The following is a 133,103-nucleotide window of genomic DNA, read 5'->3' on the forward strand; positions in this document are numbered from 1 at the left end:
TTTTTTTCAATATATTTTGAAAGTGAATGGTGACCGAGACTGTCAGTCGCATATTTTGGGTTCCACAGAATACAGAAGATCACACAGGTTTGGAACAACATAGGGGTAAGGAAATAATGACAGAATATTAAATTATGCATGAGTGATCACTTTAAAGGGATAGTCCACTCAAAAATGAAAATTCTCTCATCATTTACTCACCCCCATGCGATCGCAGATATGTATGAGATTCTTACACAAGAAGAAGAATGTTAAGGTGATCTGTTTCTCATCAACACATATCATATCACTTCTGAAGTTACTGATTTAACCATCTTATGGATTACTTTTATGCTGACTTATGTGATTTCGTTTAGCTTTAAAATATTGCCACCCATTCACTTGCATTTTTTGGACCTACAAAGCTGAGAAATTCTTCTAAAAACCTTCATTTGAGTTCAGTAGATGAAAGAAAGTCATACACATTTGGGGTGGCATGAGGGTGATTAAATAATGAGAATCAAAACGATCCCTTTAAGAGCTCTTGTTAGATCTGGATGAATTTGTTAATAAGAAGAGAGGTTTGGAAACATTTCTAGTAATTTTTACAGTGAAAACATGAAAATGTCCCACAAGGACATTATATAAAATGTTGAAATATAAACCAAAGCAAGATGCTTTATTAAATGCTTTATTAATTCCTACTTTTGCTATTTCATAGCTTTTAAAGTCCTGCGTGGATTCTTATATCAGTGTAGTTACAGTTTTCAGTATTGAAAGAATTTAGATCATTAGTTCTGTACAGCAGTACCGCTGCTCTCTAAATGCAGAGTACGCAGCCTAGTGAATAGGGCACCAACCCTGGTTGTGGAACACTCGCTGTGTCTGAAAATGCCCCCTATCCACTATATTGTGCACTAATTCGAATGTCTGCCATTTTGTAAGAGTGAAATATGAGTGAGCCACTCGTTCCCTACTTTTGTTCACTCATTCTTACCCACAATGCACTCTAATTTCGAGTGTACATTTGATGTGCATTCGATGATGGTTAATTGCCCACAATCCACCACGGGGAAGATGTATGAGCTGAGAGTTTACTGCTTCCTTCACTCCTCAATGTTTTATTTCATGCTGACAAATCATTACTTGATTAAAATAACATAACATAACATATCGAGAGGCAAAACATACAGATACATTTTAAAATGTACTCTGAATTTGATAAAATGTGTTTTCTCTTTATATTAACATACAGTATATATAAAAAATTACAAACAGAATGAAGATTTAAGGCCCAAGTATTTTAAAAGTGCATATGTGACATTATTTCTGCGACAGCCCCAGAGCTCCGACACTCTACGTCAGCGTCCAAATTCACTGCTGAGATATAGTGCACTCACTGCCACTCACTATGTAGGAAATAGTGAATGAGTGAACTATTTCGGACACAGCTACTCTCTTCGCCATATGATCACTTACGCCCGCTCATCTCTCAGCGTGCCCTGCGCCCCTCGCTGTGCACTTGCAGAAATGTTGTCTGTTCACACTCCAGTTGTCAATCATTCGAACAGCAGAGCAAAAGGTATTTACACTTAACTTGGATGTTTACATGGATTTATACAGTTAATCAGCCCGAAGTAGCTTCAAGTAAATCCACGACGCCATCTTGGCCTCCCAATAAGATCCACTCTGAATTCTCAAATTTTCAGAATTTACATCACGTGGCAGCAACTTAATGCATCAGCTGCTGGCAGGAAGTGCTTTTTAAAAGTAAATAATGTTTTACTTATCTTTTTTTATATATATCTATAAACATATGGATTTGCTTCAGAAGACATTTGTTGATCAACTGGATTTGCAAGGATTGCTTTATTTCTTCCTAAATATGACTTTTGGAACATCAAAGAGCTGGCACCTGTGTATTTCAATTATAAGGACCTGACAGAGCTCAATCTTCTTTTAAAAATATTAATTTGTGTTCTGCTGAAGAAAGACAGTAATACTCAAATAAATTGGAGACACTAAATTGCCTGTAGGTGTGAGTGAGTATGTGTATATCTGTGTGTGTTGCTCTGTGATGGACTGGCCTTTGGCCCAAGAGTCCTGGGACATGGATTTATGGATCTAGGATCTAAAAATAGATAAATAAAAAATAGATATATTTTTAATAAAAATAACAGAGATGCTCAATCAGAAAGAAAACAATGTCATGATGCTTTTGAAATTACAAAAAAAAAAAAAAAAAAAACAGAAGTAGATTAAAAGAAAAAAAACAAAAAAAAACAATATAAGTGCTGAGGAATTGCCCTGTTATAGATTGTCCACCTACCCAAGGTGTTTCACCCCGAGATAGCTGGTTTAGGCTCCAGCACTACCCATGACCCTGCATAGGACAAGTGGCTATAGAAGATGGATAGATGGATAGTGCTGAGGAAGAAATAAAAGCCCTAAAGGAATTATACAAAGTAATTTCCCACAAATCAAAGTTTAAAATAAATTATTATATAAATATTATAAAAATTATCTTATAAAGAAATAGAGGAACAATAAAAGACAAAAAGATAAAGAAAAAAAGATGTACTTAAATATACTAATATATATATAAAATCAGTAACAGCTCTCAAAATATAAAAATTGGAATTCTAACAGCAATTCTGAAAATGTTGGCAATTTGTTACGGAATTTCTGTTTGTAGTAGTACATGCGCGTATTTTGTTACAGTCAGTCCGTCTACGCACAACGCACAGTCATCTACGTCACGCAGCTTCCATGAAAACAACAAATCCCGACATGCCCCTCTGAACCGACCACATCCCGGGAGAGAAGGGGTCGGCATCGAACCTGTGTTTACTTCCGGATTTCCTGTATTATGGCAGAGCTTGAAATCAGCCACTCCAGTTGTCCTACAACCTCGGCGAGTGCCCTGTGCCCCGAAAACGGCGGGAGCCCATTCAAAAGCCTCTCCGCTTAAGCAGGATGGTTTTGTGACCGGAGAGCCGCCATATTCCTGGCCAGCAGTAGAGAGATTACCGCAGCTTTAGACGACCATTCAAGACAGAAAGTATCCTTCTGCCACCCTTCGCCAAACGTCAAAGTCAATGCGGTCCTCGACCGGAGTGCTGGAGCTCATCCACCGGCCCCACCGTCACCTTTCACGCGCTTGTTATTAACACACTTTCATTCGCAAAAAGACAAGTGTTGGAGATTAAAAACACATCCCAGCCCAAATAAAGACTGTTAGCTTGGGCTACCCGGATAAATAGAGGGGGAACGGTAGCTCTGGTTGGATTTATCCCTTTCAATCATAATGGAGTGGTTAATGGGGTGAGTAAACACGATGGTTAACTATTACAATTTCTAGCGCTAACCGGCTGTCTAAATTTGCACCAAATGTATTTGGTGACGGATCTACACTCTGTTCAATTTGCGTTTCCTGACGCTAAACCTCTATGACGATGTTTGTTGGACTAAATCTTGACGCATTGAGTCAAATTTGCCCAAATGTAGCTACAAATTGAATGCTCTGAGTCAGTGGTTCCCAACCCTGTTTCTGGAGGTCCCCCGACACTGCACATTTAGCATGTCTCCCTTTACTGACACACCCAATTGAGGTTTTGGAGCCTCCACTAACGAGCTGATGTGAGTATCAGGTGTGCTTGATTAGGGAGATATCCAAAAATGTGTGGTGAAACCACTGGTCTGAGTTATTAATAGAGAAATTGAGCTGTCCAAGTGCAGATGTGTGTTTACCAGATGGAGGCAGCTCTACGCGCGTCTCGTTAAAAAATAAATACATAAATGTTCAACATATGTAACATTTACAGTACTATGACGCAAAAATGTCACAGTATAAGCGCGTTTCAACAGATCGCGTGCTTCAATCATCATCATCATCACCACCACCACCACCATCATCATCTTCGTCAGCGGTGTTACAGTGGCTGCGAATATTATGGTTGGCACATCTCTGATATTTTGCTCTAAATTACATGTCTTTTTGAAAACGGCACTATCTAAATACAACAAGAATCAGCCAATGCCTGATAGTATGAGAATGTTGCATGAATGATTATGCCAGTCTTTGACCTTTAAACCCTTTCTGCTAGAATCCTACCCTTAACCTGCAGAGAGACATCTGAGGGGTTGTCAAATGGTCTTGACCTGTGCTGACATTACAACACAAAAAAGAGCTTGCATTTGCCCTTGCATGACATTTGCATCAGATGAGCCAAATCTGATTGATTAACCCATTGTAGCATTGTTATTCTATCAAGTAATTATATGATTCAATAATGCTTTAAGGTCCAAAGTAAGGAGAGCTGTCAGCAATCCCTTGTGCAAGTTTTCAGATAGTTCATGATTTGAATTTGTGGTTCAAACTAATTCATACCTATAAACTTCTCTTAGGCTCTATGTAAATAAGCTACTTTGACAAGTAAAACTGGAGCTGTTCATCTTGTACTTTGATCTGGTTGTTAATCAGATACAGTTTAAAGATCCCATGAAATGACTTGACGAGTGCAGTTTTCTTTCCTGTGTTGTATTTCCTATGGAAACAGGAAGCTTTTTTTTTTAAATTGTGAATAGGCATTAGTTTACATCACATCCTTCAACCTGGATATGCTACTTTCTGTTGCTAGTACGTGGTAAGTGGTAGGGGGAGGGATAATATAATTCTAGATAGCCTTTTGATTGGATAGAAATTTGTATATGCCCCTGAGTGCAAGATGAGTCAATATCAATATTTGTGTCTGTTTCCTGGAAGATGAACTTAATACATTTTAAATTATATTTCTGGCTGAAGTGAATTTGGTCAACTTCTAAGAGTACACTAGCATATAAATGTCATCAGAGCTGACTAAAAACAGTAAAATGGCTTTTTAAAATTAACTATTTTTTTTTAAATGTTTATTTAGGCATGATGGTTGGTTTTTACACACTTTGTGGTTGTTATCAATAGGCTGATTTATTTAAAAATCTTCTCAAGCGCTCAATGTTTTGTGGCACTGAGTGACTTGTACTAAAGCCTCGTACTTTAGAGTCTATCTTGAATGCAACCTGATGACAGTATGACCCAGGTGTCCCTGTGTCTGCCCGCATCATAATTTGAGGGTGAATGATAATGTCTGTTACATGTCTTTTGGTATTTTGCTCACTGTGCCTGTCCCCAGATGGCTGATGAGAGATGTGTCCAAATGTGAAAATCTCTACCTAACACCCATTTGAGTTCAGTGTTTTTGGCAGTCAGCCAGCAAATGTATAGCGAAAGCATTAATGATCCTGTTTCATTTTCTTGTTTATACCATCTGAGGTCCATGCCAAACTCCAGTGAAACATAAATAGTGGTGGTGGTATAGTGGGCTAAAGCACTGAACTGGTAAGCAGAAGGTTGTTGGTTCGATCCCCACAGCCACCACCATTGTGTCCTTGAGCAAGGCACTCATCTCCAGGTTGCTCCGGGGGATTGTCCCTGTAATAAGTGCACTGTAAGTCGCTTTGGATAAAAGCGTCAACCAAATGCATATATGTAAATATAAAAAAAGGATTCTGATATTGGAAGCAATGCGCTCTGGTTTTACTTTAATTTACAATCGTGTGATAATTTAATTTAACGATGGCAAATGTTCTTGGTAATTGCAGATTCGTACCAGCAGTGTTAATGACACGCAGTGTTGATTCAGAGGAAAATATGCCTGGTTACTCCATTTTTGTGGGGATGATAGAATAAAGAAACACAGAATCCTAACGGTCTTCCTTCATGCGAGATAATGGCTTCTGGGTTTAACCGGAAAGGTCTTCCTTCATGCAAAATAAGGGCTTGTGGGTTTACTCGGAGAGCCTTAATTTTTTTTTTTTTACTATGTTATTTTATCTTAAATTCTTAACTTTCCTATTATTTTAAATTAAATCAGGTCGGCTGGGTTCCAAAAACAACAGTGTAAATGTAACATGGACCAAGACAAGTTTTTGTATTTGGAAATTATATTTTATATTTAAAGTATTATTTTCACAACTTTTTAAAGCCTTAAAGGAAGTCATTTATCCCTATTTTAATTTATAATTCAAAGTTAAATATAAATAAAGGACTTTTAAGGTGTATGAAGTACCTTACGTATGACAATTAATCACGAAAGCCCTAAAACAGGCAATTAATTGTCATAATTGCAATTATTTGTTTGACAATTTATTTGTTAGCCAAATTTCATAATCATGACAGCCATAGTGGTATGCTACATGTGCTTTCTCAAAACATGCTGTCTGCCTGAAATCCTCCATAGCTTCCATTGCTGTAATACAGAAATAAATCCAAAGTTTGTGTTTTCTCCGTTATCATGGAGGCATATTCCAGATCATTGCATATGAGTTTAGAAAGTTTTCATGCCCAAATATGTCTCCCTCTTTGCGCCAGTGGAGGGTGAGGAGGAGATTAATTGCATATTGCCTATTTCAGATCTCCTGCTCCTGGTGCAGAATACTGACAGTTTATCAGTTGTAAGTGTCTTTGATGTAAGGGTGTGGCTCAGGCAAGCACGGGTTTAGGCAGTTCAGCACTCCACAGCAAGAATGTGTGTAAGATGGTTAGCAAACAAAATGCAATCCTGGTGTTTGACAGGCACCAAAGCAATCACATTTTGAAGTGTTGTGATTATAATTCAATTAAAAGTGAGAACTGTTTCACAGTCTTATCATTTATGTCTTTGAAATTTAGACTGGACATTGAAGGAGGGCCCAACAAAGTACCAAATCTGTTTATCATACAAAAGTGAAAACATATGTTTGCATTTAAACTCGTTTTAAAGATGTTTTTCCACAATACCTGACATTTAATTTGAGAAAACTTTCCATTTCTTAATTGAGTTTTGATCACTATTTTAAGAATATGAACTGTCAGAATAATAGTAGAGGGGATTATTTATTTCAGCTTTTATTTCTTTCATCACATTATCAGTGGGTCAGATGTTTAAATACACTTTGTTAGTATTTGGTAGCATTGCCTTTAAATTGTTTAACTTGGATCAAACCTTTTGGGCAGCCTTTCACATGCTTCTCACAATAAGTTCCTGGAATTTTGGCCCATTCCTCCAGATAGAACTGGAGTCAGGTTTGTTGGCCTCCTGGTCGCACATGCTTTTACAGTTCTGCCCACAAATTTTCTAGCGGATTAAGGTCAGGGCTTTGTGATGACCACTCCAATACCTTGATTTTGTTGTCCTTAAGCTTAATTTTGCCACACCTTTGGAGGTATTCTTGGGGGTCGTTGTCCATTTGGAAGACCCATTTGCAACCAAGCTTTAACTTCCTGGCTGATGTCTTGATATGTTGCTTCAATATATCCACATCAATTTATTTTCTCTTGATGCCATCTATTTTGTGAAGTGCAACAGTCCCTCCTCCACCAATGCACCCACACAACATGATACTGCCACCCCCATGCTTCATGGTTGGGATGGTGATCTTCAGCTTGCATGACTCTCCCTTTTTCCTCCAAACATATTGATGGTCATTATGGCCAAACATATACATTTTGTTTCATCAGACCAGACCAGAGGACATTTTTCCAAAAAGATTGTTGTCCCCATGTGCACTTGCAAACTGTAGTCTGGCTCTGTTATGGTGGTTTTGGAGCAGTGGCATCTTCCTTGCTGGTAGCCTTTCAGGTTATGTCGATTTTGGACTCGTTCTACTGTTGATATAGATACTTGACCAGCTGTTTCCATCAGCATCTTCACAAGGTCCTTTGCTGTTGTTCTGGGATTGATTTGCACTTTAAGCACCAAACTATGTTCATCTCTAGGAGGCAGAATGCATCTCCTTCCTGAGCAGTATGATGGCTGTGTTGTCCTATGGTTTTATACTTGCCTACTATTATTTGTACAGATGAATGTGGTACCTTCTGGCATTTGGAAATTGCTCAAGAATAATTCAGACATGTGGAGGTCCATATTTTCTTTTTTTTTCCTGATTTATTTAGATTTTCCCATTGTGTCAAGCAAAGAGGCGCTGAGTCTGAAGGTAGGCCTTAAAATACCTCCACAGGTATTGACTCCAATTGACTCCAATTTGTCTATTAGAAGCGAATTGGCTAATTGCCTAAAGGCTTGACGTAATCGCCAAGCTGCTTAAAGGCACAGTTAACTTTGTGTGTGTAAACTTCTGACCCACTGGATTTTTGATATAGTCAATTTAAAGTGAATCGATCTGTTTGTAAACAATTGTTGGAAAAATTACTTGGGCCATGCACAATGTAGATGTGCATTAAAATTAGTTTTAATGACTTCAACCTAAGTGTATGTTTACATCTGACTTAAACTGCATATTTAGCTATAACCAATTAAAAAAAAAATGTGTTTGAATGGAGGCACAGTCTTTGACGTCAGCAACAACTGATATGGGAAACGTGTTCTCCCTTTTAAAAGTTATTTTTGCCATTCTAACCATGCACAATTATGTTACATTTTCATACAGTATTTGCATTTAGCATTGTCCCCTGCTTTCAGTGACCCTATTAGAACAGAACTGCAACCCATTTTGAGAACTAATTATTTGTTCTCAAAATTGAGAACTAATTATTTATGTTACTTAAGACAAAAATTGGGGACTCGTCCGGAATATAAACCCAGGATCTTTTTCACCTGAAACAAGACTTGCACCCTTATAGCAAAGCACATAGGTCTACAAGTTGTCTCACTTGTTGTTGGATGTTGCATTTGATGAACAACTTGCTTTAAGCCATAATACAGTAGCCTTGTATGTTCTTTAGATATGCAGGTGAGTTATATGAATACGTTCCCAGACATACTTCATACGGAAAGGTGGGCATTCTCAGGAACCGAATTTATTTGTTTAGACCCGAACAACTGTGAAAATGATTTACTCTAGTTTTGTTAAACAAGCACCACTAAAGCAATAAGAACAAGTTTTTTGGCACAGGCTATATAGCAGTTACAGTTGAAAACAGCCACCTGACTCACTTCAGTATTACTCATCTATCTATCTCACTCTCTCACACACATATTAGGTCAGCATTTTGAATATGATGTCTCCCTTGCTACTGTGGAATTATGGAATAGACAGTAAAGTGTCCAGACACGTGCTTCTGAATCTCAGTGGATGTAGTAGTTTATTTGCGTGTTTCTCGCCAATTTCATTTTTTCTGTTCATACTGAGGATTAGGACATCCTACTCGATTAAAATTATGCTTTTGACATACTAGCCTAAATTGTATGGAAGTTTCAAGAACTGGACCGAATGCTCTTTAATATAATTGAAAGAAATGAAGCAAAAGATCGGCCTGGCTATGTTTGTTTGGCATTCCTCAGATAAGGTCAGCAGTGGATTTCATTGCAGGATCAAATAGGCATACTCACACTAGGTAAAAAGATATGCCTCCAGTTGACCCTAAAATAAAGTAAGCTTTATTTTCTGCAGTATGGAAGCATGTTTCCCAGTACAGCACCCAGCTGAATGCCTATGGGAGAGCTTGTCTCCTGTACCTCCTTCTTAGAGCTGAATAATTGGGCACATAGAAGGAATACCCTTGCTAAATGTGTGTTTTCATGTGGATCCGATCCATTGTTTGTTCTGCTCTGATACAAGCCATCTTAGTGGTATTAGTTGACAGTTTCCTCCACTAGCAGGCAAAATGAAGAGTTGTGCAGCACCCACATGCTGGCCAAAGAAGGCAAAAGAGAAGTCTGGAGCAGTGAGCCGAATGTGACAGACCTCTGGTGTCTGTGTGGGCCTGGTTTGCAGGACTTGAGGAGCTCTTTTGATATCTGGGGTTTACACAAACCTTATTACAGCCCACGAGCATGCTTTGTTGTATCTTTCTCCATGTTTAGTTCTTAAGCACAGGGTTTATCTGTGATAGACTAATATATTGTCTTGGCCATCGGCATTGACCAACTACTTGGCCCGCTAGGCCAACTAACCAGAAATGGTAATTCCGTCTAGTGTCAAAAATCCATCAACAGCCTTGTTAATGGATAAGGCATAATTTCTTTTTTTCAAATGTTTGTATTTAAAAAAAAAAACATATATTTTTTTAAATGTGCAAAATAAGTGTTTATTTAAATTCAGCAGTTTTGTGTAGGCCTATATCTTATTTGATATCATTGAATTGTCAACCTATTTGAAACATATAAAGCTGATTCTGATTTAATGAAATGGATAGTTCCGAATTGTGATTGGATGAACCTTGTAAAACAAAGCCGTTGTAAAATTACTAATGCACACCTATGACCAGACATTCTAGGTTACGTTAACACGCCAGGTTGGTACGTACATTGCATAGCAGTTATAAACCGCCTACAGTTATGGTGTGCTCATATCATGCCAGTATTACAATAGTTATGAAATTATAACTTGTAAAAACAACTCACGTCTTCGTAGAACTCCTAATTACAAGTTGTAAACTCGGAATTCTATGAAATTCTCTGACTTGACAGTCGGGACCTCATGTTACAAAGAACCAATAATGCAGTTGCCTCAAGAGTTAAAGGTGCTTAAACATATTTCTGTTTCATATGCCATTTTATTATAGCCAGTTTTTCCTAAAGCACTTTCTTTATTCTTAAATATTTTGCAAGAACATAGAGGTGAACTAATGTAGTGATTCAATATACTGCATCAAAGCCAAACAAGGACAATCTCTGAATTGGTATTTCGTAATTACAGTAATTCCAACAGAATGTGTGCATTAAAGGGATAGTTCACCCAAAAATGAAAACTCTTTCATCATTTACTCACCCTCATGCCAGATTTGTATGATTTTCTTCTGGTGAACACAAATGAAGATTTTTAGATGAATATCCTAGCTCTGAAAGTCCATACAATGCAAGTGAATGGTGACCAGAACTTTGAATCTCCAAAAAATCACATCAGTCAGCATAAACGTAATCCATATAACTCCAGTGGTTAAAAGTGATATGATAGGTGTGGGTGAGAAAAATATAAATATTTAAGTAATTTTTATCATAAATCTACACTTTCACATTCTTCTGTTTTTTGGCAATTTGCATTCTTCGTGCATATCGCCACTACTGATCAAAGGTGGAGATTTTTAGAATGTATGGACCTATAGAGATATTCTTCTAAAAATCTTAGTGTTCTGCAGAAGAATGTCATACACATCTGGCATGAGGATTGTAATTGATGAAAGAGTTTTCATTTTTGAGTGAACAACACCTTTAAGATAATGAGCTATATTGCTTGGTGAAAGACTTGTTTATATTGATAATTATTAATAATAAATGTATCTGATTATTGAAAATTGGTGTCTTTTGATTATATTGCTGTTGGCGCCAGATTTTTTCTGCTTTATATTGGGCCTAAGAACACCCTTTAACCGTTTAATTGTATCGGTCATCAGCCACTTTTTTTCTCTTTATCGGTATTAACAATAGCTATTGAAAAATTGGTTGTCCACTCATCTGAACATGTATGTGCTAGGAATAGGCATTTTTGTCTACTCGAGTACTCGTTGAGTACTCCAGGGGCAATTACATGTTCATAACTGTATAACATGTCTGACAAATGTCTATGGCTGCTGCATTGCATCTTATTGATCCGGTGTATCGTCTATTCATTATTATAGGCTGTTATAAAATAGTATGTTACAAACTGTACAAAATATTGCATAATCAAAATATAATGTATCATATTTTGTGAAAATTTGCTGCCAAACTCTGAAACAATGTGCACAACGTGTGTCTGTCTGTTCTTCCTTCAGGTTACCATAGTAAACAAGACCATTCCTTGTATTTGCAGGTCAGGTCCCCTGGCCCTGCAATGGTATATAGCATATTTATCACACATACAGCATATAGCATACATAAATAGCATTACTATCTTCCATGATTCATCAGAAATGCTGTGCAGTTTCATGTGCTACTGGTCTATGAACAAGTTGGGGTTTAAAATGGTATGTCTCAGAGTGTGGTTGCTCTGGGTAAACACCAGAGAAAGGTCATTATTGTTGGCTTGAGGAAACTCTTTTTTTTCTACTGTTGCTGACCCAGGAGAATGCATTCATTCTGGAACTGTTCAAAGTGACCCTTTCATTGTCACTAGAGATTGGTTCTAAATTAGCATAAAAAGCAGTTTCTCTGAACTCATAATTGAGTATTCTGCCTTTTAATAACCGCTGATTGAGTTGGTCCTTTCTAATACAGATCAAATATATTGATGAACTAGTTTAAGGGGTGCCCTGTAAGTCAGACCGTCTAGAGCAGTGTTTTTATGGTCTAACCGATAAACCAGGAAGTAGCTTGCATCAATACTCATTTCATAACTTAAGTAATGGTCTTGTAATGTGTTTATGGCTTGTGTATACCAAACAGATCGGAAGTGAAAGTACACTCTCCTGAATGCATAAGTATAGCCTCCTGAATGTCTTCAAAATAGGCCTTCAGATGTCGACACCAGCACATACAAGAAAATAACAACATTTTTGACACTTCCTCTTTCTATTGTAGAACATTTTAGGCTATACATTCTACTTTTTGCTGCCTTTCCTCTCAACAATTCCTGAAACAACTTACACCTACATTCAGAAAACAAAGTGCAAATTTTGAATGCATAGTCTGCTCTTCCTTTAATGTACCACAAATTAAAACTCCAACTAAGAAGTGATCATGGACTTTTTTTTTTTTTTTTTAACACAGCAGAGACTACTTCTGGTTATCTGAGTTTGTGGTGAAGGCAAACAAACTCTGTCAGGTGTGGCTAGGGTCTGTTTTCATCTCTGGCTGTGAGCATGTTTTTTTTATCATAGTTTTGTTGTTTGGGGGGGGGGTTCTCAGACAGGTTAAACGAATAGTTCACCCAAACTGTAAGAGATTCTTTCTTCCATAAAACATAGTGTTATGCTATATGGTCCTGCTGTTCTTTTTATTAGAGAAAGCATGTTGACCAGGGGCTGTCAAGCTCCAAAAAGGACTAAAAAATTGTTGTCCATGACTTTCACCATATATTTAAATTTGAAGACATACAATAACTTTGTCGGAGTAACAGACAGAAATTTAAGTGGTTAATCACGGAAAACGATTTCACTTGCCCTTCACCAAACCCCTTTAATCTCATTAAAACTTCTGCATATTCAAGCTTAAGATTGTTGCAGCCACTCATGATACGCAAAAGCCAATGCCTTTGGTGTTATTAATCTCAAACCTTTGTTCATGTAAAACTTATTTTTTTTTATGTTCTACATGGTGAGTAAATAATGAGATTTTCATTTTTGGGTGTTCTATTCCTTTAAGGACAGAGTATTAACATTAACGTGCAATGTAGAGCCTGGAATTTGAGTGTTGTAATTGTTTTTTATGGAGCCATGCTGGGTCTCTGTGCTCTGTGAGCTGGTGGCGCCCAGGCCAGTGACTCAGACTTCCCTCCTCCATCCCTCCTGTTCTTGCATCCCTCGCTTCCTATGTCTAACGTCATTTCTGTGACGACACGATTGCAGCCTGCAGCCGGTGATGGGAACATGTGTCCCCTCTGCCAGGGCATGGAAGAGGAGATGAACCCAGTGTTCAGGCCTCCCTGTAGGTTTCAGTGCTTTTTATAGAACGTAGCCTATTGAACAGAGACAGAGAGGGTTTTAAAAAAGCATGTAGGAGATGCTAGTGAAGGGAAAGACGAGATGATGTATAATAATAAATTTATTTCTTCTTAGTTTCTTTTTTATTTCTCTCAAAGTCCTATACTGCACTGTCCAAGCTTGTTGTTCCTGTCACTTTGTGGAAGATAGATTTATCCAGATGTCAACATGGACAGATTGAGTATGTTAAATATAGTTTTACTTGCAACGAGTATAAACATGGTTTGTGCCAAAATGATGTGGGTTCTTCAGCAATTGCATTTTTCATCTCTCATTTGTGCTTTAGATTAGATTCAACTTTATTGTCATGGTGCAAAATACAAGTACAGAGCCAATGAAATGCAGTTAGCATCAGAAGTGCAAACCAGAAGTGCAAATAGCAATATATATATATCTATATATATATATAGATATATATATATAGATAGATAGATAGATAGATAGATAGATAGATAGATAGATAGATAGATAGATATAGATATATAGATGGCACTATCCAACTTTATCTCGTGAAAATTTGCGAGTTGGCTATTTCATATGATTTTGTTTGTATAAATTCGTACAATTTCATCACTTGCAGATGCCTTGATGTGTAATGTGGAAGTAAGTGCGAGTTCTGCGTTCAAGGTGTCAATGCTTATTAATATTATACCCTTATTTAAACCGATCAGTAGTGTGTAAACATGACAAGAAGCTGTTATGTTTGAAAGAAGCATGTAATTGTCACGTATTAGATGAAAACGATGTCCAGCGACGTCACTGGCTGCAGTGAAGGTCGTACAAATTCATACAAGTGCAGTCGTATGATGATATACAAATTAGCCAAATTTAGAAAACTCATACGAATCCTTACGATTTTGCTGTGAGAGTGTGTTGCACTATCGGTTAAGGTTTAGGAGAAAAAGTTATATTTGTTCATTTAAAACTTGTTGGAGCATTAACCCAACAAAGCTTTTAACACCATTCAGTGGACATTTAACCAGATAATATCATTGGATCAGTGCATAGCTGAGTCAAACCTGTCTGTCACAAGACAGATCCGAGTCTATGGCTTTTAGCCTTTTAGTTTGCACAGTCAGTGTTTGGGATTGACATTTACTTTAAATGTCCTGTTCATACAACAGCTTAAAATCTTTTGTTTTATTGTATGTGATGACCCTCATCTTCAAACACAGCACATGCAAGGGTTAACAGTTGTCTTTTTATACATTTTACTTCCTCTGTTTGTTTATCTCGCTTGTCCTTTAGAGTGACCTTGTTGAATTTCTTGCATATTGGGTCACCATTAATGCATTTTTATTTGTGTATCTTTTAACTAGACCGTGGACACTTAAAGGAATAGTTCACCATAAAATGGAAATTTTGGCAGAATGTACTCATGTCATTCCAACCCTGTGTTATTTTCTTTAATTTGTGAAACACAAAAGAGATCTTAAGCAGAATCTGAGCTTCATCTTCAGTCATTGCTTATCTGTTGTATTCTGTCAAGCCCCATAAAGGAAAAAAATAGTCATACAATAGCTTTGAGAGAGAACTAGACCAAAATGTCGTTATTCACGGGCTAATTCTTCCCTAGCTTCTGGATATCGTTTGTGTTTTTAAATGTGTTGAGACTTTCTTAACACTTTTAAAAGTGTGATAGTTGAACAAAAGCACACATTCGATTTATGAGCTCCAGCAGGCTTCAGAATACTTTGAATATTGCGCACGAATCAAATGTGCTACTGTAATGGTGCTTTATTGTCCTTTTTGGAGCCCGGCTCTTTAAATCACCATCCAGTCTTCTGTTGTATGGGGTAGAAAGGTACAGTACAAACGGTGTGTAATCTGAAACAAATTGACCCAGGAAATGTTTTTAGAAGGTTAGCGTTAAGTGTGAAAAGCCATCTTTTGTGTTTTACAGGAGAAATGATATAATGATCAGAGGGTGAGTGATGACATTTCTATTTTTAGGTGAACTCCTCATTTAAACGTCAGGTTTGCATACTTAAATGCATTGAGGAAAATGCAAAGTAAGTGTGTTTCTGCATGTGAGAAAGACATTTCAATTGAAGCTTTGCTTTTCCTTATATGGAGTTGGAATGGGCTTTAATTGGATTATTGTGTGTTATATTAGGCTTCCTGTAGGCTTCCCCTATACCCCACAGAACAAGGGTGAGCAGGGGTGAGTGTTTGTATATGCGTGTGCCCGTGACCATGTGCGTGTATGTGAGAGAGAGCTGAGGAACAGCCAGTTTGAGACCATGCTAAATTCACCAATTCAATTCAAATTTTGAACGCCTCAAAGAAGAGTTTTGGGCTGAATCTACAGGATTGCAGCTACATTTTGAGTGCAGAATCTACAGTAGTTCAGTTATCTTGGTCCGGACCGAAAAGGATACACTTAGTCCTGGTTCGGTTAGCGTTCACACTGGCATTTTTAACACTGAACCTAAAAGATACAAAACAAAAGGCATAATGATAAGGTCACAACTTGATTGGTCAGCTTTTCTGACATATATTTTACGATGGAACTTGCCGAACATACAAAACAATGCTGAATGCTGGGCGAAATGCACTCGTTGGATTTAAATAAAATATATATATGGTTGTATTTTTACCAGCTGAGCACAAATGTAGAGGTAATAAAATGTGTAAAGGAGTCAGTACAGCACCAGGCGGGCTGATGGTGTTTCTGACTTAAAGACATACCGGCTGTGAGAAACCACAACACGATAAAGTATTGAATGTCACACAAATCCAGGATGAAGGACCTCGTCTCACCGTCCAACCTTTTAATGCTTTAATACAGGACACAAAGCCTTCAATAGGGGATGTTTCGCTCTCTGCTAAAATACAGGACCCCAAGATAGAAGATGTCCCACATGAGACTTCGTAATTTCAGCCAAATTCAGGACGTTCCCGCTAAAACAGATAGCAATAAAACTAGCAGCAACAAACATTGCACATGCCTCCTCTCCTGTTTTTAAGCCATTGTCTGTGAAGAATGTTCATATTTGGATTCTGCCCTCATGAAAAGCATAATCAATGGTAAAACATCCATCGCTAATATCTCATGCATGGTGAATATATGCAAGTTTGCTTTATATTCATTACTTTGCATTACCATGACCACATATAACTTGCAATTGTTCAGTCACTCAAAGAAATCGGATTTAAGGAAAAATCTGATTTTTCCAAATCACTTTTATTGTCACTCAACCATAGACACAAGTGCAACAGTGGGTGAAAGTCTTTGGTGCGGTTCCAAGCAACAGTATGACATTTACAATAAACTAAATATACAATAAACAAGATTCCTGCAGTGTGAACAAAGCCCAAGATATTCTGGTTAATAAATATGTCTCAGGCCCTTCCTTAAATGAAAATCTATGAGATTTTATTTTAATTATTTTTTTGCCTGTTTTTTTTTTTTCCATCTTCCAGTTGAAAACAGTTCGATCACCTACAGAGATAATAGCACACCTCTCATAAACAATCAACATGATTTGAGGTATCATTAAGATCTGTAGCACAAAGAGTTCAATACTTCAGGTCAGGGGTTAGCACCAAGTACTGAAAATGATTCAGATGAAAAATCCTCCTGAAAAAGATCAGCAGATATCTGTGCAGAAACCTCTCCTCTGATGATATGATTTCTCAAAATCTGTCTTTATTTTTGACATGATGGACGTTAATGGTCAAATTGTGGAAATAATTGCATAAGGTTAAAAACAAAAGTCTAAGACCTGTATGTGAATTCTTATCAAATGACCTGAGAGGTTAAGGTCAAGATTTCACTGTTTATATGGATTGATATCATCTGCCTAGACTGAAATCTAAGTCCATAAACGCATTCCATCCAACCTGTAGTAAGCTGTGCGTGCACACAGTCCAGGACTGTCTGAAATAAGATTATCATGGTTGTGTCAGGAAGAGGCAAGAGGGTTGTGCATGTTGTTGACCTGTAGTAGCCTTCTCACAGTGAGAACGGATAAGAGGGAACTAAATAATCTCTTGTACATAATAGCACATCATAGCTGTTCAGGTATCTGCCATTTCACATCTTTCCTAGTTTTTAAATGTTGTACATTTCTTTTGAAAATTTAAGGACCTGATTAAACAATCCCAAATGTACAAATTTATTTTTAAATAATTTTTTGGAACAGAAAAGCTAGTCGATGAATGTATGAGGTGTTTATGCCTCATTCATTAAAATTGTATGTTCCAGCAGCTTAAATGTGTATTGCTGATGTTGATAAATCTGGCATCAGCTGCATTGCAATTTATCCTCCTGGGTAGGGTTGCACCAGCTGTGCTTAAGTTCTCATGTAAGTTAGGACGTAAAGTTCACACTTGGTTACAAACTAAGTAGTAGTTACTAAGCCCTAAGTCAGTGCTTAATTTGGTTGCACCACCTGTTCTTAAGGCAAAACTTATCTAATAGTTTGCAAGCTCTCAACTTGTAAAAGCTGTAAAGTAATGCGTATTTGCATAATATAATATTTATCCAATAATCAGCCTTCAAATTTGACCCAGAAGTGTTAAAAAGCTGTGAACTTCAATTTGATCTTGTTACAGTTTATGTTCAAACCTTAATTTTCGTAATTTAATTACGAAAATGTTTATGTAATTTTCAGCTGTTATAAATTATATCTCCATTAAAATATGATAATAAAAGTAGATTTGATAAATAGTAGCCTATATTTGCCCTGTGTAAATAAAAATATAGGAACTGTATCTAAATTAAATATGGGGTAAATACTAATACAACAGGCTGGAAAAATAGACATTTATTTATTTTAATATCCTATATATATTTTGAATGCGTTGAAACTTGACTGTGTGATGCACCCTGAAAACTGCACTGATGGAAGAGTTTCATGCTTAAGAGCCACTTAAAAGTAAAAAAAAAAAATTATTTTCTCGTAAATGTAAGTGAATGTAAATTTCAACATCATACTGTATGTCAAAACCATTGATTCCTGTCACGCAAACATGAGCTCATTAATGTCATAAAATATCAGTCTGCTTTTTATTCCATCCGTTACTACTGGTCGGAGTCTTCCAAAAATATTTAGTTCATACATGGGGTTATGTTCTACCTCAGTTTAATGGTGCAACGCTCAAATATTTAGTAGTGTGCGAATTGTGACTTGGTGCCCATTTACGCCACAACTAGGCTAAGTTGTATCGTACGTATAGCTGGTGCAACTGGCCCCTGGCTTACAGGAACTGGACATTAGGCAGCTTGCAATGTTAGCAGCCTGAGATCAGTGGGATATCCATTCATTTTTCATCAAAAGTCACAGAAGGCTTGGTTTAAAGCTTTTACATGCAAAATAGTGTTGCTGGAAAGAATGCAAAAAGAGAGCAAGAGCAAATTACTGTTTAGAGTAGTGGTCGACCGATCTTTTGCAAAGGCTGATAAATCGGCTGATTTCTGAACAACTAATTTAACTGACGTTTAAAAATAAATTTTGTAGTCGACTTGTCTAAAAAGAAACCAACCTTCAGAAAACAGTCAAAAAATGTGTTTATATATATATATATATATATCTCACAAACACACTACCGGTCAAAAGTTTTTAAACACTTATTCATTATTATAATTTATTTTTCACATTTTAGAATAATAGTAAAGTCAAAACTATGGAATAACTGGAACTATGGGAATTATGTTGTGACAAAACAAAATCCAAAATTAATAAAAAATATTTTATATTTTAGCATCTTCAAAGTAGTCACCCTTCGCCTAGAATTTGCAGACATGAACTCTTGACATTTTCTCAATCAACTTCTTAAAGTATCATCCTGGGATACTTTTTAAACCGTATTGAAGGAGTTCCCATCTATATTGAGCACTTATTGGAAGCTTTACTTTATTATTTGGTCCAAGTCATCAATTTCAAAAACTTTTTTCTATTATTAAATTTTAGTTTTGTAATTAAATAAATTCATATGTTGGCACAATTTTTGTCTACTAAACTAATTTCAAACATTTAAGCATACGTCTTCAGTTCAAAAGATTTTTAAGATCATGAGAAACATTTCAGTCAAGTGTTTCAAAACTTTTGAAACCTTATGTATATATTATTTTTTTTTTTGCAATTTTATGTTCATGTAATTTTACTATATTAAATTGTGTAATATCTGCATTGTATTGGCCTTTTTGCCACCCTGCTCTCTGGAGGTCAGTATCGGCCATTAAAAAAAAACATGTCGTTCGACCACTAGTTTGGAGTTTGAGGCAACTCTAAAATATTGACCGTGCAGAACTCTAATTCTAAAACTGTATATGAAGAAAATTGCATATTAACCTTAAAATATAAAAAAAAATTAAACTTATTGTGGTGGAAACTGGTAAAGAACCTGAGCTGCTTAAAGCCAGTCCCAAGAAGGGATGACCCAGAACCTGGTGAGTTACTGAAAAGCAAACCATCTGTAGGTTGATTAAACTTGGCTGTATCCACAATAGGTGAACTGCACATTGTTTTGGATTAAATAAATAAATGTCTGCTGATTCTGAAGGGTGCTGAAAGGGGGCTAAAAATAACACTAAAACTTACATACATTGAGCACATTATTAGGAACACCTGTACACCTACTTATTCATGCGATTAGCTTATCAGCCAATCGTGTCGCAGCAGCACAAAGCATAAAATAAATAGGCAGCTTGCAATGTTTGGAGCTTCAGTTAATGTTCACATCAACCATCAGAATGTGATCTCCGTGATTTTGACCGTAGTATGATTGTTCATGCCGGACGGGCTGGTTTGAGTATTCCTTTAACTGCTGATCTCCTGGGATTTTCACGTACTATAGTCTAGATTTTACTCCGAATGGTGCCAAAAAAGAAATAAACATCCAGTGAGCGGCAGTTCTGCGGACGAAAACGCCTTGTTGATGAGAGAGGTCAATGGAGAATGGCCAGACTGGTTCGAGCTGACAGAAGGCTACGGTAACTCGGATAACCACTCTGTACAATTGTAGTGAGCAGAATATCATCTTAGAATGCATAACATGTCGAACTTGAGACAGATGGGCTACCACAGCTGAAGACCACAACTGGCACTTTATTAGGGTCTTCGTGTTCCTAATGAATTCCTCTGTGCTTTTACTTTCATAGATGGTATTTTTATAGACCGTAGAAGTTGAAAGAAGACTACCCTAAGATCTGTAAGAGGAACATCTATAATACGACTGTTTTCCTTTTGGCTCATTAGGATCAGAGATGGTATAAGTATGAGGAGGTAGACCACTTGGAGATAAATGAATGGGAGAAATTGCAAGGCTCAATATGGTAGCTGTAGCAAAGGAAATTCATTGCAGTTTTTTAAAGCCTGAAATCACCTAAAGAAGCTTAATGAGTGATCAAATTTATTGTTACCATTTTTATCAGGATTCATCAATGATATATGCTAGTGAAATGTATGCTTTGCCAACAGTTTTGGATATTTTGTGCTTTCCCCATTTAAAGGGGTCATGACATGAGAAACCAAATTTGCCTTGATCTTTTGGTATATAAGAGGTCTTTGTATCATTAAAACGTCCTGCAAGTTTAATATTTTAAGACGTCCTCCCCATTCTAAACGAATCATTTATTTAATCAAGCTCAAAATACAGCTCGTTCTGGATTCATGGTTAGAAGTGACGTGACGGTTAGAAGTGACGTACCAGCGTTCGCATATGACCGCCTCCAGCACAAGATAACTACGCTTTAAGCGCAAGACAACTACGCTCATTTCAGTATCGCCGTCGCCTCACAAGTGTTCAGTCGATGGACAGCGAGCTCTGACAGAGACTACTTGTGCACAGGAAAATTACGATGCCACACAGATGTGCTGTTCCTGGCTGTGGTCAAACAAAACCTCTGAATAAGCTGCCGAAAGATCCAGACGTCAGGGAAAAATGGATGCAGTTTATTTTTTGCGGACGTCCCAGTCACGGCAGTGTTAACTTAAGCGTTTGTTCTGTACATTTTAAGGATGACTGTTTTGAGAACAAATCTCAATATGATGCTGGCTTTGCCAGAAAACTGTTGCTCAAAGATAAGTCCGTGCCGACTATTCTGGGAACAACGACGACGCAAACTGTAAGTAATCTATTTTAAACTTTAAACTACTTTTTAAAGCGCAATTTCATTCATTATGAATAATCACAGTGTTTTTACTTAGTTTACTTGCATATTGTTCTGGCTGGGGGCGTCAATAATTGATACATAGGCACTGACGTTAGCCAATCATAACAGTGGGCGTTAACACTGAAGTCTTAAATGGAAAACGCCCCCAAAACAGACTGTTTGAATCAGAGGATGAGAAACAGGGTGGGAAAAGGTCATAAATCACTAGATTTTAAAAGTTTTTCTTAAAAAAAAATATATGAATACTATAATTGCACCTAAGGGAACATAATAATACATTAAAAAAACCCATGTCATGACCCCTTTAAGTAAATACTAACTGAACTTCCATTGCTGTTGTCTAGATATAAAGTAGTTGCCAAGATGGCATCCAAGTAGATGACTTGCCGAAAAGGGACATTGGTAGGATGGTTTCGCTGAAAGATGTTGCCTTTGCCGACAGTATTTGAAGGGAGGAAGGCATCAAGACATCCAAATTTACATCTGAACGGCTTTACAGACTCTTTAAACAAAAATTTGTTCTGCTCGTGTTTCATGAATGTGGCCCATTTGTTTTTTTTGTTTTTTTTTTTTTAGATGCTGCCTATAAAATCCTGCTATCCAGCAGGTGCTACATAAATGTCTTTCCTTTCATGTCTTTAGGAATTGTATACATGTATGTCCATGGTGTTGCCACTTGTGAAAAATAAAAGGGGTATGCCATACTTGACCATGGATTTTCTACTCTTGTGAAGTGATGTATATGTAGCTTGACTCACCATGTTTTGTGCATATACAGTATACTCTTCATATCTCTGGGCACATAACATACTTTGTACATTGACTGCAGGCCCCCCGGAGTGAGTGCAGCATCATCTCAGTATTATGTAAGTATTAGGCAGCTGTGGAATGCACTTGGGTTAATGCCTGTGTAATCCAGCACTGCTGCTGTTGGTCATGTAGAGATGGAGCTCCACTCTCTTCAATCTCCAGCTTTAGACCCTCACAGCTCCTACACTAACTCTCTTCCTAATGGATTAGTGACTAGAGAAGGCCCCACTAATGCAGTACTGTGAATAGAGAGTTCTGTTGATCTACAGTCTTTCATTCCCTCTATATTTCTCCTCTTTTTATCCTGTTTGCATTGCATTGCTTTGCTTCAATGATCTCGCATATTTAAAGGGGTCATATCATGGAATATCTTTGCTTTTTGTGAAATAAGCTCACTCCCCAGTCCACCAAGAGCATTTATGGATTCTACAGGCCTACTTCTAATTTTTGTAGTGGTACACCAATCAGGAAATTTTAGGCAGATACCGGTCACTTATATATTTCAACACTGTGATTGGTGGATACCAATCCGAACACAGATATTTCTTCTAAAAGTGCCCTTTGCCACACTTTTGCAAGATATATGCTGCAGTTATACTGTATGTTAATGCCCCACACTGTACAATTAGTTAATTTACATTCATTTTGAATTACTAAATTTAGTTGATTTTGAAAAAGGTTCTGAATAGTTCTGTTGTCGCTATCAAAGGTCATTGACACACTAGCAAGCAGTAAACACCATGAGAGCATCAGACACAGCAGATACTTTAAAAAAATAAGAGATATATCCATTACAAGCTCCAAAAGGAGGAAGTGAAAACTGAGAGTGCACATATTCGCTCAAACTGTTTCTATCACTCTACACATTGTCTGTTGCAACTAACAACCAACAGGATAAAGCAATTTACAATCTAGCTAACTAACCCTCTAAATAACCCTGTAAATAAACTTACTAGCTAGCTAAAAAGCTAACTAACTTGCTATCTAACTAGCTAACATGCTAACTAATTGACTAACTAACTAGCTCACTAACACCTAACTGGCTAACTAGCTTACTAATTAACTAACATTAATGGATGTGAAAGAATAATGCTAAAAAGTGTGGAACATGACCCCTTAATTTAGTTTTAATCTCTAATTTGTCTCCCACAAACACATACCTTTTTCCTGCCTAGGCATGCTTAGACCTGTTCAGGTTCAGTTTGTTTTGCTGATAGGAATATATCCACAGCCTCTTGTGCTTTTGTCTCAGCAGCTTTAAGTTATTAAAACATATTTTTTAACCACTCCACAGATTTCATATTAGCAACTATAATTTTGGAAAAATTACTTGTCATGCACAGATATTGTTAATTGACTATCACAATTCCAGTGGGTCAGAAAATTACATGCACTAAGTTAACTGTAATTAGCTTGTTGGCAATAAGCCAATTAGCTTCTGATAGGCTAATTTGAGTCAACTCAAACTCAGTGCCTTTTTTTTTTGACATCATGGGAAAATCAAAAGAAATCAACTAAGGCCTCAGCCAAAAATTGTGGACCCCCACAAGTGTGGTTCATCCTTGGGAGCAATTTCCTGAAGGTACCATGTTCTTCTGTATAAACAATAGCAGTCAAGTATAAACACCATGGGAACATGCAGCCATCATACCGCTCAGGAAGGAGATGCATTCCTAGAGATGAATGTATGAGATGGTTTCCTAGAGATGAATGTAGTTTGGTGTGAAAAATGAAAGTCAATCCCAGAACAACAGCATAGGACCTTGTAAAGATGCTGGAGGAAACAGGTAGACAAGTATCTATATCCACAGTAAAATGAGTCCTATTTCGACATAACCTGAAAGGCTGCTCATCAAGGAAGAAGCCACTGCTCAAAAAACACCATACCAAAGCCAGACTACAGTTTGCAAATGCACAAGGGGACAAAGATCTTGTCTTCTGGTCTGATGAAACAAAGATTTTACTATTTGGCCATAATGACCATCATTATGTTTGGAGGAAAAAGGGTGAGGCTTGCAAGCCGAAGAACACCATCCCAACTGTGAAGCATGGGGGTGGCAGCATTATGTTATGGGGGTGCTTTGCTGCAGGAGGGACTGGTGCACTTCACAAAATAGATGTGATCATGAGAAAGGAAAATTATGTGGATATACTGAAGCGACATCAGCCAAGAATTTATGTGTGGAAAAATAATGCTAAAGAAGTGTGGAACATGACCCCTTAATTTTTATTTAGTTTTCGTCTCTATTTTGTCCCCCACAAACTCATACTTTGTTCCTGCCTAGGCATGCATAGACACAGGGTTTTCTCGCACTGTTCAGGTTCAGCTTGTTTTGCTGATAGGAATATATTCGACAGTCTCTTGTGTCTCTTCTGTCTCGGCAGCATTCCTTCAGCCACCTGCCAGAGAGGAACATTTGAGAAAGAAGCTGAATGGCTGTTAATGGGGCATGGGAGGTCATTAGCTATCACTGTTCCACAGCACATTTTTCAAAATTGGCTTGGTTCTTACAGTTTCATGCAATATAAGGACCTTTTTAGGTTGGTGCAGGCTATCTGAGTTGAGGCTTCACTTTTGACACATAAATGCCATTGATTAGACTAACAAGATAATATGCCAATACAGGTAATGGCTTGTTTAGATATACGGTGGTGCTTAGCCTGAGACTTGCATTATATTTGTATTTGTTTGTATTTTCTTGTATTGAAATGACAGTCAAAGTGAAATTTAACTAAATTGCCAGTCAGAGTCAGGCCAATAGAGCATAAGTAGACCGTATTGGCAGGACATAGTATACAATCCAGGTGTTCCATGCATACAACATTTTTCACAGTATACTTACTGCAAAAATATTAATAGTATGCCTTTCCAAACATACCCACTGATTGTGAAGTATTGGATTTTACAGAAGACCAAATGCTTTTTAGTAAATTAGTTAATTGTTGCTGTATAATTTTATAGTACTTTTTTTTTGCATCGATCCAAAATGTATTCTAGAAATATCAAATAGAAATAATCATTCTTGGAAGCAACCTTCAGGCAAGAATTGCTCTCAGCACATGCACATAGAGATGTTCTATTATTATCAAATAGCTGAATCCAGTTCTTAGGTTGGCATGCACATACTCTTGTATGTATTGGCATGTAATACTGCCAATAATTTTATTAAAGTCACTTTTATTTGTATTGCACTTTTTACAACGCACATCATTTCAAAGCATCTTAACTGAAAGTCATGACTTATTCGAAGTAGAAAACTGGAAAAATAATGTCTAACTACATGGAACAATTGGCCTTAAATCTGCTGAGGAGCTAATGCTCTTCTGGGTAGATCCAGCAGATGTCGCTATAACATTGATCTACAATTTTTGCCATATCTGGGTTGTGAAACATACAATGTATTGGTTTGGTATTGTGTGGTATTATTACGGTGTATAAAGGAGCAGAAAAATGAAAATGCTACCTTCACCTCTCTTCTCCTGTGGGTTTGGAGTGGGTGTGTAACCCATGTTTGGTGGGGTTGGAGGCAGGAAGTGGGTAGGAAATGAGGCAGAAATGTAAGAAATTGCTAGCAGTAGAGTTTGTTTCAGCTACACCCAGTGTGAGATTAAGGTGCAATGACTAGATATTGATCTTAACCAATACTGCCACTTTTCTATTTGATCAGTTATCAGATTTTTAAGACTCTAATGTTAAACGGCACCATCAAGTGGGTCTCTAAAGCAGCACCCAATGCCATTACACCACAGTTTATTAATTGTTAAGTAAGAACGTAAAGCTTAATGGTTAAACATAACCCAAAACAGAAAATACCAATAACAAAACAACTTTGCATAAATGTAATTTTATGTAATAATATAAATTATATAAATATTAAAAAAATTTAAATGATAAATATTATAATACATATATATATGCTTCCCAAAAAAAAAACAACTGTTAATTATTAGGGCTGTCAATCGATTAAATATTTTTATTGAATTAATTATATGGTACGCCGATCAATTAATCACATATATAAATATGTGCTTGGCCCCTTAAATAACAATTCAATAAATACTTAGTTATATTGAAATCATTATAGATCATACATATATATTATAAACAATTATAATATAGATAATTTAAACTCAACTTTAATTTACAATCAACAGTTGTATTTTCATTAACTAACACTAACAGATTAATAAATGCTGTAAAATATATAATATATATTATTTGTTCTCTGTATAACCGTGTTGCCCAAACAGCTGAAGTTTTGCTTACTGCCCCCTGGAGAAAACAGTTGGTACTTCAAGCTTGAATTGCTCAGATGGAAGGAATATTGCTAATCACTGTCCGGGGACATGATCAGTTGTGTTATTTATAAATTTTGTACACATTTTTATATATAATTAATCACACTGAATTAACATGTAAAATTGACAGCCCTAATAATAATTGTAACATTTATTAACTATCAAACATTAAAATCATCTGTACTGATGGTAAAAAAACAAAACCATTTTTCTTTAAAAATAATAGACTAGACCTATTTTCTTGTTTTGATATGCTTTGTTATTTTGTGTAAGATTCGACTAAATAAAAGGCTTTATTTGATATTGCTTAGGGTTAGATGGGGTAACATCTATTTTATTCTTTGAAGCTCTTCATAGTCTGATGAAATACCCAGCTAGGCTTGAGGATTAAGATCCTAGATCAGCACTTTGAGATTCATACTGCAGAACTGATGGAGGCTGTGCAGAGGGATTAAATCAGAAAGAAGGGTGCCACTCTGCCTATCCCTTATGAAAATGAAGAGCTGTGCTGTTACACTGGCTGAACATACCGGGAGAATGGCCACTGAAGCTCGTTTGTCATAGCTGTACCCTGTCAGCATAAATTCAGAGAGGCCTCTCTAATTTAACAGAGGTGCAGTGTGGAGCCACTGACCTCTGCCATATCAAATGAATATAAATATATATATATGTATGCACACATACCAAGCACTTTATTAGGAACATGTATACAATTATTCATGCACAAATTGAATCATCCAATCATGTGGCAACATTGCAGTACATAACATCATTCATATATGGGTCAGGAGCTTCAAATAATGATCACATCAACCAACAGATTTGGGGAAAAACAATTATATCAGTGATTTCGACCATGGCATGATTGTTTGTGCCAGATGGGCTGGTTTGAGTATTTCTGTAAATTCTTATCTTATGGGATTTTCATGCACAACAGTCTCTAAATGGTGTGGTACTCAGTGGTACTAAATGGTACTCAGAATGGTGTAAAAAAAAAAAAAAAAAACTTTCCAGTGAGCACTGAGAGAGATGATGAGAGAGGTCAACAGAGAATGGCCAGACTGATTTGACCTGACAGAAAGGCTATGGTAACTCAGATAAGCACTCTGTACAATTGTAGTGAGCAGAATGCATGACACGTCTAACTTTGAGGTGGATGGGCAATATCTGCCCAATAGACCGCGTCAGGCACTTTATTAGGACCTAGTGTTCCTAATAAAGTACTATGTAAGTGTGTGCGTGTATGTGATATGTATCACTAAGCACTTTATTAGGAACATGTGTAAAATTATGCATGCGATTAATCTAATCATCCAATCATGTGGCAACAGTGTAATGCTTGACATCATTAATATACGGGTCAGGAGCTTCAGTTAATGTTCACAATAACCATCAGAATTGGGGAAAAATGTGATCTCAGTGATTTTCAGTTATATATATTTATATAAAATGTTATTGTGTGTTTGTATGTGTGTAATATAAAAATATTATTATTATACGTTTTAAGGATTATTTAAATAGGCCCTTTAATATGGTGCTATAGAAAAAGTTTAAGCTTAATTCCTAAATGTCCAACTACGTGTGATAATGTCCATGAAATTAGACTCCCCATTCCCAAAATTCATATTTTTTACGTTTCTGCACTACTCCAACTACGATTAGAACCTAAATGTGTGATACTGTGTCTACGGTTGGCTTTTGTATGATTAATTGCTTATGTTCCTCATTTAGATAAAAGCATGTGCTAAATGACCAGAGGTGGGTAGTATAAATTACTGGTTTTAATTCAATGAATATTATTAAATGTGCAATTTATTGAGTTTTTTAATGGGAATTTTACGACTGGATCTTACATCGGTGCTCTGTCAATCAAGACGAGCTCCACTCCTGCAGCAACCACTCAAAACAAACACTTTCTTTCGTCACACAATACCTTCATTTTACACCAAGACAAGCGGATATTTCCAAATATAAATTACAGCTCCAACTTAAAGGACGTTGTTGTAAGTTTTGATGATTTTGTGATGATGTGAGCTTGTCTGTGTCATGGTGATGACCATTTTCTGTTTTTTCTGTATCTATGGGCTCTTAGGACCTCAGCCATAATTATAAATGTTTATATCAGTGCTGCAATACATCTGTCTGTTTCCATGTAAACATCCACGTTAGGTGTAAATGCCTTTTGCTCTGCCCATCACATGCAGACAGCATTTCTACGTTTGACAGATGAGCAGAGAACAAGCTTTGAACTCAAATGAGCATAACACGCTTCCAAACACAAATAAAAGGTGTAGTTTACCCTTAGTGTACAGAACTAATGATCTAAATTATTTCTATGAAATACTGTAACTACCCTGAACTAAGAATCCATGCAGGACTTTAAGAGGTTTTGAAGTAGCAACATTAAGCATTAATTAAGCATGAGCTTGCTTTGTTTTATTCAGTATTATAAATAATAGTGCCTGTGGACCATTGTTCATGTTTTTTCACTGTAATAATTACTAGAAAGTTTTACAAATGTTTTTTGATATTTACAGATTCATATTTATCTGATAGTTTAGCCATAAATATATATTCTGTCATGATTTTCCCACGTTTATTTTGTTCCAAACCCATATGACTTTCAGTATTTTGTGGAACCCAAAAGATGTTAGACAGAATGTTAGAGACTGAAAGAGACTTTTTCCCTTTTAAAATATGGAGGGGAAAAAACAAAACATGCAGTGAAAGTAAACCGTGACTAAGGCTAACATTCTGTATACCATCTATTTAGTTGTAGTTCATGAAAGAAAGTCATATGGTTTGGAACAACATGATTGTGAATGATGACGGAATTTCCAATATAATAATAATTATTACTATTATGTAACACATGTTAAATGTGCATTATGTAATGGAATATTGGGGGGTGAACATCTATTTTGTTATATGTGGAAGTAACTAGTTACTTGCTACTTAAGTGTTCTTAAAGTTGGATACTTTATTACTCTTACTCAAGTATTTATAAACATGAGTAATTGTACTTTTACTTGAGTAATGTTTTTGGCTACTCTACCCAACTCTGTAAGCGACCAATGTACATTTTGTCTGTTGCATCCATGATTCCTTTGGACGAGATTACAGTTCTTATTTATTGCATCTACAGTCATGCCCTTGTGCTGGGCAGATGGATAAGTCATGCTAGGATGGATGTGTGCTAGTCAAATCCTCTGTTGTTTTCCTGGGTGTGGAATTCATTAGCATCAATCTATTTTTAGAAATTGTGTCATGGTATACTGAGAATGAGATATATGTTGTTGCTGTAGACCCAGCGATGAGTCCTGAATTGACAGCTCAGGGTGGTAGTTTGATTTATAGCCATGTTCTGCCTGACAAATGAGTATTTCCAAGCTATTTTGCTGGGCTGGTATGTTACTTAAGATTGTTGTGCATATCATGTTCCCTCAACCAATCAGATCTCTGCATGTCAGCGTTTGGTACTTAGTCTCCTGCCTGCTGTCCATGAGTGAGCGTGATCTAGCACATTCACTTTTCCAGTGAGTGTTTGGGACACAGTGATGCTAAAATTTGCCGTGTTTAGTTTTATAGTGCAAACTGGGCTGGGTGGAGCTTCTTTTGAGCCCAGACCTCTTAACCAAACCTCATCCATTCCCTTCCACTTATAAGAAAGATGTCAGTAGTGTGTCCTAAAGTCTGCACTCAATAAGTACTCACAAATCTGACATCTTGGACAGATATAGTTTTACATCTATTTTACATAAGTAATAGTTTACTCCCAAAAAAAATTACATTTCGGTCACTATTTACACACCCTCATGCAGAGGCGTAGGTTTGATTTTGAGATTGGTGGGGACATCCCCAGAGGATTCGATTCAGGAAATGAAATGAATGGGACAATGTATTAAGGTTATTATTTTACATTGACCTTAATGTGTTAATTAATGAATTCTGCAATGTTACAGGTTTAACAAATAATGACAAGGAGGCAGTTTAACAGACTTATTAACTTTAATCTGCTCATAGTGTAATGCGATAATGAATTATGTAATGTTACAGGCAACAAATAATGACAATGAGGCAGATTAACAGACTTATTAACTTTAAACTTCAAATTTTTTTATGTTTTTTTTCTTCCCACTCCTTTTCAAATATGTAATGGACAATGACAGGAGTTAAAAAGTCCATGGCTGTAACTATTGTTAATTAATTTGTTGTGTTATTCTTATCACTTTGATTTGTCTTTTTGATTTTCATTTTCTTTTCGGATGTTCTTTTTTACATAAATTCGAAATAAACTTACAACAAAAAACAAAAACAAAAAAAACGCTCATAGTGTAATGCAATAATGAATTCTGTAATGTTACAGGCAACAAATAATGACAAGGAGGCAGTTTGACAGAGACTTAACTTTGTGTCTACTGTCTTTACTATTTGAAGAAGCCAAACACATGCCTACGTCTGTCATTAACAGAAATGAACTGTTGGCATATTTGTTTGACATCAACTTTGTCCAGTTTGTCCTGGTGGACATGGCACACAGCAATACTGTTAAGTCTCACTTGTGCCATTGTTGATCTGAGCCATGTTTTCAGTCTCCTAAGAGCACTGAAACTTCTTTCAGCCTCAGCTGATGAGACAGGGATGACTAAAAGCAGCCTAACAAGCGTTTCAACTTGATCAAACAAGCCTCTCACTTCAATAGCCATTCCTCTCATGATATTAGCCACTTCAGTACTTGATTTGAAAGTATTATTAGTCCGAAACATGGCTAACTGGACTGTTAGATTATCCCTATTCAGTTCTGGATACTGATCAACAATGTCATTTACCTTTCCAGTCAGTAGTGTTTCCTCTAGCTTCTGCAAGACATCTAGATCTGGTTGGTTGAAGAACCTGTCCTGAAGCTGAGCATCAATACAATCTATCATTTTATAGAACTCTGTTCTATAATGCTCCTCAGCTGACTTGGGAGTGTGCTGGCTCGCCCCACCAGTGTAACGTTTTGGTGGCTGTCTTTGGTGAGGAATCTGAATAGACTCAATCCCAAGGGAGTCAACCATTGCCACTGCTTTCTGAAAAACCTCCTGAAAGCTGTCCTCATTTCTTTTGCCTTTTAGAGTAGATCTGACACACTCTATTGACCTTCTCATTCCTGCAATTGTTTCTGTCCGTTTTTGCAGGGACTTGTTCAGACACTCTAATCAATCCCTTCTAATGCCAAAAAAAGTCCAAGCACAGTTTTCCCCTTTTCAAATCTCTCTCGTAGTCCATTTGCCCTCACACCGTGTTAGATCCATTTGATGCCATCTCCTCCAAGCTAGATAAAACACTCTCATACTGAGACAGCACTGCTCTGATAGCTTTTCCTCGCACTGTCCACCTGTTTGGGCACAGTGGTCTGAGTGATATGGACTGTCTTTCTGAACCTGCTGCTACTGCTGAAAATAAGGCCTTAAATTTCCCAGACTGGTGGCTTAATGTCCCTAGCTCCTGGACCCACTGCAAGGCATCACGTATCACTGGACTGGCTAGGCAAGCAGACTGTGTGATCAAGTTAAGACAATGTGACCCACAATGTACATGCAAAGCCAATGGGTGCTGTCTTTTAAGTTCTGCTTGTGCTCCTGAATGTCTTCCTGACATATTGGCAGCACCATCATATGTCTGACCCCTTAGACAACTCATAGGAATATTTAGCCTCGAGGACATCCGCAGCCACCCTAGCAATTTCCACTCCAGTAGTCCCTGGAACTTCATATAAACCAACAAAAACCTCTTGTGGTATCAGGTCATGGTCCACATATCTAAAACTGATAGATTCTTGCTCTACTCCTGATACATCTTGAGTGCCATCTATAATGAGTGAGTACTGCAAAACTGGTAGAGACTGGATAGAGACTGCAATACTTCTGACAATCCAGTTTCCTAACAATTGCAAAATCTCATTTTGCACTGGAGGAGAGGTATAGTCATGACAACGGGATAGCCAACTAGAGAGACTAGCATCATCTTTGGCTTTAAATTTCAAAAGCTGAAATAGATTCCCATCTTGGGTCTCATGGCCCCGCAGTGCCAGACCCTGCCTAGCTAGGTACTGTACTGAACTTACAATATTTTGCAGGCAGTGCCTAGCATTATCTTGTTGCTTTGCCCAGGCACTTGAGAGTTGTGCATCTACTGGGTTTGCTTCTTGAGCACTAACTGTGACTGCATGATGGTGAGATTTACTATTCTGGTGGCGTTCAAAGCTAACAAGAGCATTCTTCCAGTTACTAAATCCCTTTGAGGAAAACGCAGGGTCTGCTTTTTTGGACAGTGTATTTTTATTTATTGTGTATGTTTTCACACCGTAAAAACAGAGAATTCCCTTCACAGTGGGGCTATAGTGAAGCCATGGATACGGCTTGTACCAATTTTCCTGAAAATGGAGGACCCTATTTGACAGCTTTTGAACTGCAATGTTCTTGGGGTGAGGTTGGTTTGGCTTGATGTCAAAGTCCAGAATATCTCCAGTTCTACACTGTTCTTCATTGTTGTCTCTCTGTTCTTTGATGTCATCACTTTCACAGCTACTCTGTTTATTGCTGTCTACAGATGGACCAGCATCCTTAAAAATACACCACAGTACACAATTAACCACTCTGTATCAACTACCACATTTGAAAAATACATCTACACACTGATACAGCTAGTAACCACTTTATGCCCATATTATTAAAACCATGTATGATGAGTGATTAATAAACCTCTTAATATACCAGTGCAACCTCAATGTAATACAAAACAAATATCTACATTTACTCTTATGATTACATTGTTACCAGCCTAGGCCTCACCTGTGACCCTGCCTCTCTTCCTGAGCTACTACCTAGCAGGACTGTTTCGGTCACCTGATAAAATGAAACAATGTATGCATATGAAAAATGAGACAACAACTTGTGCCTAATCAAAGCTCTCATTTCAAACACACATTGAAGAACTATAGCAGATCATCTGCCTAACAATTGTCACAATAATGAATCTCACTACTAACATGTCAACATCATGTCATAGCTTGACCTCACCTGTGACCCTGCCTCTCTTCCTGAGCTACTACCTAGCAGGACTGTTTCGGTCACCTTAGCTGGCAAAATAACACATTGAGGGAATTAACAGTGAGGGAAAACATTTATGGCTAATTATTATTTTTACAGTTGTTGATGACTCTACACTTTAGCAATTGAGAAAATATTTTAAATGACTTACTTGTGTTTGTTTTAAAGTAGCTCCTAATGTCTACTTTTCTTTTTTTAGCAGCCATCCTGGCTCAGCACATCAAAAAATTAGCCTAATTGACAAACACATGTTTGTTTCACTATATTTTTAAGCTCAGGACATTGCAGACTTTTTTTTTTTTTTATCAAGTTAATGATTCCTATTTTAAACGACCTAGACCAAGCCCCACCCCAAAACACAACCCTTACAGAAACTTGTGCAAAACACTGGACTTAAATAGAAACATGATTTGTCAGATTTATACACCTTTTTAAATAGCAAGCACATATAAAATAGCCTGTTGTCATGATCTTTCATTGTAAGTGCCCATCACACGCGCACGCACGCACGCACGCACGCACACACACAGTTTAGGTTTGCTATTTATCCCGTGATTGTCATACATTGAAAAAAACTGCACTGTCCCATAATCAATATGTGACGCGATTTGTCCCGTATTTTTGTTCACAGAGCTGTTGATTTCTCCCACTTACCGCTTCTAGGTTTCGGAGGATCTTTGGCGCTTCTCACAACCAAATTAAGCTACAGCCTTTCACAAGTTAGAAAGAAAAAGGAAAGCCAATCGGATTAGCGATGTCGGTTCGCGAGGCGGGACTTATAATAGAGAACCACGTGTACCAGGAATTGCGCCTTTTTCACAGAACGCTCGAGTGGTTTTATATATACATATAATTTATTTTTTATATAAAATTGGTTTATATATAAATATATTTAATTTTATATAAAATTGGTTTATATATAAATATATTTAATTTTATATAAAATTGATTTTATATATAAATATATTTAATTTTTTTATCGAAATTATTGCTGGGGCAAATCAGTGGTCATTGGATATTGGTAGGGACACGTCCCTAGCGTCCCTACCAAATTCTACGCCCCTGCCCTCATGTCATTTCAAACTGAATGAGTTTTTGCTTCACAAGGGGAACTATTGAAAAATGTATTTTCCAGTTACAAAGAATGGGGAGTGGAGCTTTCAAGCTTCAAAAAGGAGGCACAATCACTAAACGTATCATAAAAGCCATTTATATGTCTCGTGTCTTCTATATTTATGTCTTCAACTTAAGCAGTGAGCTGTTAACTGTTAACTGCGGCCAAATCATTGAGTCCGTAAATTGAGAACCGGATCAGACCGATTCGTGAACAAATCATTCATTCTGGTTTTGTGAACAACTGATTTAATGAAAAAATCTAAAGACTTATTTTGTTTATGAATCAGACTTCACTTATCTCATGAATGCGCAAAGAAGATCCAGGACCACTTAATGCACTTTAAATCCCTTTGCACACCATATATGCAAATTTTATGCCACGATTTCGCAGCGTGATTAACAATTTGAGTCAAAACAATGGATTCCTATGAAGCCAATTCACATCTAGAGCGAACATTTATGCACTGACAAATGTTTTTTACTCGAGGAAGAAATCCTGAATCAGCAGCGAGGATGTGTATTTTATTTGCAACAAATGCCTTAAAAACGTTGCAATGAGATACAAAATCAGTATTGTTTAAATTGACAACTTTTGTTTGAGCAAATCAACAACATCTCTGTTGCAGCTTGTAGAGAGAAGTTTTATTTTTTTTCGATCGGCTCACTTGAGAACTCACTTGTCTTTTGAATTGTGATTCAGTAGTTTACTTGTCAAATTCTTCTTCTCACCCATTATGGGCGGAGAGCAGACCAGCTGAAAAGTGCTTTGTGCCACATTCCGGTGTAAAAATTATTGTCGATTAGCACCACCTTTTGTAAAGCCGTGAATAGGCTAACGGCAATCATTCACCATGCTTTTAATGTGAAAGGGCCATTCATCTGTGATTTCGTTACGCATAATCGCAAAGTGCAAAGGCCTTTATGGTGCTTTTTTGTCATTTTGGAACTTAACAGCCCCAGTCCCCATTCACATTCATTATATGGCAAAGTATGGCCAGGATGATATTCAAAAAGTGTCCACGGAAAAGCACACCAAGTGACATCAAGACAAATAGGTTTTAAACAACATGAAGGTGAGTAAGTTATAACATTTTGATTTAGACCTTACAAAAAAGGGCTAAAACAAAACAATCACCCTTTGTTATGGGAGCAAACAGGACAGTAAAGAATTAAGAGATTGCTGTGTCTATTTCTGGCTCGGATCAGTTAGCCTGCTCACAATTAGCTGCTATCGAAGTACTAATGAAAGTGAAATAGACTGGCAGTGGCTCAAAACACAGAAGTACCTAACTATGATATTTGAGAGGGCAGATGTTTGGTAAATTGTTTTCAACAAAGTTCTGAATGTGAACTACAACTATTAACGATATTGATCACTGAGTCTTAGCACAACGGATTTGCATTACTGTGTGCAAGTATAGACAGTGAGATTAATGATCCTAATTGGATTGTTTTGGTCAACTGTGTTCGGAGTGCATGTAATTCCGCATTACATGTAAGGTGTAAAGGAAACCATTGCTTTTTTGACTTTCCGTGCCATTTATTTAAGTGATATCTTGAAATACAAACATATTTTGTTTATTTTGATTGTGTAACAATTTAGACATCTATGTAATGTCCTAAAAGAGTGGTTAGAGATATAATCTAATCTATAATCTTCTGTTTAAATTCACTGATACTTGTTTATTCACTGTTATCTGATGGATGTCAACCGGCAATTCTGGATTGCATTGTCAATCTATTCTGTGGAAATTAAGTTTAGAAGGTCGGGATCTTGTTGTCTGATCAGGTAAGATCTGACTCTCTCATTCACGACTGAATGTTGATAAATTTTTGTTTTCAAAATCTCTCAAGTAGAGAACTACCACAACTCCCTTCTGCTTGGGCGTTATTTTGCCGCTGTGCTGACAGACATCGCAAGTACCAGACAGTTACATAACTTCCTGATGAGATCTCTTTGATAGACTGCCAGCGGACATGGAAAAACTCTTCTGGAAACAATCACTGTTTTTAATCACATTTTGCCTTTTGGTGTCTTTTTTAGTTAGTACAAATATTCCATGTTGTCTCAATTAATAAAAGCTACATGCATAATAATTGTAACAGAACTCGCAGTGTTCTGTTTAACATGGTTTTAGATAGAACTATAACATGCCACTGCTTGTATGTAGTTTTTAGTCTTTTCTGTGAAGACTGCAGTTTGAGTGTGCTTTGGTATCAGTTACCCACACAAAAGGAGAGATGTAAGACAGACATAACTGGTTTAGGAAACATGACGTCCTGGTAGCCTGTGAGCCTAGGAGTTCTGTCTGGCATGTTTTTCATTCGTCATTTCAATCATTCGGGATTGAGTTAAGTCAGTTCTGTTATTTTGAGTGTTGGCTGTTTTTTCCTAATGCATGTTTTGTCTCTCATAGAAATAAAGGATAGATAATAATGATAATTAATTCAATTATTCTATGCTAATTACTAATATGCATCCTATACATCCTATATACTTAGTATGCAAGATTAGAGTGGCCCAAATCGTAATTTTATTCCAGACATTTGCATCTGTGCATGTTTTGTGGGCTAATATAACAAAATGCATGCTTTGAGTGTGTAGTGGAAGTCTTAAAATTGCAATTCAGCCCTGGTCTGTGTTTTAGCATGACCGTGTTCACAACCCATTTTACTGTCACAATATGTATTTCCAGGTAAAACAGGATATTCAACGAGACACAAATGTGGGGTGGATTTGATCAATTGTTAATTTATTGGATTGTGAAAAGTTGATTATGGTTGGAGGGGATGGAGGTGACATCAGCCAAGGAAGAGGGTAATTTCAGACTATCCACCTTATTTTCCACCTATAGTGGTTTTACAACCACTTCCAGTATAAGTGTATGGAGGTACATATGGAGGTTTACATGGAGACAAGAAACACCGTTTTGTCACTATCTCAGTAAAGAAGCAGATTGTATTATGTTCTCTTCAATACAACACACAGCAACAAGTGAATGATTTACTTACTCTTTTACTATTATACTCAAATTAATCTTGATTTACTCGGCCTCAGAAATTATAAACCTGCACCTGTTTACATGCAACTTGCAAATGGGTAATGACAAATCAAAACTTCATGTGCCAAAAGGTTTATGCTTAATATGCTTATGAATATAAATTACAATTTCCATGACCATACACGTTGTCTGCTTATTAGCCATGATCAGTGGAAGAACGTGCATTTAAGCATGCTCAGTGTCTTGCTATATTGATTGAGAGTATATAAAACAACTGTTTTGGGGTTTATTCCATTTCAGTGAAACAAGTTCAGTTCCTTATATGGAAAGTACAGGTGATTATGAACTGTAATGTTTCAGCTCATCTACATGAATTAAATAGGCCCTTGATACTAGGGGTGGGTAAAAATATCAGTTTACCGATGCATCGCAATCTTCATTTGAACGATCTCGATATCAATTCTTAAATTCCAAGATTTATATTTTACTCTTCGCAACCCTTCAATACAATGAGAGGAAATCACTCGCATTTGCAACCAAATTTCAGTTATGTGACTTAACATGTTTAGATTTCACTTACCAGTGAATTAATTGTGGTGGAGTATTCAGCAGCGAGATCCTTTCACTGTGTGTTGAGAGTAAAAGATGTTCAGTGTAATCTCTGTGTTCAAATACGAGATCCACGTGACCCATTTTTCACTGAATATACTCGTCTCTTTTAATACCCTTTCTGTTCTTTACAGTCAGTTGCTGATCATAAACCTCAACAAAAAAGAAACATTTAGTTCTAATCAGGCATAACGCATGTTAAAGAGAGACTCGAATGGCTTTATCTCATGCTAATTTAAAGACCCTTTTAAAGATATGCAGGATTCCCTTAAAAAGACAGTACTGTTTTTTGGCACATGTTCAACAAATCAACGTAAATACTTGTAAATAGTACAAATTATGCAACTAAACTATAAAATAATATTTGCAATATTGTATTATATTTATTGATTAAATACATTGATATGTTTATTTTAAAAAGTGAAATGTGATACATAATTCATAGAATTAGCTGAGAAATAATGTATTTCGTATGCAAGCAAAGGGACATTATGAATCAATATCGAATTGAATTGAGAACTTGTGAACCGGAATCATATAGATTCGGGAAATCTGTATCGATACCCAGCCCTACTTCATACACAGGTGCACCATTCCAACGGCCTAAGCGACCCTTACAAGCCATTCTTTTCCCAGGCTGTGTATAACACCCATTTCATTAACAATAATATCAGAGTAAGGTTCTTGCGCCTTCATTTAGAGAAAGTCTTGGCAGCTGCTTATTGAGGTAGCACATAAACAGAGGAAAGCTTTTTGTGTACGTGTGAACATATCAGGAAATGGCTCTGCGGTGACTAAACAATGTATCTACCTTTTTCTTAAGGAACAGGAAGTGGTAAAAGTACAGATCCCCAAAAAAACAAACTCTAACACCGAATATTCCCACAGCACCAAAAGCTGGACCTGTTATATAATAGACACAATATGTTATACTTTCAGAAACATTTTACAGATATATTTATTAATCTTAAATCAAATATCAGATTAAATGGGTGGCCACAATGGGAAGTCCTGCAGACTTTACCTTTTGTAGAAACGTTTACACAGTCATTGCAGAGGATTGACAACCGTATTTACTAAAGGTGTGAATCTTGCATTGTCCTGTACATACAACAGAATTGAAGGATTGAATATTCTCTGCATTCGATGTCAAGTCCTTTCTATTCTAGCCATTAGCTGTGAATAATGACTCTAACCATAGCGACCAAAGTAAATTAAAGATGCGACTCCCAAAACACTATACAGTTTTATACAACTGACCCATTGATTTTCAATAAACAAGTCCAATGTGTGCATTAAATCTTCAATTTATTGCTCTAAATTCTGATTGGACGAGCTGCTTTCAATGCCATTGTAAAATGACTAATCCCACATGTGACTGCACATTCTATATTAAGTGGCCATTCACACCAAGGCATATTTGTGGTTGTCTGCACTATTTTTCAGTGTTTTTTCTGTTTTACTAACATGCACTAGATGGACATCTTTGACTGTTGCACCGCGTCCAGCTGTTTTTTGGTGTCCTGCATAGAAGCACCACATTCTGTAGATGCAGTGTCAAGTTAGAACTTCAACATTTAAGAATGCATCTTATTGTTCACACTAGACTTTTGCATCCATCTGCACTCTTTTTGTAGTTGTTGTTTTATGGAAACATGCACTAGACAGACGACTTTGACCACTGCACTGTATATTGCTGCATTTTTTTAGATGATGTGCCAAGGTAAAAAGTCAGCTTGAGACACATGCATTACATTCTATTTATTGCACTGCTTCTAGCTTTTTTAAATGCAAGAATGAAATTGGTCTGATTGGCCCCTCAGTGCGCCATGTTGCTACATTGCTTTGCAATCGCAAACTCCTACAGTAAGAACAATTTACTACATTTCCTGCTGGAAGAATTGTTTATCACAGATAAGAGGGTTCTAAGAACATCCCCTATCTTAGATAAACGGCAATCACATTGTATGAAGTGACTTTCCTGTTCAATAAAGTTGTAGGTCCTGAAAATCTATGAAAAGTCACTTTTTTTTTATAGAATTTGGTTGTCATTCTATAAACTCAAAAACTGTGTATGAACAGAACCATATTTAGCACTCTGAAACAGGACTAACAACTGTATTCTGCTGCTGTGTGAATGCAAACAGTGTCACCGTTTTTTGTCTCTAGTTTTCAAGTGTACATTAGTGTCTGAAAGTGTATTGATCCTCATAACTCTTGAGCTCCTTATTGTTCCCTGGTTGAATATTGTCATCCATCAAGGTTTTATGTGCTTCAGCATACTGTCTGACACTTGGCTATCTCTTGGTTTAGGGCACAGAAATCTACATTATAAGGCCTCATCTAGACCCCTTATCAACTACAGCAGACAAGAGAGGAACTTATCATGGAACCACAGCCACAAACTTCACCCTAGGGCTGTGCAGTTCTCTTTTCACATTGAGTAGGCAGACAGTGTTGATGTTTGCCTGTGTTTATTTCTGCGTAAGTCTGAGGGAAAGTAGGGCGAGGAACAGATTTGTTCAGTTTAAGAGGAATGCTCTGAGGTGTATCCAAAATGGCGGAAGCTGAGGGAGATCCCTTGGTTGATTTCGGGAGCTTTGAAAACCCTCGTGGTCTTCTCTGGAACATCTTCCACAGGTAGTCAATTCTTCTCAGGATGTCAAAGAATTATCATATTTAATGAGGCTTCTCATGAGTAGTGGTGAGGTTTTCTCAGAACCTGATAGTGCTGTGTTGGCATGTTTATGAAGGAGCGCTTCATAGGCTGACATGTCTTTCTAGGATCAGTTAAAATTTACACTCAGTACCTTTACAAACATTGTTATAATCGAGCTACTATACAGCAGGTTTTTGCATAGTCTAGTTGCAGTCTTCAAATATTTGATGGAAGGACGATTGTGAGCATTCATGCTCACAATGTCATGGCCAGTTGTAGTCCGATTAACATGCAGGACGAAGTCAAGCTACAGTCGCATTATCTAGGTCTCTTAGTCTGACTTGGCCAAAATCAGACTGGTTCGATTTCAGTAGTATTATCGCTTTAACGTGACTTTTTAAAAGGGAGATTTATTGTTTTAATCAAAGAAACTGAAATTGTATAGTACATATATATGAACTGACTACTCTAAGGTACAGAATTATAGTGTTTATTTCTTACTTTGCTTTTTTGGTGCACTGAAAACCCTAATAAGTTCATTGCACTCATTTGATTAAGTAAACTTAATTCCATTTAAGTAAAAGAGTCTCCCAAAACTTGAGTATTTCAGTTCAATTAACTGGATCTTTAGAGTAAACTTAAGTATACAAATTGAGTTAATAGATGCAAATAGACTTAACTCAGATTTGCTATTTAAAGATGGTTGCTTCTTCTGTTGTTAATAATTTTAATTGAATTCATAACATTTTAGATCAAACAATAGCGCAGCTCAAATAAGATGCTAACTGATTCTAGGTCAGTCATTAAATCAACTTAATTCTACACATTAATGCATGTACAGTATACCTGCACTTCAGTTGCACATGCATAAGTAGGACTGAGATAATGTTAACAGGGTCCAACTTGACCAAAGGGGACAGATAACCTAATCGTGGCATCACACGAAACAACTATTTGCAACAAAACGTAAATTCAACAAAAGAGCTTCCATCTATGAATTCCTAATAACAACTACAACTGTATTTTAAATGTCCCCATATGTTCCCTCTGACCAAGGAATTAAATAATTCAAGCAGCAAGGGATTGTGGGTATTCCTCGCCCTAATTTATGTACTAAACGTTCATGTATTTTTAAGATAAATAAGTTCAATGAACTTAAATATTTGAGTTATGAGCCCAAAATTTACATTTTAAGTAATACTTAAGAGAACTTGATATTTCTAGTAATGACAACTTTAGGGTTTACAGGGTGTGTTTCGCAGTTCATCTTGCATCTTAAAGGAATAGTTAACCCCCAAATTTAAATGTAACGTGTGTGTGTGTGTGTGTGTGTGTGTGTGTGTGTGTGTGTGTGTGTGTGTGTGTGTGTTGCTATTTTCCAAGTCTTCTGAAGCCATAAAATATGTAATGAAATTTGAGAGCTACAGCAGAGGGTACAATTATCAGTGAATGCTTTTTTTTTTTTTTTTTTGGTCCTTTACGTCTAAAAATATGTTATATAGAAAAGAACAGCGCTGACATTCTGCGTAACATCAACTTTTGTGTTTCATGGGAGAAAGTAGCACTGTGTTGGAAGACATTAGATTGAGTAAATTGAATTATTCCTTTATATGTTTTCTATATTTATTTGTATCAATTGCTCTGTTATTTTATGACTTTACGACTCGCAAGAGTTACAATTAGTGACTAAATATATCTATTCAAGATAGATAATATTTTGGTCCTTGAGGAGAAAAAGGCAGGTCTCAAATTCCTAAAGCATTAAAGTTGTGAAGAAAACATTCAACATGCTAACCATATACACCTTTTGCAAGCAAGCTTTTCAATTTCTTTCACCTGGAGAGGCAATGAAAGAAATTTCTGTTCTGCCTCCTCGCCCCTGATTTATTTTTATTTATTTATTTATTTATTTATTTTCCCTCTTGGACAAACGCAGCATATAAAGGCTCTTAATGTTAGGCCCATCAGCTCCCACCTCTCCTGTCCACTTACAGTCTCTCATTATTTTCACCACACCCACGTACAACCTGACGTCCATGCCTCAATTTAGAAATCACTTTTTCCAGTCTCTCCTGCCTTTCTTTCCCTAGTGTTTTTTTTAGGATGACCTTTTAAGGCTTATACAATAAGGACTGAGGGCTGTCAGTAGGGTATGGTAGATTATAGGAACAGTTCATTCAAAAGCAAAAGTGTCATTGTCTACTCACCCTAATGTCGTTACAAACCTGTATGACCCAATTCTAAAATTACTGTTTTTTTTAAATTAAACTTTAAAGTTGTGGTAGGTAATGTAAGGAAATATAGTGCGTGTGTCAGAAATACTAAAGTGGGTCCATGCATGCAGCCAGGGAGTCTGAGTCTCTACCATGTGTTTGTCTGTCTTGGCATGCTGTAAGGATGACTAAAATACTAGTCCTGGGGCTAGACTAACCCTTCTAGTTTCAAGTCTGTACATGCCTGCGAGCTGTTCAGAAAAATTCCAGTCTGGTGTTCTACTGTAAACTAAATTGTCATAACATAAATGGCTGTATAATATCAGCATCCACTAAATAACTACTTAATCAACACATGCAGTGAAGCAATCCTAAAGGCTCTGTTAAGGAAATGCTCCATGGAGTTTATGCAAGTGCGGCATTTGGCTTTTTTAGCCCAATAGAAATTAAGTGTTTAAAATATTTTTCACTCTACTAGTTTTTTTTTTTTAGTTTTTTTTACAGAAATTCATGAGAATTCCCAACAGTGTCATTTCTACATATCTTCAATTCTGTATTGTGTTGAATAGAATTCTGTGGTTGAATTTGTTATTGAAATTAGAGGTTGACAGATATATCGGTTTTACTGATTTAATCCATGCCAATAGATTCTTTTGTAACTATCGGTTATCTGAAAAAATTAACATTGAATAGTTGGTAATATTTTTTTTCCCACCATGTTCCTCTTTGGCTAAATAAAAAACTATAAAAAGCTTAATTTGGTTAATATTTACAAATAGAGGATTGTAAAAAGTCACTGTCATCATCTCTGTTTATGGACTAAATCACGATTATTAATATGAAATGTTTCCTGCTCCGTTTACACACACACACACACACACACATTTGTGCTATTTTAGCCTTCACGCGTTGTGCAACATTTGAGCGCTACTCCCAAACAACATCTCAGATGTAGATGCTCAATAGTCGGTTCACTTATAATATGCATTTAGAACGGCACTGGAGGTGCATTTGACCAGAATTTTAAGAAGCGAATTAAACTACTGTGAACTTGCCTACAAACAGACACATACAGGACTTTCTGGAGAGTTTGGATGGAATGTCAATATAAAAGCGTGAGGGTTTAAAAGGTGTTAAAAAAAGACTTAATTATAGTACTGTTGTATTTAAAATTAAGTCAATAATAACAATATTAATAACTTTTTATTATTATTGTCATCATTAGCATTTGTTTACAATTTATAACAATATTTAAATTGAATGGGTTCCAAATAATAACTGTGTAAATGAAAAGTGGACTGATGTCTTACAACTAAATTGAACAAAAAAATAGATCTGAATCCTTTCCAGTCCAGATGCAAGTTGAAACATTTTTGAAAAAAATAAAGTCGAAAATAAAACACTTTTCTACTGAAGACTTGAAAACTGAAATGTATTTATTAATAAGCCATAATTTATTTTGAAATAATGTGTAGTTAGTGGTTTGTGTTTCTTTACATTTTAAAGAGCACACCCAATTAGTTCCACACAATAATTTAAAGATACTCTTAACTGATTATGCAAAAAACAACAACACTGGTATCAGATCAGGCTCTGTATCGGCTGATAATGAGATTTCCAGTATCGGATCGGAAAAGAAAAAGTGGTATTGGTGCATCCCTATTTTTAACAGTTGGCATTGTCATGCTGGAGGGTCATGTCAGGATGAGCCTGCAGGAAGGGTAACACATGAGGTAGGAGGATGTCTTCCCTGTAACGCACAGCATTACACACCACCCCAGACCATGATGGACCCACCACCTCCAAATCGATCCTGATCCAGAGTAAAGGCCTCGGTGTAATGCTTATTCCGTCGATGATAAACGCGAGTGTAACCATCACCCCTGGTGAGACAAAACTATGACTCGTCAGTGAAGAGCACTTTTTGCCAGTCCTGTCTGGTCCAGCGAAAGTGGGTTTGTGCCCATAGGAGTTGTTGTTGGTGATGTAAGGACCTGCCTTACAACAGGCCTACAAGCCCTCAATCCAGCCTCTCTCAGCCTGCATCACAGTCTGAGCACTGATGGAGGGATTGTGCATTCCTGGTGTAACTCTGTGCAGGTGTTGTTACACATGGTCTGCCACTGCAAGACCATCAGCTATTCTTCCTGTCTCCCTGTAGTGCTGTCTTGGGTGTCTCACTGTATGGACATTCCCCTGGCCACATCTGCAGTCCTCATACCTCAATACAGCATGCCTAAGGCACATTCACGCAGATGGGCAGGGACCCTGGGCATCTTTCTGTTGGTGTTTTTCAGAGTCCGTAGAAAGGTCTCTTTAGAGTCCTAAGTTTTTATAAGTGTGTGTGTGTGTGTGTGTGTGTGTGTGTGTGTGTGTGTGTAGAGAGAGATAAAAGAATCGGCCGATTAACCGGTTATTGGCCCTTTTCACAACCTTAGTTATGCAGTATCAGTCGACCTCTAATTGAAATTAATTTTTTACGTTTTTTGGGGGGGGAGGCAGAATCCTTTTGTTGCACTAAGGATTGTTTCATAGCTAACATTTTATATATCCTAAATACATGCAGTTAAATAATTTGTCAAAATTACAGTTTGATTGGAAATGATGACCAATAAAAATATTCTGCTCACAAGTGACATTTTCTTTGCATTTTCTTTGTTTTCTTCACACGTCACTTGTCTCATGTCATCTGAAGCATGCTCTTCACTGACACATCTGCCAACTAAACCAGTACAGTATCTGTTTTTTTTTTTGTTTTGTGGCAAATATATATGGGCAAATTTGTTGTAGAAATTATGGGTCAGTCATTTTTAAACATTTATAGAAATAATTTTCACACAATATTGAAATGGTTTGACATAAGTTTCAATAATAATTATTATTAGATTTTTTAAGGGATTGTCATAGTTCAATATTAAAAGTCTGAGCTGGGGCAAGGCTAAAACAGGTAAATGCATTAAAGGCACCAAAAATAAGGCCTTTTAAAATGTTGTTCTTTTAGTAAAAAGTCTATTTTCATGTAACCAAATAACAAAAGAAAAAAAAAAAAAGTATGTTTTAGAAATCCACCCCCTACATTAAAGAGCCTGCTATTGAAGAAACAACTACCATACAGCCAATAACAAATAGTGTGTTTCATCTCATTTCTAGCCTGTACATTTTTACTGAGACATGTTGAAGCTTTGTATTGCAGCACTAAGTATAAATCGTTTTGGTTATATTCCTGATTTGTTAGTCACTTTGGAAATAGATGCAAATATAATTCCAGTCAAATTATTTGGAATCTTAAACGTTTGTTCTTTGCAAACCTTTGCTTTTGATGTTGATTTTGGGAACAAAAAGTCTCAGTTTACTGTAGCCTACACAAAGGAAGCACATTATTTTCTACAGTATTTCCAGTGTCACAAGTGAGTCTCTCTCTCTCAATTTTAAATTTTAAGTACTTTACACAATCATGCCAATAAAGCATTAAAACACAAACTCTCAAACCCTCTTAATACACATTCTCTCTCTCTCTCTCTCTCTCTCTCTCTCTCTCCCCCATTCCAAATGTTGCACCTTGGCCCCTTTTGTCTTTTCTCTGATTGGCTAGAAGTTGAGCTGAAGGAGAAAGGCTGCAGAACAGCAAGCAATGATCCCGCAAAGTGTGGACTCACTCTCTCACTTTATCAGAATCTATGATCGGGTTCAGAAGCAGATCCGTCATCGCGGTTAGAACAGGGAGCTTGAAAACATGGTCGGAGATCACACAGGAGACAGTACGCTCTCTCCGAGGTCTTCTAAAAACGGATTAAGCTGTAAAATGGTCCTTCAGGCGGTCGGAAAGGTTTTGAGGTAACTCTTTATTCCACTGATTTAATGATTGTTCACTTATCTATTCTAAAGGGCATTCTGAAGTGCTTGATGTGTGCGCCAGAAGCGCGTGTAAATTCGCCAAAGGAACGTGCTGTTGACGGAATGGAACTTTCCACTAACGTTTACTATAATTACTACCAGTGCGATTCAAAGTGCGTGCAATTGGCTTGTTTGCCAGTTTTCTTCAAAGCTGTGAGCCACACATATTATATACAGTATATATCTGATAATATTATCGTTTTATGCGTAGCCCTTTCAAAGGAGTTATTCTGAAAGTTGTGGCTGGGACCAGTGCAGTTATTTCTGTCTAAACTGGAGGCTTGTGAGCTGCCTACCAAAACAGCATATATAGGATACTTCTATTGAGCAATTTCCTAATTCAGTACAGATTTTTTTTATTTTTCCATTTTTTTTAATTATATTATCAACCTAACAATTTGGGTAAAAAGCTTAACTGAAAATGTAACCGTGTCTTGTCAATGTCACAGAGGCCATGGCCTCAGGTGAGCTGGAAAGTGACCTTCTGAATAACTGAAAATCATTTAACAACTACAAACTCTGAGCAGTGATCTTAAAAAATAGTGTTTTGTTGGGTGTTTATCATGGGGGAGTCTTACTATAACTCTGTATTATTTTTGCGCAGTATTTGGTTTGTATAAATCTTAACAGCTTTTGTCTCACTCATTGAGAAGCATGGTTTCCTGTAGGCTATTATATATATAGTAGCCTATAAGAAATCAAGATGATATTAAATAATGATAAGGAGCAACCGTGAACAAAACATTCCCAACAGTCCTTAGACACATGATAATTCCATGGATTATCATATACTTGATAAATGTTATTAATACCTCTCCAGCTCTTGAAGTTGGTCCATTTATTATAGTTAGATGAGTGTGATGTTTGGGGTGTGTTTGTGTGTGATATATATATCAGAATTATATATCTGATATATATATCAGAATTATCAATCTCTGATATAAATCAATGTCATGAGATGCAGCCTGACCATAAATGCAAATGTTAGTTTTTGTATCCATGTTTAAAATGCTTTAAAAGTAAGCCATTCATGAGTTGATTCCTCAAAATTGTGTAAACACTGTGGCACTATCAAAACACTGCTCTGTTTGTTAGAGCATCCTGACCAGCCTGCCAAAGCAACATTGGCTCAGCCAGTGGCATGAATTTGAGCCGGGAAAATGGTTTGGGTGACTAACTACAGATGGGGGAGTGTTCAAGAAAGCTGTTTGAAAACAGTTGATTTATTTTGGCAATTCTGTTTGGTGATGCTAGTGGTGCAGATATTAAACACATCTTTAAATAAATAATGTACAGCTCTGCAGGTAAAAAAAGAAAGGTGCTGTTTTCTTTGTAGTATACATAAGCTGTAAGTTCCATCTAATTTGAGTCTCTAAAACAGTCTTTGCTTCCCTGCTGCTGTGCCTTCCCACAGTCTGTGGCTTTTCAGAGAAAGAACTAATTGAATGTTTCTATTATAGTCACTTAAATGGCAGTTATAAGGTCCTGGAGCATTTCTGGCTAGTCAAGTCAGCCAGACTGGAGTCAGCCTCACAAAATGGTGTTCCTTTAGTTTGGTATAATGGTAATGGCTGAACTTGATCTTGCAGATTTGTTAATGTGTCTTAGCTAGGATCAACTTCTCAAGAAAAAGTTGGAGACTACCTAATTTGAAGTTGACTGACTGACTTTGCTTTTTAAAGCTGAAGTATTTAACCTTATCAATGTTAAAATATTTTCTTTAATCTCAGCTTAATATGCAGAGACAACTATAAGTAAGCCATTCTTAGGTTAATTTTCTTGAAAAATGTAAACACTATGTCTCTGTGGCGATATGAAAATTCCTGCGTTTGTTTTGAGTGACCCATTTAGACTCTCTTTGTTTGAACAATGACAGATGAGGAGTGTATTCAGAGAGCTGTTTAAACACATTGTTTATTTTTGCAATTTCATTGGTAGCACTAGTGTCACGGATATTAAATCTTTCTACTTTAATTCGTACAATAGAGGACAAGGATTAACCCAAAAATCAGGTTTTAATTTAGCTATAATATTTGTTTGTTTTAAATTAAATGGTAATATTTTTTTCTACCCCTTCATTCAGGATATTACTCTGACATGTTTGCCATTTTTCCAACTTGTCTTGTTTTGGAAATTTAAGTTCAGTTCATACATGGGATCCTCATATTTCTGAATAGTTTAAATGGGTAACATTCTGGATGAGACGGTGGGTTAGATTATTTCAGCTTTGTTTAAACAAAACACTCATAAGGCTATAGGTTTAATAAGTACTAAAGAAAATACTTTTCAGAGGATCAACATATTGCATTTCATTATGCCCTGGGTATTCTATACTTTAAATACTTTTAAGGGCTTTTGATTTTACATGCGTCAAAAAAGTATGGAAAATATTTTATCTCTGTCTTTCCTTTTGAAGGAAGAAAATATATTAGCAAATTCATTGGAATGCTTTTCAACATGTTTCACCCTTAATGTAATGGGCATGTAGCTTTTGAATATTTGCCAATGAGCATGCCCTATGAATATTAATAGGTTTGATTCTGCAAATAAGAAATCTCAACTGTATTTTTCTTTTAAATATTTCTCCCAAAAAGTACAATTCTGTCATTATTCCTGCACTCTGATGTTGTTCCACACCTGTTTGACTTACTACTTTTGGTGGAACACAAAGGATGTTTGGCAGAATGTTAGTCACCATTCAGTTTCATTGTATGGAAAAATTATGCAATAAAAGTGAATAGTAACTGTGCTTAACATTACACCCAAGTCTGTAGTTCATTTTTAGCTTGTGATCCCAGAAAGGAAGTACAGCTATTAGGCAAAAATGCCTATTGCATTATTTATCTTTCCTGAAAACCACTGGAATGAGAAACGTTTGCTGTGCTATCTAACTTGGGAGTCTGACATCCTCTATCCCCTTTATACCATACATGGAGTATATTGCAGCCAGGTAGGGCTGAAATTATTAGTCGGCATTATCGACAATGTCGACAGTAAAAAATTGTTGGTAAAAATGTTTGTTGTTGATTAGTCGTTTGATGTCAAATAACTTAACAATTTGATAATTTGAAACTCTAGAGCAGCACTGTAGCTCCCGCCTGATTGAGAAGTGGAAGAAAATACAGCTCGCAGTCCAGATGCACTCTAAACTTTCCAAAAAGCTTCAGGTGGTGTAGATTGCGGAGTATGAGGAAATTATGCAAAAATACCAAATAAGTAAATACTGAAGCCCTCTCGTTGTGGAATAAGCGGAACCTTATCAAGCATCTTTAAAGGAAACATCCCAGTTATATTTAATGTGTTATAGCTTTATTAAAGTTCAATTAATAATAATAAGCAGATCATGTAAATAACTGCAAACTCCGAAACTGACATTTTTCTGTGCGGTCAGCATCTCTTCTATGAGTTGCGTGGAGTGTCCCGTTCTAAGGAGAGAGATTGAAACTGCAACCGGCTGATGTATATACACTGTTGCGGGTACGCTCGTTCATTGAGTGTGCACACTTGCTGCAGCCAGATTTTATCGTGAAGAAATCTTTTTGTTAAAGATTGATTGAAGTGAACAAAAATGTGAGAGAGGGTAGTCTTTGCCTCATTATACACTGCAACAAAATACGTTTTGGCTTGTTTTCCAATATAAATATCTAAAACTCCTATATAACAACATACATTTACTTGAGCAGCTATACTGCAGAAGAAAAAATTGTTATCTGAGAATGTTGAATATAATATTAAAAATACATATATTTAAAATATCTAAAAATCCTTTAAAAAAAAGATTCATTCAACTGAGAAGCAGCATATAAGATATTTAGACTTGCTTTCAGACAATATATATTGAATAAAAGTAAATGTTGTCTTTTCTGCACTCGCAAAAGTATAACCAAGTGAAAAAATACACTTCTATACAAAATATACTGTATGTTTGACTCTTAAAGAAAGTCTAAATATCGTATATGTTGCTTCTCAGGTATATTTTTTGCAATTTTTATGTTTTAATTTTTTTCCTTATTGTCCAGCGGTGAAATGCCCTGCAAAAGTTTAGTTTTGAATAACATGTCTGAAGCTGTTGCAGTTACCAAACTTTTCGATTGGCTCACTAGAGAACTGTTGTCTTTCATACTATGATTTCATTTACAATTAAATTTGTCAAGTAGTTCTTCTCATCCGTGATGGGTGAAGAGCAGAGCAGCTGAAATGTGCTCTGCCCCATCTACCATACTGGGGTTAAATTGGTTGTCGATTAGTGGCACCTATTGTAAAGGCATGAATATACTAACAGAAATCATTCACCTTGCATTTAATGTGAACGTGCCATTCATCAGTTATTTCATTTTGCATCATCACGTCTCCTCTGGTGTGCAAAGGCCTTAAGAAATGCATCTGATCGTGGTCCAGAACCCGAAACCAGCCTAATTATTCAGGGCTTCATTGAGACAGAGTAGTCGACTAGTCGTTCAGGCAACCCTTCAACTTCTGGTTGTTCAGCACTCTGTCTACAGTTGTGTAAAAATCAGCCATCAAATGGATGATCATATTAGAGAATTTTAGCATGCACTGTATTTCCCACTTCATTTTTTGTATACCAGTTATAACGGAAAATGCACTGTATCGTATTATATTAATACATTTGAATACACAACAAATATTCAATGCTTCAAAGCTTCTTCCGTGAGGAAGCACATGGATATCTGTGCCTGAAAGAGCAGGACAGGGTATTCCTGAAAAGGCCTCTTTTATTCTTCGAAGAATTCAAGGAGCCTAACCTTTGCACTGTACAGTAGGTAGGCTAATATTAATACAGGAAATGGCAAGCCAACTGTATATTAGTAAGAAGATTATCCTATATATATTACAAAATATCTATATCAGCATAAGATTATACTGTACTTTATGATTTTATGGAAATTTGGTTCAGATAATGTATGGTCTCAAATTGGTCGTTGTGCATTATTGCTGCATTTTTTTCAATGGAGCCGTTCCTGTGACAAAACTGTGGACTTCACAGAAGATAAAAATAATTAAAATATGAAACATAAAAAGGCTTTGACCCCCCCCATTTAGTAGTGCTTTAAGCTTTTTGCAGAGTGTACAGGGTTTTTCCTGCATAGAGAATTACTAGGCAGCTGCTTCTGGCTGTCTACAGAACTCTGGTGGGTGACTTCATGGAAAACACTAACAAGCGTTGCACTCGGTGGATTGTCTTTTGTAACTGACTGTAATCTCTGCAATAATAATAAAAAAAATTCCCTTGTCGAATAGTCGCTTGATGTCATTTAACAACTTGAGATTATATAAAACTATAACGATGACACAAGAGACGAGAGGAGCGCTGCAGCTCGAGTGTCTGATAGAAACACAGATCACAGCTTGGCAATATATCTTTATTTCAGCCTTAAAGTTCATATAATATAGTAGCGTGCCATGTAAATAAACACAAACTCCAAAACTGTCATTCTCTGTGCGGTCAGAGCCGCTTCAACCAGTTGCGGAAGAGACCCAATCTGAGCGGGAGTCGAGACCGGGAGAGATTTTAAAGTTCTGCCGGCTGATGCGCACTCTAACACGGAGACACACATCTCTCGCCCCTGCTGTCTTCAGCTCGTCACATCATCATCATGAGATCATCATGATGATATCAATCTTATGTGAAAAATAGCACTAAAATGACAACAATAATATATATGTGTGTGTGTGTGTATGTGTTGGTTGGTTTTGGATAGACAAGATTGTAAAAAAATGTAGCCAACAGAGTAAGCATTTGTCAGTGTTCGCTGACTAAAATGTCAATATGACTAAATGTTCCTAAAATATGACTAAAAGATCAACAGTTTTCATTTAATAAAACTTTGTAAAACTCGAATAAAAAAAATAGGATAAGGTTGACTAAATATGATAAAAACTTAAAAGGACATTTAACACAGGACTAAGACTAAATAAAAAAACAGATGACAAAATTAACACTATTATTCAGTTGTCAGGTCATTAGGAGTGTATTAATGCAAAGCCAACGTTTACGTCATATTTTTGATCTGTATGGTACCACCTCCGCCTCATTTTGAGCCAGTAAAAGCCTTGGTATACCATGGTGCCTTGGATCTCCAGTTGTTATAAAGTTTGAATTGTCCTTTGTTTTCATATCTCTTGTGGTGCCATGAAGGGGGGTGGGTGTGCTGTTGGCCTTTTGGCACTGGCTATCTCTTGGGTTGTCATGTGCTTGGAGATTACAGCACTGAAAATAATATGTACTGTAACTAATAGGGATGTGCATGAATAATCAACTAATCTGTTTAACTTTACATTTTGCCTGCTGTGAGCAAAGCTGAATCATACTGTTCTTTCCGTCTGAATGTCCAGAGATGGGCCACTTCTATTTAAATGCATGTGAGAAATTGGAATGCCCAACCAAGAAGCTTGAGCACCAGCAGTCAACAGATGTAGAAATTAAGTCTTGCCTTGCAGGTAAAAGAGCCAATCACATTTTACATTCAGGCATCACCTATCAATCAGTTCACTAACGTGCATGCGCATTAGCTATTCAAGCTGGGATAATTTGGTGTTTTAGTGTGATTTTAGGTAAAGAAGCACAATTTATGATTCCAAAATTAGAAAATTGTATTGCTTATTTGAAATATGTTCGTTGATCGTAATCTTGGTCAACCATTTTTGAGATTTCGGTGTTCCTCCATTCAAGTAGACAGGAGCTACACTGGCATGACTGGAAATAGTCTCCCGGGAGCATTCCAAAGATGTCCGCCAGTGGACTGACTTGCTAAAAAGACTTTGGAATGTTTTACCAAATCTCGCAGGTGCTTTGGATATGTGTCATCAAGGTGTTGAATAAGAGAAGGAGATTTTATGGCATTTGTGCTTTCAAGCTTTGCCAAGTGTGACAATACTTCTAATATTTTTAATATTATTGAATTGTATTCTATTGGCATTCAGTTCTTAGATGCCAACAAATGAGGATCTGCTTGTATGGTGGAAAGAAAATGTGAAGCGGTAATAGAAACTCTGAAACTTTTTTTGACCAGTATGTGTGCATGTACTGGAAATCTTTGTGCACTTGCAGAGGGCATTTTCTTAAAAGCCAACATTAACCACTTGTTTTTCTGAATAAGAACATGTGATTTCTATGCAAGCGCTGGGTAAGTGCAAATGTTTTTAATTGTTATTATAATTAAATTTGTTCAATTCTTAATGCATATTGTTCAATTAATTTTTCTTTTTCAGAAAGAAAAGCATAGTTTGTTAAAATTTGCTTAATTAGAAACTTTGTAACATTTGTGAATAAAACAATCTAAATTTCACAAATGTGTATTTTTATTTTTTTTATTTTACATTTTAATTTACAAGTAATTGTTTACTAGATTTGTGGGTTAGAGAACTCTACTACAAAATGAATGCAAAATGCCCATCCCTAGTAACCAGACAAACACCACCTTTACAAGCGGACTCTATAATGGTTAGTTGTTGCACACCCCAAAAAAAACAAGTTCCGAAATTCACTTTAACTCCAACCAATCGAACAGAACTCTGACATCAAACAGACTATGTCCATAGCAAAAGTTCAAGTGTGAAAAGTTCACTGTTTTCTTTTTGCAATGCAATGGATTTAGAAGATTTAACGGTGTCATTAACTCAACATTTATTTCTATACAAAAGATTGTCCACACTCGTACTGATTTAGCATTTGCATTGTGTACCATGTAAAGATGTGATGCACCAAAAAACACACACCATTTGACTTTCCCTTGAAAGCAGAGGGCACTTCCTGGCTTTGTTGCTGTGGCTTTCTGGGAATCGGGAGCTTTTTTTTTTTTTCTAAAAGAGCTAAAAAAAAAGGGAACGAAAGATCTTTGAGGGGAGTGGCTTTGAATGGAGACTGGGTGTTGTGGTGGAAGCCACAAACTGTGCTGATAAACGCAATCATTCTATAAATTATACCCAATTTCTTTCACTCATGACTGACCTCAGATTATATCATTTGCACACATTGGTCAGACATGTAGAAGCATTTTGATCACCCTGTTGCAGTAGCCAGACTGAGGTGTGCTAGAATGACTTGGCTATCTCAAAATTGGTTCTAGTTTTGGAGTGTGTAAAATAAAAAAAAATTAAAATCCTGTTTAAGTTTATGGTAAAAAACTGGCAGCTTTGGTTGCCAGAAATTCACCATAAAAAATAAGGTAACCACGATTCAGGCTTTACGGAATGTAATTTTTTATGCCTGTATATTTTACAATGGATTACCATAGTTTATATTGTTAAAAATAAACATGTATATATTAACCTTCTGAAACTGTAAAAATCTTCTTTTCACTTTATAATGTATTGTTAATTACTTTAGTAATTACAAAAGCACATGATGCCTTGAAGTTCCTCAATATAGGCCCTTCCTGGAGTAATGGCCAATAAATATGTAGAGACAGCACTCAGTGTCACTTACACATCCACTAAACATCCTCAGGATAACACATTAAATAAATGACATCAAATATAACACAGAACACTCAAATGTACATGGCTGTACATTATAAGAAGAAACATTACTTTTCCCCTAAAATATAATGAAATGAGCTGGGTCACGCAGGAAATTCTGGGAATGCCCGATTATTGTTTTTTACCGTAATTTTAACAATAATTTACTGTGAAACATAATATACATTTTTACTGTTAATTATACAGAAAATCATACTTTTTACATTATAAATGTTACCGTAAAACTACGTTTTCTCTTTTTATATATATATATATATATATAAAAAAAATTACAGTATATTTTAAGGTAACTACCCATTAACCAAATAATGTTTTTTTACTGTAGCATTTTTAGTCTTTTACTGTTAAAATTAGAAAAATGTAAATGTACAATTTCTGATTAATTGCAATCTTCAGTTGAGATATCTCGAACGATATAGATTCTTAAGACCTCAAGATCATCCTTTAGTTCTTTAAAATGTACCTAATTGTGCTTGTGTTGATTATTATATCGGTTAAATATATAGCAATTGAACTGCATAGTTTGGGCCCTGTTGTTAATTTATTTTTCACAGTCTACCAAGTTAGAAGGTTCCCTGTAAGCTATACAGCATTCGTTTTGAGAATTTCTTAGATATGGAAGCAAAATGGACATTATCACTGAAATAGCCTATACCTAAATGAATCCGAATCGCAAATCATTTAGAGTTGGAATCAAGTGCTTGTAAATTGGAACTGAATCAAATCTGGAAATCTGTATCGATACCCAGCCCGTCAAATGGAACATTTACGATTAACACAACTACTGGAAGTGCATTGAAACAAGACAATCTGTGACTTCTTTAAAGACCCACACAAATGCAAGGAAAGAGAAATTGGCAAGTACCAAGGGCTAGCATCTTTTAGTGCTAGGTTTATAGAAGGATTGTTTACCATGGTAGTTAGTGGTCACTGTGTGGATAAGGCTCTGTGGATGGGACCTGTGTGTGTTTAAGCAGTGTTGGCCTCTGGCAGAGGTTTCAGGACAGGCCTCCTCGGCATTACAGCAACAAGGCTGGGCTCTGTGTAAAGAGGACAAACTGGACTCAGGCCCCACAGTCAAACAACATGGGAGCAGCTGTCTAAAGACCAGAGGCAGTCTGTCTTTTCAGAGGCACACAGATACAGCTTTGTGGTGGTGCTGTTATTGGGTGGGTGTGCAGTAGAAAGAAGGCAACAAACTTAAGATATGAAATCTTTTCCCTTTTCTTTACCAATGGAAAAATGATGTTATATTTATAATATATAAGAATATTTATTTCCTTAAAGCTCTCTGATTAAACACACAAGCCCTTATTTCACATGAAGAAAGACGTTTGAGATTTTTTTTCTTCATGCTATCATCTTGGGCGTGATACAGGGCTCCTCTGTGTCACTGTGTGTCAGTAACACTGCGTATATGAACCCACAATGGCATAACATTTGCCATTACATAATCGTTAAATTAAATTGAAATTGGAGCACATTGCATTCACTAAAATCTTTGTTTATATTTTTGTGGAGTTTGGTGCAAACCAATGTATACCTTAGCCTTAAAACTTTGTTTCATAGAGTGTATATTCAGTACAAGTAGATTTTGCCTTGTTTCATGGCCAGATTTATTAATTTTGTATTTATTTATTTCATTTTTGCTTATGTTAATGTATATTGATTTACAGTGCATTCAGAAAATATTCAGACCCCCTTTTTTACATTTTAAGTTGCAGCCTTTTGCTAAAATGCTTTTAAAAACATTTTTCACATCAATCTACACTCCATACCCAATAATGACAAAGCAAAAGAAAAATTCAGATCCTTTGCTATGACTGCATCCCATTTCTCTGGATCATATTTGAGATGTTTCTACACTTTTATTGGAGTCCACCTGTGGCAAATCCGATTGATTGGACATGATTTTGAAAGGCACACACACCTGTCTATTTAAGATCTTACAGATGAAAATGCATATCAGAGCAAAAACCAAGCCTTTGGGGCATCAAAGGAACTGCCTGCAGAGTTAAGAGACAGGATTCTGTCAAGGCATAGATCTGGGGAAGGCTACAAAAAATTCAGGATGCATTGAATGTTCCCAATAGCACAGTGGCCTCCATAATTCTTAAATGGATCAACCAGAACTCTTCCTAGAGCTGGCTGCCTTGCCAAACTTGAGTTATCGGGGGAGAAGGGCCTTGGTAAGAGAAGTGACCAAGAACCTGATGGTCACTCTGGTTGAGCTCCATGTGTGGAGATGGGAGAAACTTGCAGAATGACAACCATAACTCCAACTGCCAGATTGCTCAGGACCTCAGACTGGGCTGAAGGTTCACCTTCCAATAGGACAACAACTTACACAGCCAAGACAATGCAAGAGTGGCTTAGGGACAACTCTGTGAATGTCCATGTGTGGCCCAGCCAGAGCCCGGACTTGAACACAATTGAACATCTCTGGAGAGATCTGAAAATGGCTGCCCACCGACGGACCCATCCAACCTGACAGAGCTTGAGAGGATCCGCAGAGAAAATCAGTTATAGAGTTAAAAAATGTTGCTTTGTCATTATGAGGTATGGAATGTAGATTAATGTAAAAATAAAAAATTAGTTAAAGCATTTTAACATAACGCTACAACATAAAATGTGAAAAAAATTAAGGGTTTTAAATACTTTCTGAATGCACTGTAACTAGGATATTTAGTGTAAATGTTTTTTCCTTGAAAAAAGAAATTTCCCCACAGATAAAAAAATAGTAGGCTCCTTTAGACATCTGGCACATGTATTTCCTGACCTACTCAAAGTAGTAGATACAGTACAGTTTGTCAAGGTTATTCATTGTTTGTATCTGAATGCTCGATTTACAGAATTTTAAAGGTGTGAGGTAATTGTGGGCTCTTAAATTTCTGCTTATCCATTTAAAACAGCTCTTTTACTTTCTAGAGAAGAGCAATTGGACGGTTACATGTATTACCCATACCCCCGCCACCCCTTCTGTAGCAGGAGCTTCAGTGGAGTGTTTGATGTTTGAGACGGGTGTTGTGCAAAGACTGGGAAAGGGGCGGTGGGTCTGGAGGTAATATAACCCACATGGGCTAAAAATAGACCTGGAAGGAAAAGCCTGTATGTCTGTGGTCTCTTTCACTAATTACAGGGTAAGGTTAAATGTGCAAACCTGCAGTGGAAAAATTTATCCGCGCACACTGTTGTGTGGTTTGCAGTCAGTCTTCTACATTAGGTGTCCGTGTGTGATTACGCAACCCAGGAACATTTAACAGGCCTCCTCCCACCAAATAATGCACCACTATTATCTATTCACTAAGGTAGAGCGATATATGTAGTATTTGTAATGTATTTGAGATGATTATTCTGGGAATATAAAATTAAGATTTTATCATTTTATGTCAAAGTCTTCAAATTACGTCTCATTAGAAAATATTTATGTTTGCTCTTTTTGTAGCAGTTCATATGTATGAGAGCATGTTGATTTAATGGTGTTTTAAACTTCAATAACAGTGTTAGAGTAGATAAATCCAATTCATTTCCGTTAATTAGGTATGATTGTCCATTTCAGGGAGTCATTTCAAAACTCTGATTCAACTTGTTTGATTTAGTTTGTGAAGGAATGTTCCAGGTTCAATACTAGTTGAGCTCATTCGACAGCATTTTTGACTGTTGATTAGCACAAAAAATTATTATTTTGACTTATTTTTATTGAAAAAATAAGCAAATTGTGGTTACACTTGGTACTTCCAATAGAAATGAAAGGGACCAGACCATTAATAATTGCACACCTTAGAACGTCCGTGAACCAATCAGAATCAAGCATTCAACAGACCCGTGGTATAAATTGTGATTTTAAAATATGAGATTTACTCGTGTTTACTAGAGGTTGACCAATTGTGGATTTTGCAGATAGCAATAGGATGCAGAAAAAGCTAATAACCAATGAATCGGCAGGAAGTTTTTAAAATCGATTTATAGAATGTTAAAATTTTCCTTAGTATTTCCTTACTACAACGTGCACAGACATAGATGCTACAAGAGTCCAAAATGAATATGATCCAGCGGTTTATTGGTTCTGTTACAATGTGGTGTTTTTACCAAATTAAGCTTTTTATAGCCTATATATCAGGTAAAAGGTTTTGTATACAGTAAGTGACACATTTTACTTTGCATGCCCTCAATTGAATTTAGAACACTTGATTAATCCAAAAAAACTAAATATACATTGAATTTAGGATAAAAGTATGGATGAATATGGTAAATGATGAAAGATTTAGATCCAGCAAATCCCAACGAGGTGTCAGTGATTGTTTTATTTCACTTCTAGAGGCTGCTGTTACTCTGTAGAACCTAGTCGTTTTAATTTCAGAATCTTCAAACCCGGTTCTGATGGAAACTATCAGAAACTATCGTAATTCAATGCATATTTTTGCCAATAACCAATAGTCCATAAAAGCAACTATCGGCACCGATTCATCTTTAAAACCGTTATATCGGTCTATCTCTTGTGTTCACCAGATTACGTCATGACAATGAAGTTGTACTATTGGATATAACTTTACACTTATAAGATTACTAAATGATTTTATCACGCTAAAATCCCATTAAAAGGTATCACGTTTACATTCTGTGGCTTTTCTTTGTTGCTTTTTTTATGGAAATCAACATTGTCACAAATTAGACAATTGCGTTAACTGCTAGGGCTACGCCTCTTTTGAAGACTGACACAATAACAGTATCACTAACCTCTGTTCCCCCTGTTGCACCCAATACAGGAAGGGCAAGGGAAAGCCCAATGGTAAGAAGCCACCCACCGAGGAGAAAAAGCATTACCTTGATGCGGACTACACCAAAGTAAGAGTCGTCGATTTCGAACTCAAGGAGCTGGTGGTGTTGCCGAGGGAGATCGACCTGAATGAATGGCTCGCTAGCAACAGTAGGTGTTTCAAATGAAATGTTATATTCAGAGATGCTATTTTCACTGTTCTATGGAACAAGATTATGTCTGGGCATCTATCTTAACATGTCCCTAATGCTATTGTCCCTATTTAATTATATTTACAGATAAAAAAGCTTGTTATATGATCAGCAATTTTAATGTATGAAATTTATTCAAAGGTACAACTATTTTTTTATTTTAATTTTTTTCCGACCAAATTAACTTTATAGAAAATGGAAACTAAAAAAGTAGTCCACAATTTCCTTGGCAAATTTTTCTCATTGGTTGTTGGTTGTTTTTAGTTGGGGTAAAAATGTGGCAGTTGTCTGGTCTTGTTTTGTTGTGTCTAGTTTCAGGTGATGTTTTGACAACATCTCTTGTATCCATCAGAAAGAATGCATGACATCACCTCAAAGTTACATAACTTTATGAAAAAATGAGCTCAGAATAACGTTCCAAAGCCCACAAATCACACCATTGTTTGCATTTCCCTCAATTTTATCTGGAAAGAAAGCACATGTGAAAAGCCATAAATTATGGGTTCACTTTGGAACCCTTTTAATATAACTGCAAATTCTTCAAACACTTATTAAACCAAATCACTGCCTTTTATGGTTTAATTAAAGCCATTACTATGGATTAATTTAACTTTACAGCTCAATTTTTACAGATTTTCCATCGGAAAGCTCAGAGTTGTCTCCTATGATACTTGTTGGTCCGAAATGCTTTTATGCATTTCCTGCCTCATTTATTTATCCTAAAATATTTAATGCAGAACTTCAGATTATGTGAAATGTATGTAATATTGGTTACTTTTTATGATTTTTTATAATACGTTTTAATTGGCTCTACTTTTTTGCACGTAACTACTCTTAAATTCTATTTAACAGATTTCTCTGTATGATGCATTAGCACGTTTTAACCTTTTGTGAGGAATGGAATTTTGCATTTGATATACAGTGGGGTCAAAAAGTCCACAATGTGGGATTCAAAATCTTAGTGTTAAAAAAGAATATGTTCTGAATATAATAATAATAATAATAATAAAAAAAGCTCTTAATCCACTGTATGAGATTTTATTTTATTTTTTTTTTTTTCAAAAGCAAATAATTGCAATATTTGTAGCTCTTAATCAAACTCATTATATATGTTGTGTCTTTATAGCCACGACTTTCTTCAATCTCATCAACCTACAGTACAGCACAATCTCAGAGTTCTGCACGGGCGATACGTGTCCAGCCATGACGGCCTGCAATACGTAAGTAGCGCAGATGTGTGATCTATTATTCATCCTGGCTCTGTTATCCATTATTAAGCCTACAGACTTGCTGAGATGTGCAGAATAGGCAACTCGACACCTGACAGGTGACTCCTAGAGGTCATGGTCTGAGGCTGAGGTCAAGACCTGCAGTCGTGTTTGACCTGAGGGAGATGAGGCGAGAGGTGTCGTGTTTATCCTCAGATAGAGAGGGAAAAGTCAGAGGAGCCCTGAGCATCAAGATTGAACTGAACGCCATTTGGCCGAAAGTCTTTTTGATGCAATCACAGTGTGCACATGAATAAACCCAAAATATAACCAAGCACGGTTAAAACCCTTCAAGATTGGTCTCTTGTTTTGTCTGAGCCATTTGATATTAAAAGAATAATTTTTGATCTGGCGGCTGTGGCTCAGGTGGTAGAGCGTGTCGGCCTCTAATCGCAGAATTGGCGGTTAGATTCCCGGCCCACATGACTCCACATGCCGAAGTGTCCTTGGCAAGACACTGAACCCCAAGTTGATATTGCCTTGCATGGTAGCTCTCGCCATTGGTGTGTGAGAATGTGAGTGTGAATGGGTGTGCAAATGGGTGAATGGGACACAGTGTAAAGTGCTCTGGTAAACTTTAAGGTTAAAAAAGGCACTATTGAAGTGCAGACCATTTACTATTTCTCCCTTACCAGAAATATGTGTAATGCTTGTGTATTAAGTTTTGTTTATGACTCTCAAAAGGAGGACATGTACTGTAACTGGGTCTCCTGCTGATGGGTAAAGGAAGGAACTCTGAGCTTGAATGTTTACTGAAGTGTTTAGTTAATAACTGTAACATATCATAAATATCCTGTTCTAGACACTCTATCAGACAGTTTGGTTAATGACCAACCACCATAAACTTGTGTCAAGACAGGTGTTGCATACTCTGGGGCTTTTTTTTTTTAAAACGGTTTTATCATCCTCCAATCAAAATGATCATAAGTCTGATCAGTTAGAATAGTAATAGCGCACCTTTCCTTGATAAGCCACACAAGTTGTTTAAGTTAGCACTTAGGTGTTTAAACAAATCTAACTCTTAAGCATGAGCTACAGTAATACTGGTGCTCTCTACTTTTAAAGGTCTTCTTTTTTTTTTCAGGACATACTACTGGTATGATGAAAAAGGGAAGAAGACGAAATGCACAGCGCCACAGTATGTGGACTTTGTCATGAGTTCAGTTCAGAAGCTGGTGACTGATGAGGACATCTTTCCTACTAAGTATGGTAAGTGAGTCTCTGCTTCCACCTAGTGGATGAATATACAAACTGCATGACTGAAACCAGTTTTTTAAGTTTTAGTCAATTACAAATAGTATAATATACTTTTTTTGGGCTTTCTTAGTTACAGCAGATGTGAGAACATGTTTTTACAAACATTTTGATTTATTTAAAGCACACTGACAGTCACACTTTAGTAAATAATTTGTAAACAAACACCTCTCTCATACCTCGTTGATTGCAAGCAAGTGCATTGGACACTGATAAATGTGTAAGACAAAAAGTCATGTACATTGCCATAGCTTGCAATATTTTGTACGTTTATTGAAATGGCTACGTTTAATTCTCAACCATGATGGGAGGGAATTTTATATTCAAGCAAGATAATGAGAAACATTTCAGTCAAGTGACCCCAAACTTTTGAATGGATGTGTGTATGTCTGTGTCTATGTGTGTGTGTGTGTGTATGTATGTATGTATGTATGTATGTATGTATATATATATATATATATATATATATATATATATATATATATATATATATAGTGAGGAAAATAAGTATTTGAACACCCTGCTATTTTGCAAGTTCTCCCACTTAGAAATCATGGAGGGGTCTGAAATTGTCATCGTGAGGTGCATGTCCACTGTGAGAGACATAATCTAAAAAAAAAATCCAGAAATCACAATGTATGATTTTTTAACTATTTATTTGTATGATACAGCTGCAAGTAAGTATTTGAACACCTGAGAAAATCAATGTTAATATTTGGTACAGTAGCCTTTGTTTGCAATTACAGAGGTCAAACGTTTCCTGTAGTTTTTCACCAGGTTTGCACACACTGCAGGAGGGATTTTGGCCCACTCCTCCATTCAGATCTTCTCTAGATCAGTCAGGTTTCTGGGCTGTCGCTGAGAAACACGGAGTTTGAGCTCCCTCCAAAGATTCTCTATTGGGTTTAGGTCTGGAGACTGGCTAGGCCACGCCAGAACCTTGATATGCTTCTTACAGAGCCACTCCTTGGTTATCCTGGCTGTGTGCTTCGGGTCATTGTCATGTTGGAAGACCCAGCCTCGACCCATCTTCAATGCTCTAACTGAGGAAAGGAGGTTGTTCCCCAAAATCTCGCAATACATGGCCCCGGTCATCCTCTCCTTAATACAGTGCAGTCAGCCCTGTCCCATGTGCAGAAAAACACCCCCAAAGCATGATGCTACCACCCCCATGCTTCACAGTAGGGATGGTGTTCTTGGGATGGTACTCATCATTCTTCTTCCTCCAAACACGGTTAGTGGAATTATGACCAAAAAGTTCTATTTTGGTCTCATCTGACCACATGACTTTCTCCCATGACTCCTCTGGATCATCCAAATGGTCATTGGCAAACTTAAGACGGGCCTTGACATGTGCTGGTTTAAGCAGGGGAACCTTCCGTGCCATGCATGATTTCAAACCATGACGTCTTAGTGTATTACCAACAGTAACCTTGGAAACGGTGGTCCCAGCTCTTTTCATGTCGTTGACCAGCTCCTCCCATGTAGTTCTGGGCTGATTTCTCACCTTTCTTAGGATCATTGAGACCCCACGAGGTGAGATCTTGCATGGAGCCCCAGTCCGAGGGAGATTGACAGTCATGTTTAGCTTCTTCCATTTTCTAATGATTGCTCCAACAGTGGACCTTTTTTCACCAAGCTGCTTGGCAATTTCCACGTAGCCCTTTCCAGCCTTGTGGGGGTGTACAATTTTGTCTCTAGTGTCTTTGGACAGCTCTTTGGTCTTGGCCATGTTAGTAGTTGGATTCTTACTGATTTTATGGGGTGGACAGGTGTCTTTATGCAGCTAACGACCTCAAACAGGTGCATCTAATTTAGGATAATAAATGGAGTGGAGGTGGACATTTTAAAGGCAGACTAACAGGTCTTTGAGGGTCAGAATTCTAGCTGATAGACAGGTGTTCAAATACTTATTTGCAGCTGTATCATACAAATAAATAGTTAAAAATCATACATTGTGATTTCTGGATTTTTTTTTTTTAGATTATGTCTCACAGTGGACATGCACCTACGATGACAATATCAGACCCCTCCATGATTTCCAAGTGGGAGAACTTGCAAAATAGCAGGGTGTTCAAATACTTATTTTCCTCACTGTATGTATATATATATATATATATATATATTAGCAATGGTGGCTCAGCGGTTAAGGCTCTGGGTTACTGACCAGAAGGTCAGGGGTTCAAGCCCCAACACCACCAAGACACCCCTGTTGTGCCCTTGAGCAAGGCCCTTGAACCTATCTGCTCCAGGGGTGCCGTATCATGGCTGACCCCGCACTCTGACCCCAGCTTAGCTGGGATATGTGAAAAATAAATAATTTCACCATGTATATGCAGAAATGTATGTATAATGTGTGACAATTGATCAATTTATTTTTATTTAATAGATAATATATATTCTACTAGTTTTATCTGTTCTTAAAGTATTTGAATCCTTAAAAATGAGGTAACCGTGTGACATACTAGTGGAAAGCAGCCTCAGAAATCTCTGTGAATTGATAAATAATAATAATAGAAATCATAAAAAGTAATGGGTAATCATGTGTCAAAATGTGTGGGAACCCTGCACAAAGATATTTGTTGGACCGAAACACTGCTGTTCAAATAAGTAAACAGTGAAATAACTGATCAATGTTTAGTATATTTCATGTCACAGTTCTCCTTTTTTCTTCTCTGTGCAGGCAAAGAATTCCCCAACACCTTCGACTCACTGGTAAAGAAAATCTGCAGGTATCTCTTCCACGTGCTCGCACATATCTACTGGTCCCACTACAAGGAGTCGGTGGCCATGGACCTGCACGGACACCTAAACACACTGTACACACATTTCATCGTTTTTATAAGGGAATTCAATCTGATGGACCCCAAGGAGACATCTATACTGGATGATCTGACGGAGGCCCTCTGCACACCCCTTCCCCCTCTGCCACAGAACCACGTGACTGAGAGATGAGGCCCAGGGTCACGCTCGCTGCACCTGCCAAGCCGGGGTTCCCCCTCCCTCTACCTGGGAGGAGAGATAGACTACACCAGTCACAATGGTGCTGGGACCCATAGACCTTCCACACTTCCAGAACATTGCTCTCTTTAGGACCCAGTAAGGAGTGGTCAGCCAGGCCTGCAGGGGGCAGCACTTGCTGATTGACTTCAGAGGCTGCCCTAACTGTGAGCCAAACCCTTTAACCAAGAACAGCTCATCTCCCTAGCCTCTTTGAGTATGCTTTATTTGGTTTCCCTCCCTTTCGCAATTTTTCATTAGGTGAAAACAGAGGCCGGTTTATTTCTTGCGTCTTTCCTCATCTTTGCACCTGTAGGACAAAAAGTACCCGGCCTTCTACTCCCTAATGAGTGTTTAATGTTAGAATAACAGGAGGCCGCTAGATTTCTCTTAATATAGCAGAACTTTTTCTCATCTCTTGGTTTCATATAAGGGTGAGATGTTGGCCTGGTACCTCACAGAGCCTCATGTATGGTATAAAGGTTTCTCTTTTTCTTTTATAGGGTAAAAGGTGTGTGTGTGTGTGCGTGTGTGTTAAAGGCTTTTGCACTCAGGAACTGAGAGAGCGCTCAATGCTACCTGCTCATCCATATAAGCCTTTGAGTGTCACTTTACTCATCATATAGCAATCTCATCAGTCCCATATCTGATAAAACGGCACCTCCATTGTCCCACAGCCATATGCTTGTATATGGGATAGACTTTTGTTGCCTATTAGACTGCTAACCACTGTAGAGGAGTGGTTCTGCTAGGGACTGAAATACAATTAGGCTGCCATTTTGGATCCACCTAGGGAGTCATGCTGGCTCCAGGGCCTGGGTTTGTGTGTTTCCTCTTGAGTGACAAAGACATTGCTGTTGTCTGCTAAAATTTAAATAAAATATAAATGACACTGCTATTCAGGCCCTGGAAGTCATATCCCCTGTGGAACAGTACAAATGTTTAGATGTTTTAAAGAGTAAAGTGGCTTCGTTGCAGTAGAATACAGGAAAGCAAGGGCTTGTCTGGCCTCACTTTGAAAAGACAATTTCTGAATGGAAAAGAATGTAAACTTAGTCTCTATGTATTGATTGCAAAGATTATTATCTTGGAGTGACTGAGAGAGCGAGTAAGACCGAGTGCAAGAAAGAGCATAAGATATTTGAGTTCTCCCTTCATCACTGTAAAACGAGAGTTCTGTAAGGCTGACCTCTGTGAGAAGATTGGACCTTTTCCTTTTATTTAATTTATTTCTCTTTTTTTTTGGTTTTAGTTGACATTTTTCAGGGCTCCACATTTCTGGCTTTTGTTTAATGTATTTTAATAATACTTAAGTTAAAAGCGATTTAATATTTTAAGCTCGGCAAATTATAACCTAATAAAATATTTAAAAGTCACAAAAATTCTCTTTGCTTGTGTTTTTATTTTTCATAAATTTCCTCTAAAGATATAAAGCTAAGCAGTGTGGGATAAGTTTCTCAAAAAGTAATCCACTACTAATTATTTTTATAATTGGATTACTGTACTATTTACTTTATTGAAAATGAATCAATATTTACTCATGTTACTTTATGAAACACTTCACAGAAAAATAATGTCTATTTCCTTGTTAAATGTTGCACGCAGGTCATACACTCAGCACCACATGTTCCTCCCTTACAGTGACTCGTTAGGGGTTACAAGCTGTCAAAGAAATGCAAACAGACATGCATATGAACGTAATTCATGTTTTAAATGTATTCCACATAAATATTTTAAGCAAAGTAATGTGCTTAATTTATTTGAAAATTGGTAAATGTAATCTGATTAAAAGAATTTAAAATCTAATTTCACAATTTTTTTGGATTAAAAAGTTATTAGATTTCTAAACTATAACTAAATACTTTGTAATCAGATTACACACTACATTGACGCCAAGTCACTGCTGCTACAACTTAATTTGTTTTTAACATCTGAAGTTCAGACACTTCCTAAAATCCAACTTGTCTACAGATCTCCAATATGTATTTCATAATTTATAATTTTATTATTTTACAATATACAGTACGTCCTATACAAATATTATACGAGCCATACAAAACATACACAATCCAAATTATCTATCCAAACATCATCGCTGTCATTTGTCTGCTCGGACAAATGCAGAGAAAACACTTTCCTTCTGCTCCAGTAGGACATCAGGTTCATCATACTCTAAAATGGCCCCGTGCTTCATCACAATCACCACGTCTGAACCCAGGATGGTGTGAACCCGATGCTGTGAAACACCACAAGAGATCACAGTGATTCAAGATGCAACACAGTCTAACAACAATTACGTTTCTGAAGGTTGGCATGGATGAATTCTGACATTTAAAGAAATGTTCTTTGGGAAGAAATGTTCTATATTAAAATACTTATACCTATCCCAGTTTAATGTCCACAGACAACTACAGGGGAACCATTTGTAGGTTGATTTCCCTAAAGTGTAAACAGTGGCACTTTCAACAATTCTGTTTGAGCGACCCAACACTAACTCAGCCAAAGACATGAGTTTGAGTGTTGGAAACCTTTTTTTAATTTTTGCATTTCAGTTTGGTTTCACTAATATTACAAATTATACACTCACTGAGCACTTTATTAGGAACACATGTACACCTACTTATTCGTGCAGTTATCAAATCAGTCAATCATGTGTCAGCTGTGCAATGCATAAAATCATGCAGATTGTTGGTGCCAGATGGGCTGGTTTGAGTATTTCTGTAACTGCTGATCTCCTGGGATTTTCACCCACAACAGTCTCTAGAGTTTACTCCGAATTGTGCCAAAAAAAAATAAAAAACATCCAGTTGAACGGCAGTTCTGTGGACGGAAACACCTTGTTGATGAGAGAGGTTGACGTGGAATGGCCAGACTCAGCATCTCTGAATGCACAACACTTCGAACCTTGAGGCGGATGGGCTATAAGAGCAGAAGACCACCTCTGTGGTCGGCTAAGGAACGTCGCCTTGTACAAACACAGAGGCACCAAAACGCTTTCCCAGACTTTCGGTTTCATCATACGATGGAGGTGCAATGACCTTCCCAACTCCATCTGTGAAGCTGACTCACTCTCTGTCTTCAAAAAAACACTTAAACACATCTTTTCCATGAGCACTTAATCAGTCACTAAAAAAAAAATGTGTTGCACTTTAATCTGTTTTGAATACTATTCTGATGCTAGTGAAACTTTGTAGTATGGCACTTTCCATACCACTGTCTCCATAAGATGATTTGCTTATGTTTTTCTCTTTTGTAAGTCGCTTTGGATAAAAGCGTCAACCAAATGAATAAATGTAAATATCTGGCACAATATTACCATCAAAGTGTTCCTAATAAAGTGCTCAGTGAGCACTACAGTATGATCCACAGTATGTTTTAAGATAAGTGCCTGTACTTACTGCTATTGTGACCACTGTTCGATCGGCAAATGCAGTCATGACAACTTTCTGCAGAATACTCTCCTATTTAAAACAGGACATTATGGATTTGAGATATTAAAAAAAAAGAAGCATATCATTAATCATGATACTTTCATGGATTTTTATCTCACTGTGGCCATGTCAATTGACGCTGTTGCTTCATCCATAATAAGAATGCTGCTCTTCCTCACAAACGCTCGAGCCAGACAGAAGAGCTGTCTCTGGCCCTGACTGAAGTTCTCTCCTCCCTCTGTAACCATGGCATCTGTAGAACGGACAGAGCATTTGTTGAATTCTAAAGCCTTTACAAATCCTTATCTTATTTAAATTAAAAGTCTTTTATCTCACTTAGGCCACCAGGTAGAGCTTTAACGACTGGCATTAGCTGAGCAATTTCAAGAGCCTCCCAGAGCATTTGATCTGTAGCCTTTCTCTCTGGATCTATATTAAACCTGTGAGAAAGAGAGAGAAAACAAGTTAGTCCATCTTTGTGAAATTGTAATCTACTGAGTCTTATCCCTATCCTCACCTTAAACCTAAATCTAACCAATAGTGCGATCAATGCGAATGGTAGTCAAAAAATTATATAACTGAAGTAACCACGTAATTTTGTATTACTTCTATGACCCCATTTACACCTGGTATTAAGATGCGTTTCAGGTGATCTGCTCACATGTGGTCAGCACTAAATACATAGGGTTCTAAAACGTTTTGTGATCGGATCACAAAAACCATATACAAATGTGGTCAAAAACGCATGTGACATTGCATTGATGCGTCCCGGCAGCATTGAAGCACCACCCCTCCCTTATCAATCAACCACTGTGCTAAAACAAGAGTTTAAACAGCTGTTTTCAAGCGTCTTTAAAAGACAATAACCATCTGGTCATAAAATGTCAAAAGAAAGCAGATACATACACAATCACGAGAGCTTATGACAGACATGAACACCTGAAACTCCTTTAATACAGGAAATACACTAAAATAAAGGATAATTTTGCTTGACATGTTGCATTTGTGCTTAGATTAAAACTCAACCACATCTGGGAGAAACAGTGTGCTGTTCTTTTTGCGCTTTCTGTCATTATTGACTTTATTATCATGCAGTAACACACTAACATAGTGATTGATGTATGTCACCATGAAACATAGACCCTCCCCTCCAAATCCGATCACAAGTGGTCACAGGAAATGCATTTGAGTGACCAGGTGTAAACGGTGATGTGTCATACCTGACCACATGCAATCGGGGTGCATCTTAATACCAGTTGGAAACGGGGTCTAAACATTTTTGGCTCACATGTCAACTCGTGCTCTTTAGGACTCGTAACCTGGTCCTGTTCATCAGAAGTGTAAAGGCCTGTTCACAACAAATCCATGACAATTTTGCTAGACATACCTCTGACGGAAGGTCTAGGGTACACAGAGTCCATAAAAACATTAAATAAAAAATCTATTTCAACCCTGTACAGTAGGCGGTGCTGTTGCTATGACAGTCTCCTCCCAGCAACTTCAGCTGTTAGAGATTAATATAATGAATGCTGTTAAAGCAATTATTTGCCTAATTCGGCATAACTGCTTCATTACGTTCTTTCCATGGTGTTGATGCATTTTGAGGAGTAAATAATCTATTTGTTTTTTTCTGTGAGTGAGATGAGTAGAGAGTGCCATTGCATAAATATATGTCCTATTTATAATTTCACATGTATTTATCTATGAGTATCTTCCAAACGGACTCCAGAAACCAACTTCTCTTTTTATAATGCCTGGATAATATTACACAAGTTACAGTGATATAAATACACGTGGAATAATGTACATTAATAATAACAGTTTAGTATAAAATAGGATTAACATATTACAAATAATATAAAACAAAATACTGCCTTTTCTTTTATTTAAATTATTGCAATACTTTGTTATATTATCTGTGTAATGACAATAGCGTTGTGGTTCTGCAATTCATTTTTTCTAAAACATTGCATGTAAAAAAAAAAGAGCCTAATCCAAACAAATTGCTGAACCTCGCTGCTATTTTTAACACCACGAGAATATACAGGGATATTGATATACATATTAAATAATGCACATTAAGACGAAACACCATAATCAGACTTTCAAAAACAGAATGGGTTTATGTTTGCAGTACAAAGAGTTTGTGAACTGCAACTATTTATTTTTAAGTGTATAATTTCAGGTGTGTATAAGCTAGCTCCAATGCTGGTGTTTGCAAAAACACTCTCTGTAACAAAAAAACTTCAGATTGTCGGAGCACGATTTTTCAGACTCTGTATGAATAGCGGCATCAGAATCCATTATTACAGTACAAATGCTCGCTCAGAAGGAACATTTGTACCAAAAAAATCAGGTTTGGTGTAAACGGGCCTTAACACCAGTTGAGCTACCATGCAATTTAATCACACTTTGAACAATATTGAAAATGTAGTTGGTTATGAAATGCAAAAATGTAAATGCATCGCCTTAAAATTCATGCACTAACGTAAAAGTGTCTTGATGTCAGCTAGCACTGTGCGTGGAACAGGTGGAAGTAAGTGTTTATGAACTGATAATCTGTTTACTTCAGATTTTGTTGTACCACCTCTATTGTTCATTTCATCAGGAAACTGTCACCATTTAAAAAAAAATGTAAGGTATAGTAACATGATTAATAAAACCAGGTTGCAAATTTTGTCTAATGCGGATGAGGAAGCACAGACTATGTAACCTTCCATCAATAATCTCTAGAAAAAGCAAAAAGGCAACTTGTTTTTCATTGTAATTCTAGAATCATTTTGCAGTGGTTAGTTTGTGTGTTTACAGCCAACCTCACGTGGAAATAAAACGGTTAAAAGGAATATATTCTATGATTTCTAAAGACATATTGTCAAGAAAGGTCTCACCGAATCGTTCCACTGAATAAAATAGGATCTTGTAGAATGATGGAAAACTTTGATCGTAGCGTCTGCAGAGGCAGCTTGGAAATATCAATGCCATCTATGATAATTTGCCCTACGGATGAGAAAAATACACAAATTCACTCTCAAAGACACACTAAACCAAAAATGATATTAGACCCATCATTCTTGGGAACCCCTGTTACCCTCGAATGTGTCCACCATTCTGAAGAGGGCCAAAGAAAACGACGACTTTCCACTTCCTGTCCTTCCGCATATTCCCACCTAGAAATAAAACGTTTATACATCAGTGATCTTGCTCTTAGTTCATTAATTCCAGTAACGCCCTTGGAATTTGTGTAAAGCATCATGTGCAGGATTACCTTTTGTCCTGGTTTGATGTGGGCATTGACATGTTTTAGTACAGGTTTCAAGCTGCTGTCGTAGCGCACACTCAAGTTCTTGATCTGGATCTCACCATATTTTGGCCACCCTGCAGGAACCTGAGCAGGAGCTGAAATTAAGGGTAACAAAAACTTTGGCAACACTTTCTCCATAACTTTCATTAACAGCATTAAGCAATATTATTACATTATATAACCCCTAACAGATCTTTAATGTACATTTCCGAGAGTTTTTATATATTCTCACACAATTTGCATTTTAATGCATATTTAAATCCGACTGTATATTGAGCCTTATATGAAGTTCTGTTATCCAACAATTAGTCACAGTCCTCTAATCTGATTGGACAAGTGGCATTCCAAGAGAGCTGATATTTAGTATAACAGCTCTGGGATGCTTTACTATTTGTATCACTCTACTTGTTGTGTTTGTGTCATTCCAGACAGGCTGTCAGTCTTTGCATTGCTAAGTAACTTGCAAAAGTTGATGGTTATATTGTATCTAAAATCTAAGCTACTCAATATTAACAATTTGTTTTTATGAAACTGTTGTATAAAAGCCATATCACACTTGCAAATCTGCTGATTACCTGCAGACTTGTGCGTGCAATATTGCTTAAATATAACTTCTATTTTTATGTTATTTTAATTCAGTTGTACTATTTATCTGATACTATTTCCCCTCCCTCGTTTTCCCTCTCTCTCATACATGTTTCACTCACTAATGAGTCCGTCGTAGCTCTCTGGCTCTGTGTGTATCAGACTGCTGACTCTCTTCACGCAGCCCAGCTGCACCTCCATATCTGCCAGATTACGCACAATCCAATTGAGGTAGTTTGACACCTGCAAGTATGCCAGTGAAATGCTTTTATGCACCTGAATGTGCTGGTGTTGGGATTTGTGTATGAGTACTGCAGGTAATAAGGGTTTACCATGAGGGCATAGGTGAGCCCCAGACCCACCAGTCCTGCTGAAAGCTGATAGTATAAAGCATTAGTTATAGAGGCAACAGCAGCTATGAGCACCACAAAAGCCCCAATGTACTCCTGCAGATATAAGACAACATGCATAAATAAAAACACCATACAGAGTGATACAGTGTGCTTTAAGATAATATGTATAATGAAAGACACTGTACAACAAATATATTCTGACTTTAGTTTCAAATCCCCTTGTAACTGATTCCTTTATTCATATATATTTTGTAAAAATGTGAAGAAATTCTGTAATGAGTCTAGAAGAATATAAAAACTAACATGTAAACATGTTAAAGTTACGTAATCATTACTTTGAAAATAAACCTGAAGTGATTTTCATTACCATGCGAACCTCCAGCCAGCGATTGGCTGACATGAGGAAGAGGGAGGAGATATTATTTGCATCTGTGTATTCTAGCAATTTCTTCTTAAACCTCTGCTCATGCCTGAGACAAAAGAGAGTCCAGTCAATATCCAGTGCTGAATTAAACTAATAAATGCATGAACATGCATTAAAATATATATTTTACTTTGACCATCAAATGATTATTAATGCATGTCTATGTATGTGTGTGTGTGTTACCTGAAAGCTCTGATAGTGGTCAGTCCCTCTATGGTCTGTGAGAAATGGGACAGTAGAGGCATCTCAGTGCTGTCCTCCAACTGCTGCAAGTCTCTACACACAGATTGAATAATAGGTTTTGTAAATAAGAAAAAAATTCAGAAGAAAAAGAGTGGAAATTCACTGAAAACAAACCTGATTTGTTGAAAATAGTGCTCTATTCTCTGCTTCGTGAATGTGCTATGCACAGCACTATGTCCAATTTTTGTGAGTGTTAATTTTAAGCACAATGTTTGTGCCAGCGTAAGTGGGAGTTGGTGGGAGTGTTTGTGCTACCTGTGGGTGTATTGCAGGTTAACGAAGTGGTGCACAGCACAATAATTTCCTGAGAAATAGGTAATTGCGCTTTGAGACTTTTGAGAACCATGTCTAATCTAGACTACAACATTCTTATGAATATTTTTGTGTTATATTATATTATGTTATACTAAATATACTATACTATATAAGTTGTGTTACGTTGATATACTAAGTTACGTTACATTACATTATCATACTTTTATGTTATACTATGTTAAGTTACATCAAATCACATTGTTATCCTGTTATATTACATTATGTTGTGTTGTTATGTTGTTACGTTTAATATGTTATGTTGTTATAATATGTTGAAACTGCACCATTTATAGACATTGGGCCTTATTCACGAAACACAAGTAGAACAAATGTGTGTGTAAATCGTTAGTAATAAGGTTATTAAATAAATTGTCCTATTCAATACAATGGGACATTTTACACAAGAAATTTGTTCTGCTCATGTTTCATGAATAAGGACCATTGTGTTTTTACATTGTGATACATTGATATGTTATGTTACAATGCGTTACATTACTTACGTTACATTACGATTCTTACATAAATTGTTCCATTCAATTCAATGATTACATTTACACAAGAATGCATGTACTCACAAATTTGGTTGCCAATGTTTCATAAATAAGGCCCATTGTGTTTTAAGTGTTGCTTTTAAAAGGATGACATATTTTTTTGTTATTATTTCATGTATGGTCATACGTTTGTTATTATTTAAAATTTATGGTGATGTGTTACTGCATTCATCTGTCTGAAAGTTGTGGACATACGGAATGAGTCGTATTTACAGCTTGGTTTCAATAAATGGTCTTATTGGACTGAGGAGGACATTTTGAGTTCTGAAAGTTACAGTGTGTTTTAATATCACATCATGCACTTTTCTCTCAAAAGATCAAAGAAAATGTGGCTCCTCATGATATGACCCTGTAAAGTTTTGGCCTCCTGTTTGAATTGCAGTTTGAGAGACTAACCTGGATGCTACCCTGAAATACTTCTGTATGAAGTAACAGGCGGTAGCCAATGGGAGCAGAGCGATGAGAAAGACGGGTGTGACGTAAGAGATGACGCCCAAAGCAGACACACACAACAGAGTGGAGCGACTCAAACACTCCATGGTCACTGGAATATGCTGGAATCACAAGGCTATACAATATAATACACTTACAATATCAAGCCATTGTGAATTGGACAAGCAATTAAAGGAGATTTACTGTCAAATTTATTATATTTTTATATCGATTTAAAACATTACAAATGCAGATTAAGAATCATAGTCTTGTTTATTTACCTGGTCAATTGTGTTGGTATCGGTTGAGAATCTGTTTAGAATGTTCCCCAGTGGAGTCGTCTCAAACAACCTGGGGGAAAAATTCACAACAGCAAAAATTAAAAGATTATAAGTAGACCTTTTAAAACTATATGGTCAACATCAAGCGTTAAACTGTTTTACACACAGACCGACCTCATGGGTGCGAGTACAATGATGCGGAGAAGGCTGCAGTGAAGTTCTTTGGCCACCCGTAAGCCTGTCCACTCCACAGCCAGAGAAGTGACCAGACACAGCACTATACCCAAACCACACAATACACAGAACACCTGTAGATATGATGAGTGACTGAACTCACAGTCCTAACAAAGAGAGCGAGAGAGAGAATGATAATAAAGCAGTGTAATGTTGCATCTTCACAACAATATCATATTTTTTTCCCCCAGGTGGTCATCTTGTAAATTAATTATTATTTCTTATAAGTTTCAAGTCATCATTTAACCTTGCATGACCATTTTCCACCCTTTCTCTGACCCTTAGGCCACTTTTTGCTGCTGTGCATTTAAGACTTGTGGTCAGAATAGTGGTTGTTAAAATCACTTTACATTAATCACTTTATATCGATCACTTTACATATCAAGTTATAAAGTATATCACTTTATATATTACTTCAAAATTATATCAAATGTGGGCAGTCATATGTCTATGTATTCTTCAGTCTTACATCAGTAAGTTGTGGATATTCAGAACAAGTTTTTTCCAGTTTAATTTCATGCTCTTTTTTTTTTTTTTTTAAAGACCGGTGAGGATGTTTTTAGTTGAGTGAACAGTTCAGTATGTTTTTAAAGTACATCTTCATTCTATCAAATTAAGAAGACACTTCTGCAGAAGGAAAACATTATAATTCTGCTGGGAATTAAGAACAGTGTTTGTAGAGGTCACAAGGTCCACTGGGACTTTCACTAAGATAGACACAGCTGTGTGCAAACCCTTGAGGCTAAAAAGCCTGGTGATGTCTAAATGTGTGTGACTGTGTGTGTACAAGTGTAAATGCATGTAAAGGTCTATTTTTGGACTGCATGATAAGGACATCAATTCACGTCCAACAGGATAGACAAAGGATTCTGGCTAAGTTAAAGGATAGTTCACCCAAAAATGAAAATTATCTCATCATTTACTCACCCTCATGCCATCCCAGATGTGTAAGACTTTCTTTCATCTGCTGAACAGAGTAATATCTTTTTAGAGTAATATCTCAACTCTGTAGGTCCATAAAATACAAGTGAATACTGGCCAGAACTGTGAAGGTCAAAAATCATATTAAGGCACCATAAAAGTAATCCATACAACTTCAGTGTTTTAATCCATATCTTCAGGAGCAATATGATAGGTGTAGGTAAGAAACAGATCAATAAGTCCTTTTTTTAACATTAAATGTTCCTCCCTGCCCAGTATGTGGTGATGTGCACAAATAATTTGAATCGCCAAAAACAAAAGAAGAATGTGAAAGTGGAGATTTAGAGTAAAAAATGTACTTAATATTGATCTGTTTCTCACCAACACCTATCATATCGCTTCTGGAGATATGGATTTAACTTTAAAAAAAAAAAAAAGAAAAGTTTTTTGGATTACTTTTATGTTGCCTTGATATGCTTTTTGGACCTTCAAAGTTCTGGCAACCATTCAATTGCAATGGTATGGACCAACAGAGCTGAAATATGTTTCTAAAAATCTTTGTTTGTATTTTACTGAAGAGAGAAAGTCATACACATCTGGGATGGCATGAGGGTGAGTAAATTGTGAGAACATTTTCATTTTTGGGTGAACTATTCATTTAAGAAAACATGATGTGCTGCAAATTCACTGTGAAAAGTATTCAGTTTAAAACAGTTCAATAACGTTTAAATTAAGGCTGCAGTATGTAATTTCTGTGGTAATTACCACTAGTGGTACCAAACCGAATTGCAACAATAATGACTATTTTCAAACACGTTTCCCATCTTCCATTGGTATGAACAAACAGATTACCCCACCCTTAACTCACACGATTGGTTGAGCGAGAAATTTGCATGTTGGGTTGCTCAAGCAGAGCAAAGTTTTCAAAGTGCCACAGAACCAGCCTACACATCAATCTACAAATGTTATACATATAGTTAAATCTGCATACTAAGCTATAAGAGGAGAAAGTCTTTCTCTTCCTGTCTCTCACCTGTGTTATGGTACAGTTCCTCTCAGCACTTTCGATCTGTGCTTCTATGACGTGTGATGTCCAATGAGCGAGCCAGAAGTCTATGGCAACCATGAGGGTGTGTTTAGTGATCTGAGAGAGAACGAGTAGAGGAATCAGCAACAGGCCTGCAGCTCTCAGGTATGTTGCAAACAAACTCCAGGGAATGGTGGTCCTGTAACGCAGCTCCGCCCTGAGGCTTTCTTCATCTGTAGTGGTTGAGCTGTCTGCAATAAACACAACACATTAAACACCATTCAGTTTAAATCTGGGCAAGGTTAAGCTTAGTTCACCATGTTAATTCCAGAGGGGACACTCAGATCAGCCGGAATAAATAAAATATTTAAAGGGGAAGTGTGCAATTTATGTGCCTCTAGCAGTTTCTGTTCATTTGAGCCAAGTAGTTCTATACGTTAACATTCCCATTCATTGCAATGGCAGTTGTTTGGCAGGGGCATTTATGGGCACTCATTGAGCGCAACAGTGCTCACCCACTTTTTCAGCCATCTTTGCTACGAAAGTATGTTTCTTAGTATGTTTTCCATAGGGATATCATACAATCCTTCATAAAAGAGTTCTAAGCCATGAGCCAAACCAACCAGCACCAAGATGAATTATTGAAACATAGATTTGAAGCAAAAAAAGTGCATGGTTCTGCATGTGGTGCAGAAATTACACACTTCAGATATAAGGATTTTTACTTTTTTTATTTTGGGATCATAAGATATTTTAAAATATGTATTAGAGATTCAGTATGTGATAAATAGCGTCATTTCCATCAAACAGATTTAATTTCTCTAAAGTCTGTTTGAATGAATAAATGCTGTATATTAATTGTAATGCACTCATGCATGGCATCAAAGGAAACTGGGTAGGTGACTAGAAGAAGGCAGAGAAAAAAAGAATAAGGTGCAGCTTTTTTTCAACATGGTTCATGCATTTCATGCCTCTAAGACTTAAATAGGATTGTGCAGTACCATAGAGCATATTATCATGAGCATGAAAACAATGCAGGATGCGTCTGCATTTGGGATGTTAATTAATTATCACAAATGCGATAACAGTAGCGTAACATTGGATTGTACGAGTATATAAAGCACTATGAATTACTAACCACCAACATGCTGAATAATGCTTATTTGATAATCACGGCTCAAAGGAACGTAATAAATGTTTTGTGTATTGTATTGTTGTGATGTATTACATAACTCTATGTATTGCACTCCGATTTAGAGGAGTTTTCATTCCATTGTAAAAGCTTCACTAACTACGAGAATTCTTAACATCCCCAGGCGGCATGCTATTCATTTGTACCAGAGGTTACTCAAAGGATTCATGCCATTATTCCAGACCTTTCACTTCACTAACAGGAACATCAGCAGCTGGGCATTTCCCATAAATGCACATGGGAAAAGCCACAATAAATATGAAAACAAGGACATTAGAAATCACATAACAACACCACTGGAGACAAATGCACACTGCAGCTGAACAGATGATACATCGACATATGCAGCATACAAGGTGAAATATTTCAACTAATGCTGATGTGAAAGGATTATAACATGTAATTTGGAAAGCAGACTTGCAAAAGTGAAAAATCTGCATGGCTAATGTTTTTATTACAGATATAAATATGCTAGCACCTTGTTTCAAGCAAACATCAAATAAAGAGTTAAAGGTGCTGTAGGAGATTTTAGCAGTTCTGGAATTTCTACAAACTGAGCCGTTGGATTAGCCACACCCCCTCTTATTAAAACCCTGCACTCTAACGATACCAGATGAGCTTTATAGAGCCCAACATCGAGCAGAAGCGGTTGTCAAAAACAGCAGCAAAATAGTGCCATCAAATAACAACTGTTATGAACAACATGGCATAAAAATGGCATTAAGCCTCAATAAGTCGCTGCAACTATAATCCAGTGAGAAGGCGCAAAATGATTGACAAGTAGAAAGCATCAGAGACTGTGGCCCCGGGACAAATATTGGTTTGCATACAGAGTCTACTGCTGTCACAGAGGCCGGTGCAATATCTCAGGACACATATTTCAGTGATGTCTTTCAGGGAGTAGGAACAAATTTTGTATACCTTTCCATGAAAAAAACAAATCGCTTACAGCAACTTTAAGTTAAATCAATCGATGCTGAAGTGGATAATGTGTCGTTAAAACATCCAAGTAATGACACAACGAACTCAATATGATCAACACAAGACATGACTGAAACTGTTGTAAGACAATAACCAATAATCAATTTAAACTCTAAGAAATACATTAATATTCTAATAACAATCAATAATACCAACCCATATTAAAACAAATACATGTATCATCCGTCTTCTTTTGCGTAGTCTCAGTGATCCCTGCTGAAAAGACCAGCTTAGCTGGTCACATGCATACAGTATCTGGTATTTTGGATACTGGTTTGCTGGTGTCCCCATCAAGCTTTATAACAGGCTAAACCAGCAATATATATTTGGTCAACCAGCTTGGCTATGCAGGTCTACCAGCTGAACCAGCACAAACCAGCAGTTACTATAGCTGGTCTCATCAACAAGGTTACTAATCTCAATAAAAGAAGCACAGTTATATGTTTAGATGAACTTAATGAGACATTTTACCTTCATCCTCATCTTCTGTGGCCAGGGTATCTCTAGAGTACATGGCCCTCCTGAAACTCTTTCTCTTCAATTCAGTACTGTTTTCCTGAGGAAATATTTAAGAATGCTAATATAGTAGACTTAAGTAGAACATCTCAAAGAAGAAGTATTTTTTACCTTGTTCTGTCTGTTCATTAGGGTTCTCCACTGTTCAAACAAATCAGGTTCAGCACACTGGATGTCCTTTAATGTCCCTTGAGTCTGCACTGTCCCATCTCGCATTGATATTATCTATAGGACCATAATAATGGAAAAAATATTTCAGCTGGACAACAAATAGGCAGACCATTCTTTATTACAATATTCACAATGCAATACAAACCCAAATAAATGGTGATACAAAAATATTGTATAAGTAGGATGTTTACATTTATTCTGTTTAGCAGATGCTTTTATCCAAATTGTATTGTATTGTATTTTTTTATAACTGACTATATATAATAAATGAAGTATAATTAAGTATATACAGTGCATCACAGCGCTTCACTTTTTCCACATTTTGTTATGTTAGAGCCTTATTCCAAAATCGATTAAATTCATTATTTTCCTCAAAATTCTACAAACAATACCCCATAATGACAAGGTGAAAGAAGTTTGTTTGAAATCTTTGCACATTTTTTACAAATGAAAAAAATCATATGTACATAAGTATTCACAGCCTTTGCCATGTCAAAGCGAAGCGCTGTGAATACTTTCCGGATGCACTGTATATAAATCCCTTGAAAATTGAAGAACAGTTCTAGAAATCTTCTCACCCAGTCTGCATGAGGTAAGTACTGCAGTTTGTGAGTAACCAAGACAACAGTCCTCTTTTCCTGTCGAAGGAACTTGACAATTCCTTCATGCATGAGGTGATCACTGAGGTGAATGTCAAGAGATGAAAATGGGTCATCCTGAAAGTAAAAATGATGGGGTGTTGACTTCTTTTTATTATGATGGAAGAACAAATATGCTTTTGAAAATGTGTTTGCTAAATTATGATGAATTTAGTGCAGAGACGCAGAGTCTACATTTGGCCGAACTCACCAGGAAGACCACATTGGTCCGCTGATAAAGGACTCGAGCTATGCTGATTCGCTGACGCTGGCCTCCAGAAAGAATGATTCCCTGGAGGAGAGAAATTCATAAAATGAATAAGTTGCCTTTCAGACCAAACCCGTACTTGCAGTAAAAATACCTAGACACAGCGGAACAAATTGAACAGATCTCAGGTGTCGCGAGATGCATTTTTAAAGGTTGAAGTTTTTTTTACTTATCACGCCGTCAGAGACGCAGCACAATGGTCAAAGATATCTGCCTAGTGCATGTTTACATAGAAAAACTACTGAAAAACATCCCAGATGGACAAGAAAACTTGTTCGTTATGAACAGCCCCTTAAATTATTTTAGACAAACATACTACTGAAACAGAATTAATTGCACTTGGCTTAATTTATGCTGTAATAAGCAAATTGACACCTATGCATACACAAAAGACACTATTGACATCTCGTACATACCCTTTCTCCAATCACTGTTTGATCACCTTGAGGTAGTGTATCAATATCTGGTTGTAGCTGGCAGATCTCAATCACTTCTTTATACCTGAGGAGACGTATGGAACAACAGCAAAATCATGTATTCATTGATATTTGTACTTTAAAATTATTATACAGCAGGGTTAAACACAAAGTTCTCTAATTTTCTACAATCTAGAAAAGATTCTGACATAATGGTGATGTCAGCGTGTTTATCATAACTTCAAAAAACTTGGTATATAATGCACAAGGCATCCCTGTATGGACTACTGCATTGATACTCTGTTAATTGTCGGTTTAAAATGACATGTCTTACTGGTTGCTAAAGGACTCATAGAGGAGAAATCTGCCAAATAGGCAACATATCTGTTACATAACACTAAAGCTACATCTCTTAGACAAGCTTTAATTTTTGTTTTTCTCAGACAACAGTTATTTTTGAGATTTCCATTGAAATTCCATTGAGAAAACACCTCTTTTTTCCAGATTTCTTTTTTTTTTTAATGAGGCAGAAAAAAAAATCCCTGTAGCCCCTGGACTGAAAGTGAAACACGCGGAAGGAGGTTTAGTGTTTGTGCAGAGTGGTGTGAGGAAACCAAAGGAAAAGGGTCCATTTGCATCCACAGATATCTCTCACATGACTGAACAAGAAGGAATTCAGGACATCAGTTACATTAGGGAATTATAGGGTTATACTCGATTTTAAGTACAGCTGTAGCTGTGAAGAAAGAGTCAATGAAGGATACCTCTTCACATTGGGGGCCATGTCAAACAGGATGTTTTCCTCAACTGTGGCGTTTAAGAGCCAAGGCCTCTGAGAAGCATAGGCTACTGAACCTCTCTTCCTGAAAAACAGGAGCAAAGCTTCAGGTTCTTGATGCCTCTTAAAGTATAATATCAAATTAAAGTAAAATGATAGTGTAATAATTACGTGGGTGAATGTCTTCCACTCAAATAATGTGATCTATAAGACACAAAAGGCATATATCTTTACAGAACATGTGTCTATAAAAATTATCTTGTACAATATTATTAGAAGAAAGATTTTTGTGGAAAACAAACTAGAAGATTTTTTTAAAGTTGTACCATCATTCCATTTAAAGTATTAGTAATATAACATTCTGTCATAATTTACTCACACCATGTTGTTCCAAATCTGTATGACTTCAGCAATAAAAACAACGCAAACAAGTCCTTGCATGCAAGCAAGTCCTTACTGTGAACAAGCTTTTCTCATAGACTCATGAACAAGCAAAACACATCAAGATTTTCACTGAAAAATGACTTCAATGATACTTTTGGGTGCTTTTGTAAGCTTTAAAGTACAGGTAAGTCACTGTCCACTGCCTTTGCATTGAATAGGCAGACTGTGGTATTCCTTTAAACATTTGTGTTTAACATAAGAAAGAAAGTCATATGTGTTTGGAACGACATGAGGGTGAGTAAATTAAGATCGAAATTTCATTTTTGGGTGAACTATCCCTTTAATATGAACAACAACATAATGTTTTACCTCACATTATCTTCTGAATCACTGTTGGGTAAACTGTGGGAAAATGCAGCAGTATTAACATTATACCACAATCAAATTAACAGGCGAAAATAAAATATTGTATGCTATTGATTTAATACAGCATTCATTTTGAGCACTCTCTGTGTTTCACCTGTTCCATGTTAAATTTCCGGAAACCTTTTGCATCTCTCCCAGCGCAGCCAGCAAAAGAGAGGATTTCCCACTTCCTACCTGCCCTACGATCATCGTCAGCTGACCTGATACACAGCACATAAACAAACAAAAAAACCAAAAATATAAAATAGTGGCTGTTTGAAAGGTCTATGTATGTATAACAGTAAAGCAACAATAGACATGATCATATCCAATCACAGAACCTCACCGAATGGAACCTTTATGTCGATATTGGTTAAAGTTGGGCATCCCTGTGTCCATGTGAAGTAGCCATTAACAATCTACCCATATACAACAGAAGAACACAAAGTGCTTGTTTTTCTTTTATTATTTTCTTAATAAAATGATTAAATAAATATTTGTTATTCTGTAAAAAATTCTGTTATCATTTATTCACACTCATGTTGTTCCAAACCCATATTACTTTGAAATGTTGAATTTGAGTGAAAAACTCAAAGTCTCACGTGCACACACATGCCACTTTGAAGGATGTTATCTTAAAGCACTTTTGATTGTGCAAATGATGTCAAGATTTTAGCTGGTATTCTGGATTGTTTCTCACCAAAAAATATTGTATACCTTCAGAAGACTTCGAATATGATTTACGTGTCTCATGGTCTACTTTTATAAAAATTTTGGCTCCTTTCTTAAGCTTAAAGTGAGTCACAGTGTTTCTGCACAAGGAAGAAAATCATATGGGTTTGGAATGACATGATGACAAAATTTCTATTTTTGAGTGAACTATTCCTTTAACTCTTTTGCTAGTTTGTTCTCATTAATTATGACCATTATTACAGTAACTGTTTATTATAACCATTATAACTGTTAGTATACTTTTTTATTGTAAATGTAAGCGAAGCGTAGTTCTAGCAGCAAGACTTGCAGCAGTACATAATCGCACCATTAGCTAGGTAACTCCTAGCATGCGTCAGCCATTACTTTAGTAATATTAAGTCTGCTTACAGTTGTTGCAACCTCCACCACCCCACTGCCATCAGTTGAGTCCCGTCCTGCACGGAGGTAGGCTCCTCGCCCCTGCTCCGTATTTCTGGCAGGATCTAACGGTTCTGAGTACAACTTCTTTGGACTGCCAGATGGGGCTTATGCCAAAGAGAGACATTACATTCCTGTTTCATATTTATCAAATAAATGTCATCTTACTCAAGTCTGCAAGTCTTCCTGATAGAAATAACTGTGCTTTATATTTAATGGTATCTAAAATACTGTAAACAGAAATATATTGATGATCAACATTGCACTCAATGAATTGATTATATGATTTGTACCTTAATACAGACTTCCCCCTCCTGGGAAACTGAATCCATCAGTTCCTGTTCTTGCTGCTGAAAGTTCCTGTTAACATCCTGTTTGGCTTTGTACTTACGATTCACCAGCTTGGCCTGAAGCTGTAATGCATACTGAGGGGAATGAGACCAAAAAAACTGTTAATTCCATCCTGGGAGGAATGATTCACTCACAATAGGTTGATTAGAAAATATAATATGAAATGGACAAACATAAGTGAGCACCAATTTATGCTTGTTAAGCATTATATTTCCACTGAATATGTGAACAAGGCTGAAGGGATTTGCTCCCATGATCTTTCTGAAGACTTGATCTTCTTGTATATGTCTTAAGAAAAGCATCAAAGATTATTATCTCTCATTTAAATTGTGTGGTACTATACTTACGACAGACTTAATGTCGCCATGGTTGTTTTCTGGGGTTTGGACTATAGGCTCCTTATCAGTTTCAATTTCTGCACTACTAAGGAATTCACTCAATTTCTGCACACTGAAAATAGGTGAAAGAGGAAATATTTTGTGTATCATGTCATTAAGGCTCGATGACATTAAATTCACTGTAGCGGTGGGACAAATATAGAAAAGAAACAATGAGGCTGAAAAGACTGAAAGCTTAATTTTGTTATTAATGTGTATGAATAGCAAATACTGTAAATCATAATGCCCATATTGAGAAAGAGTGCTGTCATTCACCTTACAAGAGCTTTGACAGTGGAGTGTAAGACACTGGAGAGCAGGAAGAGGGGCGTAACCAGGATGTGGCAGAGTGAGAGAGAGCCGAAGGCCACAGCGGGGGACAGATCGAAGTCTGTGGCACTGTGCATGTGCACATGAACCACAAATATCTGATAAACAGAGAACATTTGAATTGCCTAAAACCTGATTTACACAAATCAAACTCTCACATTTAAAGATGCAGTATGAAGTATGAATTACATAAAATAAGTCTTCAAATAATCCTTCTTTAGATCATTTGTGAATTTCAAGGTGATTATTTATAATTCGAAAATTTCAACATTTTAAAAAGGGCTGGTTTTTGCATTGTAAAATGCACAGTAATGAATGAGCGAGAGAATACCTTGGTTTTAAAAACCTTTGGTTTTTGTAAGTCGCTTTGGATAAAAGCGTCTGCCAAATGAATAAATGTAAAGAAATATTTCACAAAAAAATGTATATTATGTCATAATTTATTCACCCTCATGCTGTTCCAAACTCATATGACTTACTTTCTGCAATTGAACACAGAAGGTCCTGTTAGGCAGATTGTTAGCCTCAGTAGCCATTCACTTACATTGTTAAAAAAAAAGGTTGCAATGAAATTACATTTTCATGGTAGAAAGCAAGTCATACCAGTTTCGAGCAACATGAGGTTGAGTAAATTATGACAGCATTTTAATTTTTGGGTGAACAACGTTTTTTAAGTAAAACACCAGTCAAAAACTCACTGTGAGAACAGCAGCAATTGGGATGGCAGCATTCATGAAAACTGCATAAAACAAAATGTGAAAGAATAATTAATATACTGCAACTGATCATGTCTCTGAAAGGAATCATGTTTCTTGATCTGAAATTTTAAATTCTCTGTAACGTAAAAGTGAGCTATTTTAAATGTTTTAATTTTCTGATTATATTATAAAATTATATTAAACTAGGATGAGCCATTGGGCCACTTTCGAAATCAAATTTATGTCAAATTTAACTGAATTTACCCTACTCTTGCAGATTTGATTTTGCAGATCTTAAAAGGATAGTTCACCCAAAAATGTATACTCTGTCATCATTTACTCATCTTCATGTTGTTACAAACCCATATGACATTCTTTCTTCTATGGAACACAATAATAGGTGTTAGGCAGAATGTTAGCCTCAGTCACTATTCACCTTCACTGTATCTTTTTTCCATACAGTAAAAGTCTGTCATTCTGAGTGTATGTAATGTCTCATCAGTCTAACATTTCATCAGAAATAAAGTCATATGGTGTTGGAACAACATGAGTGTGAGAAAATTGCAGAATTTTAATTTTGGGGTGAACTATTTATTTTTATTTTTGTTTTGTGTTTTGAATTTGGAATTAGTGCATCTATACTCTAAATTAGAACCTCACTGGAGAGGGAAGTGTAGAGTGCAAATGTTCGGAGGTTGGTCAGCTCTTTTCTGCGAGTGTCCTCCACACTGGATCTGAAGATATGCTCCCATGCGTACAGCTTCAGGATCTTGATTCCCCTCAGCAGCTCATTGGTTTTCTTCAGTCTCTCACTAGTGTATTCCTGTAACACACATCCATTATGATGTTATCACTAAGCACAATCACCCTCTACCTCAGTCATGATGGTAATCATGTACAACTCTGACTGATTGATATTATAATAAAATTATGGTGATATAATACATACAATATATCTCATAATAAGCAAGGGTGACCTAGAAGCAAAGCTTCTAAGAAGCTATGTAAAGGCTCACTTTCTCAATCAATTGACAATACTTTAGATTAGACACTTTGGGGACACAAGTTGTCTAGGAATGTGTAGCTTTCTTTTTTTAAGCTACGGTATATATTGTGTAGTGACAGTATCACAGTACCACAAAATGTCTTTTCAATGTAAGGTAGAGTAAAACCATGCTAACAAGTTCTTACCAGAGTGCTCTTCTGAGCACGTGAGAGTCGAGTGGCTACAAAATACTGCAGGGGGGCCAAAACAGTGATGACGGTCGCACCAATCAGAGCGCTCACTCCCAACAGGTAGTACAGGAGAATTACGCCAATGACAATCTACGCATGAAAATAACACATCAAAAACATATTAATGAATTCATTATTTATTTATCATGATTTATTATATTATATTCTTATCTGTCCTTGCACCCTATTAAACACAGATCTACAGGTGAAACTCGAAAAATTAGACTATCGTGCAAAAGTTCATTAATTTCAGTAATTCAACTTAAAAGGTGAAACTAATATATTATATAGACTCATTACAAGCAAAGTAAGATATTTCAAGCCTTTATTTGATATAATTTTGATGATTATGGCTTACAGCTTATGAAAACCCCAAATTCAGAATCTCAGAAAATTAGAATATTACATGAAATCAATAAAAAAAAGGATTTTAAATACAGAAATGTCGGCCCTCTGAAAAGTATAATCATGCATATGTACTCAGTACTTGGTTTGGGCCCCTTTTGCATTAATTACTGCCTCAATGCGTGGCATGGATGCTATCAGCCTGTGGCACTGCTGAGGTGTTATGGAAGACCAAGATGCTTCAATAGCGGCCTTCAGCTCTTCTGCATTGTTTGGTCTCATGTCTCTCATCTTTCTCTTAGTAATGCCCCATAGATTCTCTATGGGGTTCAGGTCAGGCGAGTTTGCTGGCCAATCAAGCACAGTAATACCATGGTCATTGAACCAGGTTTTGGTACTTTTGGCAGTGTGGGCAGGTGCCAAGTCCTGCTGGAAAATGAAGTCAGCATCTCCATAAAGCTTGTCTGCTGAAGGAAGCATGAAGTGCTCTAAAATGTTCCGGTAGACGGCTGCGTTGACTCTGGACTTAATAAAGCACAGTGGACCAACACCAGCCGATGACATGGCTCCCCAAACCAACACAGACTGTGGAAACTTCACACTGGACTTCAAGCATCTTGGATTATGTGCCTCTCCATTCTTCCTCCAGACTCTGGGACCATTTAAAGGCTCAGGAACCCTTTGCAGGTGTTTAGCTGATTAGAGTGTGACACTTTGAGCCTACAATACTGAACCTTTTCACAATATTCTAATTTTCTGAGATTCTGAATTTGGGGTTTTCATAAGCTGTAAGCCATAATCATCAAAATTATATCAAATAAAGGCTTGAAATATCTTACTTTGCTTGTCATGAGTATATATAATATATTAGTTTCACCTTTTAAGTTGAATTACTGAAATTAATGAACTTTTGCACGATATTCTAATTTTTCGAGTTTCACCTGTATTAGGAAAGTTATCTCTCTCAAGAATTAGGGTTTGAAGGTCAGGGTTATGGTAAGTCAATAATATAAAACATATACATTACCTGAACCGGCATGGCCCAGAGATTGGGACAGAGAAAAAAGAACCACATGAGGTGGTTGGTATCCCGGGCCACCAGACTGCAGATCTGGGCAGTGGTCATGTCACCCATAGACATGTTAGAGGTACACAGACGCATAATCTTATTGTAAATTTTAGTCTGCAGGAAGAAGAACCATAACAAACATTTTCTGGTTAGTACTAGCCAGTAGAATGGAACTGAATACATAAATAAATGTATATAATAAATTCCAATTTGTAAGTACAATTACTGTAAATACCATTAATTTACATTAACTTTCATTTACATTACTATAACAGTCAAATTCAGCATGTTAGATGTTTTGCTGTGAATTGCACTAACAAAGAGTACAAAAAACATTATAATTGTATTTCCAAGGTTTTTAAACATGGGCATGGTACAAATGTTATGTTTTTCTTTTATATAGGTACTGAATATTTTTTTTTGTATACATTGAAGTGCATTGGAGTACCATGTAAATACCATGGTATATGAAACATCACTGAACCTGTGCAGTGTTCTATTATAAAACCTTTTTTTTTAAAGGTTTGATGGCAAGACATTATAATTGAAACATACTGAAACAGAACACTGCACATTTTAATTGAGAGATCGATAGATAAATCACACCTGTATGGCCCCTCTGAGCTTTATTCCAGTCTCTATGGCGACATAGTAAGACGCCTGTAGGAAGGTTCTCTGTAGCAGCAGGGCCAGGAAGAGCAGCACAGCAAGAACATATGCATTTGCTAAGAACGCTTCAGAGGAAATGAAGTGCACTCCAAGCAGCTTCACCTGCCAAAGAAAGTGTATAAAAACCCTGTTAATAGCGTTTTATCAAACAGTGGGTGAAAACATGTACAGATATTTTGTTCCCCCAAAAATCTAAAGAAAAAACAAAAAGATCTTGCATAAACAAAATTTGGAAAACACATTTTTACAGTTTTTGTAATTAGATTCTCATTGCTGTGATACAGATTTTTTTTTTTTACAGTATTGCAGTATAATAAATTAAAGGCACACTGACACATGAAAGAAAGAAAGAAAGAAAGAAAGAAAGAAAGAAAGAAAGAAAGAAAACCATTATGGTCAACTCAAAAACAAGCACAAGTGCAGAATAGAAAATGAAAAGGAAGGCCATTTATGAATGCAAAAAAGACAACACATTTATTAAAGCCTTCATGAGCACATAATAGCCTGAAATAAGCCTCTACGACTCGAAGGCATATATCAGAGCAATTTTGTTCAATTGAAGCCTCTTAAGAGTGTTCGATTGCTTATAGGATGTATGAAGAACTACGCCATCAGAATTGTGTTTAAGGAAATAGAGTACCATTAATTTAAAGCAAGAACCGAAAAATAATCTCCTTTGCAACCAAATGTACTGTAGTTGTAAGATTTCGAGCAATAGTCAGTCTTCCAATGTCAGTCTTTTTCCCCCAGAAAAAATTAAAAAAAAAAAAAAACAATAATGTAAATCATCAGTTTTTTTTTATAAGTGCTATGTGTTACGAATGGGCAGCGAAGGCAGACGAGGAGATGCGGATCCAAATGCAGTCCAACTTTATTAACAAAACAAACAAGGCAGGTACACGGAAAACTCGGGAACAAAGGAAAAACCCTCAATGGGGAAATAAACACAAGACTGAGAAAACAGGCAGGGAACACATACCGGGCTAACAACATTCAACGAAAGACAAGGACTGAACCAAAAACCAGGATATAAATACATGAACCCAGGAACAGGGGACCAATGAACAGACAGAACTCCAACAAGATGACGAGGGAATAAACAGAGGCAAAAGGCAAGTTAACGAGGAACAGGTGAAAACAATGACAGAGAACATGAACGCTGACAAGGAGACTATGGAACTAAACAAAAGACAAAAGTGAAAACTATGGAAAACAAAGGGACAAAAAGGTAAACAAGGGGCAACGGTGACACAAGACAAGGTATCCCTAACATAGCCCCCCTCAAGGATCGGATTCCAGATGATCAAACATAACAGAACAAAAAACAGGAACAAATGTCCATTGACTGGGGGGAAGCTTGTGGTGGGCAGACAGACCAAGGGGAGCAACGAAGGGCAGACAGGCAGTCCAGGGGGCAACGAGGGGCACACAGACAGTCCAGGGGGCAACGAGGGGCAGACAGACAGTCCAGGGGGCAACGAGGGGCAGACAGGCAGTCCAGGGGGCAACAAGGGGCAGACAAGAGGTCCAGGGGGCTACAAGGGGCAGACAAGAGGTCCCGGGGGGCACAGAGGGCAGGCAGGAAGTCCGGGGGGGCACAAAGGGCAGGCAGGAAGTCCAAGGGGGCACAGAGGGCAGGCAGGGAGTCCAAGGGGGCACAGAGGGCAGGCAGGGAGTCCGGGGGGGCACACAGGGCAGGCAGGATGTCCTGGGGGGCAAATAGGGCAAGGACAGGTTCAGGTGGTCTGGGAGCTGGCCACAGGGCAAGGGTAGGTTCAGGAGGCCTGGGAGCTGGCCACAGGGCAGGGACCGGTTCAGGAGGCCTGGGAGCTGGCCACAGGGCAAGGGAAGGTTCAGGAGGTCTGGGAGCTGGCCACAGGGCAAGGATAGGTTTGGGGAATCTGGGAGGAGGCCACTGGACAGGGACTGGGTCAGGAGGCCTGGGAGGAGGCCACAGGACTGGAACAGGGTCAGGAGGCCTGGGGGGAGTCCACAGGACGGGAACAGGGTCAGGAGGCCTGGGAGGAGGCCACAGGACAGGGACCGGGTCTGGGGGCCTGGGAAAAGGCCACAGGACAGGGACCGGGTCAGGAGGCCTGGGAGGAGGCCACAGGACTGGAACTGGGTCAGGGGCCTGGGAAGAGGCCACAGGACAGGGACCGGGTCAGGAGGCCTGGGAGGAGGCCACAGAACTGGAACAGGGTCAGGAGGACCGGGAGGAGGCCACAGGACTGGAACTGGGTCAGGGGGCCTGGGAGGAGGCCACAGAACTGGAACAGGGTCAGGAGGCCTGGGAGGAGGCCACAGGACGGGAACAGGGTCAGGAGGCCTGGGAGGAGGCCACAGGACGGGAACAGGGTCAGGAGGCCTGGGAGGAGGCCACAGGTCAGGAACAGGGTCAGGGGCCCTGGGAGAAGGCCACCAGACAGGGGCAGGTTCAGGTGGCCTAGCCGAGGGAGGTAGCGCCGTAGGAGGCTCTAGAGGCGGAGACCTGGAAGGCTCTGGCAGCGGCGCCGATGGAGGTGGTGCCATAGGAGGCTCTAGAGGCGGAGCCGTAGGAGGCTTGAGATGCTTGAGAGGCGGAGCCCTAGAAGACTCGAGTGACTTGAGGGGCGGAGTCCTGGGAGGCTCGAGAGACTTGAGAGGCGGAGCCCTGGGAGGCTCGGAAGGCTGAGAAGTGGAGCCCTAGAGGGCTCGGGAGGCGGAGCCGTAGGGGGCTCTGGAGGTGGAGCTGTAGAAGGCGCTGGAGGAGGAGCCGTAGGAGGCTTGAGAGGCGGAGCCCTAGAAAGCTCTGGAGTCTCTGGGAGCAGAGTCGTAGGAGGCTCGGGAGGCGGAGCCGTAGGAGGCTTGTGAGGCGGAGTCCTAGAAAGCGCAGGAGTCTCTGGGAGCAGAGCCGTAGGAGGCTCGGGAGGTGGAGCCGTAGGAGGCTCGGGAGGCGGAGCCCTAGAAAGCTCTGGAGTCTCTGGGAGCAGAGACATAGGAGGCTCGGGAGGTTGAGCCGTAGGAGGCTCGGGGAGAAGGGCCGTGGAAGACTCGAGAGGCTCTGGAGGCGGAGCCCTGGGAAGCTCGGGAGGAGCTCTGGGAGGCTTGGAAGGCAGAGCTCTGGAAAGCTCGGGAGGCGGAGCTCTGTAAAGCTCGAGGCGGAGCTCTGGAAAGCTCGGGAGGCTCGGAAGGCGGAGCTCTGGAAGGCTCGAGAGGCTTGAGGGGCGGAGCCCTAGAAGGCTCGAGGGGCGGAGCCCTGGGAAGCTCGGGAGGAGCTCTGGGAGGCTCGGAAGGCGGAGCTCTGGAAAGCTTGGGAGGCGGAGCTCTGGAAAGCTCGGAAGGTGGAGCTCTGGAAAGCTCGGGAGGCTCAGAAGGCGGAGCTCTGGAAAGCTCGGGAGGCGGAGCTCTGGAAAGCTCGGGAGGCGGAGCTCTGGAAAGCTCGGAAGACGCTGGTTCTGGGACGGTCATGGCTAATGGCGCTGGCTCTTGGACGGTCATGGCTACTGGCTCTGGCTCTTGGACGGTCATGGCTACTGGCTCTGGCTCTAGGACGGTCATGGCTACTGGCTCTGGCACGGTCATGGCTACTGGCGCTGGCTCACTGACGTCGGAGGCTACAGGTGCTGGCTCACTGACGTCGGAGGCTACAGGCGCTGGCTCGCTGACGTCAGAGGCTACATGCGCTGGCTCGCTGACGTCAGAGGCTACAGGCGCTGGCTCGCTGACGTCGGAGGCTACTGGCTCACTGGCCGTGGCAGGCGTGGGCTCTGGCTCGCTGGCCGTGGCAGGCGTGGGCTCTGGCTCGCTGGCCGTGGCAGGCGTGGGCTCTGGCTCGCTGGCCGTGGCAGGCGGAGACTGGGGAGCAGAAGCCTTTCCTCTTCTCCTACTCCGCCGGTAGGGCTGCAACGATTCGTCGACGTTGTCGACAAAAATCGATAATAGAAATAGTCGACAATGAATTTCATTGTCGAAGTTGTCACCAGACATGTTTTTTTCCGACCAAGGCACCTCTCTTCATTACAATCTCTGCCGAGAGTCGCACATGCGCATTAGCGTCTCTGCTGAGCGATAACATACAGAAATGGCGGGGTCCAACGCAGCAGCTGCGCGTACCAAAACATCTAAAGTTTGGGAGCATTTTAGCCTGGATACGGCGAATAAAATGATTACCTGCATGGTTTGCAAAGCAGTCCTTGCGTATCACGGCAGCACCTCGGTGATGCACGAACATTTAAAGAGAAAGCACGTCGGACAGTTGAATGAAACGGCATTTGACTCGCCTCGAACTCGCCTCGGTAAGATTTCGGTAAGATTTAAATAACATGGAAGCTAATATGCTGACTTTCCTTAATATGAATAAACTGAACGACATAGCCTGAGCCTCATGTTGATTTTAAACTCGGTCTGTCAACCATGACAGGTTTGTGTCCAGGTAGTATCACACAGTCCATGTTTACAATTTAAATTCAGACAACTCTGAAAGCTTATTTTAAAACCGTTAGATTTCATAATGTTGAGACGAGTTGTAAAGTTGTTTTGCAACAGATTGACCACTGAATGTATCTCACAAAATGCACTTAATATTTTTGTTTACTGTTTTATTGCTGCCAATGTGCCTGCCCCTGGTTTACAGGAAGAAAATGTTTACTTGATTTTACTTTATTTTTTCTTATAAAACAAATGTGCCTGTCCTTTATAAAAATGATAGTTTCTTTATTTATGTATTATTTATGTCTATACTGACCTAGCACTGTGCCTAATTGGTTTTAGACAGGGCCTTTTTATTTACTTTTAGTATGAATCGGCCTATCAGCAGCAAAGTTCAATAAAATATGCATTTTTCATTGAAGTACCCCCTTCTTTCTTGTGTTTACTATCATTTTCCACAGAATTAAAGCAATCTCATGCTAAATTGTAAAAAAATTTAATAATTATTCGATTAGTCGACTAATCGTTTCAATAGTCGGTGACTAGTCGACTATTAAAATAGTCGTTAGTTGCAGCCCTATCCGCCGGGCGGACGAAGCTGGCAACGCTGGCTCGTTGGCCGTGGCAGGCGTGAAGGGACGAACCACGGGTGAACCGCAGGCCAGCAGAGTCTCCTCCACGAACGCGTGGAGCGTCCAGTGGCAACCGCTCCTTGAGCGCACTGTTCAGGCTCGCCCGGAAACACCCCACCAGGTCGGAGTCAGGGAATTCGGTGGCACTCGCAATCGCGAGGAAATCGCGGATGTGGTCCTCCACCGGACGATTTCCCTGACTAAGGCTGAGCAGCTGACAGCTCGCTTTTCGAACCGCTGGATCCATGTTTGGTCTTTCGTTCTGTTACGAATGGGCAGCGAAGGCAGACGAGGAGATGCGGATCCAAATGCAGTCCAACTTTATTAACAAAACAAACAAGGCAGGTACACGGAAAACTCGGGAACAAAGGAAAAACCCTCAATGGGGAAATAAACACAAGACTGAGAAAACAGGCAGGGAACACATACCGGGCTAACAACATTCAACGAAAGACAAGGACTGAACCAAAAACCAGGATATAAATACATGAACCCAGGAACAGGGGACCAATGAACAGACAGAACTCCAACAAGATGACGAGGGAATAAACAGAGGCAAAAGGCAAGTTAACGAGGGACAGGTGAAAACAATGACAGAGAACATGAACGCTGACAAGGAGACTATGGAACTAAACAAAAGACAAAAGTGAAAACTACGGAAAACAAAAGGGACAAAAAGGTAAATAAGGGGCAACGGTGACACAAGACAAGGTATCCCTAACACTATGTTTGTTTTTTGACCCTACAATTAAGGAACACAAGTGCAATTGTATCTCTGCAAAAGTGTTTCTCTGCACATTGTGTTCAAGAATATGGATATTACACATTCAAAGTGGCATCTGTCTGAGCAGATTTTAAAATAGGTGCTGCACTAAGAAAATATATCATAACTGCCAGCTGTTCCATTTAGTACTTCCTGCTATAATACTTCTTGTTTAAGGTATGTTCTGAAAAATCTAATCATACAGAGGTTGGTCCAAACACTTTTATATACATTAAACATTATGATCAAACCCCAGTGGCAAGTAAGACTAGCTATATATAAACTTAAACATTAATATAAAAATGTAAGATTACCAACAAAAAGTACAGTGGCCCTAAAAGGTATTTGGACACTTCAGTCATAAAGATTTATAACATTAGACAACAAAATACCAAGCAAGTGGCATTTAATTTAAAGAAAGATAGCACAACCACATTTCACAAGCAAACCATGTCATCCAAAAACATGTTTTAAATAATAAAACAATAGATTTACTGTTCAAAATGAAGACACAAAGTATATGGATGCTTTCTGGTTGTCAATCGTTAGTAGAACATGTCTATAGATAATGTGAAGCACTACGCTGATACATCCACTAAAATAAGATTGGCACTATTTGGTTTATAGTAATCGCAAAACTAGTGACAAAGAGTGGCATTCGTTTTGAGAAAAGATCTAGCACCAATTGTTTACAGCCACTTTTACAGATGCATATGTGTAATGTAATGCAATGACATTTAAACAATTTAAGTGTGGCCTAAGTGTCCAAATACTTTTTGGGCCACTATTTGTGAAAATGAGTATACATTGTTACCGGAGGCAGAGAGGTGTGGTTGTCACTGCTGATATGATGAACAATCCCAGAGATGCAGAGTGGACCAGCAAAGCCCAGCAGATCAGCCAAGATGCGGAAAGTAATGCTTAGCACCAGAGGTCTGCTGAATGCCTGACGCAAAGCACGCCAGATCCACCTCGGCCCTTTCAGAGGCACAGGGCCCTTCTCCTACACACACAGAGCGAAAGATGATGAGTGAGTTCACTGAAAGTAGTTTTGTTGAGTTTGGTGAACATTGTTTACCAACTAGATGACAAATCTAGACAAATTTTAATGATTAGAGGTTTTTATGTGTGTAAGGATTATGAGATTTGGATAATATATTTCATTTTAATCTTCTTAGAACTGGACAATTAGTAAAGTTGTACAGATTATGTAAACTGCACACCCAAACAAATTGTTCGGCATCAACCATATCTTACATAAGCTTAATCTGTTTCAAGAAGTCGCTTTCGTGTTTCATGACAAAAGGGATAAAAAACAACTCTTGCTGTATTAAGGACATAAAGCACTCTGGTTATAAGTGGATGTGTAACCCAGGTTACTAGAGAGTTAAATAAATGGAGGTTATATATAAGGTTTCATTTGTTAGCATTAGTTAACAACAATAGTTCACATGAACTAACAATGAACAATACTTATTAAGCATTGTAACGCAGTTCAATGGGAAGGAGGAGGCGAGATCCGGCTTGATGACATAAATCATATTTTAATGAATAACTTAAACAAAAGACAAACACACACACATGAAGGACATGTCGGTAAACGATCTTGATTAGCCTGATAAGGGACCGGGTGTGTATAATCACGACTCGACCCCGCCCTCTGCCCCTGCCACATTCCTCTCTCGTTCTCTCAGGCTGGGGAGCCCCCGGCATGACGTACACCCCCCTTTCCCTGGGGAGGGGCGTGCCTTTCGTGACTCCAGGGGTGGTAGTCTGAGCTACTCCGGCCCCCGATACATCAAGTTTTACAACACAAATTAGAAGGTATATCATGACATTTAGAAAATGTGAGATAATCTAAATTAATTAATAAATATTAAAATGGCAAAATCTCCCATCACTATCTTTGATGCTTCATCCTTTTAATGCAGTAACAGAATTTACCTTACCATTTGTGAATTGAAGGCTTTGCGGAGCCTTTGGTAGTTGGTAAGAGCCCTCATGGATATAGGCAGCTTGCCAATGGTTTTCAAGTCGATTGGACGCTTGTGTGCGGAGGTGATGAAGGTGTTCATCCACCAGTATGTGCTCTTAGACAGCAGGTTCACGAAAGGCTGCTGGAACCGAACGCCCAAATCCTGGAGATCATCAGGAGGCTTCACCTCTGTGGGATGTTTAAACCACATGTAGCGCTGAAACAGAATAGAGAACATTATTGTGAGATACATGTTAATGAAGCACTTTCTTAAATATATCAACCCTATGGAAAGCAAGTCTAGGTCTGTTAGCTTTGAGGTCATCTATAAGTTAAGATACTCGTAAAAGTTGCCAAAACAACTTTCAGCAGATATACATATTTAAAATTCACAAGAAACGTCTTCGAAACGTCTCACCTCAACTTCCTGTTTCAAAAGGAAGTACACCAAAACATTAAAGATAACTAATTTTGTCAAATAATTTTCAACTACAGGCAGTCCGGGGTGTGCATTGGGATGAAAGGGGACAATTGAAACGAACGCGGATGAAAACAAACCCCTCCCCCACAAGCCTCTGTTCACCTCAGAATACATAAAACACAACCCATCCTGATAAACAGCTTAGCAAAGCAAAGGAACATAGAGGGATTTACTGCCACTGACTGAACTGACAGAGGGTTGCAAACATCTGTCGGATAACAACAGAAGTTCAATGTGCACTGCAGTGCCATTTGAGTCAGCTCTAAAATACTCTAAAATACTGCCAGCCCAGGGTTTTCACCATTTTAATTCCACATAGAGTGGGAGGACAATTTCTACAAACACTATTATGCAACAGACAGAGGGGATCATGCTGTACCTAAAGAATGAGTGTCCCCTTGGCTTAATTTACTGTCTGAGATGGAGGCAAATGGTTACTAAGCATTTTCTCTGTAAGATGATTTCAGTTGAATGGGTTGAAGTTGACTAATCGAATTGGAAATCATCTCCCCGTAGCATACGAGTTTGGAGCGATATGAGACTGATCACAAAATGTTTAATTCTTTTCAAAGAAAACAAATGATCTGCAGAAGATTTTTACATGTGAATGAGTGATTTGTGCCAAAAGCATTTTAGACAAAAAAATGATCAGTTGAATGCCACTTTGGTGAATTAAATTACCAATTTCCTTCCAAAGCAGCAAAATCTGTACATTATTCCAAACTTTTGGCCGCCAGTGTACAATGCATATTTTAATAAAACATTTTCCCCTTTTGGACGTTGTGTTTAAAGTCAAATTGGCACTAAAACAACACTTTTAATGTTAAAGGTTTAAAAAATTGAACAAATGTTACACAGTGTACATATGCATTTGCATTAAACACTCTCTCTATTAATCCTCTGCCTGTATTACAGATATACGGTTTACACAAACACACTCCATAATCCCTTAACCCTATACTCACCCTCCGCAGTATTACATTGAACTCTACACCCAGTAGCAGGCCATAGATGAGCGCCAACATTCCTGTGATGCAGAAGCGCAGCTCACTCAGGCCGATTCCATGACCATCATACTTCACAAACTTGATGGTTTTGGTGATAAAGGCCAAAGTCCAGTATATCAGCAATGCTAAATATGAACATAAATATTTCACGAATATTTTAAACCACATTATGATAAGTGTATTTGTACTCTGTTTTTCCTTAAATAAATAGGGCATAGACAAACTGTCTGGTAACTACATTTCAATAAATACCTATAAGCAGCTTGGGGAAGTTGGAGGTCTCAATATTATGGTAATAGACGATTGAGGTTATTGCAGCAAGCATTCCGAGCCCTGCTGGCATGTAGAGGTGGAGATGACGGGACTGATTAAACCTGATAAAGACATTTCATGTGGTTAGTAAATACTACAGTAGACTCACAACTGTTACCTGTTAAACTACCCATATTGTCTGCATGTTGCTGTTTTGCACTAAAGACAAGGCCAAAGGTCCATCATGAGCTAAAACATCAATTAATATGGATTACCATCCAGGATTAAAAATAAATCTGGCTTGGCTGGAGTCTTGTGTTTTTTATTCCAATGCAAAATGTTTTTTATTTTTACATTTTGTTTTACTGAACATTATACAGAAAAATTATGTTTTATTTTATATTACGGTAACCCTTTACAATAAGGTTCCATTCGGTAACATTAGTTAATGCATTAGGTATCATGACCAAACAATGAACATTATATTTTTTCAGCATTTATTATTCATATTTAATTTAAGTTAATAAAAATACAATTGATCATTGTTAGTTAATGTTAGTTTATAGCACATTAACTAATGTTAACAAATAAAACATTTGATTTAAAAAATGTATCAGTATATGTTTAAACGAACATTTAACCAACATTAATAAATGCTGTAAAAGTTTTGTTCATTGTTAGTTCATGTTAACTAATGTTGTTATCTAATGTTTACATATGGAACCTTATTGTGAAGTGTTACCTGTATTATATATATTCTGTATATACACTGTATTTATATTATGGGTTCCAAAAGTCTAATAACACTGAAAATGCTTCTATTTTTTACTTTTCTAAAGTAATACCCAATAATAGTAAAGTCATCAAAACTATGGAATAACATAAATGGAACTATGGGAATTATTTTGTGACTAAAAATCTAAAATAAATCTAAATTCTTTTATATTTTAGCTTCTTCAAAGTACTCACCCTTTGCCTAGAATTTGCAGATATGAACTCTTGACATTTCCTCAACCAACTTCTTGGGGTATCATCCTGGGATGATTTTAAACAGTATTGAAGGAGTTCCCATCTATATTGAGCACTTATTGGCTGCTTTTCTTTATTATTTGGTCCAAGTCATCAATTTCAAAAACTTTTTTTTATTTATTAAATTTTAGTTTTATAATGAAATAAATTAATATGGTGGCACAATTATATTTTTGTCTCCATAACAAATTGCAAACATTTAAGCATACGCCTTAAGTTCAAAAGATTTTTAAGATCATGAGAAACATTTCATTCAAGTGTTTCAAAACATTTGACTGGTTATGTGAGTATGTGTTTGTGTGTATATATATATATATTATACTACACAAATAAGTTAATATTCACTGAAGTGAGGCAATCGTTTAGTTGTAGTTCTCACCCATCTGAGACGATTCCCTCAGCAATCTCACACACCAGCACAAAGAGTAGAACAGTGGTTAGTAGCCAGCGAATCTCATGGCCCGGGAAGTGAAGCCACGTGCTGTGGTGAATGTGAACCTTTGAGCTCTGACTCCCCCAGCCTACACAACAAAACTAATTGAATTACACTTTTTCATTTTGTTAATGCCTCTTATTCCATGTAATTAAATGTTACAGGACTGCATGAAAAAAGCCCTCATAACAAAATGTGAGATAAGAAAGCATCTCACCAATAAAGAGGATAGGAAAGGTGCTGAAAAGTAGAAAAACATGAGGGACAACACCTAGTGCATCCAAAAAGCAGCCATTATTAAGAAGGCCATTATCAACCTTATACGCTGAGGAGTTATCAGTGCCACAGAATGACAGAGTAGTGTTGGAGATGGGAGTCTAAAGAGACAAGAGTGAGAGAGAGAGAGAGAGAGTGAGAGAGAGAGAGAGAGAGAGAGAGAGAGAGAGAGAGAGAGAGAGAGAGAGAGAGAGAGAGAGAGACATGACGTTTTTAGATTCTGAGTAAAGCACTATAATATAGATAGCAACCAATCATGGGACTCTACAGTAAATGAATGCAGTATATCAGTTTGTTTAGTTTGTTCTCAAGATGGGAATCTTAACAGTTTGAGTGTTTAAGTTGAGAATTTAAATGCATCATGCAATGCATTATATATGGTAATTCAAAAAAAAATTATTCAAAGCTTCAGGGGTCTTTGTGAAAGTCTATTTAGGCTTATCCCTTAGCTTGGACATTGAGATTACATGATTAGAACAACAATCTGTCGCGGAAGGAATTAAAACTACTTTGATATAGCCTATGTATTTTCATTCAAATGTTAAAAAATACAATTATACCTTATTTCGCAATGTACATAAATGTTCATAAAGCATTCTGAAAAACCAAGCTAAGTTCAAACTATTCTGCAATGTACGACAAAATATGCAAAATATTGGCAATTTGCAAAAACTGTTTAGTAGAACACTATATTTAAACAGTGGAAATGCAATGAAAATGTACTCACCGGTCTATATCCTCGCATCATTTTGAAAAGTGATTATTTCACTTTTCCCTCATTCCTCACGACGACTGGTTAATTTCCAGTTCTGAATGCAATGTAAACACGAACAAAGAGTTTTAGAAGTGAGGTTTGTTGCACTAGAACTAAGGACTAATTGTCAACCGCGTTCTCTCTTGAGTTCAGTTGTGGACCGTGACTGACATACCATGCTCTGACAGACTCGCGCTATATAACTGAACAAACGGATGAGCGCGCGCACAAGACTTATCCCAAATGATGGCGTTCAGTTCCAATGTCATTTAATAATCTCCACCCAAGAGTGTTTTCTCAAGTAATGCATTTTATACTGCTAATATATATATATATATATATATATATATATATATATATATATATATATATATATATATATATATATATATATATATATATATTAATAAATATAATACTTTACTTAAAATCAAATAGTAAGCAAGAAGTAAACCAATAATTTGAAATAAATAACTGAAATGCCTTGTTTCTCTCTGTATCTTTCAGATGTGTTTTTAGGTTAATAAATAAGTTATCTTAAGGATATGAGTGAATTTATAGTATTCGAGTTCGAATTCACAATAAATCGAATTAAAGTGCTTAGCAAAAAGACTCAGTTTTACATTCAAATCATGAGCGATATGAAGCTGAAAAGTAGCTGACAACATGTATAGAAACTCTGCCCCTTAGTGGTCAAATTATATAATAGCAAAATAAAAAAATAAAAAAACATTTTAGATTCTCGTTCTAGACAGATTTTCGGAAGCCATGAACCTCAAGGAGGAAAAAGAAATTACCGTGAAAATAAAACTGTTTCTCGGTTCCTTCCTTATTTTTTCTCTCGTGCTAAAATGTTTTTTTCTCTCTTAAATTGTTTTTTCTCTCTTCAGAAAAATGCATGCGGTACCAACCTTGGCCACCAGGTGCCACTATCAGTAAACATGTACTCGTATGCCTTTTATGCTTTCTCTATAGCTATATAGTTGAATAATACATTTATTATTTATTTAAGGGTTTGCAAACCTTAATCAAAACAACATCAGGTTACATATGTTTGAAATAGCATTCTTTGTCATGTAACAACTGGAGTCATTTTTTTGTTTGAAATTATTGGTCTTTCTAAACACTTGTATGCCATTTGATCAGTGTTACATGTTGGAAGCGAAGAAATGTATTGAGGAAAACAAGAAACATGGGGAAATTATTATTATGTCTGTCCTTTTGAAGGGTTACATCTGGTAATGTTAATGGTGTTGTAAGTAATCTAATTTCTAAACGAATTTAATTTATAAATTAAATCCTTGTGACTGAACGAGGATGTCATGTGCAGACTTTCATGGTGGAATTTAATTATAATAATATATTTTAATATAACACGTTGTCTATGCTTTTGAAACACACTGTCTACTGCAGAAGTAAAGAGTTACAAATATCCAAATATTAAAATAACAATTCCTTTAACAATTATAAGCACAACGCACATCATTTATAAACACATTGCAGCCTATATGCATCGTTGTCCTATGTAACACCTGGAGTTATTTGTTTGTTTGAAATTACTATAGGTGATTACTCACCCCTTACAACAATTTCAAACAAAAAATTAACTCCAGTTGTTACATGACAATGGATGCCATATCAAACATATGTAACCTGATTTTGTCTTGATTAAGGTTTGCAAACCCTTAAATAAAAAATACATATATTATTCAACTATATAGCAACAGAGAAGATTACATGTTTACTGATAGTGTCACCTGGTGGCCAAGGTTGGTATCGCATGCATTTTTTTTTGAAGAGAGAAAAACAATTTTTTATTTTGAAGAGTGAAAAAAAAATTTGTGAAGAGAAAAAAAAAAAAAATTAGGAACAGAGAAAAAAATGTAAGACCTCAGGAAGGAACCGAGAGACTATTTTTTTTTTCACCGTAATTTTTTTCCCCCAAATTGTGGTTCAGGGCATCCGTACAGATTCTCATTTAAACAAGACGATTTTATTTTCTAAATAATTTAATAAATAAACTTTACGATGTGCTACCTGATATGCTTTGAAGGAGCACTGAAGGAGTTCACTATTCGGTTCAACTCATCTATTTAAATATTTAATTATTATATTTTTGTAATTTAATTAGAATTTTAGTTCTGTAGAGAAATTCCTGTTTGTCTACTAAAATAATTTGAAACATTTAAGCAAAATTATTTAGATTAAAAAATGTCAAGATCATGAGAAAAATATACTTTGTTTAGTATAACCAACTGAATATATGTTGTGTAAAATTCTGCAATACAACATTTAAATCCCTAATTGTGATCCTAGAAATTTCAACCTTTATGATTATTAGGCCTGAATTATTATTATACATCATGCTGTTTGTCTTTTGGGAAAGTTACTGCTTTGTTGAATTCTCTCGATTTGTAGACTTATTCTGTTTGAAATAAAGGATGCCAAAATATTTAGCAATAGTTGCTTAAAATGTTTTAACACGTTTTTTTTTTCTGACACATATGTAGAAAAAAACGACTCAGAATTACAACTAACAATTAATTATTATTATATTTTATTATTAAAAAAATCTTATATTCACAAATGATAATCATGATCGACAGTTTAGATAGGAGGTCAAAGGTTTCTGTCCTCTTAACACATCCACCAAACAACAACTTCAGCACCACGAAGAGCAACCGCGTTCCAAAGCGATGATTGGCCTTGAAGGCGAAAGAGGGCGTGTCAATAAAGCAAGGCGTCTCTCCGATTGGATAAACTTCGTACTTCCAGTTACGGATGTGTCTGGAAAGGCGGGGAATGACAGCTATACATCAAGAAAGAAGATTGCAACTAGCAATCTTAAGAAACAGATCTGCTTCCCTGCGTACTTTAGTTGTGAATTGTGTTTTATATTGTCAACTCCTAACCGGAATATGTGCTTGAGCATGCACTAGAAGCCATGATATTTTAGAGTGGCGCATGGTGTGAAGGAGAAGGTAAGGCGATTATTTTTATATCCATTCAAAGTCTCTGTTAATACCAGGCCGCATGGCTTAGATCGAGCTGACATGATAGATTAATTTTATTTACTCAATTCTAACACTAAATGGCCGACAAACAAACACTTGTACCGTTACGGCTGCACATTGTTTCATTGTCCTGAGAAAATGTTAGGTGCAGCGTCGAGCAGTATGTTAATGTGTCATAGTAGAAAATACCCAGACCTATGATCCTTGAAAAGCTCCTGTTTCTTAAGCCAAGAGTTCTTAACACATTTCCCAGCCAGAAGCCTTAGTTGATACATAAACACGTCCTCTCAAGCAATATCCTAACATTTGGACGACAGTCAGTAGTTAGATTCGGTCTTTCCTCTTTCATCCAAAACATGATACAGGTCTGAACTTCAATGTTTGACCAAGTTTCAGGGATGTATGGATCAGTTGTCCTCAGAACATGATTGAGAGCTGATTCCTGACTTTATGTTGAACATTAAGTTTTAAAAGCCTTTTCAAATAGCCTATATTTGGCCAAAGTTTACATTACAGTGCCCATGTAACCATGTATGTACACAGTAGTAATTATTAGGCTATACGGTGTAATAAACGTCATGTACTTAATGAGTAATAATTTTTGAAGTTAGAAATTGTAGCTGCAACTTTGTAGTTACTTGTAATAACTATAACAATCAAAAATATGTTAGCCTATTATTTTTTTCAGTTTCATAACAATTTTTTTTAAAATTAAATAGTGTAATTATTAATACATTTTAATTAATAAAACTTAAATTATTTAGTTTTTTATTTACTTTTATCAAATATTACTTTTATTTTTATATTTATATAAATTTTTAATGGAATTTTGTTATGAAATTAAAATGCATAAATCTTTTTAAGAAATTGAGTGTACAATTATTCTTAAAAGTGTATATTTTGAATGATAACACCATTTTATCCTTTGCCAAAATGTTAACTAACTGTATTTGCTCCTTATCTACACTTTTTTGTCAGAAGAGTATAACATTTGCGGTTGGTACCTTAAGAAACTATTTCTAATTGGTCTGACACTTTAAAATTACTTTTTGTTGGTGTAACCTAATGTCTTCAGGCTGATTCAGCTAAATGAAATAATTATTTTGACTTGAATCTAACCAGTTAATTGAGATGTTGCTACATACGGCACATTGTTTTAGGTTACCTGACAAAACGCCTTCTACAGTGTATGTTCTTCACTTGGAGATAACTCTGAAGCAAAAGAAGCCTTAAACTACCAACATTATCCCAATGGCTGGTAAGAACCTCCAAACACTTGTTCTAGTTGTGAAACAACCACAGTATTTTGCGCAGATTGCAGATTATATTGCTAAATTTTGTTGTTCATTTGTCCTGTAGACAACAACTTTCCTCCTCTGCCTAGCTTTATTCCTCTGAAGCCATGCTTCTACCAGGACTTTGAGGAGATACCTGACCAGCACCGAACCACGTGCAAGAGGCTATACTACTTGTGGATCTGTGAGTTGCCTATTATGGAAAACAATTCAAACCAAAAATAATATTTTGGTCTGGTTTGCAGGTGACACATATTAGACACAGTGATCTTTGAGATGTACAGGTTGTGTTTTGTGTAATTTATTATAAGTTAGAAAAATAGATACATTTTCAAAATTTGTATGGGCACATTAGTCCTGTAAGTTTTTTTTATGTCTAAACACTATGCCTAGTTAAATACAGAGAAGCTCTTGCATAGGACAATGCTTTGTTTCAGTACAACAGTGTGTTTATATATGACTTATTGTCATCTCTTGCTATAGACACTCCCTGTAGCTGATTCTTCAAAAGGTATTCTTTATATATGTGTTTTGCACTTGAGTGCATGCAATTCTTATTCTTATTTTTTTATATTATTATTTATTTTATTTTTATATGAAACATTTCTTGGAATTATTCAAAATATTTCTCATGGCATGGAATGGATAACTTTTTTCTGCATGTGGTTTAAGTGAGGAAACGGCATGTTGTTATTGTGTGTTATACTTTCTTGTGTTCTGTCAACGCCTTATTTTCTTTGGGTAATGTACTATGGCTTAGTCTGCTCAGTAAATATGTCAGCTTGTATGGCAGCCCATATTCATAACCTTTGTGCAGATGCAGCACACATGAGGGTCCTTAGGTTACATTGCTTGGTGAAGCATTTACTCTTTTTGTTGACAGCTGCATTTTCTTGCAAATGCCTAAGAACTCTCTCTCTCTCTCTCTCTCTCTCTCTCTCTCTCTTTCTGAACTGGTACAACCGTGCAAAGGCAGAGCGTTATTATGTTGTACACTCTTTGGAAAAGAAGGGTAGCTAAGAATTGCTTCTGTGCAATATTTCCAAAATAAAAAAAGCTTAATCCATTTCTCTTTTTCAGTGTATGGTGTCACCCTGCTGGTGAATTTCTTCGGCTGTATGGCTTGGATGTTTGGTGGTGGAGGAGTGACTAACTTTGGCATGTCAATCATATGGGTTATTCTCTTCACCCCATGTTCCTATGTGTGCTGGTTCCGACCCATTTACAATGCCTTCAAGTGAGCACTCCTCTGCTAGTTGTGGATATTCAGTAGAACATGAATTTAGAGGTCATGCAATTCTTAAATGAATATTGTACTATACACAAATTTGACATTGTAAGCATATTTTTTATTTGTATCTATAACAATATGTAATATTTATGAATAAATATTTTAGAGATTTTCTTGTTTAACTATTTAATAGTTGAAAAATGTATTTAAGTCAAACTTTTTTCATTATTATTATTATTATATAAATAGTTTTTATACATATTTACCAAAAGTCCAAAAATCTTGTTAATATTTCATTGTTAATAGCTGCAATGTGTTTTTAGGGCCAGTGCATACAAGTCTTCAACTTTTTATTTATTTATAATTTTTATAATTATTTAAAAAATAGATCTTTATACTTATTTATAATAAGAATATATAAATTGCATATATTTTCTTAAAAATGTGTTTGTATATATAATATTTGTTTAGACATCGTTTAGAGAGTTGCAAAATGTACTTAGGGCCAGTGAAATCTTACAATTCGCTATTATTATTATTATCATTACGATACATTTATTTTTAAACACATTTAACGTATTTCTTCCATGTGCTCAGGACTGACAGCTCATTCTATTTCATGGCGTTCTTCTTTGTCTTCATGGCACAATTTTTCATTTCAATAATTCAGGCCATTGGCATCCCAGGATGGGGCGTTTGGTAAGAGCATGCAATTTCAAAGTACATTTATAAAATGTCAACAACGCATAATTTTCTGACCTAAATCTATTCAAAATTAATCTAATTCTAGTTTATATGATATGATAATAATTGAAGTATGCAATATCATTTTTTTCTGTCCCGGAAACTCACATACATCTATGCCTATTAGTCCAAAAATATTGTATTGTAAGTGTGTGTATATTATGTGTAATCATGTCACCTCTCTCCTGTTTCAGCGGCTGGTTAGGCACCATCTCCTTCTTTAGCACGAGTATCTTTGCTTCCATCCTTATGCTAATCCCCACGATCATGTTCACCGCAGTCGCTGCCATTTCATTTATCGCCCTAACTAAGGTACAAGTCCCTCACTGATCCATATGTGCACATCTATTAAACAGGACAGGCCTCTATTTGCCTCATTGCTTGTGCAGTCGGTCTGTCTGCCAGTAGTTACAGCTCGTTTGGCTGACATGTGTATATAGAAGACTTGGGGCTGGTTTGTCCTGTGATGTGTCAAATGTGATGCTGGAGCATGTAGTGGTTGTTAATTAGTTGGAGAGTAAATAACAGCCTTTAGGAAGTTATTTACCTAAATAGTTTGTACCTGAAAAACGTAAACTCTTGGAAGAATAGAAATGGCTGACATGATTATTGAGTTTGTCTTAGGAATTGTGCATATTTGAAACAATCAAAATGTGACAGATAAATCTAGCCTTTAAGTGCAATTTGATCCATGTTTTGTTTTGAAAATAAATGGCTATTATTTACTTATTTGTAATACCTATAAATCTTATACATATAAATGGGTAGTTGACATTCAATCTCATACAGTTTAAGCAGTGTCCTCACTATATTGCATCTAAAAAATTTGAAATAACATTTTGCTGATTGTGGAATGCCCAATTCACACTACTTATTAGGTCCTCATGGTGGCGTGGTTACTCACCTCAATCCGGGTGGCGGAAGAGAAGTTTCAGTTGCCTCCGCTTCTGACAGTCAACTCGTGCATCTTATCACGTGGCTCTCTGTGCATGACACTGCAGAGACTCACAGCATGTGGAGGCTCATGCTATTCTCCGCGATCCACGCACAACTTACCATGCGGCCCATTGAGACCGAGAAATACTAATCGTGACCATGTCTAAAGTTATCCCTTTTGACTCGAACTTGCGACTCCAGGGGTGGTACCCAGGCCCCAATTCTATGAGGGTGTTTTAAAAGATTTCCTGTTTCAGTGGCATACCCACAGTTAAAGGCCAATTACTCGACAAAAAACTACGAAAAAAAACTTTTCAAATGTTTTAATGATATAGATTATGATACATTCTGAGACTCTCAGCCTAAGAAACAGCTGAAAAACTTGCAAATTTATTATCCTAATTTTTCTGATTTGACCTTATATATATATCTCTGGGTGTTAAATAAGGTGGCTCGGAAAAAATGCTTTTTCTTTTTGTTCCCAATGATGTCAATTGTTCTGAGAAAAACAATTGGTTGATTCGATGAAGCAATCAAACGTAATAGGATTACAAAAAATATTTGTCATAGTGAACAAAAATGTCTGCATGTGTCCAAAAGCCTCTCCAAACAAATCTAACATAATAATTGTACATAAGAACTAATTACACATGCAAACACAACAATGACTAATGATTTGCATAGCATGCAGACATGATTTTTGTAATGAGATTTCACAGAATGAGTGCCTTTTAACTCATGAGTCTGCATCGAGTCTGTGTCATTTACTTGGCACCCTCTCCTGGTGGCCATATGTAAAATTGTGCTTCCTGTGGATTATCTAATGATCTATGCATCCGATTACCTTGTGTGAGGGCTCATTTTTAATCATCTCTAAGTAATGGTATGTGATATGTTATGTTCCGTTTATTTTTTGTGAAGTTATAAGCGAAAACGTACCATATAAGCAACAATAACATATTTGTCAAGGGCATATACTTAAGCATATAAATATACTTGCTATATTTTGTGAGTAAAACAAATAGGCTGGTTGTAATCTATATTCTATTCTTTGAGAGCTTTCCAACAACATTTGACACATGGCTATTTGCAGTGTTGTATAAAGTATCCATTTGTCATACTTGAGTAAATTAAAGATACATTCATGAGAAAATGACTAAAGTAAAAGTATTAAAGTAACTGATTTTAAATTGACATATGTATTAAAGGTACAAATAAATTGCATAAATTATGGAACTGTTAATTAAACCCATGGCAACTTATTTGATTGGTGGTGCTTGCCATTTACCTACACTCATGCCGTCACAGATGTGAATGACTTTCTTGCATCTTCAGAACACAATGATTTTAGAAGAATATTTCAGCTCTATAGGTCAATTCAATGCAAGTGAATGGTGGCCAAACATTTCAAGCTACAAATAGCACATTAAAGGAGCATAAAGTTATGCATACTGCTACAGTGGTTAAATCCATGTCCTATGAAGTGATTCAGTCGGTCTTTGGTGAGAACAAACCAAATTGTAACTTATTTTCACTGTATATCTTGCCATTGCAATCTCTAGGCACAATCATGATTTCAAGCTCGATTTCACTTTGCATGCACAGAGCACTAGGTGGCGCTATAGGGAGGGTAATCGAGCTTGATATCCTGATCACCAAAGAGACTGCTAATATCAAGATTTATAGTTCAAAGAATAGTAATATTTTGGTCTATTCTCACCCAAAACCAAATTGATCCATTCAGAATACATTGCTGAAACAACTGGAGTCTTATGGATTACTCTTATGCTGCATTTATGTGCTTTTTGGAACTTCAAAGATCTGGCCACTATTCACTTAAATTGAATTGACCTACATAACAGCAATATTCTTCTGAAAATCGTTTATTGTTTGTGTTCTGCAGAAAAAAGTGAAAGTCACACATCTAGGATTGAATGAGGGTGAGAAAATTATGAGAGTATTTTCATTTTTAAACGAACTATCCCTTTAATGGCACTTTCAAGTCACATCAGAAGTATCATATTTATGGGATGAGTGTAAATGAACACCACAGCCTATAATGATTGGAACACTGAAGCAGAGAGTTGAGTCATATTAGTGACCAGAACAGAGACTTGTGGGGTGGGCTCTTTTCATTTCAGCCAATAAGCAACCACCCAGAACACCCTGGCAACTGTATAGCAATGGACTAAAAACAGAGAAAACAACTTTGCACAGCATATTAACAACATGGCAACCACATACTGTAGCAATGCGCTAAAACACACAGCAGATCACCTTGACAACTGCATAGTATGCTCTACCAACCATCCTTAAAACACTAGTAAGCACATACTGTAGCATAAATATGCTACAAAGCAAATATAACACCTTAGCAACCACCAGAAAACTAGTTTTGCTTAGGCTAAGACCATTCACCCATCTTCATAAAATATACAAATAAATATTGTTGGACATTTTCATGAGCGCTGGTAATTATTCACACACATCATACCTTGGTTAAATGTAAAATATGAACGCATGTGATTGACTTGTATATGAACAGGTCTCCTGGAAAGGCAGGAGACTGATCGCACATAGATTCATTTCACAGCTTTCATAATGTTTAAGCCTAAACTTATAAAATTAATTAGTCAAAAAAACAATTTAATCTTACACGAGAAGTTCCTTGTCTTCCCCAGAGGAGACAGACGACGGAACACGTAATCTGGTGTGCTCTTTGCTTGTGATTTTAATTCAGATTCATGATTCTTAAATAGATAACAAATTATTCAGGCCATTTTTTTTTATCTTTTTGTTCGACTCAAGTGATTCTTTCAACGAATCACACATCACTATCGCGGATCTGCATGCATTTTTGCAAGTACATCTGTTATTTTTGGGGGTGTTATCATGTCGCAAAAATAATGAAAGGGTCTGGAGAAATGTATTGGTGTAAAAGTATCAATTTTCTCTTCAAAATGTAGAGAAGTAAAAGTCCAAAGAAAAATGTATACTCATGTAAAGTAAAAATTTGGAAAAACTGTACTTGAGTACATTACTGAAGTATTTGCACTTCGTTACTATACACCGCTGGCTATTTGATGAGTTTGATGTTTTTACTGATTGCAATAATATGAACAGTGCTATTATTTTTAATACATTTTAAAAATGCTAATTTCAAAGCACTTTTTCAGTTTTGGTCATAATGCCCACATGCATTGGAAAGTAGAGCTTCTAAGCTTTCAAACAATACCTATCAGGCCCACAAGCGCTTAAAGGGTTCAAATGAATAATAAAATAAATAAATAAGTAAATACGTTTAAAAAAGTTACCAGTTACAGGACCTAAGATATACACTTTCTCTAATACTGTTTATCATATACATATTTAAATAGAAATGTACTGTTATTGTTTATGGCAGGTTCATAATTTTTACCGAGGCAGTGGGGGCAGTATGAGTAAAGCCCAGGAGGAGTGGGTGTCTGGTACCTGGAAAAACCCTCACGTTCAGCAGGCAGCTCAACAGGCAGCTCTGGGTGCCACTGCAGGGGCAATGCAGGGCCAGCAGGCACCGCAGTACTCTACACCCACCTATGACAATACCATGTAAAACAGTATGAAAAAATAAATAGTGATTACCGGTAGATTCAGGCTAAGCTGGAAACCTCCTGTTGGTCTTAGCTGTTTGTGTTGTAGCTGAAAGATGTTATTATCAGGTTACTTTTGCCTGAGATGAGAACAAGAAAGTGATATTGTAAAAACCATGTAGGATTTTCTTTTTTATTTAATGCTTCTGGTTTGTTTAATATTGTATGTATATTTTGGCTCATTTTTAATTTATTTGATATTTAAAAAGTAGTGGAAAAGTAATGGTGATTTCTATATTGAATATCATTTTTTTAGTTATGCTCAAATCTGAAATATTTTATTGGCAAGAGCTAAAGAAAAAAAAAAGAACAAATCCTTATCCAATATCACGAACGGCTGGAAAAGTCATAGAAATGTATTTGTCAAGTACCCGAACCCTGTGTAACATAGAGAAACAGAATGGTTGTGAAGTTTATAAAGCTGTATGAATTAATTAGACTAGTTTCATTTTAATTGCAAATTTGTGTATTATCTGTAGATAATAATTTGTTTCATTATAATTTGACTTCAAAATAACTTTATAGTTGAATATAGATGCAGCTGTCATCTGATCAAATAATATACTGCAAAATCAAATTATATACTTCTACAATGGTTGTAACTGTTTCTTTTTTCTTCTTTTTCTTTTTAAAGGGATACTGTGTAAAAATGTAAGGAAATGTAACTTTTGTTTGTTTTCCATTTAAAACATTTAAAACTAAAACATGAGCAGATTTATCGTAACTATAAGTGAAACATAACTGCATAAAAAAGAAAGTACCAAATATCACAACTAAATAAATCAGACAAAAAAAAAAAAAGGCAACCATTGTTTGTTCTGTGGGCTTAATGCATTCATATATGAAAAAGCACTCAATGTCCAAGAGGGTGCAGTGTTGTTCTATGTTGAGACAATTTAAAGCTAACGCTAGATAGTACCCACAGTGATGCTTCCTCAATCTCCCACAGGTATTTCCCCAGACGCATCGCCGTGGGCCACACAGCCTTAACTTGCATATTGTAATACGACAACAACACCACTTTGTCAGGCTAATAAATGTATTGTCACTTAAACATAAATTTAACCAGTCATATTTTCACCTTGTACAATCCGCCAGGCACGTGTCTGAGTCCAGATTAGATTGTTGAAGACAATATTATGATTATGTCTCTTTTGTCATTTGTATCTCCCTTTGTAGAGGTGATGAAATCATTCATTTTAAAGTTAGACACGCAGAGTATCCCAGAAGACAAGAGCACTTCACCACTGCCATAAACATCACTCAATTTGCACTAACGCAGAGACAAATACAACTCAGAGAACGTATTATGAAGATGAACATATTTTCTACTTAAAACAAACTGTTATATGGAGTATAGCCAATAACTGATTAGGCTACTTTATATTATCCCCTATTAAACCCATACACTTTAAAAAAAAAAAAATGCTTGCGTAAAGGTGCAGTGCAACTACAAGCAATTTCTCCAATAAGGTAAGGGAGACCGTAGGCACAAATCTTCCTATCAACTAAGAAACATATGTGCTACATGTTCTATATTTAGGCTACTATACATTCAGTAAGGCTAGATCACAATCAGGGGTACTTCTAGGGGATATTCGGACTTAGCCTCTGTGGATATGTATGGGGCCGTCCTTTGATAGCATATCAGAATTGAATACACTTTATAATAATATCTTAAATAAATAAAATATTAGTACATCTTTATAAAAATCACTAAAACTAAAAGGTCCCACTTACCTTTGACGTGCTTTTAACACTATATGTACTTTAAAACGTGATAATAAAAAAATATATATCTTTTGTCCCTTTCTGTTTACCATAGTTCAACGCATTTTGTGTAAAGTTGTCAGTTGTATATTGATGCGTTGGGTGTATTATGCTGCCTTCAAGTGAACCTGGGAAGCTCCTACCTACAAATCTGGCACGACTTGTCACGCATTCAATTGGGAAACAAAATAAAGAAGATGCCCAACTTAAACAAATACATCATGAATGACAGCAAAAGCTTTCTTTTTTCTGTTCTACCAAAAGTGTTAAACTACCGAAGTTTCTATTCTAAAGTGTTAGCATCTGTAATTCATGTTAACTTCAAACTAACATTCTAGAGAGAGTTTTAGTTCTTTAACAGCAGTTATTACAGTCCCTTACAGTGTTTTCACGTGAACATGATCATGAAATAGCTGTTATAACAACTAGACCATATACATTGCCTGAGCATGCATAATTAAATTACTCAAGAGCAAGGGCTTATGTGTATCCCCTTGTTATACGATCTCATTGCTGCACAGTCCACCGTATTTTTTATTTATTTTTGTAAATGGAGAATTAAAACATTGTAAAATATATGACACACATATCTTATAGGCTAAGTCACTACATGCGTGGGTTATTTATTAAAACGGCAGTTTCCTGGCTGTTGAGAAGTCATTTGAATTTAGTATAGTATTCTTGGCCTGGGCTTGGAGGTATGATATACTAAAGGTGGTTAAGACATAACTTCATCTCTCTGTTTTGGTTTTTGGGTCACCATAGCAAGTGTGAGGAATCAGAAAACAGTTGGCCATTCTAAAATATTGCACTACCACCTAAAATCATCAGTCCTTACTCAAATAAACTAGATTTCATTCTGGACTGGCCGAGTGGCCATCCAGCCTTATCAACTATGGGGATGAGATGGGGAATACAAACATGGTAAATAAGGTTTTGGGTCATGTTGAGAGGTCAGATAAGCGAGGGAGAGATATAATAATGTGTATGGGCTCTAGGGATGGGTGGGGTGAAGAGGTGCACAGAGGGAGTCAGTTCTCAACCCCAGAACAGTGAACACAGAGGGACTTTTATGTCCTCTCACTAGAGGGTGAGAGAGGTTTATCCTCATGTTGTCGAAATACACACACAAACTCTCTCTAGCACACCCATATGATTGTGAGTGTGTGCACACGCAGTAGGAATTTCTAAACTCATGTTAAGTTTAGATGTCTAATGTCCTTTCTCTATTTCTCCTTGTCTTTGTTATTCTCTTGTTTGGAATTCTCCTTCACTTTATGATCAACACATTCTTGATCTTGATCTTGACAATCACAGTGCTGGTTTCAAAGCTGACAGAAGTCAGAAAAAGTAAAAGAGGAAATCTGAAGAGCTTCTGATTTGTTTTTACTTGGAAAAAGTGAACCTAAATAGTGTGATTGAAAACTTTTGGAGGTCACTGTATATATTGAAGGGTAGTGGAGTCTTTAATAATGGTTGAGGCTGAGCATAGACTTGATTTTGCATGTTTGAGTATTCATGCAGATTCAATTTCCAAAACATGATGTGGATTTTAACTAAGGGGTGTACTGTTGATGAACAAAGACATCTGGTAGCTCCATGCTTTGCAAACAGTCAGTTTGCCCTTTTTAATGTTATGTTACATAATTTGTTGTTTGTCTTTTCTATTTGTGTACAGCATTCTTCATGTCCTTACAAACTCAGAAACACCTGCAAACAGATAATATAATCCAAACAGATGCCTCTGGCTAACTCTTTTGACATAATTGAATTTGCCATCAATGAGGGGACTTGTTAATGCCAGTTCATTGTTGCATTTTAAGTAACTTGTCAGCTTTTGAAGCAAATTCACAACACAGTTAGCTATTAAGCTATGTGCCATGGTTAAACCTCATGTTCTGTTGACTTGGAATTTACTGTCTTTGGGCTCTATTTAATGGTGTAGATCGATATGAGACGATGAATAAAACACAGCGACATCAAGACCACAGCAATGTGATGTTGTGTTGCTGTGTCTTAGAGCAGAACAAGCAGACTTGTGTTTTCTCACAACACAAAAATGTAGGTATATTTGATGAGTTTAACTTCACTGTCTTTGGGCTCTATTTTCGTGAATGCTCAAGCTTTATTCAGTTTCCGTGAGAGTGCCGATTCGAAGTGCAATTTTCAAAGATTTTCCAGTGCAAAGTGCAAGTGGGCATGTTTGGGAGTGTTTGCGCATGGTAACAAAGTTGTGTTTCAATACCACGTCTGTTTTCAGCGTAATCTTTTACATTTTATGAAACAATATTTTTGTTTCTTAAAACGTAAAAAAATATTAGTGTATGGTGAAGTGTGAAGTGAATAACATTTATTATCTCATTACAATGGCACCTGACAAGGAGTGGATATATTAGGCAGCAAGTGAACAGTCAGTTCTATCGGGAAGACATGCAGGCTTGAGTGAAGTTTAAGGTGCCATTTATTTGATAAATGTAAAACAGAAAGCAATGTCTCTCTCTTTGGCGTAGGGCCCGTCCGGCGGTCCAAGGGAGTTGTGCCTGGAACCGTCATGTTCTGCCGGAGATAGGAGGCAGGGGCGAGGAGCCTGCCCCGTGCGTGACAGGGCTCAACTGGTGGTAGTGGTGGTTGCCTGTGTTTAGCACACTGAAACGGCAATGTGATAGATTGTGAGCAGATTATAAAGCAATGGCTTATATGCTATTGGCTAGGAATTACCCAGCTAATGATGTGATGATGTACAGCTGCTAGTCTTCCCAATAAAACTGTGCTGCACTTCCATTTCTTGAATTTAATGTGTTGGAAGCAGGATAAATGGGCAAGCATAAGAATCTGAGCAACTCTGACAAGGTCCAAATTTTAATGGCTAGACATCTGGGTCAGAGCATCTCCAAAACGGCAGGTCTTGTGGGGTGTTCCTAGTATGCAGTGGTTAGTACCTACCAAAAGTGGTCCAAGGAAAGACAACTGGTGAACCGGCGACAGGGTCATGGGCACCCAAGGCTCATTGATGTGCATGGTGAGCGAAGGCTAGCCTGTCAGTTCCAATCCCACAGAAGAGCTTCTGTAGCACAAATTGCTGAAAAACGTAATGCTGGCCATGATAGAAAGGTATCAGAACACACTGTGCATTGCAGCTTGCTGTGAATGGGGCCAAATAGCTGCACCCCAGTCAGAGTGCCCATGCTGACCCTGCCAAAAGTGCTTACAATAGGCATGTGAGTGTCAGAACATGACCATGTAGCATTGGAAGAAGTTCCATTCGCAACTTACAGGACTTAAAGGATCTGCTGCTTTGGTGTCTTGGTGCCAGAGACCATGTGGTGTATTTTTATCAAGTATACATTAATCAAGTATAATCAATGTCATTTTATTCTATTCTTTTATCTCGTCAGATCTTTTGTCTTCAGATCATTCTGTGTGTGTTGTGCTTCTTGACTGTCAGAACTTTCTACTTTCCTCTGTTAGGAGTTAGAATTGTTAGGCTGTGTGCAGAAACCTTTCTCTTTCTCTTTTAAAATAAAAAAAAAGATGAAAAAAGAATGACTGATAAACATGGCAAGCGTTGTGTGTTCCCATGTTTATGCTCTATGGCTGAAACGGACACACACCAGTTTTGTTTTTTGTGTTTGGGGGAAGAGCATGCTGCTCTTGCATTGGGGCGGGGCGGGTGCAAGCATTGCGATCTGTTTACAGTCAAAATGCTTCGCACTCATCTCGCTTACTTCCAAGAGCCAGCGCCCACTCTTTCATTGTGGGGTTCATGAGGGGGACGCTGAACATCTGAACATTCCATGCACAATAATAAAGCGGCTGAGGAATTACTCAAGGTGGTTACTCGGGCTGTGGCCAGGCTATAGTTTGACTGGCCACACAAACAAGAGACCCCCAAATGCTCTAAACTAGAAGACAGATTTCTGTCTGGTGAAAAGGAAGGGAACGCTATATCAGTCCCTTCCTTTCTTTGATGACATCCATGACGAGCTCTCTCGTTCATGGAGGAAACATTATACTTCCCGTGTCTTCGTGCCCTCAATGTCGACATACAGCTTTTGTGTGTTTGGGGGAAGAGCATGCTGCTCTTGCATTGGGGCGGGGCGGGTGCGAGCATTGCGATCTGTTTACAGTCAAAATGCTTCGCACTCATCTCGCTTACTTCCAAGAGCCAGCGCACACTCTTTCATTGTGGGGTTCATGAGGGGGACGCTTAACCTCTGAACATTCCACGCACAATAATAAAGCGGCTGAGGAATTACTCGAGGTGGTTACTCGGGCTGTGGCCAGGCTATAGTTTGACTGGCCACACGAACAAGAGACCCCCAAATGCTCCAAACTAGAAGACAGATTTCTGTCTGGTGAAAATGAAGGGAACGCTATATCAGTCCCTTCCTTTCTTTGATGATATCCATGACGAGCTCTCTCATTCATGGAGGAAACATTATACTTCCCGTGTCTTCGTGCCCTCGATGTCGACATATTCGACTATCGTGGGTGCCGAGGCATGGGGGTATTCAGTGATGCCACCGGTAGAAGAGACACTTGCTGTTATCTCTCACCTAGCTCGGCATCATCACTAAAGAGACCCACTCTCCCCACAAAGCCGTGCAGGACCACCTCCACACTTGTGGGGAAGGATTATCAGGCAGCAGGTCAGGCTGGTGCTGCAATGCACACTATGGCAGTGTTACAGGCATACCAGGCTGATCTGTTGAAGGATCTGAGTGCGGGCACCCCGGTCGACGAAGAGGCTTTCTCTGAGATTCGTCGAGCCATGGATCTGTCTCTCCGCGCGACCAAGCAGACGGCTCGCACCATTGACCGGTCTATGTCTGCTTTAGTCAGCACAGAGAGACACTTATGGCTCAACCTGTCGGGAATCAGAGACATTTTTCCTTCTCGATGCCCCGGGTTTGCCTTCTGGCTTATTTGGTGATGCTATGAATTCGGGCAATTCCTTCTTCGCCACACTCAGGTAGAGGGGCCGTCGGCCACCCAGCCCCACCCCGGTCCTTCTAGAAGGGAGGATAAAAAACAAAACGTGGTGAGTCATGCTCCCCCTCGTAGAGACTAGGGGCCAGCTCGTCGCCCTCAGCAGCCCCAAAGCAAGACCTCAGGGCAGCCTTGTGGGGGTAGCTCCCCTCGGGTATGGGCGTGTGAAGCATTCACCTGTACCTTCCCGATACCCCCACGAAACCTATCCATTCCCGCCTTCTCTGGTGTTTTGGGAGTTAGAGGTTTCCAGCAAAATGTTGGGTGTTCCGTTGCATTAGTCCAGCTACTCCCAGGTGTTTCTCTGTGGGTTCTAAGAACAGTAGAAAAAGGCTACAGTATTCAATTTGATCGCCGTCCTCCACTTTTCAATGGCGTGGTTTCCACTACCGTGAAACCGGAACAAGCATGTCTACTGTGGAAAGAACTGCAAAATCTCTTGGTCAAAGGTGCCATAGAACATGTTCCCCTTCCAGAAGGTTACTACAGCAGATACTTCCTGGTTCCCAGGAAGGGTGGGGGGTTGCGTCTGATTTTAGACCTTTGAGGCTTGAATCGCTCAATCAGGGCGTTCAAGATGCTAACTGTCAAGTGTCTCAAATCCAACATCATGATTGGTTGGTCACGATCGATCTCATGGACGCATATTTTCATATAGAAATTCTGCCACAACACAGGAAGTTCCTGAGGTTCGCTTTCGGGGACGAAGCTTTCCAATATCGGGTTCTTCCATTCACCCCGCAAATTTATGAAATGCATGGATGCAGCACTGGCTCTTTTGCGACTCTGGGGCATCCGCATTCTGAATTACATAGACGACTGGCTGATACTAACACAGTCACAAGAACTGGCAGTTCAGCACAGGGATATCATCTTAGCTCATCTGGTTTCTCTGGGTCTGAGACTCAAAATCAAAAAGAGCGTTCTCTCTCCCTATCAGGAAATTACCTATCTGGGCATTGTATGGAATTTGATCATGATGCGGGCACAATTGTCTCCCGCTCGAATTGTGTCCATTCAGAACACCCTGAGCAAAGTAAGGCTAGGCCAAGGTTGCACTGTTCATCAGTATCAACGAATACTAGGTCTCATGGCACCTGCATCCTTGGTGATCCCTTTGGGCCTTCTGCACATGAGACCGTTTCAGTTGTGGCTCAAATCCAGGGGATTTCATCCAAGGGCCAGTCCAATAAGGCAGATAAGGGTTACGCGCCGCACGCTTCGTACCATTTCTATGTGGTTCAGACCCCGGTTCCTTACTTTGGGTCCCACTCTAGGTTCATCTTGTCATCAAAAATTGCTAATGACAGACACCTCCCTGACGGGTTGGGTTGCGGTCTTAAGTAGTCGTCCAGCTCAAGGGGAATGGGAGGGTCATCAGCTCGATTGGTACATCAACTGCCTTGAGTTGATGGCGGTATTTCTGGCTCTGAAATACTTCCTCCAGTATTTGAGAGGCTGCCATGTACTGGTGCGGGTGGACAACACAGAAGTAGTCTCTTAAATAAACCATCAAGGAGGTCTATGTTCACACCAGCTCAACAGACTGGCACGGCAGATTCTCCTTTGGACCCAGGGCAAGCTCCTGTCAATCAGAACAGTTTATATCCCTGGATGCCTGAATGTGGGAGCAGATTTACTGTCCAGTAGAAACTCCACCCCAAGGTAGTGGAATAAATCTGGGTGAGATTTTACAGTGCAGAAGTGGACCTCTTTGCCTCTGAACAGACAGCGCAATGCCCCCTCTACTTCTCTCTGAGTCACCCAGCCCCCCCGTGTCTGGATGCGATGGCACATACATGACCCAGAATGCGCCTGTATGCGTTTCCTCCGGTTTCTCTGCTCTGCCTCTTACTGATAGCGCTGCATTGGCCGAACAGGGTATGGTTCTCGGAGATAATGTCTCTCCTCGACGGCTCGCCTTGGGCGATTCCGGACAGGAGGGACCTTCCGTCCCAGGTGCTGGGGACAATATTTCATCCCCAGCCCGAGCTGTGGAAAGCTTCATGTTTGGCCCCTGAAAGGTACCAACTGAGGGACACTGGGTTTTCACCTCAAGTTATTGAGACCATTCTAAGTGCTAGGGCCCCCTCTACTAGAAGAAGTTTCGCTAAATAAATGGGGTGTCTTTGAAAGATGGTGCAGTGCACATAATGCAGATCCAGTTAACTGCCAGATTGCTTCAGTTCTAGACTTTCTGCAGGAAAAATTGTCAGCAAGCGCCTGCCCCACCACTCTCAGGGTTTATGTGGGCGCTCTATCGGCTTGCCATGCCTTGATTGATGGGGTGCCGTTGGGGAGACATCCTCTGTTCGCTCGCTTCGTTCATGGAGCCATGCGACTGAGACCTTCTGCTAGGACCAGGATCCCTTCATGGGACTTAGCAATAGTCCTTGAGGGTCTTGTTGAGACCCCTTTCGAACCTCTGCGTCTGATAAACTTCTGACTCTCAAGATGGTTTTTCTTATTGCAATTACTTCTCTAAAAAGAATTAGGGATCTACAGGCTCTGTCTGTCTTGCCAGCTTGCTTAGATTTTTCCCCAAGAATGGCTAAAGCAATTTTGCACCCTTGTCCTGACTACCTGCCTAAGGTTCCTTTCTCGACTGTACATCCGGTCACTCTCAAAGCCTACTGCTCCCTGCCGTTTATAACGCTAAAGCAGGAAAGACTTCACAGACTTTGTCCAGTCCATGCCCTTCAGACTTATGTCCACCGCATTAGCCAGTGGCGTAATTCAGGGCAACTATTAGTTTGCCATGGGGGCTGCAACAGGGCGGCGGCCAACACCAAGCAGACTATGTCGCATTGGGTGAGGGACGCTATTGCCCTGGCCTACGAGGCGCGCGGTCAAGCTTCACCAGCAGGTATCAGGGCTCACTCTACCAGAGGGGTCACCTCCTCTAAAGCCTTGGCTAGAGGTGTCCCCCTGCAACATGTTTGTGATGTGGCAGGCTGGTCCTCTCTGCAAACATTCATAAGATTTTATAGTTTGGATGTTCATGCCACTCCGGGCTCTTATGTCTTTGAGTCAACATCACAAGCTCATGCCTGAGACGTCTCGCGCTCTTGTGAGCACAACTACACAACCGTAAGGGGTTCAGATATCCACAGTGTGGCAGCGTGGGCATTCTCCTTCCCAAAGCGCTAAATCAGCGCAGCATCAAAGTGTAGCTTTTTGACAGGGAACATCTTGGGTTACTTGACTGTAACCCCTGTTCCCTGATGAAAGCAGAACGAGATGCTGCGCTTCATTGCCGTACTGGGATGCCCCAGGACTGCTCTTCAGACAAAATACCTGATGATGCACCTGTGACGCATCTATTTATAGCCCTGCTACTGGTGCATCCAATGATGTCATCAGCAGGGGCTACAGTATAAATTCTGGTCAATTTCATTGACGTGTTGCACACATATTCACAGCTGGTCACACCTCAAGTTGTTAAATCAGCGCAGCATATCGTTCCGCTTTTATCAGGGAACAGGGGTTACAGTCAAGTAACCTGACACGTTTTGGTGGCACGAGTGGTACCCACACAATAACATGCAGGTGGTTTTAAAGTTGTGGCTGATTGTGTAATGTGATTTCTTTTTTAGTCACTGCAAATAGGGACTTTGGAAGAAAAATAATCATTACTTTGATTATATTTGTCTTTGAATTTACAAATATTTTTGGGTTTAATTTTTTCGTGTTTCAATAAGTGAAGTGTGTGCTGATACAATCACTGTAAATACTAGCCATGATTTGTGTGTCAGTAGTTGAAAATGACTAATAATACTTACATTTTCTAAAATTTAACAGAGCATACATCCAAATTCTGTTTAGAATTACATTTTCCATGCATATAAAAGGAGAGTGTCACTGTCATAGAAATATGCCTGACATTCATTAAGGGAGCAGTTTATGCACAAAATAAGGTAATTTTCTATTCTCATAATTAATTTCATAAAGTCCATTTACACTACCAACGTCTTATGAATATGCTGTATTTTTTTATACCACTGGTGCTTAACAGAAAATGAAATATATAATAGAATGCAGATGGTTCAATAAACCAGAGAAGCTTTTGGCAACTGGTATGGTGTTGAATGAGCAACCTCTGAAACACGGATTCTGATCCCATGGAAACAAGGAAGTAAACATATTCACATAAATAATTGCAATCATGATTCAGATGTTGTATTTTGCTCTAAGAATCATTTTTACTCCACTTACTGTTAGGTTTAGGGTTGGAGTCCAAAGATCCTACAAATGTTTCAGATGATTGCCCATCTTGAGTAGGTTGACTCTGGCCATAGTCCATCAGTGCTAATACAATTCTTTATGTCGTCAGTGTTTTAGAGACTGTGCCAAGTCAGCGTCTGTACATTTAAAACCCTCGTCTCATCAGGACTAAGCAGGTACCATTTAAGAATGTAAAATAAGCAAGTAAGCTTTCCATTTCTTTCAGACTCTTTTCCAATCATTTATTATAATTGACTGAGAGTCTATAAACAAGAGAATCACTGCTATTGTACAATTTTGCCATCTCTCAGCGTCGCCTATGTAATGATAATTTATTCCTGTGACAAAGCAGGCGGAGAATGAGGATCTAGACGCAACGGTTTATTCAAAAACATAAAGAAAAACTCAGAAATAAGCAAACAGGGGAGACCTGGCACAGAGCATCAAAACATGCAAGAACTAACAAGGGAAACAAGGAAACTAAAGGGCTTAAATACACAAATGGAACAGACAAGGGAATAAGGAACACCTGGGGAAATAATCAGGGAAAGAGAACTAATCAGGTGAAACCAATCATAAAATGAAACTACAAAAGGACTACAAAAACCAAACAGGAAACAGGAACTAAACTAATCTTCAAAATATCAGCAAAAAAACAAAAGACAACAGAGAACATGACAGAGCCCCCGCTTTAAGGAGCGGATTCCAGACGCTCCAAAAGGCACAAAAAAGAAAAAACAAAAACAAATTGTCCAAGGGGGCACAAGGGGCAAACAGGCAGTCCAAGGGGAAAACAGGCAGTCCAAGGGGAAAACAGGCAGTCCAAGGGGGCACAAGGGCCTGGGAGGCGGCCACAGGACGGGGACTGGGTCAGGGGGCCTGGGAGGAGGCCACAGGACGGGGACTGGGTCAGGGGGCCTGGGAGGAAGCAACATGATAGAGACAGGGTCAGGGAGCCTGGGAGGAGGCCACAGGACAGGGACCGGGTCAGGAGGAGGCCACATGTTGGGAATAGGGTCAGGGGGCCTGGGAGGAGGCCACAGGACAGGGACCGGGTCAGGAGGCCTGGGAGGAGGCCACAAGACAGGGACCGGGTCAGGGGGCCTGGGAGGAGGCCACAGGACAGGGGCCTGGGAGGAGGCCACAGGACGGGAACAGGGTCAGGAGGCCTGGGAGGAGGCCACAGGACAGGGACTGGGTCAGGGGGCCTGGGAGGAGGACACAGGACAGGGGCCGGGTCAGGAGGCCTGGGAGGAGGCCACAGGACAGGGGCCAGGTCAGGAGGCCTGGGAGGAGGCCACAGGACAGGGGCCGGGTCAGGAGGCCTGGGAGGAGGCCACGGGTCGGGGACTGGGTCAGGGGGCCTGGGAGGAGGCCACGGGTCGGGGACTGGGTCAGGGGGCCTGGGAGGAGGACACAGGACGGGGACTGGGTCAGGGGACCTGGGAGGAGGCCACAGGTCAGGAACAGGGTCAGGGGGCCTGGGAGGCAGAACCATGGAAGGCCCTGGAGGTGGAGCCGTGGGGGGCTCAGGAGGCGAGCCGAGGGAGGCTCGGGAGGCGGAGCCGTGGGAGGCAGAGCTGAGGGAGGTGGCGCCGTAGGAGGCTCTAGAGGCAGTGACCTGGAAGGCTCTGGAGGCAGAGCCGAGGGAGGCTCAGGAGGCGGAGCTGAGGGAGGCTCAGGAGGTGGAGCCGCGGGAAGCGGAGCCGTGGGAGGCTCAGGAGGCGGAGCCGTGGGAGGCTCAGGAGGCGGATCTGAGTGAGGTGGCGCCGTAGGAGGCTCTAGAGGCGGAGCCGTGGAAGGCTCGGGAGGCGGAGCTGAGGGAGGTGGAGCCGTGGAAGGCTCAGGAATTGAAGCCATGGGAGGCTCGAGGGGCAGAGCCCTGGGAGGTGGAGCCGTGGAAGGCTCAGGAACTGAAGCCATGGGAGGCTCGAGGGGCGGAGCCCTGGGAGGCTCGGGAGGTGGAGCCCTGGGAGGTGGAGCTCTGGGTGGCTCGGGAGGCGGAGCCCTGGGAGGCTCGAGTGACTTGAGAGGCGGAGCCCTGGAAGGCTCGGGAGGCTCGAGAAGAGGAGCCCTGGGAGGCTCGAGAGACTTGAGAGGCAGAGCCCTGGGAGGCTCGGGAGGAGGTGCCCTGGAAGACTCGAGAGACTTGGGAGGCAGAGCCCTGGAAGGCTCGGGAGGAGGAGCCCTGGAAGACTCGAGAGACTTGAGAGGCGGAGCCCTGGGAGGCTCGAGAGGCGGAGCCCTGGAAGGCTCGGGAGGCGGAGCCCTGGGAGGCTCGGGAGGCGGAGCCCTGGGAGGCTCGGGAGGCGGAGCCCTGGAAGACTCGAGAGACTTGAGAGGCGGAGCCCTGGGAGGCTCGAGAGGCGGAGCCCTGGGAGGCTCGGGAGGCGGAGCCCTGGGAGGCTCGGGAGGCGGAGCCCTGGGAGGCTCGAGAGACTTGGGAGGCAGAGCCCTGGAAGGCTCGGGAGGAGGAGCCCTGGAAGACTCGGGAGACTTGGGAGGCAGAGCCCTGGAAGGCTCGGGAGGAGGAGCCCTGGAAGACTCGAGAGACTTGAGAGGCGGAGCCCTGGGAGGCTCGGGAGGAGGAGCCCTGGGAGGCTCGGGAGGAGGAGCCCTGGGAGGCTCGGGAGACTTGGGAGGCGGAGACCTGGAAGGCTCGGGAGAAGGAGCCCTGGAAGGCTCAGGAGGCTCGAGAGGAGGAGCCCTGGGAGGCTCGGGAGGCGCTGGCTCTTGGACGGTCATGGCTGCTGGCTCTGGGACGGTTGAGGCTACAGGCGCTGGCTCTGGGACGGTCGAGGCTACAGGCGCTGGCTCTGGCTGACCGCGTGGCAGGCGTGAGGGCTCTGGCTCGCTGACCGTGGCAGGCGTAGGCTCTGGCTCGCTGACCGTGGCAGGCGGAGACTGGGGAGCAGAAGTTTTTCCTCTTCTCCTCCTCCGAGCGAATGGAGCTGGCAATGCTGGCTCGGTGGCCGTGGGCTCTGGCTCACTGACCGTGGCAGGCGTGGGCGTTGGCTCGTTGGCGTTGGCAGGCATAGGGGGACGAGCCATGGAAGTCTGGGGGGGTGACCTCAGTGGGAGGAGATGATAAACCCTCCTCCTCTACACCCACAGTGAACGGCGAGCCGCTCACTCGTAGAGTCTCCTCCACAAACTCAAGGAGCGTCCAGTGAGGTTCCGCCAGAGGCAACAGCTCCTTTAGTGAAATACAGAGACCTGCTCTGAAGAAAACCACCAAGGAAAATTCTGGGTAGTCCACTAAATTTGCCAGATCTAAAAACTCACGAACGTGAACCTCAACTGGACGGTCCTCTTGCCTGAGGAGGAGAATTCTGACAGCTGCTAGATCCATAATGGTTGGTTAGTTCTTCTGTGACGAAGCAGGTGGAGAATGAGGATCTAGACGCAGCGGTTTATTCAAAAACATAAAGAAAAACTCAGAAACAAGCAAACAGGGGAGACCTGGCACAGAGCATCAAAACATGCAAGAACTAACAAGGGAAACAAGGAAACTAAAGGGCTTAAATACACAAATGGAACATACAAGGGAATAAGGAACACCTGGGGAAATAATCAGGGAAAGAGAACTAATCAGGGGAAAACCAATCATAAAATGAAACTACAAAGGACTAAAAAAACCAAACAGGAAACAGGAACTAAACTAAACTTCAAAATAACAGCACAAAAACAAAAGACAACAGAGAACATGACAATTCCCTCAATGTTTCCTTCATGTGGCCTCTTGAATGCAACTGAGAGCTGATTAGGAACACAAGTGTAGAATGCAAAGACTACAGAAATTATCTTCACCGAGAACATGGAGAACAGGACTGATGTCATGCAAATGGGACTCCCTATGTTTAAAATGTCAGGCACCACAGTGTGAGAGTGCTGTGAGGGAGACTGCACAGATTGTTCACCTTTTTTATTTATTCTAACATTTCAGATCTAATGGCATATAGAAATAAGGGTGATGAGGAGTTCATTAGTACAGCTGAATGGGCTCCATGCTGCATGAGACGCATTTACAGCCAGCTGTCATTATTAAAGTAAGCAAGCCAGCCACTGAAGATTGAAGTTAGATATATTCATGATTTTTTTTAGATAAAATGGTAGATAAAACACAGCAACATCAAGACTACAGCAATGTGATGTTGTGTTGCTGTGTCTCAGAGCAGAACAAGCAGACTTGTGTTTTCTCACAACACAAAAATGTAGGTATATTGCCTGCTGTTATATTTTCTCTTTAACTCTAAAACTTGACATCGTAAGTTATGCTCAGAGAAATATTGAACAGCAGATCAAATGCTTCATTGGAATTTTGCATAAACCATTCGGCTGACAAAAATATGTTGAGTCATAATATACTCAGCTTTATTACTTACTTATTATTATTACTTACTTATTATTACTTGTAATGGAAAAATGTTAACATGCTGTTGAGTCACTACACTGGCATTAAAGGGGTTTGGGGCACTTGTTAACTGGTCAGGCCAGGAGACCAGTAGACCTTCCAGCTGAAGATCAGCTTGGCCAGGACAGGAGACCAGCTAAAGCATCCTAAAACATCCTAAAGTAGGGTAGAGTGTCTGAATCCATCTGATTCTTTGACTCTCTCTGAAATGAGGAAGTGGAAGCCAGATGAATTTCCACATTCTGTCATCTTTATTGTACAAGTCAATTTTCAGTGTCACCATAAAGGTAATACACACACAGCACATTCATACACAGTAAGTGTGTGTCACTCCTCTCCTCCTCTGTGGCTCTCAGCTCCCCTTTATATCTTTGTCACCTCTCACTGCAACACAGACCAGCTGTTAGTTAATTGCCCACAGGTGTAACTCCTTACTGCTCTCATCTCCTGGTCTCGCTCACAAATCACAAATTGGTGCTCGACCACACCCCCACCTCCATGTCCCCCATCGCCTGACTCTGGCCAGGGAGCCATCTGGCCTGCCCGCTACTTCCCACCCATTTCTAGAAAGCAAATCCGCAGCAGACATCTGTGCCCCCAGTCTGTGGACCACCTGAAACCTAAACGGGTTGAAGAGCCAGATACCAGTGGGTGATCTGTGTGTTGGTGTCCTTAATGCGATGGAGCCACTGGAGCGAGGCGTGGTCTGAACAGAGGGTGAAAGCCTTTCCTAGGAGGTAATACCAAAGGGTTTGGACTGCCCACTTAATGGCCAGACATTCCTTCACAATAGTGCTGTACAGTTTTTACACAGGTTTTAGGAAGTTGAGGTGGTAAATCTGACATGCTCCGCCTCTATCCGTTCATTTCATTATCGATTTCACCAACTTGCCGTGTGACCTCAAAGGGTCCTTGCCACTTGGAGAGTAATTAAGAGTAATTTAATCCCCAATAAATTGTACAGTTTGCATAGTGTGCTTGACATGAGCGTAGTGCCCTGAACAATGAGGATTTCTTTAGGAATCCTCACTTGGGAGATAATTCTGAAGAGTGCTTCCACAAAACTTCATGCTGAAATGTTACGCAGAGAAAATATCTTCCGGATATCACATTGTGTAGTCTACCAGAACCAACACAAAGCGATGCCCATGTGCCATCTACTCTAATGGCCGACGAGGTCCATACCAGTTTTTTGAAGGGGACCTCGATCAACGGAAGGGGGCATAATGCTGCTGGATTCACCAGTTGACATTCATGGCATGCCGCACACCACCTTCGAACATCCCTATTAGACGGTTCAGTGTTTTTTCCTACCCTAAGTGACCCAGCATCGGATTATAATGAGCCGTCTGGAATAACATTTCCCGACAGCTCCACGGTATTAAGAACTGGGTTGTATCCTGAGTGTCCTGTGTCACATAGTACAACCGATCCATGGTAATCTAAAATCAATACGGGTATGAGAGAGCAATGTCTGGCTGGAGGCATTGTCCATTGATCAATCTCACTTGGTCGAAGGCGTGCCTAAGGGTCTCGTATCGTGTCTGCTCCAGAGGGAAATCCCTTGCAGAGAATCCTCTAAGGGCTGGGGAAGCTGAGACTTTCCTCTCCCTTACATACTCCTGACAGCTGATGTAGACGGCCCTGACACTGCCTCCCGAGCCAGCGAATCACATTCCGACACACTTTGTTGCAGGACCCATCCACACATATTTCCCTCAATGATGTTGTAAATGCCGGCCAATTCGTACCCATGGCAGTGGAGTCACCAAACTGTGGGGAAGGCGACAGAGAGAGAGGAAGCCGGCTGGTTAGGTAAACCCTGAGAATTGGGCGCCGGATTTGGTGGAACACAGCCCCGTTTCCGGGATGCAGGTACAGGAAAAGGGGAAGAGCAGGGGGAAGGATGAGTGGTATCCCACTCCCGTTGGTATCATTTCATATGCAAACTTCCCCGTTGGTAAATCTATGTGAGGTATTCTCCACATGTTAACCTCCCTCGGGAAGGATGTGGTCTCTATACTGCCCTCCCTCCTGGAGAGGGAAGAACACTTCCCAGCATTATTCTTGAAGGTGCTCAGCGGGAAATTGCTTAACAGCAAATATCAGGAAAGGCCACCATTGTAGACTCCTTGAGTAAGTGCCCCCCTGCCTAGGGAGACACCTTACCTAAACTCGCTGGAAGGTCACGACATGGTCGCCGCGAGGCATGCAGCAGCTTGCCCGTGTCCACTCATGTAACATGGTTCAGTCGACACAATGTCGAGTGAGTTACAGAGAGGGAACATCTGGGTTATTGGTGTAACCCCTGTTCCCTGATGGGAGGGAATGAGACATTGTGTTCCTCCTGTCAGGGCACTGAACCTGCCGCTGACATGGCCGGGACTCTCTATTGGCTCTTCAGCATAAATCTGAATGAGTGACGTACGCCATCTCCCTTTATACCCGTATGTCTGGGGTGGAGAATGGCATTCAAATTCAACTCGCCAATTCTTTTTGGCCTTTCCGATTTTAAGCAAAGTTAATTGACCCCTAGTGTCACTACATCAACACAACGTCTCGTTCTCTCCATCAGGGAACAGGGGTTACACCAGTAACCCAGACGATTTGGAATGATTTTTTTGACCACTTATTTATTTTGATTATATTTTCATTTTGTTTGAAGTGTAATTTGAACTTAGATGTGAAGTGTGTTCTGATAAAATCACTTAATACTAACCATGATTTGTGTGTCAGTCCTACATTACAGTCCTCTTCTACTCCATGACTATTCTCTCTACAGTGCAAGGAAGATATAGGCACCAACACCATACACATGTTTACTCTAACATTGAACCACACAAATGACTTGAAGCTTTGTTGAAATAATCCTTGTTTAGTTTTAAATCTGATGTCATGTTATTGGAATTCACCAATAGGTCTCTGACTTGGCCGTACCACTCTTATTTGGGGGACATTTTCTCATGTGTGCATGGAGTCTAGAAACTGCACTGTTCGCACTCACTTATATCAATGGTAGTTTCAAATCTGGTCAAACAAATTTACAAACATTATTTCTATTTTTAAATACACTGCAAAAAAATCATATTTTTACTGAGTATTTCTGTCTAGTTTTCCATTGAAAAAATATCTAAAAATTCTTAAAACAAGATTAATTAACCTGAGAAGCAAAATATTGTTATCTTGTTTTCAGAGAAATCTAGCTAAATTTAGTAAAGTTTATCCTTGTAACTAGAAAACAAATTGCACTCAAAACAAGACTTAATATTATGCCATTCTGATTCTCAAGTACTTTTTCTTGTTTTAAGGATGTTTTGATATCTTTACTGGAAAATAAGACAAAACTACTATTTATTAAAAAAAAAATGGAAACAGTAAACTGGTGAAAACAAATCTTCTGTTGCTGTGCCAGTATCTGATAAAAAATGCTTGTGTTCTCGTGCCTGATGTATGATACAAAGGACCATTGTGTTCTGGTCTGTTCCTCTTGTAAACTTTGTACATTTTTAATTGGTTTTCAATTAATTTAATAAAGCAGGCTCATACAAAACATAAATATGTTACCAGTTTCTAATGGAAGAAGCACATACCACATCTTTGTCTACCCTCTCTGTGCATGTGAAAATATATTTAAAATTTAACTGTGATTATTTTCACAGGACGAGAATGTAAAAAGAACAAGTTTACTTTGGGATGCAGTAGGCCTGGATACAATTTCTGGTTAATGATTCTTTGCTCTGCTTCTGTGGTTTCAGATTTCTTATTACTGGCCTAATTTTTTAACCACTTACAAAGCAAAATGTTGTTCTTTTAGCAGACCAGAACTTCAGGCATTCAGTTCTCCTGTATCCCAAAAATATGTAGATGAGGTTGAGCTGACTTGAAATGTATGAAATGTTATATATTTCCCAATCATTTTAAATGGTTTTAGATCAAGGGTCTTCCCCTTTTGTGGGGCAAGGACCCCTAGGTTTACAGTACAGATACTGAGCAGGGCTATATCTATATATAATACTTAATATATAATATTTAACAGCCCTCAGTCTGTTAAATATTGTTTAAAGGTGCACTCAGCTACTTTTGTCTTTGTGTCATCTTGGACTTACAATGACACCTAGCGGCTTAGATGCAGCATCATTTAAAATTTATAGTTTTCCTTTTCAGAGACCATTGTAGAAATTTAGAATTCAGAGTCAGCCATGATTACTTTAATCAATAAGTAAAAAAGTCAAATAACAGTACGGATACTGAGATTAAGCAAGAAGTATTCAGCTGGTCATGTGATTCTAACATGGCAACCCCCATGGGCGGACCCTCTCCATGTAGAATAAAACAGCTTTTATAAGGTTACTGATATGACTGGAGTCTGTTTAATGTGAGTGGTCATGATTTCCTACATATATTGC

The 133,103-nt window shown here is 38.4% G+C and overlaps 3 protein-coding genes across 4 annotated transcripts; 2 read left to right on the forward strand and 1 right to left on the reverse strand.

Moving 5' to 3' along the window:
* Positions 1-2,828: 2,828 nt before the first annotated feature.
* Positions 2,829-67,760, forward strand: mob2b (MOB kinase activator 2b). 2 transcript variants are annotated; one of them, XM_052152967.1, is made up of 5 exons: positions 2,829-3,303; positions 60,663-60,823; positions 61,991-62,084; positions 63,217-63,341; positions 66,070-67,760. In XM_052152967.1, the coding sequence occupies exons 1-5, from the start codon at positions 3,287-3,289 to the stop codon at positions 66,339-66,341; spliced, it is 669 nt and encodes a 222-aa protein (XP_052008927.1). In that variant the 5' UTR covers positions 2,829-3,286; the 3' UTR covers positions 66,342-67,760. The 2 variants fall into 2 exon arrangements, with proteins under 2 accessions (XP_052008927.1, XP_052008925.1); XM_052152965.1 differs by lacking the exon at positions 2,829-3,303 and adding an exon at positions 47,095-47,334.
* Positions 67,761-68,418: 658 nt separating this feature from the next.
* Positions 68,419-105,486, reverse strand: abcc8b (ATP-binding cassette, sub-family C (CFTR/MRP), member 8b). The gene is made up of 41 exons (XM_052151925.1): positions 105,477-105,486; positions 105,121-105,260; positions 101,639-101,798; positions 101,368-101,509; positions 99,960-100,081; positions 99,666-99,832; positions 98,194-98,436; positions 97,059-97,247; positions 90,377-90,541; positions 89,729-89,884; positions 88,312-88,446; positions 87,781-87,943; positions 87,121-87,161; positions 86,369-86,520; positions 86,063-86,165; positions 85,658-85,789; positions 84,580-84,652; positions 84,349-84,454; positions 84,198-84,230; positions 83,616-83,648; positions 83,431-83,529; positions 82,667-82,751; positions 82,194-82,274; positions 81,923-82,060; positions 81,285-81,398; positions 81,129-81,213; positions 78,491-78,735; positions 76,477-76,643; positions 76,303-76,372; positions 75,986-76,143; positions 74,664-74,756; positions 74,424-74,526; positions 74,036-74,149; positions 73,826-73,946; positions 73,083-73,213; positions 72,906-72,984; positions 72,706-72,814; positions 70,154-70,257; positions 69,937-70,070; positions 69,785-69,847; positions 68,419-68,622 (listed from the first exon to the last, which is right to left on the reverse strand). The coding sequence occupies exons 1-41, from the start codon at positions 105,484-105,486 to the stop codon at positions 68,485-68,487; spliced, it is 4,896 nt and encodes a 1,631-aa protein (XP_052007885.1). The 3' UTR covers positions 68,419-68,484.
* LOC127661822 (secretory carrier-associated membrane protein 5-like) lies at positions 105,247-114,006 on the forward strand. Its single transcript, XM_052152738.1, has 7 exons — positions 105,247-105,432; positions 106,626-106,723; positions 106,825-106,944; positions 107,841-107,997; positions 108,589-108,690; positions 108,930-109,047; positions 113,075-114,006. Exons 2-7 carry the CDS (start codon positions 106,717-106,719, stop codon positions 113,261-113,263), a joined length of 693 nt encoding a protein of 230 aa, XP_052008698.1. The 5' UTR covers positions 105,247-105,432; positions 106,626-106,716; the 3' UTR covers positions 113,264-114,006.
* Positions 114,007-133,103: the final 19,097 nt, after the last annotated feature.

The sequence above is a fragment of the Xyrauchen texanus genome, chromosome 21, assembly GCF_025860055.1.
Source record: "Xyrauchen texanus isolate HMW12.3.18 chromosome 21, RBS_HiC_50CHRs, whole genome shotgun sequence".
Classification (NCBI taxonomy): Eukaryota; Metazoa; Chordata; class Actinopteri; order Cypriniformes; family Catostomidae; genus Xyrauchen; species Xyrauchen texanus.

What these genes read in the sequence shown, in the direction of transcription:
- abcc8b (XM_052151925.1), bottom strand. An exon ending in CTTTCCTATCCTCTTTATTG is followed by an intron (nt 101,510 to 101,638) that starts GTGAGATGCTTT and finishes TTTGTTGTGTAG; the next exon opens with GCTGGGGGAGTCAGAGCTCA. An exon ending in GGAACTGTACCATAACACAG is followed by an intron (nt 76,644 to 78,490) that starts GTGAGAGACAGG and finishes TCTCTTTGTTAG; the next exon opens with GACTGTGAGTTCAGTCACTC.
- LOC127661822 (XM_052152738.1), top strand. An exon ending in GCTATACTACTTGTGGATCT is followed by an intron (nt 106,945 to 107,840) that starts GTGAGTTGCCTA and finishes TCTCTTTTTCAG; the next exon opens with TGTATGGTGTCACCCTGCTG. An exon ending in CATTTATCGCCCTAACTAAG is followed by an intron (nt 109,048 to 113,074) that starts GTACAAGTCCCT and finishes TGTTTATGGCAG; the next exon opens with GTTCATAATTTTTACCGAGG.
- mob2b (XM_052152965.1), top strand. Translation starts at nt 47,234, where the DNA reads ATGGTCGGAGATCACACAGGAGACAGTACGCTCTCTCCGAGGTCTTCT. An exon ending in GCCATGACGGCCTGCAATAC is followed by an intron (nt 62,085 to 63,216) that starts GTAAGTAGCGCA and finishes TTTTTTTTTCAG; the next exon opens with GACATACTACTGGTATGATG. An exon ending in CATCTTTCCTACTAAGTATG is followed by an intron (nt 63,342 to 66,069) that starts GTAAGTGAGTCT and finishes TTCTCTGTGCAG; the next exon opens with GCAAAGAATTCCCCAACACC.